A 137,500-nucleotide genomic window follows, 5' to 3' on the forward strand; every position below is an offset into this window, starting at 1 on the left:
CCAAGACAGGAGGAGGCGGAGGAGGAGGAGAGTGGGTGGATCGGGCGGGCAATGGGGCAGGGCAGAGAAGCCAGGGGCGCGTTTGGCCAGAGGCACCATGGGGAGGCAGGGGCGGCCGCGGATCCCTTTACTCCTACTGCCGGACCTCCCCGCCCCTACCTCCTTTTTCCCGCCTTCCTTCTTTGGGGCCCAGCAGGAGAGCGCCGGAAACAGCTGCATCGGGCAATAGCCGGGGGACAGCTGCGAGTGGGAGCTCCAGGTCGGAGGCACTGGCGGTCCGGCACTAGCAGTGCCCCGCCCACCTGGAGCTTCCTGCGGCACACCTGACCGTGTCTCACGGCACACTAGTGTGCCACGGCACACCGGTTGGGAAACGCTGCACTACAGTATGACTGTAACTTGTTGCTTGTATGCTTAAGATTTTCATTAATATGGATTGTATCCTCATTGTGTATTTGACCCCTATGTCGTTTGGTGGGGCCCAGGGGAAGAGCCTTCTCTGTGGTGGCCCCGACCCTCTGGAACCAATTCCCCCCGGAGATTAGAATTGCCCCCACCCTCCTCACCTTTCGCAAGCTCCTAAAAACCCACCTCTGCCGTCAGGCATGGGGGAACTGAGATATTCTTTCCGCCTAAGCCTTTACAATTTATGCATGGTATGTTTGTTTGTTTGTATGTATGTTTGGTTTTAGAATTAGGTTTTTTTTAGCTGTTTTGTATTGGATTTACATGCTGTTTTTATTCTGCTGATAGCCGCCCGGAGTCTGCGGAGAGGGGCGGCATACAAATAATAATAATAATAATAATAATAATAATAATAATAATAATAATAATGCAGGACAGGGTGGAACGCAGTTCCACTGGCGGAAATGAAGCTGTGTGCCCAGCTCCAGCTGACAATCCCTCCCTACCATCCTTCTCCTCTTCCTCGGAAAGTGGCAGGGAGACCAGCACCAGCAGGAGTTGCGGGGGGGGGGTGTCCTTTTCTTCCCCCCTCTTTTCTCAACAGCTGATCAGCACCCATTCCCCTAGCTACCCAGCCTGGGGACAAGCCAGGTAGGAGAGTGCGGGAAATGCGAAGCAAATTGTCACCCCAGAGAGCAACACTGGTGATGTAAGTCGAGGACTTAACAGTTCACTTAAACGATGATGATCGTTCAAGCCACTCCAAACCTTGTTACCTGGCTGGCTAGCCACTCCTATCCAGTTACATGACCATCAAGCCACACCCACAAATATAAGCCACACCCACAGTGACGCAGTCAAAATTTTGGCTGCCCGTTACTACCTATGACCATCATTAAGTGTTGTACCACAAAGCTATGTTTTCCTTTATGTCCACTGAGAGCATCTGCACCAAAGACAAATTCCTTGTGTGTCCAATCACTCTTGGCCAATAAAGAATAATATTCTATTCTTGGGAGAGTAAAGGAACCATCCTTTGGTCTACTCACCGAAGGATCCTCAATTTCCAAGAGAAAAACGGTCTCTCACAAGTAGTCCACCATCAACAGCAGCTGAGTCCGAGCCCAACTGTCATCAACGACCTTACTGCTGATGTCACAATTCACAGAGTCTCAAGCCAATCAGGGCCTTTTACGGGCGTCATCTTCCTGGAGGCAAGTCATTGGTTCTCCCATGACTTGTGGACTTCAACTGCCAGAATTCCTCAGCCAATCAGGCTAGCTCAGGAATTCTGGCAGTTATTATTATTATTATTATTATTATTATTATTATTATTATTATTATTTATTGGATTTGTATGCCGCCCCTCTCCGCAGACTCGGGGTGGCTAACAACAATGATAAAAAACAACATGTAACAATCCAATTTAATAAAACAACTAAAAACCCTTATTATTAAAAAAAAAAGGAATTCTGGGAGTTGAAGTCCACATGTCATAGAAGAGCCAATTTTTCCTACCCCTGATCTAGGACAAGGGTAGGGAATATGGCCCCTTCGTGATTTGTGGACTTCAACTCCCAGAATTCCTCAGCCAATAATGTTAGCTCAGGAATTCTGGGAGTTGAAGACCACATGTCATCGAAGAGCCAACTTTGCCTACCCCTGGGACTAAGGACATGTCACACCAACATTCTACAGTCTGCATTGGTTGCCGATCAATTTCCGGGCACAATTCAAAGTGTTGATTATGACCTATAAAGCCCTTCATGGCATCGGACCAGAATATCTCCGAGACCGCCTTCTGCTGCATGAATCCCAGTGACCGATTAGGTCCCACAGAGTCGGCCTTCTCCGGGTCCCGTCCACTAAACAATGTCGTCTGGCGGGACCCAGGGGAAGAGCCTTCTCTGTGGTGGCCCCGACTCTCTGGAACCAGCTCCCCCCAGAGATTAGAACTGCCCCTACCCTCCTTGCCTTTCGTAAACTTCTCAAAACCCACCTTTGCTGTCAAGCATGGGGGAATTGAAACATCTCCCCCGGGCCTATATAATTTATGTATGGTATGTTTGTAGGTATGTCTGCTTAAAAATGGGGTTTTTTAACTATTTTAAATTTTAAATTGTATATTATTAGATTTGTTATGAATTGTTTTATTGTGTTGTGAGCCGCCCCGAGTCCACGGAAAGGGGCGGCATACAAATCTAATAAATAAATAAATAAATAAATAAAATAAATAAATATCGTTGGAACTCTTGCTCAAAACAATTGACTGTTGATGCTCCGATTATGAATGTTTATGGCCCCGATTTGCTGTAAAATTCATATACAGTGTTCCCTCACTTTTTGCGGGGGATGCGTTCCGAGACCGCCCGTGAAAGTCGAATTTCCGCGAAGTAGAGATGCGGAAGTAAATACACTATTTTTGGCTATGAACAATATCACAAACCTTCCCTTAACACTTTAAACCCCTAAATTGCATTTTTCCATTCCCTTAGCAACCATTTAGATTATTACTCACCATGTTTATTTATTAAAGTTTATTAAAAAAAATATTTATTAAAAGCAGACGAAAGTTTGGCGATGACATATGATGTCATCGGGTGGGAAAAACTGTGGTATAGGGGGGAAAAACCACGAAGTATTTTGTAATTAATATTTTTGAAAAACCGTGGTATAGACTTTTCGCAAAGTTTGAACCCGTGAAAATCGAGGGGACACTGTATAACTCCTTGTGCAGTGATTGTGAGGCTGCAACTAAACAAATTTTTAAGGGTCAGAAAGATTACGGGCAATGGTTGACAGGACAGTTCCGTTAGGAAACAATTGAGACTCATTTCATCCCTGTGTATCCTACAAATTTATTACCAGAGCCTTGTGATTTCATGACAAGCTTGCTACTCCAAACATTTATTGTCCTGAAGCAATTCCCTTCCTGATGAAACTATATCTCTTTCATACTGTCTCCTCTGGAGGTTTACTTTGAGCTTATCTCTCAGACGATTTTACGCAGGCAGGAAGACCTTCCACATGGACATTGTTCCGAGGTCACAGGTCCAGAAGCTCTGTGGATCAACGATTATCTTATCTGGATGGCTCAGTTCAAGCAAGTCCCTCCAAGCAGCAAAGAGAGAGGCAGAAAACTCTTAAGATTCTGGGATTTTTATGATCACATGCATGGAATGTTCACAGCCCAACCCAGCATATGATACGTTCAGTAATTCAAGAATTTATTGGAGATAAATCACAGCAATAATGCTCTCATCCAGCAGGTGCCACCAACTCCTGAGAGGGAGAATCAATTATAAGTTTTTTCAGATGTTATAGAACTGCAGAAAAAACAGCAGCCCTGAATATTATTATTATTTATTAGATTTGTATGCCGCCCCTCTCCGTAGACCACCATTAATTTCTATAAGGTTCATTTTCTCACAGAGATGCAAGGCCTCATCTTTGCAACCCTGTCTCATTTTCCTTCTTGAATCTCACTTTATAATAATAATAATAATAATAATAATAATAATAATAATAATAATAATAATGTGGGTTTGGCCTTTGTGGAAGAATATCTGATCGGAGTTCGTCAGGAATCTTGTGTTGCTGGACTTTGTTGCTTTTTTATTTATTTATTTATTTATTATTTATTTATTAGATTTGTATGCCGCCCCTCTCCGCAGACTCGGGGCGGCTCACAACAAAACAAAACAATTCATGACAAATCTAATAAGTATAATTTAAAATATTTAAAAACCCCCATTTACTAAGCAAACATACATACAAACATACCACGCATAAATTGTATATGCCCGGGGGAGATGTCTCAGTTCCCCCATGCCTGAGGACAAAGGTGGGTTTTAAGGAGCTTACGAAAGGCAAGGAGAGTAGGGGCAGTTCTAATCTCTGGGGGGAGCTGGTTCCAGAGAGTCGGGGCCGCCACAGAGAAGGTTCTTCCCCTGGGTCCCGCCAACCGACATTGCTTAGTTGATGGGACCTGGAGAAGGCCAACTCTGTGGGACCTAATCAGTCGCTGGGATTTGTGCGGCAGAAGGCGGTCTCGGAGATATTTTGGTCCGATGCCATGAAGGGCTTTAAAGGTCATAACCAACACTTTGAATTGTGACCGGAAACTGATCGGCAACCAATGCAGACTGCGGAGTGATGGCGAAACATGGGCATACCTAGGGAAGCCCATGACTGCTCTCGCAGCTGCATTCTGCACAATCTGACGTTTCCGAACACTTTTCAAAGGTAGCCCCATGTAGAGAGGGTTACAGTAGTCAAACCTCGAGGTGATGAGGGCATGAGTGACTGTGAGCAGTGAGTCCCGGTCCAGATATGGCCGCAACTGGTGCACCAGGCGAACCTGGGCAAATGCCCCCCTCGCCACAGCTGAAAGATGTTTCTCTAATGTGAGCTATGGATCGAGGAGGACGCCCAAGTTGCGAACCCTCTCCGAGGGGGTCAATAATTTTTCACGCCTTTGAAACCAAAGCAGAGCAACGTGTGTGTGTGTGTGTTTGTGTGTGTGTGTTTGTGTGTCTCACTTCGTTGGAAGAAGAAGGGGTATGAAGTTTCTCCACAGCTGCAGGCTGAGTACTTAATGACTGCTTAAGGGACATTGTACAGACTACCCGGTTGTTTTGGGAAGAGTGCTCTTTGCAATACAAAAAGAGTACTTAGTTTATTTTGACTTTTGTGATAAAAAACATTGTTTTGAATTTTCAAACGTGTGTTTGTGTCTGAAATTTGTATCCTTGAATTTTCGGGAGGCTCCTACCAGAGAGCCCGGCAGAACACATTATATGCATATATTCTATGTCTGTTGTAAATACATTATGTATCTATTGTCATGAAATGTAACTCTTCTCCCAAGGGAAAAAATAAAAAATAAAAAATGGCTAGGAGCAGGATTTTTGCAAGTGGTTTTTCTCTGCAGACTGGTCAAATTGTGTTTCCTCTCGAAGTTACTGGACATCATTTCTGAGTCTGCCTTTACAGGATCCTGCGGTGGATGAGCAGAGGAACCTAAAGACAATGTAATGCAATCTTATACCTTCCTATTCAGGAGTCGTGCCTATTGAGTTCAAAGGAGCTTTGTGTCCGGCTGGGCAAGGAGACTGCGGTCTAATTGCTTTAAAATTTGGGGCAGGGAATTAAATATTGATAAGCACACTGAAAGAAGCAACAGTGCAAGTAAATGGATAATGGAAAAAAAGTGAATTGCATTAGAGACCGTTCTTCCTAGGTTAAATTGCAGGTAAACATTTACAGAAAATTCTCTTGGGTGCCATATTGGGTGAGTTTATAAGCTCAATGTTGGATCCTAAGAATATTTGTTTCAAAGGTTTTCAAGGGGAAAAAAAGCATTGCTCTGTTGTAAAGATATAGCATTGTAGAAGAATATCAAACGTAGATCAAATCACCAACACAGTATATATAACTGATAGACATAAAAAATTGTGCCTATTATATGTTCTGTCAAGCTCTCTGGTAGAATCCTCCCGAAAATGCACAGATACAATTTCAAACACACACACGTTTGACAATTCAAAACAATGTTCTTTATACCGAAAATGCAAATGAACGGAGCACTCTTTTTGTATAGCAAAGAGCACTCGTCTCCAAACAAACTGGTAATTTGTACAAGTCCCTTATCAGTTCTGTGATACTTAGGTTGCAGCTGTGAGGCAATTCACAGTCCTTCTTCTTTCACAAAGTGAAACACACTTTGCTCTGGTTTAGTTTCAAAGTGGGGAAAAATCAGCACACAAAGGTCAAAGTCAGCAAAGCAGACACGAAACACAACAATCAGATAATCCTCCACAATGGCCAAACCCACACGCTGCTCTTTATAGCAGCCTCACTAATTCCCACAGCCCCACCCAACCACAGGTGGCCTCATTTTCTTTGATAATAATCTCTCAGTTGTTGCTGCCTATGCATCACTCTCCGCATGCGTGGCTGTATCATTAACTCTTGTTCTGAATCCAAAGAGGAGCTAGATAATTGATCTCCTTCTGAGCTGTCTGCCCCACTCTCCTCCTCCCTGTCACTCATGTCTTCTTGGTCAGAGGAGCCTTCATCAGCAGATTCCACCGGGAGCAAAACAGGCCTGCAGCATGTGGATGTCTCCCCCACATCCACAGTCCTTGGGGCAGGAGCTGGGCCAGACTAGATGGACCATGAGGTCTTTTTCTGCCGTCAGTCTTCTATGTTTCTATGTAAGTTTCATTGTGTTCAATAAATAATTGTTGAAGAAAAAATGTTTTGTATTACTTTCTGGGCAACTCTCGTACAAGGCCCTGGAAACAAGGAAAGGGCTGTTGCTCAGAGGGAACAGAAACTAAAAGCCTTAATGAGAAGCTAATGGGGGAACTTGGATATTAGTCATTGCCATTTGATGTTGTCCCTTTTATTAGTCAGGCTGGGACTTTCCACCTCAAGCGGCCTTCCTGCTTTTTCTTGAGGGCAATATAGTAATATTTAACATTATAGTCTATTCTAGATCTAATTTTAACCTTGTTTAGAAATTCTAAAATCTAACACCATAGTATATATTATTTACAGCTATTCTTTCTCCTATTATCAACCCATACGTAAAATTCCTCCCAAGTATCGTAGTAACATGATTGGCCATTGTTTTTAAGTTCTTGTGTTAATTGGTCCAACTCTGCGCAATCAAGTATTTTTCTAATCCTGTCTCTCTCCTATGCCTTTCTGTTTCTTCTTCCCTTTTTGCCTTTTCCTGAGTGCTTCTTATCCTAGCTCAACTCATGCTTAACAGAGTGATCATATATTCCAGATTCTTAGACTAGTGGGTGCTTTTTTCTAAGAAGGTTATGTTTATATCATTTCAATATAAATAACTCTTTAGTCTAGGTATGTGTTACCAATCTAATGCTGCCTCTAAACCTAGCTTTGTCTCCTGGGTCTACCACCAATTAATTTCAATTTTTTTTTGGTTCCAAATTAACTACTATGTTGGATGAGGCATCTGAATAACCAGAGGGGCTCTAAATGAAGGCAGGAGACCAAATCATTTAGTTAATGACTGACAGCTGGAAAGAACCAGCCAAGCAGGATCTGGGATCAGGCTGGGCTTTTACTTCCCGCAAACTATGCTGTTTTCAAGCATGTGACCTCCATCCCTGGGAGACAAACAGAAAGCGGCTGACAGGGTGACCACTTCATGTTGGATTACAATAATGGACAGGTAGAGTTTAGGGGGCACGTCCATCCACTCTGTAGGTGGCTTATCTGAATAAATCCCCTTGAACTGAACGTGCATGTACACAAAAATACATGTGACAGGGCCATCTGTGAAAACCTTTGAACTTTTGGAAAAATAAAAGAAGATAAGGCTTTTCTTTTCCCAGAGCAGATGGCTTGTAGACTGAGATTCCCATATGGAGTCCATATGGATCTCATCTCTGAGGAGAAAATGCTGGGTGTCTGTCTTGAAAGAACCACGTCTGCTGGAAGTTTGTTCCAAGGATCTACTACTCTTTCAGTAAAATAATATTTTCTCATGTTGCTTTTGATCTTACCCCCAACTAACTTCAGATTGTGTCCCCTTGTTCTTGTGTTCACTTTCCTATTAAAAACACTTCCCTCCTGAACCCTATTTAATCCTTTAACATATTTAAATGTTTCGATCATGTCCCCTCTTTTCCTTCTGTCCTCCAGACTATACAGATGGAGTTCATTAAGTCTTTCCTGATAAGTTTTATGCTTAAGACCTTCCACCATTCTTGTAGCCCGTCTTTGGACCCGTTCAATCTTGTCAATATCTTTTTGTAGGTGAGGTCTCCAGAAATGAACACAGTATTCCAAATGTGGTCTCACCAGCACTCTATATAAGGGGATCACAATCTCCCTCTTCCTGCTTGTTATACCTCTAGCTTCCCCACCTAACTGAGGAAAGGGAAGTAAAATTATCTGCCTCTTCCTTGGCCTTCAGGAGGTTGAATGGCCTTCTTCAGGGAGCCACAAGAGCAAAACAAATATCCGGAGAGATAACGCCAGGGCATCAGGGCAACATGTCACACATGGGCGTTTTTTCCCTTAAGTTCAAGAAAGTATAGGGGAAAAACTCCAATTCTTCAGAATGTTTCAAAGGTCAGTTGACTGAAAACATGTTTCATGTTGATATATATATTTTTGGAAGCCAAAATGCACTTACGAACCCTGCAAAACTATGTGAAGTCTACTGCAATTCGCACAATCCTGTTTTTAATGTATATATCCAATAAACATACTTTTTTTAAAAAAGAAAATGCACCAAAGACAAATTCCTTGTATGTCCAATCACACTTGGCCAATAAATAATTATCTTCTATTCTATTGTATTCTATCCACACAAAAAAAGGAGCCAGGGTGGCGCAGCAGGTAGAGTGCTGTACTGCAGGCCACTGAAGCTGTCTGTAGATCTGAAGGTCAGTGGTTCAAATCTCATCACCGGCTCAAGGTTGACTCAGCCTTCCATCCTTCCGAGGTGGGTAAAATGAGGACATGGATTGTGGGGGCAATAGGCTGGCTCTGTTAAAAAGTGCTATTGCTAACATGTTGTAAGCCGCCCTGAGTCTAAGGAGAAGGGCGGCATAAAAATTGAATGAATGAATGAATGAATGAATGAATGAATGAATGAATCAATCAATCAATCAATCAATCAATCAATCAATCAATCAATCAATTAATTAAATAATCAATCAATCAATCAATTAATTAATTAATTAATTAATTATATTACCGTAGTACCGTGATGGTGAACCTATGGCATGCATGTAGCAGTGGGATATGAGCCAGAACACTAAATTGCACTCACCGCCGTGGCTCGTATGCTCTTGCGGGACCAGCGCGATTTTGCTGATGTGCCTGTGGAGGAAGTAAAATCATGCACGGAACTGCAGGGGCACCTGTGTTTCTGCGAGGTTTTAGTTCTTCCGCACAGGCTGAAACATGGGCGCACCTGTGGCTCCGTGCGTGATTTGGCTTCCTCCACAGCTGCAGCAGCAAAATCGCGTTGTCCCCACAAGAACCTACGAGCTGCAGGGGCGAGCGCAATTTAGCGTTCTGGCTCTTAGCCCACCGCTGCACACATGTCACAGGTGGCATGTGCAGCCATGTTGGAGGGCACGTGAGACTCTGCCCTGTGTCAGCTCTAGCGCATAGCTGATTTAACTCTTTGGAGGCTTCAGGGAAGCTGTAGCCCTGGAGGCAAAGAAAGTCATTTCATTTTATTGGATGTGTGTGCCGCCCCTCTCCGTAGACTCGGGGCGGCTAACAACAATAATAAAAACAACGTGCGACAATCCAATACTAAAGAAGCTAAAAACCCTTATTTTAAAACCAATCATACATACAAACGTACCATACATAAATTGTGGAAGCCTAGGGGGAAAGAATCTTAATTCCCCCATGCCTGACGACAAAGGTGGGTTTTAAGAAGCTTGCGAAAGGCAAGAAGGGTGGGGGCTATTCTAATCTCTGGGGGGAGTTGGTTCCAGAGGGCTGGGGCCGCCACAGAGAAGGCTCTTCCCCTGGGTCCCGCCAAATGACATTGTTTAGTTGACAGGACCTGGAGAAGGCCAACTCTGTGGGACCTAATTGGTCGCTGGGATTCGTGCGGCAGAAGGCAGTCCTGGAGATAACCTGGCCCGGTGCCATGAAGGGCTTTATAGGTCATGACCAACACTTTGAATTGTGACCGGAAACACTTTTCAAAGGTAGCCCCATGTAGAGAGCGTTACAGTAGTCGAGCCTCGAGGTGATGAGGGCATGAGTGACTGTGAGCAGTGACTCCCGATCCAAATAGGGCCGCAACTGGTGCACCAGGTGAACCTGGGCAAACGACCCCCTTGCCACAGCTGAAAGATGTTTCTCTAATGTGAGCTGTGGATCGAGGAGGACGCCCAAGTTGCGTACCCTCTCTGAGGGGGTTAATAATTCCCCCCAGGGTAATGGATGGACAGATGGAATTGTCCTTGGGAGGCAAAACCCACAGCCACTCCGTCTTATCCGGGTTGAGTTTGAGTCTGTTGACACCCATCCAGGCCCCAACAGCCTCCAGGCACCGGCACATCACTTCCACTGCTTCACTGACTGGACAAGGGGTGGAGATGTAAAGCTGGGTATCATCTGCATATTGATGATACCTCACCCCATGTCCTTCGATGATCTCACCCAGCGGTTTCATGTAGATATTAAATAGCAGGTGGGAGAGGACCGACCAACCTAGAGGACGACCTCTGACCCCCCACTAACACCGACTGCGACTGACCAGAGAGGTAGGAGGAGAACCACTGAAGAACAGTGCCTCCCACCCCCAACCCCTCCAGCCAGCGCAGAAAGATACCATGGTCGATGGTATCGAAAGCCGCTGAGAGGTCAAGGAGCACTAGGACAGAGGATAAACCCCTGTCCCGGGCCCGCCAGAGATCAACTGCGACCAAAGCAGCTTCCGTGCTGTAGCCAGGCCTGAATCCTGACTGCTGAGGACCTAGATAATCGGCTTCTTCCAAGGACCGTTGGAGTTGGAGCGCCACCACCTTCTCAACAACCTTCCCCATAAATCACCCAACAGACAAATCGGAAGCTTGGAAAAACGCACCTCCGGTTTGCTGTTGTGCTAGTCTTCGCACTCTAGAGCAGAGGTCCCCAACCTTTTTAGCACCAGGGACCGGCTTTAAGTTAGACGAGTTTTCCACGGCCCGGTGGGGGGGGGGGGCTTTGGTCATATGGGGGTGGGGTTATGGAGGGGTGGAGCTTAGTGACGCAGCCCTCCACACTTCTCCACAGGGCGGGGAGAATCAGGAGGCTCCTTTGGCGGCTGGGGGCTGCCTGGCTTTGTGATTTTGGCTGGGGGGGGGGAGTTAGGAAGGTCCTACTTCTCCCCCCCAGCCAAAAATTCAAAGCCTATCTGTTGGATACGGGCGATGAGCGGGACGAGCGGTGCCGAAGCCTCTTGCAGCAGCTGCCACAGCCACCGGCTTCGGCGCCGTTCGTCCCGCCCATCGCCCGTATCCAGCAGAAGCTGCTGCCCGAGTGCTCTTGGCCGGCGGGATTTAAAGTGCTGGGGTGGGGGGTGTCCCAGCGGGAGGCGAAGCACTGGGGTGGGGGGGCTGTCAGGACACCCCCACCCCAGCACTTTGAATCCCGCCGGCCAAGAGCACTCGGGCAGCAGCTTCTGCTGGATACGGGCGATGGGCGGGACGAACGGCGCCGAAGCCGGTGGCTGTGTCAGCTGCTGCAAGAGGCTTCGGCACCGCTCTGTCCCACTCATCGCCCGTATCCAACAGATAGGCTTTGAATTTTTGGCTGGGGGGAGAAGTAGGACCTTCCTAACTCCCCCCCCCCAGCCAAAATCACAAAGCCAGGCAGCCCCCAGCCGCCAAAGGAGCCTCCTGATTCTCCCCGCCCTGTGGAGAAGTGTGGAGGGCTGCGTCACCGCCCGACGCCCCACCCCGTCCTGCATAATGTTCTCTGCCGGGAGGGCAGCGCCGCCGCGGACCGGCTGAAAACCCCCAACGGCCCGGTCCCGGTCCGCGGACCGGCGGTTGGGGACCTCTGCTCTAGAGGGTTCAGGGAAGCTTCCTGAAGCCCTGGAGTGCAAAAAAACAGCACAATGGCAAAAGGGAAGTGCGTTTTTCTGAACCTCCGGTTTGTTTGGACACATTTTTGTTTTCTTTTAAAAAAAATATTTTTATTAATATTTGAAATAAAGACATAACAAGACATACAACATTTAACATAGAAAGGAGCTACAATTGCTCCACTCAGCATAGATGTCTTCTTAATACAGAAAAAAACCCTAATTATTGTATAGATCAATACAAAAAAGTAAACATGTCAATGATATATCTCTATGTATAATATATTATCATAAAAATATCAAACTTCAATATTTTCCATCAATTATATAATTATAATTTATGCTAATTCAAAGAAAAAGAGAGAGAAGAATAAACTTATCTATCAGATATCGCTATGTGGTATATTTCATCTAGTAAATTTAACTATTTATCTCTTTAATATCTTTAAAAGAAAAGAAAAAAACCCTTAAAAATCCTTTTTCATATTCCACCAGTTGTAAACCTTCTTCCAAGTCTTATAATATTCTGTTTCAACTTGGTTATTCAACCTGGACACTTTTTTCACATACGAGTAGTGTTGGGCGAACTGAACCTGCAAAGTTTGGGCTCTTGGTGTTCGGCTGAGAGGAGAGTGGGGAATCTCATTGTGGGATTTCCCACTTCCTTTTGCTTGCGGTACTGCAAGCAAAAGGAGGTGGGAAATCCTACGAAGGGATTCCGGGGGCGGGGCTTTGACATCACTTCCTGGCCGGCCGAAATGGGGAGGGAGGAGTCTCCGTGAATCCCTTGCAGCACCACTGCGGCATCCTTTTCTGTAAAAATAAAAGGAAGCAAAAGGAGGTGGGGAATTCCCCACGCCCTTGTTTATTTTTACAGAAAAGGACGCCGCAGCGGCTTGCTGCATGCAAAAGTTTGGGCTAGGGTTCGGGTTCAGGTTCGACGAACTCACCCGAACTTCACGGCAAAGTTTGGGTGAGTTCGTCGAACCTGAACTTCGTTGGGTTCGCCAAACACTACATACGAGGCTTCAGAAAGAGAAAAAATATTACTATTTTTTTTTAGTTGGGATTTTTGATACTTTTTTTGAAAAATAACACAATAATATGATATATAATGATTATGACTTGTTAACATAGAAACATAGAAGAAACATAGAAGATTGATGGCAGAAAAAGACCTCATGGTCCATCTAGTCTGCCCTTATACCATTTCCTGTATTTTATCTTAGTATGGATCTATGTTTATCCCAGGCATGTTTAAATTCAGTTACTGTGTATTTACCAACCACGTCTGCTGGAAGTTTGTTCCAAGGATCTACTACTCTTTCAGTAAAATAATATTTTCTCACGTTGCTTCTGATCTGTATCCAAAATTCTAGGAAATCTGCAAAGGGAAGGAACTGCATACAACTCAAAGGACCTTTGGGTGGGCCTCCAAAAGACCCAGATGACTGTCTTTTATTGCCACGTTATCTTTGTTACGTCTGTTTGCAGAGTAAACTGTTTTTGACAAGGCTGTCCCACAAAGGTTAACAGGGGTTAGATTAAGACGTCCTTGATTTTTCCATTTAATCCAGCCCATTTTAGCCCTTGGAAGATGACAACATAAAAGGCATCTCTTTTCCTCTTCTCTAGGCTACATTGGACCACATTAAGTTTCTCATACAAATATAATAATAATAATAATAATAATAATAATAATAATAATAATAGTTATAGTTATTGTTATAGTTATTGTTATTGTTGTTGTTGTTGTTGTTGTTGTTGTTGTTGTTGTGTCAATACAACACAGCAAACGAGATCACTATGCTGGATTTCGTATTTCATCACCAGTCGGGCGCTTCCCAAGCACCTAGGACTGCGTGATGTAGTGACGAATTATGTTTGCCGATCCCAGCAAAGCGGCCTTTTGCAATTGACAGATGGAGATTTTGTCAATTCCGATGGTTTTCAAATGTCCGCTGAGATCCTTTGGCACTGCGCCCAGCGTGCCAAGTACCACTGGGACCACTTTCACTGTCTTATGCCAGGGTCGTTGCAGCTCGATTTTTAGATCTTTGTATTTCACTAATTTCTCTAGCTGCTTCTCCTCAATTCTGCTGTCTCCTGGGATTCTGATGTCGATGATCCATACTTCCTTTTTCTCCACAATCAGGATGTCTGGTGCGTTATGCTTCAGAATTCAGTCAGTCTGAAGTCGGAAGTCCCACAGTAGTTTTGCTTGCTCGTTTTCGACCACTTTTTTGGGCTTATGACCCCACCAGTTCTTTGCCACTGGTAGATGGTAGTTGTGGCACAAGTTCCAGTGGATCCAATGGATGATGATGATGATGATGATGATGATGATGGTAATGATGATGATGATGATGATGATGATGATGATTATTATTATTATTATTATTATTATTATTATTGTCAATTGGGATCTTAGCCCAATCTTTGGGGGCTTGGAAGCCAATGCCTAAAGTCATTGAATAATTTTAGATGCTGTCTGACTCCATAAGGAGATCAGCCCAATCTCCAAATATTCTGTGTCAGAGAAAGCTTCATTCAATAATGTACATTGTAAATTGTGGAATGCATGGCTGCTATTAGACATTATTTTTTAAAAAAGTTTTTTATTTATAGTACAATTAAAAAGAAACAGAAAACACAAAAAGACATGGACGTGACGTGATATTCCAGTCTATATCTTTTCATAGAGTTATTTATCTTCCTAACTACAGTTCTATATCTCTATATAGATATCTCTCTCCATTATATGGACAGTACTAAATCCATTTTCCTTATTTGCTAATACAGTGATACCTCATCTTACAAATGCCTCGTCATACAAACTTTTCGAGATACAAACCCGGGGTTTAAGATTTTTTTGCCTCTTCTTACAAACTATTTTCACCTTACAAACCCACCGCCGCCGCTGGGATGCCCCACCTCCGGACTTCCGTTGCCAACGAAGCACCCATTTTTGTGCTGCTGTGATTCCCCTGAGGCTCCCCTCCGTAGGAAACCCCACCTCTGGACTTCCGTGTTTTTGTGATGCTGCAAGGGAATCCCAGCAGTCCAAAAACAGGCACTTCGCTGGCAACGGAAGTCCAGAGGTGGGGTTTCCCAGCGAGGGGAGCCTCAGTGAAATCGCAGCATTGCAAAAACACAGAGGTCCGGAGGTGGGGTTTCCCATGGAGGGGAGCCTCAGGGGAATCACAACAGTGCAAAAACGGGCGCTTCGGCTGGCAAAAGGGGTGAATTTTGGGCTTGCACGCATTAATCGCTTTTCCATTGATTCCTATGGGAAACATTGTTTTGTCTTACAAACTTTTCACCTTAAGAACCTCGTCCCGGAACCAATTAAGTTTGTAAGACAAGGTATCACTGTATTAAAAAATATATACCTCTTCAACTTATCACTAAATCATAATCCCAATATCCCTCTTGGATTCCCACCAATAATATAACTTATCCCAGATTTCAAAAGACTCGGATTCATTTTTATCTTTTAGTTCCATTTCCGCACAAGACACTATTTTATATTAGGGATTTCTTTGTTTTTCCATTTTTGTGCGAAAGCCAGTCTAGCAGATTGCTTATCAGACTTACAGAGACCTTCAATTGTTACAGTTTCCGTAATCTAGCAAAGTGTACTTTTTGTTTTTAATCATCTACCAAAAAGTGCAGATCCAGGAAGAGCCTCCCACCAAACACACAAACTCTTATTGGCTGCTGCTCGGATTTATACAGTCTCTTGCTTTCATAACATCCGTGGTTCACTTAAACCAACAAAAACTGGCACTTTCATATAGGAACCATGAAATTATCCTTCTTAGAGACCCACCGAGTCTTCTGCAGTAAAACACTTGAGGCTGCTTCCCATTAAAACTTAGTCTGCATTATAGATTCAATTCAATTCAATTGAATTTATTAGATTTGTATGCCGCCCCTCTCCAAAGACTCGGGGTGGCTCACAACAATAATAAAAACAATATTCCAGCGAAAACAAATCTAATATTAAAAAGCACATAAAACCCTATCATATTTAAAAAAGCAAACAACATATACATACCCAAACATAAATATAAAAAAGCCTGGGGGAAAGGTGTCTCAACTCCCCCATGCCTGGCGGTATAGATGGGTCTTGAGTAATTTACGAAAGACAAGGAGTGTGGGGGCAGTTCTAATCTCCAGGGGGAGTTGATTCCAGAGGGCCGGGGCTGCCACAGAGAAGGCTTTTCCCCTGGGGCAACATTGTTTGGTCGACGGGACCCGGAGAAGGCCAACTCTGTGGGACCTTATCGGTCGCTGGGATTCGTGCGGTAGCAGATGGTTCCGGAGGTACTCTGGTCCAATGCCATGCAGGGCTTTAAAGGTCATAACCAACACTTCGAATTGTGACCGGAAACTGATCGGCAGCCAATGCAGGCCACGGAGTGTTGCAGAAACGTGGGCGAATCTAGGAAGCCCCACGATGGCTCTCGCGGCCGCGTTCTGCACAATCTGAAGTTTCCAAACACTTTTCAGAGGTAGCCCCATGTAGAGAGTCCCATGTTTAAGATTTTAAGTATTTTTTTTTGGTTGACCCAATCGTACCATCTATTCCAGGTTTGGTAAAATTCTGTGTTGTCTTTTTGTTGAATTTCCATTTTATTCATCTCCGCAATTTCATAAATTTTATTTATTAAATTTAATGTTGATGGGACATTGTTTGGTTTCCATGTTTGCGCAAAGGCAATTCTGGCCGCTATCTACCTATAACATAGTCAAATTTATTATCGTCAGCAATCTTGTTACTCCCTGTTATTCTTTATATATATATATATTAGATATAAGTGTGAAATTAACACTGTCAAGATTTTTGTAAATAATATAGAAAACAGCGTTTAGAAAGCTGTAGCAGAAATGCCAACAAGTATATTGGCAAACTTATAAATTGTTGAGTGTTTAGGTTAGTTATATCTTGTATAGGTTATGTTTTGTTTTTATTCTAGTTTCTGTCTATGTCCTTATTGTGAATTTTTTCGTTGTTTTGTACTTGTTTTTTTAATATTTATTATTTATTTATTTATTTATTTATTTATTTATTTATTTATTTATTTATTTATTTATTTATTTATTTATTTATTTATTCGATTTTTATGCCGCCCTTCTCCTTAGACTCAGGGCGGCTTACAACATGTTAGCAATAGCACTTTTTTTAATAGAGCCAGGCTATTGCCCCCACAATCCGGGTCCTCATTTTACCCACCTCGGAAGGCTGGAAGGCTGAGTCAACCTTGAGCCGGTGATGAGATTTGAACCGCTGACCTTCAGATCTACAAGTCAGCTTCAGTGGCCTGCAGTACAGCACTCTACCTGCTGCGCCACCCTGGCTCTATATATGTTAATATATAATGTTAATAATTAATAAAGATATCTTTTTTTAAAAAGAAAACAACCCCCCCCCCTTAGTTGTTACTTAAGCTGAGCATTGAATAAAGGAGACGCCAGAAATCTCCAACATGGTGTTGGTGGTACTTCTTCTTCCTAATCGAATACCACCGCACATGCCCAGGCTTCTCTTTGAAATATTTTGACCCCCTACTTCCCCCCCCCCACCTGCCCACATACATCCCTAGCAGTGATGGGCTCCTACGGGTACGATCAGGTACGCAGTACTGGTGGATATTTTTAAAATGTTTTTCCCTTCTGGGTTCTGGTATGTTTTTCCTATTGCAGTAAATGAGGTTGGATGTGTATAATTTTAGAAGAGCTGTGTGCGTGTGTGTCTCTGTGTGTGTACACATAAACATACAGTTTATATAATAATGTATATTTTTATGTGCCTGTGTGTAATATGTATGTACACATATGGCATGTATACATAGAATTAATTAGTATATTTTGGATGTTCAGTAATAGTAAATAGATAGGGAAATTGTATCTCTTTGAGGCGAGGAGAAGCAAGGCACCCTAAACCTAATCCAAACCCTTGACGTCAGTGACATCAAGTTGGCCACCTTTAAGCCAGTCACATGACCTTTAAGCTGCCCCCCAGTCACATGACCATCAAGCCACTCCTACTTGGTCACATGGCTGGCAAATGACTCCCACAAAATAAGCCACGCCCACAGTGTGGTAGTAAACATTTTTGCAGTCCTTCACTGATCCCTAGCCATAATAATGGAAGGGGTTGTCAAATTATCTGGAGAAAACCAGCTTAGTGTGCTACAATTATCACATCCTGAGTTTCATGGCAGGCTTCTTTCGGTGGGACAACTGTGGAACAGATACTATTTTCCAACACACACACACACACACAAATACTCCATTCCAAATAATTTCCCAAAAGATGAAAGTTGTTGCCCGCATTTGGAAAGATCCTAGCTCAGTGATTTATTTTATTCATTCATTCATTCATTCGATTTTTATCTCGCCCTTCTCCTTAGACTCAGGGTGGCTTACAACATGTTAGCAATAGCACTTTTTAACAGAGCTGGCCTATTGCCCCCACAATCTGGGTCCTCATTTTACCCACCTCGGAAGGATGGAAGGCGGAGTCAACCTTGAGTCGGTGATGAGATTTGGACCGCTGGCCTACAGATCTACAGTCAGTTCCAGTGGCCTGCAGTACTGAACTCTACCTTACTGAAGCCAGGTACATGAAAAAAAATCCCCAAATGGGCAAACAGGAAGTTCGGGAAAACACACTTCCGGTTTGTCGTTGTGCTGTTTTTTTGCACTCTGGAGGGTTCGGGGAAGCTTCCTGAAGCTCTGGAGTGCAAAAAAACAGCACAATGGGCAAACCGGAAGTTTACAAAATACACTCCCGGTTTGTCTGTTGTGCTGTTTTTTTTGCACTCTGGGGCTTCAGGAAGCTTTCCTGATCCCTCATTAGTGCAAAACACAATACAAGGGCAAACCGGAAGTGCATTTTCCTGACCTTCCTGTTTGCCCATTTGGGCATTTTTTTCACATTCCAGGCTTCAGTAAGGCCAGTGGTGTGGCGGGGGTGAGGGAAGGGATGTGGACACACGTACACATGGTAGCATACTCATACATCCTCTTTTGGCATGCAAAGCAAAAAAGGTTCACCATCATGGTCCTAGGAGTACTGTATAGGTTTTCAGCATCCATTTTGAATATCCCTCTGTGAGGAAGAAGGGCAAGCTCTGGTAAAACAAAACCAGAGCTAGGTAGTTATCAGAACATAAAATATGCCTTATTTTCTGTTGTGGTTAGCTCTGGCCCAGCTCCTGCACCAAGGACTGCGGATGTGGGGGAGACATCCACATGCTGCAGGCCTGTTTTGCCCCCGGTGGAATCTGCTGATGAAGGCTCCTCTGACCAAGAAGACATGAGTGACAGGGAGGAGGAGAGTGGGGCAGACAGCTCAGAAGGAGATCTATTATCTAGCTCCTCCTAGGATTCAGAACAAGAGTTAATGATACAGCCACGCATGCGGAGAGCGATGCATAGGCAACAACAACTGAGAGATTATTATCAAAGAAAATGAGGCCACCTGTGGTTGGGTGGGGCTGTGGTAATTAGTGAGGCAGCCATAAATAGCAGCCTGTGGGTTTGGCCATTGTGGAGGATTATCTGATCGTTGTGTTTCGTGACTGCTTTACTGACTTTGACCTTTTGTGTGCTCATTTTTCCCCGTTCTGAAACTAAACCAGAGCAAAGTGTGTTTCACTTTGTGAAAGAAGGAGGACTGTGAATTGCCTCACAGTTGCAAGCTAAGTATCACAGAACTGACAAGGGACTTGTACAAATTACCAGTTTGTTTGGAGACGAGTGCTCTTGGCTATACCAAAAGAGGGCTTGGTTTAAGTGAATTTTCATTATAAAGAACATTGTTTTGAATTTTCAAACGTGTGTGTCTGTCTGAAATTGGTACCTGTGGATTTTTGGGAGGAGTCTACCAGAGAGCCCGACAGAACATTTTCAAGATTTTATTTATTTTTATTTATTATATTTTGTCCAATACACAATACATATGGAAGAGAATAGACATGAAGTATTATATATAAAGAAAAGATATAAAAGTAGAGGGGAAGATATATCAAAGGAAGAAAATATATATGATATATATGAGATAAGGAGAGACAATTGGACAGGGGACGAAAGGCACACTAGTGCACTTATGTACGCCCCTTACTGACCTCTAAGGAACCTGGAGAGGTCAATCGTGGATAGTCTAAGGGAGAAATGTTGGGGGTTAGGGGTTGACACTACTGAGTCAGGTAATGAGTTCCACGCTTCGACAACTCGATTGCTAAAGTCATATTTTTTACAGTCGAGCTCAAGCCAAAGATGATAAGTAACTCCATGTAAATTGCATGTTGTAGAATGCTTATCTTTTGAGAGGCATCTGTGATTATGGGAAAATAATAGGATTGAAGAGTGAAACCAGCCATTGTCTAGACCAGGGGTCTGCAATTCCTAGCTCTGGAGCTACATGTGGCTCTTTCATCTCTCTGCTGTGGCTACTTGTGGTCGCTTAAAATATGTGTCACAACTGCTAATGTGTGACACTCGCTGGCACAGGGTTTATTGAGCTTTTCGACCCATCTTTTTTTTTTTTTTTTGGAGTTCAAAATGTAAAACCCTGGAGGGGTTCATTGATTTTGTAAATGCAACACACTGTAGATTAGATTTAGATTAGATTTATTGGATTTCTATGCCGCCCCTCTCTGCAGACTCGGGGCGGCTCACAACAATGGCAAAAACAGTACATAGTGACAAATCTAATATTTACCAATCTAATTACAGTTTTAGGTTAAAAAATTCATAAAAGCAACCCCAATATATATAAAAAACAAGCACACAATCCATCAAACACCAAAACAACATGGGCAGGGGGAGATGTTTCAAGGGTTTTAAGGAGTTTACGAAAGGCAAGGAGGGTGGGGGCAATCCTAATCTCAGGGGGCAGCTGGTTCCAGAGGGTTGGAGCCACCACAGAGAAGGCTCTTCCCCTGGGTCTCGCCAGATGACATTGTTTAGTCGACGGGACCCGGAGAAGGCCAACTCTGTGGGACCTAACCGGTCGCTGGGATTCATGCGGCAGAAGGCGGTCCCGAAGATATTCTGGTCCGGTGCCATGAAGGGCTTTATAGTTATTTTATACATAGCATAAAAGTAAAAAACAATATTTATTTATTTATTTATTTATTTTGTCAATACATAATGTAGGTTTCAGAGGATATAATCATAGTAAAATACATCAATAAAAGAAGATAAGGCATTCGGAATAATATGGAAGAAATACTCATTGGGAATAATAGATTTCATATACATGGAGCTAGTAGAGACATGAGAGAGACATTAGGACAGGGGACGGAAGGCACGCTGGTGCACTTATGCACACCCCTTACTGACCTCTTAGGAATCTGGAGAGGTCAACCGTGGATAGTCTAAGGCAGTGATTTTCAACCTTTTTTGAGCCGTGGCACATTTTTTACATTTACACTCTCCTCTCTTTTTCCATCCCTGTCTCCTCCCCACCCTTGTGTGTGTGTGTGTATACACACTCTTGAACCATTTCCAAAAATAGGTGAGGGCTGGGTTTTTTCTCTCTTATTCTTTGGGTGCTTTTTATCATATGCTTTAAATCAAGAGTCACTTCTCTCTCTCTTTTGTTTCTCTTTCCTCTCATTCTCTGTCTCAATCATTTTCTCATTTCTCTTTTTTCCTCCCTTTTGCTCATTTCTCTCTATCTCCCTTCCCCTCCTTTTCTCTCTCTCTCTTGCTTTCTTTCTCTCTCTTTCTCTCTCTTGCTTTCTTTCTCTCTCACTCTTGCTTTCTCTCTTTCTCTTTTCTTTCTCTCTCTTACTTTCTCTCTCACACACACTCTTTCTCTCTCTCTCTTTCTCTCTCTTGCTTTCTCTCTCTCTCTCACTCTCTCTCTCAGCAAAAAGTTGCGAGACCAGAACCTGAGTTTCCTTCTTTGCGGCACACCTGACCAGGTCTCGCGGCACACTAGTGTGCCACGGCACACTGGTTGAAAAACACTGGTCTAAGGGTAAAATTTTGGGGGTTAAATATATCTTCATTTTAGCTCTCAAAAGGGTTTTGTGGCTCCTGGTATTTTATTTTCCATAGGAAAGAGGTCCAAATGGTCCTTTGAGTGTTTAAGATTTCTGACCCCTGGTCTAGACAGACATTGTTTTACTTTTTAAGTTTTTTAAAAAGATTTTGCTGCACGAATCCCAGCAACCAGTTAGGTCCCACAGAGTGGGTCTTCTCCGGGTCCCGTCAACTAAACAATGTCGCTTGGCGGGACCGAGGGGAAGAGCCTTCTCTGTGGCGGCCCCGGCCCTCTCCCCCCAGAGATTAGAATTGCCCCCACCCTCCTTGCCTTTCGTAAGCTTCTTAAAACCCACCTCTGCCACCAGGCATGGGGGAACTGAGATTCTCTTTCCCCCCTAGGCCTTTACAATTTTATGCATGGTATGTCTGTATGTATGTTTGGGTTTTTAACTGTTTTAGTATTGGATTGTTATATGCTGTTTTTGTTATTGTTGTTAGCCGCCCCGAGTCTGCGGAGAGGGGCGGCATACAAATCCAATCAATAAATAAATTTGATTGAAATATTTAACACACATATACAAACTTCACAGATACATAATCATAATGTAAAAATAATAGAAGGAAAGTCAACAACAAAAACATAGAGAGAAAAAACCCACCCCAAATTAAAAAACAAACAAGAAATCATTTAAAAAAGGGGGGGGAAGATTTGGTTAAAAAGATTTGAAAGTTTAGAAAGAAACAGATTGTTTCTCTTGTTTTTAACTAGACAGACATTGTTTTAAATGTGGCACCAAGACTTTTTTTTAAAAAAAATTATTTTTATTGTTTTCATAAGTACATCTATCACATTTTGTTTATTCAGTTTACAGATCTTGTCCAACTTTTTTACCTGTTGCAATCGTTCTTAATTATGTTAGGTCTTGTTCTGGGTCCTATTCTTTTTAATATGTTTGTGAGTGACATAGGGGAAGGTCTGGTAGGGAAGGTTTGCCTATTTGCCGATGACTCTAAAGTGTGCAATAGGGTTGATATTCCTGGAGGCGTCTGTAATATGGCAAATGATTTAGCTTTACTAGATAAATGGTCAAAGCAATGGAAACTGCAGTTTAATGTTTCCAAATGTAAAATAATGCACTTGGAGAAAAGGAATCCTCAATCTGAGTATTGTATTGGCAGTTCAGTGTTGGCAAATACAGGTACTTCAAAAGAAAAGGATTTAGGGGTAATGATTTCTGACAGTCTCAAAATGGGTGAACAGTGCAGTCAGGCGGTAGGGAAAGCAAGTAGGATGCTTGGCTGCATAGCTAGAGGTATAACAAGCAGGAAGAGGGAGATTATGATCCCACTATATAGAATGCTGGTGAGACCACATTTGGAGTACTGTGTTCAGTTCTGGAGACCTCACCTACAAAAAGATATTGACAAAATTGAAGGGGTCCAAAGACGGGCTACAAGAATGGTGGAAGGTCTTAAGCATAAAACGTATCAGGAAAGACTTAATGAACTCAATCTGTATAGTCTGGAGGACAGAAGGAAAAGGGGGGACATGATCGAAACATTTAAATATATTAAAGGGTTAAATAAGGTCCAGGAGGGAAGTGTTTTTAATAGGAAAGTGAACACAAGAACAAGGGGACACAATCTGAAGTTAGTTGGGGGAAAGATCAAAAGCAACATGAGAAAATATTATTTTACTGAAAGAGTAGTAGATCCTTGGAACAAACTTCCAGCAGACGTGGTAGTTAAATCCACAGTAACTGAATTTAAACATGCCTGGGATAAACATATATCCATCCTAAGATAAAATACAGAAAATAGTATAAGGGCAGACTAGATGGACCATGAGGTCTTTTTCTGCCGTCAGACTTCTATGTTTCTATGTTTCTAATAGTATGCAATAAAGTACAGAATAAAACCATACAAAAGGCATTTGTTATTTACAGTTTGTACTGCAATTTTGTATCATATTATACAAGAAATTTCTTCTGAATCCATTCGTGCCAATTACACCACATATTTTTAACTTCATTAATTCTATTTCCCTTAAGTAAGTTTGTCATCTCGTCCATTTCTGCACATGAGTATATCTTGTCTATTATTAAGTTTGTATTAGGAGTCTGTTCATTTCTCCATGTTTGCGCTATCGCAATTCTAGTAGCTGTGTTTATATGTGTCAATAAGAAAAGTGTTTGCTTAGAATATGTTATTTTCCAAATTCCAAGAAGCATGCCTTTGGGTGAATATTCTATTTCTTCCTTTGTAATTTCCTTGAGCCAATTGTGAATGGTTTCCCAGATTTTTTGAATTTTAGAACAGGACCACCACATATGGAAAAAAGTGCCTTTTTCTTTTTTTACATTTCCAGCATATGTTTTGTAATGCTGGGTAAATCTTGGCTAATCTTGCCGGCGGTAAATACCTTCTGTATAGCAGCTTATAATAATTTTCTTCATATGCTGAGGATAAAGTAATTTTAGTTATTACATTCCATGTTTTTTCCCATTCTGCTATATGAATTTCTCTTTGTATATTTTTCTCCCAGGCTACCATAGTGTTTTTAATCACCTCTTTTTCTTTGTCTTGTTCTAATAGAATCTGATATAATTTGGTTATCTGTTTATCCTCACATCCTGTTAAAATATTATCCAGGGTTTGAGTAGAAATTGCTATGCCTGGTGTTTGTTTGTCCTTATTATATCTAGATTTTATTTGTGTGTATGTCCACCAGTCAATTTTATAGACTTTTGTACGTACTAATATTCTATGTGAATCTGCAACAACTGTTATGTTCTCCCTTAAATACGAACACCTGTGCAAAAGAAACACACCTCTAGGATAAATATAGCTGCATGTAAAAATGGAAATCATTTTGGAAAACTATGGTTCATCTCAGATGAGGGAGAAATCTGACATAGTTTAAGAAATATACCTCTGTTAAGCTACAAGGGCATCAAAATTAATAAGGAAGGCACCAAAGTTATTTTTTTAGTGTTTCTTGCCAGGTTGACCCTTGAAACTTTAAAAGTTGTGATCCCCCAACCTGGAAGGTCCTTTCCTGGTGTTTTGATTTTGAAGTCACTTCTTGAGAAACATTCTACTTCTTCAGGCAGTGTTAAGGACAACTGTCCAGAAGGGGTAGAAGAGAAAAGGAGGCACTTCTAGCCACCCAATGTTTGGTCTATAGTATGATAATTTATAGACATAAGATATTTTTGCTTCTTCAAATATTTGCACTAGCTGCTTTGAGAGGCACATTAGCAGAAAAATGCAAAAATATTCTAGGAAAAACCTCTCGTGCTAATTGCCTTTGGAGAAAATATTAGTAATACTATTAGTATATTTGCAGATGACGCAACAAATAAGACCAGGGTGCTCAAACAACTATCCCATGAACCCATAAAATAACATTACGAATCACTGATAAGAAGGATGAACAAATTCAAAACGACAAAAATTTAAACTCTAACTCAAGTTCAGAAACTCAAAATTTTCATTTGTACTGATAGTAAAGATCTTAAAAGCTGTAGAGTAATCGGGTCAACAGATACGTTGACACTATCTATGACATCTGATAAATGTACAGATACGAATTTACCTCTTCTTTTCTTTCTTCTTTCTTTTCTTTTTTATTTCTTCCCTTCTTTTACCCTCTTTTTCTTTTCTCTTCCTTTTTCTTTCCTTCTCCCTCTTTTTCTTTTTCTATCTGTCTGTCTGTCTGTCTGTCTGTCTGTCTGTCTGTCTGTCTGTCTGTCTGTCTGTCTGTCTATCTATCTATCTATCTATCTATCTATCTATCTATCTATCTATGATGATCTTGGCATATTCGGGTTTCTTCCCATGTGGGATTTGGAAATTTCTGGCGACGTTTCGACGAGGTCCCACTCGTCATCTTCAGGCTGGTGCTCCTGTCCTTGTTCTAAGGCGAACACTGCGAGACCTGAGCTGCCTTCCCTCTACAAATACTGGTGGCTGGGTGTGGTTTGATGGCTCAGCAATTGCCTGCTGTGTAGAAACTTCCTGGTGAGTCAGTGGGGTAACACCTGGGGTCGTTGATGTAACTGAGGTATGCTGATTAGTTAATGGTTGTGGATTAGATGTCTGGTAGGTGGGAGGTATCATCTGGAAACCAGCCCTCAAACGTATCCCAGCCATAGAAACTGAAACCAGACTCAGAACACACATTGCAAAACAATCAAGTAGCCTGCAAGCTCCAACTACTCAGGATATCACGCCTAATCTACAACCATTAACTAATCAGCATACCTCAGCTACATCAACGACCCCAGGTGTTACTCCACTGACTCACCAGGAAGTTTCTACACAGCAGGCAATTGCTGAGCCATCAAACCACACCCAGCCACCAATATTTATAGAAGGAAAGCAGCTCAGGTCTCGCTGTGTTCGCCCTAGAACAAGGACAGAAGCACCAGCCTGAAGATGACGAGTGGGACCTCGTCGAAACGTCACCAGAAATTTCCAAATCTTACATGGGAAGAAACTCGAATATACCAAGACCATCATACCTGTACCCGTGAAAATCTACGAAAACAACTCTCTATCTATCTATCTATCTATCTATCTATCCATCCATCCATCCATCCATCCATCCATCCATCCACCTACCTACCTACCTACCTATCATCTATCTATCTATCATCTATCTATCTATCTATCTATCTATCTATCTATCTATCTATCTACCTATTAATCTATCTATCTATCTATCTATCTATCTATCTATCTATCTATCTATCTATCTATCTATCTATCTACCTATCTATCTATCTACATATATAAGTGTGTATTTTGACTTATAACTGTATACTCAAAACTCATATGCATCCCCTCCCCTATTTATCTTCAACAAAGATTCTTGCTTATCAATAGAGACCAAGTGGAGAAAGAAGCCAGTTTAAAGTTTCTTGGTGTTATCATAAAAGAGGACCTGACCTGGGGCACTCATATTGCAGCACAATGGTCAAAAGAGCCCAGCAGAGATTATACTGCCTGAGACTTCTCAGGAAACAACAACTTAATTGAAAAACTTCCGGATGAAAACTACGGCTGCACCATAGAGAGTATTTGGACTTACATGGCATCTGTGTATCGTTTGCCAATTGCAAAGTGACAGATAGGACAGTGCTCCAGAGGGTCAATGACATTGACCAGAGGACAATTGATTGCCTCAAAATTCCTCTTTTTAAAAAAGCCTTAATGTTTTGGATTTTTTTGGGATTCCCCTCACCTCACCTTCTTCCTTCGTCAGCAACTGTCCTCCTCCTCTTCCTCCTCCTCCTCCCACCCAAATTTCGGGCTTTTATTTCTTTCCTAATGGGTTTGCACGCATTATTTGCTTTTACATTGATTCCTATGGGGGAAAAAATTGCTTCAACTTACAAACTTTTCTACTTAAGAACCTGGTCACGGAAGGAATTAAGTTCCTAAGTAGAGGTACCACTGTGTTTTAATATTAATATGTTGTTCTTTTTGGGTGTGAGCCGCCCAGAGTCCTTGGGGAGTTGTGCGGCATATAAATGGAACCAAGAAATAAATAATAAATAAATTCATTCATTCATACATTCATGGGGGGGAGGGGGGCTCCCCGAGAATTTCGCTTAATCAGTGATGATGTCACATGGGGGGAGGGAGGTCAACCAGGAGCTGGGAGACCTCCCTCCTACCTTGGTGTGGCCCAACCTGGTACCCAGATGTGCGGCCCGGCCCTTCAGCCAGAGCCTGGCGGGAGGGGCGCCTTCCAGGCCGCCGAAGCTTTTCAAGAACCAGCGCCACGCCCGGGCCTGCCGTCCGGCTGTCCGGCCTCTTTCGCCTCTATGAACCGCCAAGGCCGGGGTATAAATAGCGGCAGGAGGAGGAGGAGGAGGCGGAGGCGACGTCACCTCCAGAGTGAGCTGCTGCTCCGGAGAGTTGAGGCTGCCTGCGGGAAGGAGGGAGGAGGAGGAGAAGCTGGCCGCTGCGAGCGCTCGGGCTGCCGTTGCAGCTGCGGAAGAGAGTGGCTGGAAGGAGCGGCCGGGGCTCCTCGCCATGCAGCCTGACCGGCGGCAGAGCTGATCGGCTGCCTCCTCCTCCTCCTCGGCGCCCTGCGAGACCAGCGCGGCTTGACTGTGCTGCTTGGCCAGGATCGCTCGCTTGCCGGTAAGCGCCCACCGCGTGCTGCGCTCCCCCCTCCGATTCGTGGGGCTAGAAAGTTGGGGCGCTCGTCCCCGGTACCTTGGGCCAAGTGCGCCCTAGCTCTGCTCGTCCCTGGCCCTTTGGGCTCACTTGCAAAAGCACGGCGGGGATGGGAGAGAAGAGCTTGCGCAAGGGGTTGGACTAGATGACCTACCAGGTCCCAACTGAAAGGAAGGAAGGAAAGAGAGGAGGGAGGGGAGAGAGAGACGGATGGAGGAAGGAGGGAGGGAGGGAGGGAAGGAAGGAAGGAAAAGGGAGGGAGGGAGGGACGAAGAAAGAAAGAGGGAAAGAGAGAGGAACGGAAGGAAGGAAGGAAGAAAGAGAGAGAGGGGGAGCTCGGGAAAAAAGAAAGAGGGAGGGAAGAAAGAAAGAAAGACGGAGGGAAGGAGGGAAGGGAGGAAGGAAGAAAGAAAGAGAGGGAAGGAGAGAGGGAGGGAAGGAAGGAAGAGAGGGGGGAAAGAAAGAAAGAAAGAAAGAAAGAAAGAAAGAAAGAAAGAAAGACTCGGCGGGACCGGCGCGGGTGCTGAAAAGCCTCCTTTGCTTGCCGGCCCATCCAAACAGCAGCCAAATCCGGAGCTTTGGCGCTTCTGGGCGCTGCTTGGCTAAGGGACGGGACGCTCCGGCTGCGCCGTGGATGCTCCGCTCTCTTTTACGCAGGATGCTCCGAGCTGCGCGCTTTGCCCCGCCGCCGTACTTTCCCTGGAGCCAGAAAAAAAAACCTTTCGGGGGTCTCTCCGCGCGGGACTGGTCCGACAAGGCGGGCAGAAGCTTTTGCAGCGGGGGAGTTGGGGGCGCATCTGGTGCCGGTTACGCTGCGCCCTGCCCGGCGGCGGTGCCAGGACGGGCGTCCGTGACCGACAGGCGCTCCCGCGCTCTGTTTTCTGTTCCTGGATGTTCTGTTTGAACGGCAGCCAGACATGTACTGCTTGGAGGCTGGGGGCCTCTTGGGACGCTCGGAAAAAGCCGGAAGCCGCGGCTCTGGGTCGTTTGCTCGCTCGGGGGAAGGTTTGGATCCCAGCCAGCGAAGCCTTGGCGTAATTGCTCTGCCCATGGTTTGCAGGGCAGGGCATATCTGGCTTGGCTCCTTTGAATCCCAAAGAAGGATGGTTTGCTTTGCTTAGCCTGGCTTTCCTTTCTTTAAAACTTTCCTGTCTTTGTTGGTCCAAGGAGCAAAACTCTTCTACATGTGTGTCCTTTGGGTGAACTCCAAAAAGGAACTTATTTTAAACCTTATTTAGAATGGGATGGAATAGCACAGCACAGCACAGAATAGAATAGAATAAAAAGAAAATATGGAATGGAATAGAATGGAATAGAAAATATGGAATGGAATAAATAGAATAGAATAGAACAGAATAGAATAGGAAAGAATAGAAAAGAAAAGAAAATATGGAATGGAATGGAATGGAATGAAATAGAATAGAATATATGGGATGGAACAGAACAGAATAGGAAATAAAATAAAATAAAATAATAAAATAAAATAAAATAAAATAAAATAATAAAATAAAATAAAATAAAATAAAATATGGAATGGAATGGAATAGAATTTTATTGGCCAAGTGTGATTGGATGCTCAACGAATTTGTCTTTGGTGCACGTGCTCTCAGTGTACATTTCCTCTCCTATGCCGTTTAATCTGCAACAGCAGAATCAGTTAACAGTTTTACAACTACTAGTAGCTACGGGGAGCCTCCCCCCCTTGGAAAACTCTGATGTCTTACCAGTTATTGGGGGTTCTTGAATTAGAAGACCCTGTTCCTTGCACAGCCCTTAACCCTGCCAGGTCCCTTTACCAGGAGGCTGTGAGCAGCAAACAGCCACCTTAACTGGGTCAAAAGCATCGATTGTGGACCTCTGGGCTTTAGGAAATGCCAACTCTGTCATGATGCCCAGGAAAGACTTCAAGGCATTACTAGCCTTTTCCCATTGGCAGCGAGAATGGACAAGCCCCACCTACTTCTGCCTCGCTGGCCAATCAGTATCTGGAACATGTTCCAATCAATAACGGAGAGGGTTTTTTTCCCCAGTCATGGGTACTTATATATCGAAGGGGTCAGGCGGCTGATTGTAAGTCTTCCTAATGTCTTTTGTGAAGAAATCTGTTTATTGCACCTTTCCCCCCTGATTATTAGAGGAAAGTTAAAACTAAACAGACAGGAGATTAATTTAGCCAGAACCAGGGCGATGCCTGGATGATCAGCTTGTGTCTGGCCCTTTGCCAACTTTGGCTGATCTTGGACAACTAAGCAGAGCTTGACCTGGTGAATTCTTGGCTCAGGGTCTCGGGGAATAGCTGAGGGCAGGAAGACAGACAAGGCACACCTCTTACAATTTGTTGCCAAGAGAATCACGCACAGTCGTACACACTCAGCAAATCTGGGTCAGAGGAATTCTGGGAGTTGAAGCCCACAAGTCTTAGAGTTGCCAAGGTTGGAGACTCTTGCTCTAAGGAAGAAGAGTTGTGTGTGCTTTCTATTTAAAATATTTTTTATTAATTTTCCACTTTTAAAAAAGAAAACGCAATAGTAAGTATAGAAGAAAATCAAAGAACATCAAATTAATAGTTGCATATACAGATATTAGCATTCTATTAGCATTCTCACCCTGGGGGGAGAATCATTGACCTCCTCAGAGAGGGTTCGCAACTTGGGCGTCCTCCTCGATCCACAGCTCACATTAGAGAAACATCTTTCACCTCTGGCGAGGGGGGCGTTTGCCCAGGTTCACCTGATGTACCAGTTGCGGCCCTACTTGGACCGGGAGTCACTGCTCACAGTCACTCATGCCCTCATCACCTCGAGGCTCAACTACTGTAATGCTCTCTACATGGGGCTACCTTTGAAAAGTGTTCGGAAACTCCAGATCGTGCAGAATGCAGCTGCGAGAGTTATCATGGGCTTTCCTAAATACGCCCATGTCACACCAACACTCCGCAGTCTGCATTGGTTGCCGATCAGTTTCCGGTCACAATTCAAAGTGTTGGTTATGACCTATAAAGCCCTCCAAGGCACCGGACCAGAATACCTCCGGGACCGCCTTCTGCCACACGAATCCCAGCGACCAGTTAGGTCCCACAGAGTGGGCCTTCTCCAGGTCCCGTCAACTAAACAATGTCATTTGGCGGGACCCAGGGGAAGAGCCTTCTCTGTGGCGGCCCCAACCCTTTGGAACCAACTCCCCCCAGATATCAGAGTTGCCCCCACCCTCCTAGCCTTCCGTAAGCTCCTTAAAACCCACCTCTGCCGCCAGGCATGGGGGAACTGAGATACTCTTTCCCCCTAGGCTTATAAAATTTATGCATGGTATGCTAGTATGTATGATTGGTTTCTAATTTGGGGTTTTAAATTAACTTAAATATTAGATTTGTTTACATTGTATTATTATTGCTGTGAGCCGCCCTGAGTCTGCGGAGAGGGGCGGCATACAAATCTGATAAATAAATAAATAAATAAATAAATAAATAAATAAATAAATAAAATATTTTTATTAATTTTCCACTTTTAAAAAAGAAAAATGCAATACTAAGTACAGAAGAAAACCAAAGAACATCAAATTAATAGTTGTATATACAGATATTAGCATTATATTAGCATTAAAGTAACTATATTTATATTATATTAATTATACACCAGAATAATTTGTCTCAAGTACTGTATATAAATTAGTACATGCTTTTTCCATTAACAAATTAATTTCATATATACAGTAATTCAATGATTTATCATGCAGGCTATATTAACTCCCCCCCCCCCAAATAAAATTGTAAAGTCTAGATTTTATTTTATATTATTTATTTTATTGATTACAGTATTTAAAAAAGTAAAAATAATAAAATTAACATTATTAAAACAACTATAAAGTTGTGTGGGCTTTCATATCTGTAGCATATCCCTGGACGCTAGAGTATTTGTCTAAGCCTGTGGCCATTGACCCCCATGGAAGAATGAGCTGTTTTAAGAATGTTTACGTTGGATGGTGGAGCCCGTTCATATGGGAGAGGAACTATTTACAACAGGGATCAAATACACACTCAGACCAATGAGGAAGAGAGGATGTTGGTGGGGCTGATAAAGAAATCCTAAAACACAGTTTTGTAGGACATTTCCTTCTTCAATGGCAACTTTGGGGCCATTTTTTTTCAAACTTTTTTTTCAAAGTCTACACATTGGTAAAAAGAATCCAAATGCTAAATACATACTTGGTAAAACTGAACTAACAGCAGACCCTCACTCAGTCAAAGACCTTGGAGTTCCAATGACCTAGGTGTTAGAGTCCACTGTAACAGCATTGCCAAAAAGGCTTTAAGAATTGTAAACCTAATCTTATTTGTAGTTTCTTCTCTAGAAACACTGATTTATTAACCAGAGCATACAAAACATTTGTCAGACCTATTCTAGAATATAGTTCACCTGTGTGGAATCCACACTGCATATCAGATATTAATACAATCGAAGGAGTCCAGAAATACTTCAAAAGAAGAGTCCTTCACTCCTCCTCACGTAACAAATTACCCTACTCCTCTAGACTTCAAATACTAAATCTAGAAAATTTACAACTACCTTGTCTCCGAACTGATTTAACTGTTGTTCATAAAATCATACATCATAATGTACTCCCTGTCAGTGATTACTTCACCTTTAACAACAACAACACAAGAGCACGTAATAGATACAAACTGAATGTAAATCGCTCCAAACTAGACTGCAGAAAATACGATTTCAGCAATAGAGTGGTCACCCCCTGGAACTCATTACCTGACTCTGTTGTTGCTTCCCCCAACCCCAAAATCTTCAACCTTACATTATCTACAATTGACCTCTCCCCTTTTCTAAGAGGTCTGTAAGGGGTGTGCATAAGTCCACTTATGTGCCTAATGTCCCTGTCCTACTGTCTTATTATCCTTTCTATTACTACGTTCTACTTATGTTATGTTGTGTTATGTTCATATGTACTATAATACTATACTTGTTTGACAAATAAATAAATAAGTAAATAAGTAAATAAGTAAGTAAGTAAGTAAGTAAGTAAGTAAGTAAGTAAGTAAGTAAGTAAGTAAGTAAGTAAGTAAATAAGTAAATAAGTAAATAAGTAAATAAGTAAATAAGTAAATAAGTAAATAAGTAAATAAGTAAATAAGTAAATAAGTAAATAAGTAAATAAGTAAATAAGTAAATAAGTAAATAAGTAAATAAGTAAATAAGATAAGTAAACACATAAGTATCCATGGGTAGGGTGGAAGGTTGCAGGAGGGGCCATTAAACAGAACTTACTTTGAGGGGGTAAATTCACCCCCCCTTCTCACTAGCCATAAACATTGCATTCTCTGCATCTATGTCCTGTGGCCACCCCAAATATCCCAAAGGGGACAAAGCCAACAATTTTTCTTCTGCTTTCTGATTTGGGGTTTGGAGTTTTTGATCATTTAGCCTTTCAGAATTGAGCCAGGTTTTTTTTCCAAAATAAGCAAAACACACTTTAAAAAGCTATGTGCTGTTAACGTAACCCATAAAGCAGAGGTCCCCAACCGCCGGTCCGCGGACCGGGACCGGGCCGTTGGGGGTTTTCAGCCGGTCCGCGGCGGCGCTGCCCTCCCGGCAGAGAACATTATGCAGGACGGGGTGGGGCGTCGGGCGGTGACGCAGCCCTCCACACTTCTCCACAGGGCAGGAAGAATCAGGAGGCTCCTTTGGCGGCTGGGGGCTGCCTGGCTTTGTGATTTTGGCTGGGGGGGGAGTTAGGAAGGTCCTAATTCTCTCCCCAGCCAAAAATTCAAAGCCTATCTGTTGGATACGGGCGATGAGTGGGACAGAGCGGCGCGGAAGCCTCTTGCAGCAGCTGCCACAGCCACCGGCTTCGGCGCCGTTCGTCCCGCCCATCGCCCGTATCCAGCAGAAGCTGCTGCCCGAGTGCTCTTGGCCGGCGGGATTCAAAGTGCTGGGGTGGGGGTGTCCTGACAGCCCCCCCACCCCAGTGCTTCGCCTCCCGCTGGGACACCCCCCACCCCAGCACTTTAAATCCCGCCGGCCAAGAGCACTCGGGCAGCAGCTTCTGCTGGATACGGGCGATGGGCGGGACGAACGGCGCCGAAGCCGGTGGCTGTGGCAGCTGCTGCAAGAGGCTTCGGCACCGCTCGTCCCGCTCATCGCCCGTATCCAACAGATAGGCTTTGAATTTTTGGCTGGGGGGGAGAAGTAGGACCTTCCTAATTCCCACCCCCAGCCAAAATCACAAAGCCAGGCAGCCCCCAGCCGCCAAAGGAGCCTCCTGATTCTCCCCGCCCTGTGGAGAAGTGTGGAGGGCTGCGTCACTAAGCTCCACCCCTCCATAACCCCACCCCCATATGACCAAAGCCCCCCCCCCCACCGGGCCGTGGAAAACTCGTCTAACTTAAAGCCGGTCCCTGGTGCTAAAAAGGTTGGGGACCTCTGCCATAAAGGGTTCAAATATTTTTGCCCTACAGTGATCCCTCGAGTTTCGCGATCTCGATGTTCGCTAAACGCTATATCGCGAGTTTTCAACCCGGAAGTAAACTCCACCATCTGCGCATGCGTGCCCTTCCACGCATGCGTGGATGGTGGAGTTTCCCCGCCGGGCAGAGGCTTCCCTGGGTCTTCCCCCACTTGCCCCGGTAAGACAGCGGCGGTGCGAGCAACGGGGCGGGCGGGCGGCACGCGCGCGGGAAACCCCTGCTCCGCTTCCCAGCTGAGAAGCGGAGCTAGGGTGTCCCCAAGCGCGCGCGCTTCGGGATACCCCCGGCTCCGCTTCTCAGCTGGGAAGCGGAGCTGGCAATGGCGGGCGAAGGGCGGGCGGCGGTGGAAGTAAAAACACCATCTGCGCATGCGCAGATGGTGTTTTTACTTCCGCACCGCTACTTCGCGAAAAATCGATCATCGCGAGGGGTCCTGGAACGGAACCCTCGCGATGATCGAGGGATCACTGTACACAATATGGTGACCTCATCAGATGCCAAGCCATGGGATTTGGATGGGAGCATGTTTCTAACCTAGATTTAGGTCACACGAAGGAAATATGGGTCACCCTAATATTGGAATGGGGGGGGCAGCATTTATTTATTTATACGTTCTTTTGGCTGCTTTTCATCAGATGATCTCAAAATAGAGATTAAAATTCCAGCTGATTGAAATTGAGGAAAAAGAATGAAAGCGCAGTGACAATAGTTACTAGTTTCACAATTTCAGATATTCAATCAGAGAACTGAACAAAACATCCTATCTTTGACTATCCCACTAGATCGGGGGTAGGCAAAGTTGGCTCTTCTATGACATGTGGACTTCAACTCCCAGAATTCCTGAACCAGCATGATTGGCTCAGAAATTTTAGGAGTTGAAGTCCACAAGTCATAGAAGAGCCAACTTTGCCCACCCCTGCACTAGATAATCTGGTAATTTGGTAATCTTGCAAGTTTTGACCCTTAAAAAAAACCTGTTTAATGCAATTGTGCTGGGTCTGTGGGTGTTGCTTAGGGTTTTAAGAGGTATTAGTTTTTCCACTAGTGTTGTGTTACCTTTCATGTACCTTTGAGCATTTTAAGTATTTCATGCGCTTTTAAGTATTGGTAACTGTTCTGTCTAAGTGAGAAAACCCCAGGAAATAAGTTCACACACACAAACAGCCGGAAAGGTATAAGACAGCAATATATTGGTAAAAAAATGTTCAAAGCATAAAAATGGTTAAAAGTAAAAGGCACATTATCAAAAAAAAAAACCCAACAACAGTCCATAGCTAATGACGTTTTCAAGCCGGGGTCCAGAGCTCATTAAATGTGTCTCTTTGAAAGATCTATTAATCACTCAAAACTCACAGCATTTTAACAGAAGTCCTGGATGAGCTGATTGTGGAGATTTAAAGCCGCCTTGAAGCAAACATGATCTTTGAAGCTAGAGTCCACACCTTGTCATTTATTTATTTATTTATTTATTTATTCAATTTTTATGCCGCCCCTCTCCTTAGACTCAGGGCGGCTTACAAGATGTTAGCAATAGCACTTTTTAACAGAGCCAGCCTATTGCCCCCACAATCCGGGTCCTCATTTTACCCACCTCGGAAAGATGGAAGGCTGAGTTAACCTTGAGCCAGTGATGAGATTTGAACCGCTGACCTTCAGATCTATAGTCAGCTTCAGTGGCCTGCAGTACAGCACTCTACCTGCTGCACCACCCCAGCTCTGTCATTGCTGGAACATTGTCGTTCGCACTACCTCCTCACAAGATCTCCCTTTATATAGCCACAAGGCGTGGCCAAGTATTCCATAGAGCTACTCACACCCAAATATCTTTCTTCTCAGATAATCCTGCCTGGCCATAAACCTGCACACCCTAGCATCTATAAGTGACTCTTCAACATCTCCTGAGTCACTCAATACCACCTCTGGAGGTGCCACAGTTTCTGGTTGGCTTTCAGACTCTAAATCCACATCCTCTTCACTCTCAGACTTGGGTGCCAAGTACACTGGCCTAGGGTCCCGTCAACTAAACAATGTCGCTTGGCAGGACCCAGGAGAAGAGCCTTCTCTGTGGCGGCCCTGGCCCTCTGGAACCAACTCCCCCCAGAGATTCGAATTGCCCCCACCCTCCTTGCCTTTCGTAAGCTTCTTAAAACCCAGGCATGGGGGAACTGAGATACTCTTTCTCCCTAGGCCTTTACAATTTTATGCATGGTATGTCTTTCTGTATGTATGTTTGGTTTTTATATTAATGGGTTTTTAACTGTTTTAATATTGGATTGTTATATGCTGTTTTTATTACTGTTGTTAGCCGCCCCGAGTCTACGGAGAGGGGCGGCATACAAATCCAATTAAATAAATAAATAAATAAATAAATAAATAAATAAATCCATCCATCCATCCATCCATCCATCCATCCATCTATATCTATCTATTATCTGTTCTGTCTGGGTCCCCCCAGAAGCCAACACCAACCAAAAAGAGTAGCCAGACACACTGGTAAAAAGCAAAGGCAGTTTATATAATTCAAAGCAAACACAGGTAACAAAAACTGTTCTTACAGACAGTAACACTCTGAAGCTTCACAGAGGTTTCACGAAGGCCAGGCAATAAAACAGGATTCTTGCTGGCAATAACAACACTGGAGATAATAAAACCCACGCCTCCCCCAAGTCTTCCAGACTTCTAGGCCACAAGCCAAGATCAGAGACGCCGAGAATCGAAGCAAGGTCACAGGACTCCCAGTTGATAACGCTCCACAAGACTGTAAGGGTGGGCCTGCCTTTTCAACCCTGCTGAGGAGAACCACACCCAAACCCAGCTGTTGCCAATTCAGGGATGTAAATACCTTCCTAATTGGTGCCGTCTTTGAGCTGCACGTCGCTGCCTCATGTCTATTATAGCCTGTGCGTCTTCATCCAATGAGTCCAGGCTACTCGCTGGGGAGAGTCCCCCCCGGGGGTCTCAGGCTGCTCCCCCTCCTCCTCTTCCTGACATTCCTCTCCCCCATCTGCCTGGTCCTCCCCCTCCTGTTCACTGTCCTCCTCCTCTGGGCATGGATCCGGCAGAGATCCAGCCGGTCCCTGAGGAGCCTCAGGCTGAATCACAACATTATCTATGCCAGTGATGGTGAACCTTTTTTCCCTCGGGTGCCAAAAGAGCATCCGTGTGGGCTATCATGCATGCGCAAGTGCCCACTCCCATAATTCAATGCCTTGGAGGGCAAAACAGTTTTTCCCGCCCTCAAGAGGCTCTCTGAAGGCTGGAAATGGCCTGTTTCCCAACTTCTGGTGGGCCCAGTAGGGTCGTGTTTTGCCCTCCCCAGACTCCAAAGGCTTCCCTGGAGCTGGGGGATGGTAAAAATGCCCTCCTCCATCCCCCCAGAAGCTCTCTGGAAGCCAGAAATGCACTTCCAGAGCCTCTGCAAGCCAAAAATCAGGTGGCCAGCACATACATGCACATTGGAGCTGAGCTAGGGCAATGGCTCTTGTGCCAGCAGATATAGCTCCGCGTGTTGCCTGTGGCATCCGTGCCATAGGTTCTCCATCACTGATCTATGCATTGCTTGTTCAGAAATGCAAAGATGCATCTGAAAAGGATCCAAAGAGGCATCCATATGATTTCCCATCGTTCTCCTTCAATCTGCTTATTCTGCCATCCAAACTGCTACTTTTCTGAAGTTTTTTTTTTATTGCTTGAAGCGAGTAACCTTATCCTTTCTGGCAAAGATACACAATCTTTTGGCCTGGTGAATTTTTTTTTTTTAAAGGCTCTGCCTTTGAATGTAGTTATTCTTCCCAATGTCATTTATTTATTTACTTCCCGGAATGCTTTCTGCAGGAGGGGAATCCTGAAATATTTTATGCATTTGGGCTGCATCCAGGCTGCCTGTTTTCACAACCGATGCTGCGATTGCACAGCACAAATGCATAATGATTAACCCCATTTTGCCGCCTTTTGCCAGTTGTCGTTCTGCACAGCAAGACTTGACTTACGACCAGTTTCTATTGCTAAGTAAGGTGAGTTATTAAATGAATCACACCCAAATTTTTTTTGGGGGGGGCGGTCACATTGTTAAGGGTCACACTGCAATTTTTATTTTTATTTTTTAAATATTATTTATTTGGTTTTTTTCCAAATACAGTGGTACCTCAAGATACGAACCCCTCGTCTTACGAACAACTCGTGATACGAACCCGGGGTTCAGAAAAAAATTGCCTCTTCTTACGAACGTTTTTCGAGTTACGAACGCCAAACCCGAACTTCCGGGTTCGGCGTTCGGAGGCTCCTGGGAAGCCGCCCAGCTGTTTTAAAAGGTGACCGCCGGGCTGGGAAGCTTCCCAGGATCCCCTGGAACCCCGAACCCGGAAGTTTGGCAAAGGTTCGGGGTTCAGGGGGGTGCTGGGAAGCCCCCCAGCCCAGCGATCACCTTTTAAAATAGCCGCACGGCTTTCTAGGAGCCTCCCGAAGCCGAACGCGGAAGTTCGGGTTTGGCGTTCAGCTGCGGGAGGCTCCTGGAAAGCCGCCCGGCTGTTTTAAAAAGTGACAGCCGGGCTGGGGGGCTTCCCAGCACCCCCCCGAACCCCGAACTTTTGCCGAACTTCCGGGTTCGGGGTTCGGGGGGTGCTGGGAAGCCCCCCAGCCCGGCGGTCACCTTTTAAAATAGCCGCGCGGCTTTCTAGGACAGTGATTTTCAACCTTTTTTGAGCCGCGGCACACTTTTTACATTTACAAAATCCTGCGGCACACCACCAACCAAAATGACACAAATCTAATAAATAAATAAATAAATAAATAAATAAATAAATACATACATATATACATACATACATACATACATACATAACCCCCTCATATATATAATCCCATGTAACATCCCCTTATAAATACAGTCAATCATCAATCATCCCTCCTGAAATTTATACCACTGTCTCATTTATGGGTACTTCTCCTGTCTTTCCCCCTTTTCTCTCTCATGTTTCTCATTTCTCTCTCTTCCTCCCTTTTTCCCTCATTCCTTCTCCCTTTCACTTCTCCTCTTTTTCCATCCCTGTCTCTCTCCCCCCCTTATGTGTGTGTATGTATACACACTCCAACCATTTCCAAAACCAGGTGAGGGCTGGGGTTTAATTCTCTTTTATTCTTTTCAAAAACAGGTGAGGGTTGGGGTTTTTTTCTTATTATTTGGGTGCTTTTTACCATATGCTTCAAGAATCACCTCTCTCTCTCTCTTGTTTCTCTCTCCTCTCATTCTCTGCCTCAATCATTTTCTCATTTCTCCTCCCCTTTTTGTTCTCATTTCTCTCTCTCTTTCCTTTCCTCTTCCTGTCTCTCTTGCTTTCTTTTTTTCTCTCTCTCTCTCTCTTGCTTTCTTTCAGTATCTCTTGCTATCTCTCTTTTTCTCTCTTGCTTTTCTTCTCTCGTGCTTTTTCTTGTTCTTTCTCTCTCTCTGTTGCTCTCTCTCATTCTCTTATTTTCTCTCTCTCTTTTCTTTCTCTCTCTCTTAGTCTCTCTCTCTCTTGTTCTCTCTTATTTTCTTTCTCTCTCTTTCATGCTTTCTCTCTCTTGTTCTTTCTCACACTCTCTCTCTCTGTTGCTCTCTCTCGTTCTCTGTCTTCCTTTCTTCTCTGTGGAGGCCAGTGAAGGTTTCCCTTAGCTTGAATGTTCCGAGCAAGCAGCCCCTTTACTGACAGCCCGGGACGGGACTGTGAAAGGGGTGGGCGTTCCCACAGCGCTTGGAGCGGCTAGCGGCCGGATCGCCAGTGCCGCTGCAGCCACCGCTGTGGAAGAAGCCGCACCCCAAAAAATCCGGAGAGAAGGAAGGATCGGGCGGGCGGGGACAGCCACAAGTGGAAGCCTCAGCCCTGGAGCCCCCTTGCGCCCATGGCTTCTCGTCGATGTCTCTGCCTGCCCGATCCGCTGGAGTGCTAATAGCAGCGGCGGGCAGGAGCCCCCCCCCGCTATTCCCGCCGCCGCCACCGCTATTAGCACTCCTGCGGATCGGGCAGGCAGAGGCATCGACGAGAAGCCATGGGCGCGAGGGGGCTCCAGGGCTGAGGCTTCCACTTGCAGGAGCCCCCCCCCCCGCCGTTTTCTCTTCATGGCGCAAAGCCACACAGTCCCGGACTCCCAGATTGCTCGCCCCAAGGCAGGAGGCGAGTGGGCGGGCAATGGGGCAGGGCGGAGAAGCCAGGGGCGCGTTTGGCCGGAGGCACCGTGGGGAGGCAGGGGCAGGGAGGTGCGGCAGTAGGAGTAAAGGGAGCCGCGGCTGCCCCTGCCTCCCCACGGTGCCTCCGGCCAAACGCGCCCCTGGCTTCTCCCCCCTGCCCCATTGCCCGCCTGATCCGCCCACTCTCCTCCGCCGCCTCTCGCCGCGGCACACCTGATGGTGTGTCGCGGCACACCAGTGTGCCACGGCACACCGGTTGGGAAACGCTGTTCTAGGAGCCTCCCGAAGCCGAACACGGAAGTTCGGGTTTGGCGTTCGGCTGCGGGAGGCTCCTGGAAAGACGCCCGGCTGTTTTAAAAGGTGACAGCCAGGCTGGGGGGCTTCCCAGCACCCCCCCGAACACCGAAATTTTGCTGAACTTCCGGGTTCGGGGTTCGGGGGGTGCTGGGAAGCCCCCCAGCCCGGCGGTCACCTTTTAAAATAGCCGCACGGCTTTCTAGGAGCCTCCCGAAGCCGAACGTGGAAGTTCGAGATTGGCGTTCAGCTGCGGGAGGCTCCTGGAAAGCCGCCCGGCTGTTTTAAAAGGTGACAGCCGGGCTGGGGGGCTTCCCAGCACCCCCCCGAACACCGAAATTTTGCTGAACTTCCGGGTTCGGGGTTCGGGGGGGTGCTGGGAAGCCCCCCAGCCCGGCGGTCACCTTTTAAAATAGCTGCACGGCTTTCTAGGAGCCTCCCGAAGCCGAACGCGGAAGTTCGGGTTTGGCGTTCGGCTGCGGGAGGCTCCTGGAAAGACGCCCGGCTGTTTTAAAAGGTGACAGCCAGGCTGGGGGCTTCCCAGCACCCCCCCGAACCCCGAACCCGGAAGTTTGGCAAAAGTTCAGGGTTCGGGGGGGTGCTGGGAAGCCCCCCAGCCTGGCAGTCACCTTTTAAAATAGCCGCGCGGCTTTCTAGGAGCCTCCCGAAGCCGAACGCGGAAGTTCGGGTTTGGCATTCGGATGCGGGAGGCTCCTGGAAAGCCACCCGGCTGTTTTAAAAGGTGACAGCCGGGCTGGGGGGCTTCCCAGCACCTCCCAACCCCGAACCTGGAAGTTCGGGGTTCGGGAGGTTGCTGGGAATCCCCCCAGCCCGGGTGTGAAATGCCTCTCGTAGCAGCTGCTACGAGCGGCATTTCACCTTCCCTCCCAGGCAAAAAGATGCCGGGGAGAGGGGCATGCCTTCTGCCTGGGAAGTCCGGCCCCATCATCCCAGAATGCTGGCCTTTTTGCAAGGGAGGGAAAGTGAAATGCCGCTCGTAGCAGCTGCTAGAGCCGTCGGCATTTCACCTTCCCTCCCAGGCAAAAAGAAGCCGCGCTGCTGCTCCAGTCGCCCGGTCCTCTCCTGCCTCCCGCGCCGATGTTCCCCACTGCGTCAGGGGCCGTCAGCCACGAATCGGATGCACCCTCACCGCTACCGCTGCCGCCGCACCCACTGCCCGCCCCATCCTCACTGGAGGTCTAGCCGGAGCCGGAGCCAGATCCACTCGGCCGCGCCTCCTTGCCCGCCGCCCAGCCGCCCAGGATGCTGACCTGCTACCTCACGGCGCGCCCGCCGACAGCCCGATCCTGCGCCTTCTGCTTCCCCCCCCAGCCAAAAATACAAAGGCGGTCTGCCGCTCCCGCGGAGCAATGGGAAGCTGAAGCCGCCGGCGGTTTCAGCCTCCCTTTGCTCCACGCTGCTCCGCCCTGCCTGTCTTTGTGTTTTTGGCTGGGGAGGGGAGCAGGAGGACCTTCCTGACTCCCTCCCCCCAGCACTTCACCCAGGACAACAGGCAGGATGAAGCAGCGTGGGGCAAAGGGAGGCTCAAGCCTCCTTTGGTGGTGGCGGCCGGCTTCCCGGTTTCTGAGTTTTGGGCTTGCACGCATTAATTGCTTTTCCATTGATTCCTATGGGAAACAATGTTTCATCTTACGAGCTTTTCACCTTACGAACCTCCTCCCGGCACCAATTAAGTTCGTATCTTGAGGTACCACTGTATAACATACAAAAAAGAAAAAACCTACATAAAAACATACACATACAACATTTGGGAAATGAAAGTTTCCCCAGTTTTTAGGTGTTTGGTCAGAGAATTTTGCTTCTTTCACATAGTATTAATTTTTCAATTCTTTTATTCGACGAGTTGCTTTGCGTAGATTTTTATTTATTTTTTGATGCTCTTTTCTTTAGCCAATCGTAAAATTTTGCCCATGTTTTTTCACACTGCAATTTTTAAAGTGAATCACATGGTCATTAAGACTGAACTTTAAAAAAAAATCCACCAGGCCAAAAGATTGTGTGCCTTTGCAAGAACTGAAAAAATTACTCCTTTCAAGTTATGAAAAAGTCGACTTTGATTGTCACAAGCTGAATGGGATGGGAATGTACCCAAATGGTGATCATGGGACCCCCAGGATGTGACAGCCATTGTGAATACAGGTTGTTTGCCATGCTCCCAAGTTTTGATTATTTGACCGTAGGATATTGCGGCCATCATAAGTGCAACAACTAGTTGTTAATCACATTTTGAATGACGTTGTCATTTCAGTGATTAAACCAGAGGTCTTCAAACTTGGCAACTTTAAGACTTGTGGACAGGGATGGGCCACGCCTCGGAACACCGGAACTGCCATTCTGGCAGCAGAAATGGAGTGTGTAGCCTCGCTCCATTGTCGTTGGGCATGCACGCGCCATGCACACACAAAAAGTGCAATTCTGGCGATTCTGGTGGGGCTTTTTGCATGTGGCCTGCTTTCAGCTTTCCCGCGCCGCAGCGGTGTGGGAGAGAATAAAACAGGCCATGCAGCTGGAGCTCAGGCCGTGCACAATGGCCCATCTTCTTGGCAGGAGAGCAGTGCACTCAAGGTAAGGCCGGTGGCCAGACGGCAGCAGGGTGGAACAGGCGAGCGGACGGGAGCAAAGCGGGCGAGCGGACGGGATGAGAGGTGAGGTAAAGCGGGCAAGCAAACGGGAGCAAAGCAGGCGAGCAGACAGGATGAGCGGAGCAGGCGGGTTGCTCGTGGCAGAGCTGCCATGAGCGGTGCAGCGTGGCGAGCAGCAGCTGTGTAGTTATTTGCCAATTTCCGGGGTTTTTTTGCTTCCATGCATGTGCGGAAGCAACCCCCCCCCCGGAAATCACTCTTATGCGCATCCTCGCACAAGATTCCATGTGCAGAAGCCAAATCCTGTGCCAGGCATGTGCACATGTCCTCGCACGTGATTCCATGCTCCCGGCGCATTCTGGTAGCACCAGGAATGGTGGCCCGCCATTACTTGCAGACTACAACTCCCAGAATTCTGCAGCCAGCATAGCTGGAGCATAGAATTCTGGGAGTTGAAGTCCATAAGTCTTAAAGTTGCCATGCTTGGGGACTCCTGCATTAAACAAATGATAGTAAGTCAATGACTATATGTTGTTGTTGTTGTTGTTGTTGTTATTGTTATCATCATTATTAATAATAATAATATTATTATTATTAATATTAATTAGATTTGTATGCCGCCTTTCTCCGAAAACTCAGGGCAGCTCTAAATGCTGGTTTCTAAATGCTGTCTCTAAATGCTGTCTCATAAAGATAGGAGTTATAGTCTTACGGGAAGAAGACCCTCGCCTGAAATATTCCCTCCCTGCTCCTCCTGGGTGGGCTTGCTCTCCATTCTCTGGTGAGATTATGTGGCTTTGTGACAAAGAAGGCTGTTGATTGAATTAACCCATCCATTGGTTCAGCCTTATTTCTCCTCTTTGTTGTTCTGTCGGGCTCTCAGGTACAAATTTCAGACACACACACGTTTGAAAATTCAAAACAATGTTCTTTGTAATGAAAATTCACTTAAACCAAGCCCTCTTTTGGTATAGCAAAGAGCACTCATCTCCAAACAAACTGGTAATTTGTACAAGACCCTTATCAGTTCTGCGATACTTAGCTTGCAGCTGTGAGGCAATTCACAGTCCTTCTTCTTTCACAAAGTGAAACACACTTTGCTCTGGTTTAGTTTCAAAGCGGGGGAAAATCAGCACACAAAAAGTCAAAGTCAGTAAAGCAGTCACGAAACACAACCATCAGATAATCCTCCACAATGGCCAAACCCACAGGCTGCTCTTTATAGCAGCCTTACTAATGACCACAGCCCCACCCAACCACAGGTGGCCTCATTTTCTTTGATAACAATCTCTCAGTTGTTGTTGCCTATGCATCGCTCTCCGCATGTGTGGCTGTATCATTAACTCTTGTTCTGAATCCAAGGAGGAGCTAGATAATTGATCTCCTTCTGAGCTGTCTGCCACACTCTCCTCCTCCCTGTCACTCATGTCTTCTTGGTCAGAGGAGCCTTCATCAGCAGATTCCACCGGGGGCAAAACAGGCCTGCAGCATGTGGATGTCTCCCCCACATCCACAGTCCTTGGGGCAGGAGCAGGGCCAGAGCTAACCACAACATTTGTGGTGACTTACTTATCATTGCCTTTTCTCTCTCCGGTGAAACCCTGCATGAACTGTACAGGCATAAAGAATGCAATAAAAAGATGTAAGCCTAATCATTGAAAAAAATCTATAGATGCACAGAAATGAACGAAATGACAAACGCAATCAAAGGCACAAGGAATAAAGAAACCAAAGAGACCTGGCATAAATGGCACGAATAAATCCGCAATTAAAAACAAAACGTATCATTACAGAGTATCGGTGTACATAGAAATAAAACTAAATATCTGGCAATAGTAATAGGAATAAACGAAATAATTATTTAAGACTAAAAACTATTCTCTATCGAATCAAATTATTCATGCTCATTATTATATTATGTTTTACTCTTTATTAATGCATTAGAATGTATATAGTCTAACTCAGGGGTCTCCAACCTTGGCCATTTTAAGATTTGTGGACTTCAACTCCCAGAATTCTTCGGCCAGCTTGCTGGCTGAGGGACTCTGGGAGTTGAAGTCCACAAGTCTTAAAGTGGCCAAGGTTGGAGACCCCTGGTCTAACTGAATACATAGTGCGATGAATTGTAATTTCAAAATGTAGTAGATACAGGTTATGATCTGTTTAAGAACATATATGAAAACCTTTTCTTTTTTAAAACCAATAAATAAATCGAAGGGGAAAAAAGATGTACAGTGTTCCCTCGATTTTCCCGGGTTCGAACTTTGCGGAACGTCTATACCACGGTTTTTCAAAAATATTAATTAAAAAATACTTCGTGGTTTTTTCCCCTATACTACGGTTTTCCCCGCCCGATGACGTCATATGTCTTTGTCAAACTTTCGTCCGCCTTTAAAAAACATTTTTTTAAAAATAAACTTTAATAAATAAACATGGTGAGTAATGATCTAAATGGTTGCTAAGGGAATGGGAAATGGTAATTTAGGGGTTTAAAGTGTTAAGGGAAGGATTGGGATACTGTTCATAGCCAAAAATAGTGTATTTACTTCCACATCTCTACTTCGTGGAAATTCGACTTTTGCGGGCAGTCTCGGAACGCATCCCCCGCAAAAATCGAGGGAACACTGTATTGTCCAGAAAAAGAGAAACAGGGAGGGAGAGAGGGAGATGGTATTAACCAGGCACACCAGAGAATGTGTTGCCTGGTTCTGCATTGGATGTCTGGCTCCTTGTTAGACTTTTAATCAGAAAGTCAGCTCCTTTGAGAATTAAAAATAGAAAACCCGGAGATAAATATACATTCTGCTGGTGTGAATGCAGATTCTGCTTGGGCATATGGCTATTAATCATGAGCTTTTTTCCTATACATCACTGAATGCTATATCAGTTTTCTAGGGAAACGTGAGGAGCTAAATGCATTATACTTTCATAATATGTTCCAAAATAAATTCAAGTTAAGGACAAAAACAAAAAAAGAGCCATCCAAGCAAAAGAGATTTTTGGGGTTGGGAGTAAGTTAAAGCCTTCGTTGAATTATTGCATTTGACTGTGGTTGCACCCCTCTTACTTTCAAATCATAGTTTGCATGTTCCATTGGCTGACATCAGCCAAAAAGTTTATGTAATTTTAAAGGCCAATTTACTGTGCCTTTGAAATTAAGGTGACCGAATATTGCATGAGAAAGAAACATAACTGTAAAAGGCTGATGAGCCAGGGTGGCGCAGCAGGTAGAGTGCAGTACTGCAGGCCACTGAAGCTGACTTGTAGATCTGAAGGTCAGCGGTTCAAATCTCATCACCGGCTCAAGGTTGACTCAGCCTTCCATCCTTCCGAGGTGGGTAAAATGAGGACCCGGATTGTGGGGGCAATAGCCTAGCTCTGTTAAAAAAGTGCTATTGCCAACATGTTATAAGCCACCCTGAGTCTAAGGAGAAGGGCGGCATAAAAACCAACCAACCAACCAATCAGCAAGCAAGCAAGCAAGCAAGCAAGCAAGCAAGCAAGCAAGCAAGCAAGCAAGCAAGCAAGCAAGCAAGCAAGCAAGCAAGCAAGCAAGCAAGCAAACAAACAAACAAACAAACAAAAAACAAACAACTGGGAGCTCAAAGGATAACTACTCTCTGTCAAAAGGGATGAATTATTTTTTATTTTCTTTGTGAGGATCTCTAGGGTTCACATTTTGGGGCAGGATAGCCCCAAATACCCCATCCTGGTTTCTCTGTCTCACATTAGTGTGCAAGTTTCACTCGCTTGAAAACAACAACAACAGGTGTGCAAAATATGATTTGAAAATAAGCGGTGTGCAACCACAGTCAAATGCAATAATTCAACGAAGGCTTTAACTTACCCCACCACCCCGAGAGAAAATGAAAGCCAAGAAGGTGCGAAAATACCAGTGCCCTTCAACGATCGGTGTATAATATAAAACAAGCTTAGTTTTGTGGTGTTGCCATTGTGACATGTATAGTCCCTCGTTTATGAGAGTTGATAACCGTGTCTGGATCATGCAATCATTCTTATGGCCAGTTTCTAAAGTCTAAACCATCAAATATTAATGCCACCCAACTACGCCCTGGTCAGACCACATCTGGAGTACTGCATCCAGTTCTGGTCACCACACTTCAAAAGAGACATTGAAACTCTGGAGAAGGTGCAGAAAAGAGCAACCAAAACAATTAGGGGACTTGAAACCAAGACTTACGAAGAGAGATTGCGGGAACTGGGCATGGATAGCCTAGAGAAAAGGAGGGCCAGAGCAGACATGATAGCTGTATATAGGTATATGAGGGGTTGCCACAGAGAGGAGGGGGCCACTCTATTCTCCAGGGCACCAGAGGGCTGGATGAGGAACAACGGCTGGAAGCTGACCAAGGAGAGATTCAACCTAGAAGTAAGGAAGAACTTCCTGACGGTCAGAGCGATCAACCAGTGGAACAACCTGCCTGCGGAGGTTGTGAACTCCCCAACTCTGGACACTGTCAAGAGAAGATTGGACTGCCATTTGGCTGGGGTGCTTTAGGATTCTGCAGAGAGGGGTGGCATACAAATCTAAATAATAAATAAATGAATGAATGAATGAATGAATGAATGAATAAATAAATAAATTCCTGCTCAGGCAGGGGGTTGGACTTGATGATCTGCATGGTCCCTTTCAACTCCAACAATAAATAAATAGATAGATAGATAGATAGATAGATAGATAGATAGATAGATAGATAGATAGATAGATAAATGAATGGACAGAGATTTCAGGGGGTCATAAGGCCCAGTTGCATCAGCCTCTTAGCTCCCCGAGGAAACGATGCCTACCGTTTCTGTCCTAATGTCTTCTTTTGTTTATTTTTTATCATTACTTATCTAATGTTTTATTTGTACAAATTACCACCCTGTAATTGTTTGACTAACTAAACAAACAAACAAACAAGCAAGCAAGCAAACAAATAAGAAAGGTGCAATTGTGTACAGATCTCTGGATCCCTAGTCAGACACATCGCTGGGTAGGGAGTTCCCCCTTTTAAGAGCTCCAGCCAGAAGCTCTGTGGGTTAAACCTTCCGAAGCTGTTGGGGCAAAGTCCTCCAAAGTGGGTGTTTCCCACTGCGATGTGTGGGGCAGAGCTTGCCAGAAGCTTTTCAAAGTCAACTCCCCGCAAAATACGTGCAGAATACCCATGCACGCCTTTAAACTGAAGACCAAGCTAAGGCTAAGTCGGAGAATTTCAGAACATTTCCTCCAGGTTGTGTTCTCATGCAGGTAAGATTGTGGATCTATTAGCATGGAGCTAGACTGAAACCTAAGGCTCAGAAGTGCTGTGGGATTACTCTTCTACTGAAGCTAGTAGAAAGCTAACTTCGTCAGCTTTTAATATGAAGTCGAGCTTTTAATATGAATATGGTCTTAATTTCAATATGGTCGAGCTCTTCATATGAAGTAATTGTCTGCTAGGAAAATTGTCGAGGAGCCTCAGACATCTCCTATATCTCCTATACCTTTCTTCTATTTATTTTTATATATTTATTTATTGGATTTGTATGCCGCCCCTCTCCGCAGACTCCTATACCTCTTCTTCTATTCTTTCATTGATATTACTATACCTTCTTTTCTATTATTTCTTAGATATATTTTACTATGAGTATCTCCTCTATAACCTTCATCATGTATTTTACTATGTGTATATAGATATATACCGACTAAAACCCTCATTGTGTATTGGACAAAATAAATAAATAAATGAATGAATGAATGAATAAATAAATACATAAATACATAAATAACTAATAAACCCAAATGGTAACTGAGGGATGATCAATTGTTAGATATTTAACCTGTCAGAGAAAGGAAATATTTATTGTTAAGATATTTAATTGAATAGCTGGAATAGTGAAGTGTGTAAACAGTCAAAACATACAGTTATAACTGATTGGTTGTTGAGAGCTAACTCCTGCATGAGGCAATCTAAGCTGTGATTGGTTGCTCTGGGTATGCAGGGGCGGTTCCCATGTTTCCCGCCTTTGTACCTCTGTCTGCTCTGTGATTTACCTCATGATGTTCCTGCAGTGTTGATTTACCTGACGAGGCTCCTGTTTGTGATACTCTTATTCACTCTAAATATATTTATTTACATAAAACAACAAGCGCGTGTCAGCGTTTCTGACTTCTTTTGGTCACACCGGCTGCACAACCCCCTGACATTTATCCCGTGTTGTTTAGCCACAACATGGGCTTGAATAATGGTTTGTGCTTTCTTAAAACTTTTTTATTTCATTTATTTATTTTTGTCAAGCATATATAAGATTACAGTAAAAGTATAAACATGTAAACATGAGATGGTTTTGACTACATGGGAACATTAGGACAGAGGTGGTAGGCACACTGGTGCACTTATGCACGCCCCTTACTGACCTCTTAGGAATGGGGTGAGGTCAACAGTATATAGTCTAAAGTTAAAGTTTTGTGAGTTTAGGGAAGAAAACAGAGATGGAATCCTCCTGGTTTTGACTAGATCACCTGAACCCTTAGTGACCTGCCAGTGATGTTATTTTGGCATCACAGATCCAGTTCTATCGTGCCAGTCCGTGCACGCCACCATCTTTAAAAAAAAAAATTGGTGATTTTTTTTCATTGTTTGTATGGTTTCTCCTCGTCCTCTGATGTGAAAAAAACCCACGGGTTAATACCGACCTTTATTTCTTCATCCGAAGCACAGCTGAACTTCCTTCCACAGCTGTGTTTCAGCCTGAACCCCGCTTCTGAGCATGCATGGAAGTAGAATTGCAGGAAGGGATGTGTGAGCACGCGAATGGAACAAACGCATGTGTGCAAAACGTTGCGATGCTCACCGGTAGTGAAGGTAAGCGGAACCCACCCCTGGAAGCAGTGGAGGGCTACCAAAATGTTTACTACCACACTGTGGGCGTGGCTTATGCAGGACGTGCTGCATTTTCTTTCAACATCTTTCAGTGCTCTGGGGTGGAGCTCCCTTTTCGCTACCCCACTGCGTTCCCCCGCATCCGGGCAGCAGCCCACCCCTGCCTGGAAGAAACCACAGAGTCAGGTAGTGCATTCCAGGCATTGATTATACTCTGTTGCTGAAGTTGTATTTTCTGCAGTCGGGTTGGCAATGGTTTACCTTCTGCCTTCTGCCGCATGAATCCCAGCGACCGGTGAGGTCCCACAGAGTTGGTCTCCTTAGGGTCCCATCGACCATACAATGTCGGCTGGTGGGACCTAAGGGAAGAGCCTTCTCTGTGGGAGCCCCGGCCCTCTGGGATCAGCTCCCCCAAGAGATTCGTACTGCCCCCACCCTCCTCGTCTTCCGAAAAAGTTTAAAAACTCATCTTTGCCACCAGGCCTGGGGTTCCTTAGATCTTCCCCCCTGACCAATGAATGCTTTAGTTTGACTGTTGAATGAATGATATTGATAGCTTTTTTAATTAGAATTTTAAGATTGTTTTTTAAGGTATAAACTGGATTGTTATTATTGTTTCCTGTTTTTCTGTACATGCTGTGAGCCGCCCCGAGTCCTCGGAGAGGGGTGGCATACAAATCCAATTAAATCCAATTAAATCAAATCAAATGTCTCTATTGCGTGCTCATGTATTGTTGCGGTTAAGTCACTGACGGGTAGGATATTGTAGCAGATAATTTTATTTACTAAGGTCAGACTGAAGGTGGTGTAGTTCTAAATTGTCTAAGCCCCACATTTCAAGTCTGGTGGCATAGAAACATAGAAACATAGAAGACTGACGGCAGAAAAAGACCTCATGGTCCATCTAGTCTGCCCTTATAATATTTCCTGTATTTTATCTTAGGATGGATATATGTTTATCCCAGGCATGTTTAAATTCAGTTACTGTGGATTTACCACATCTGCTGGAAGTTTGTTCCAAGCATCTACTACTCTTTCAGTAAAATAATATTTTCTCATGTTGCCTTTGATCTTTCCCCCAACTAACTTCAGATTGTGTCCCCTTGTTCTTGTGTTCACTTTCCTATTAAAAACACTTCCCTCCTGAACCTTATTTAACCCTTTGACATATTTAAATCTTTCGATCATGTCCCCCCTTTTCCTTCTGTCCTCCAGACTATACAGATTGAGTTCATGAAGTCTTTCCTGATACGTTTTATGCTTAAGACCTTCCACCATTCTTGTAGCCCGTCTTTGGACCCGTTCAATTTTGTCAAGATCTTTTTGTAGGTGAGGTCTCCAGAACTGAACACAGTATTCCAAATGTGGTCTCACCAGCACTCTATATAAGGTATAGGTATATATATCTTGGTGACAAATCAGGTGATATCATTAATTTTCTCCAGCTGTGTCCTACGTTGTTGCTTTCCTATATAGTTGCACAATGTGATTATGCCTGGATCTTAAAAATAAACAACCCTATCACATGACAAGGTGTTTAAGCTTTATGTAAACGCCAACAGTTGTGTCAATAAAATCACCATACTGCTGTTGAAACGTCTCTTGAAAACATTTCTCCTTGGCAGCTGCCAGCTAGTCTGTTTGCATTCTCAAGGAAAGAGAGATACAAGGTGCTGTATCTTTTTCTGACATGTTTGACCTTGGATCTTGTCCAGGTTTCCTTGGCAGACGGTCAACTCACTCAACAGCTGTTCTCATGCTCTGCCTAGGCTGTGTTATCTTGCATTTGGTGTGGTTGAATCACCACTCCCATCTGGTTGTCATTATTCTCTATTGTGAATTTGTTTTGCAACTGCCTTGTTCAAACTCCTTCTTCGCTGATAACAACATTGTCATGTGAAGAATCATAAGCCACTCTTTCACCTGCCTTAATTATTTGTCAAGTGTGTTGGAGTGCAGTCTATCTGCAGACTGAAATAGCACACCCCAAATATAAGCTTAGTAGATAACGTTAGTCCCAGTCCTGTGCGTGTGACTTGTTGGGTTATTTTCTTCTACCGATGAGTGTACAGTGATACCTTGTTTTACAAACTTAATTGGTTCCAGGATGAGGTTCTTAAGTTGAAAAGTTTGTAAGACAAAACAGTGTTTCCCATAGGAATTAATGGAAAAGCGATTAATGTGTGCAAGCCCAAAATTCACCCCTTTTGTCAGCCGAAGTGCCCATTTTTCCACTGCTGGGATTCCCCTGAGGCTCCCCTCCATGGGAAACCCCACCTCTGGACTTCTGTGTTTTTGCGATGCTGCAGGGGAATCCCAGCAGGGGAATCCCAGCATCGCAAAAATGAACGCTTCACTGGCAACGGAAGTCCGGAGGTGGGGTTTCCCAACGAAGGGAGCATCAGTGAAATCGCAGCATCGCAAAAACACCGAAGTCCTCGAAACCCCACCTCTGGATCTCTGTGTTTTTGCAATAATGCGATTTCACTGAGGCTCCCCTCACTGGGAAACCCCACCTCCGGACTTCCATTGCCAGCTAAGCGTCCGTTTTTGCACTGCTGGGATTCCCCTGCTGCATCACAAAAACATGGAAGTCTGGAGATGGGGTTCCCCATGGAGGGGAGCCTCAGGGGAATCCCAGCAGCACAAGAACAGGTGCTTCGCTGGCAATGGAAGTCCGGAGGTGGGCCATCCCAGTGGCGGCAGTGGGTTTGTAAGGTGAAAATAGTTTGTAAGAATAGGCAAAAAAAATCTTAAACCCCGGGTTTGTATCTCAAAAAGTTTGTATGATGAGGTATCACTATATTTTGGCTCTTAAACATTCCCTGATATTCGTGTGAGCTCTGTAATAAATTAGCCTTCCATAATTTGATGTTTCCCAAATGTTTGGGATACTACTTTCAGAAGCAGGAATTTTAGACCTGTAAAGTTTCCCATGTGACTGGGAATCATGTTCAGCAACCTTTCCCCATTGAGTTTTCTGTGGAGTCAGGCAAAAATATTGCTCCAACAAAGACTAAAATTAATTATAGATCAAAACTCTTAATTTCACTTCATTCTTCTTGACCAGTTCAGTAATGTTTAACCGTTCAGTATCTCAAAAGTCATGGCAAATAAAGGTAAGACGTAATTAGAATTACAGCCCATTGATTTTTAGAACATTCATATGTACCTTAGAAAATATACTGCTCAAAAAAAATAAAGGGAACACTCAAATAACACATGCTAGATCTGAATGAATGAAATACTTTGTTGAATACTTTGTTCTGTGCAAAGTTGAATGTGCACAACAGCATGTGAAATTGTTTGTCAATCAGTGTTGCTTCCTAAGTGGACAGTTTGATTTCACAGACTTTTGATTTACTTGGAGTTATATTGTGTTGTTTAAGTGTTCCCTTTATTTTTTTGAGCAGTGTATATTTGATGAGACACAGCAAATACTAAGAGCACAATAACACTAAAAGCTACTTAAGAAATACTTTTTCCATATCTGATGATTATATACCACCAGTAAAACAGAAATTTCTCAACTCTGCAATTATACCTTTTGAAATTAGTTTGTCTGTGTAGGAAGATAAATTGTAACAGTAAAAAGTTCAGTAGACCCATCGAATATTTCCAAAAGTATTTCTCTTTAAGAAAATGTTAACATTAGCATATTGCACAGTTCAGTAGATTGGATTTTCCCCTGATCTTAAATGGAGGTGAACTTTCAAAAGAGTAGAGGTGAGCTCTTCCGAGTTTATATTTGCGTATTAATTTTCATTGACTCAAGGCAACGAAGCATTGCAGCCTTGTAGCCAAAATGCTTGACTGGTTGAGGAATGCTGGGAGTTAAAGTCCACAAGCCTTAAAGTTGCTAATGTTGGAGACTCAGAGGCAAGTTAGATTATTTTTTTGAATCACCAGTTTGGGGCTTGCTCAGAATCTTGTGTTAAAGAAGACTCTTGATTTGTTTTCTCTGGTAATATGCAGCTGTTTTGTTTTGTAACTTTCTAACTTTGCCTTTTGAGTTTGCCTCGGAGGCATATTCCTGAGGACTGGTATAAACATGATTGAAACTTCCAGCGTGGAGCAGCTTGCAGGCTGAGACTTCTGCTGTCCAGCCAGTAACCTGTACTCGGTCCTGTTTTCTCTCCTCTAAGCAAGCTTGTGTTTATAGGAAACTGAATGAAGGGATGGGCCTGCTTTCTTTACAAACTGGGTGAGGTTTATAAGTCAGCCTCGAGAAGAGGCAGCTCCCATCCCTGGTCTTCAAAAAGTCAAAAGAGGCAGCTAGCCAAGAGAGAAGCTTGCTAACCAGAGTTCTGGTCTTCTTGCAGCCCCCAGTAGATGGATATTGACATGGACTACGAAAGACCAAATGTTGAAACCATCAAATGCGTGGTTGTCGGGGATAACGCGGTAGGGAAAACTCGCCTGATCTGTGCAAGAGCCTGCAACACCACCCTGAACCAGTACCAGCTGCTGTCAACTCACGTCCCGACAGTCTGGGCCATTGATCAGTATCGAGTCTGCCAAGAGGTAGGTATGGAGTGATGGGCTTATACGGGTGCGGTCAGGTGCGCAGAACAGGTAGAAAAAAAATTGATCAGGTATGCAGAACCGGTAGAAAATTTTGCATTTTTTTTCTTTTTCCTTCTGGGCTCTGGATATGTTTTTCCTATCGCAGTAAATGAGGTTGAATAATGTGTATAATTTTAGAAGAGCTCTCTCTCCCTCTCTGTGTACATACACATTCAGTTTATAGAGTAGATAATGTATATTTTTGTGTGCCTGTGTGTAATATGTATGTACACACGTGGCATATATACAGTACGTAGAATTAAATAGTATATTTTGGATGTTCAGTAATAGTAAATAGATAGGGAAATCATATCTCTCTGAGGCGAGGACCCTAACCCTAACCCAAACCCTTGACGTAAATGACATCATGTTGGCCACCTTTATGTCAGTACAACACAGCAAACGAGATCACTATGCTGGATTTCGTATTTCATCACCAGTCGGGCGCTTCCCAAGCACCTAGGACTGCATGATGTAGCGGCGAATTATGTTTGCCGATCCCAGTAAAGCGGATTCAATTGTCTAGCCCAGGGGTGGGCAAAGTTGGCTCTTCTATGAATTGTGGACTTCAATTCCCAGAATTCCTGAGCCAATCATTTATTTATTTATTTATTACTTAGATTTGTATGCCGCCCCTCTCCGAAGAGAGAATTCTGGGAGAATTCAAGAATTCTGGGAGTTGAAGTCCACATGCCATAGACGAGCCAACTTTGCCTACCCCTGGTCTAGACTTAGATCTTTTGTTAAGAAATTGTGTTATGTACAAATACATAAAATCTGTCAGCGTATCCCCAGATTAATTAAACCATGGCTGCTGCTGACCACAGTTCATATTGCATCCGAAAGCCAAGGTTTAATTCTGCATGTCTGCTTGCTCTAAGCTTTATACATTCTTCTGCATAGCACAGTAACCTCTAGAGCAGGTTACTCATGTCTAGTGATGGGCGAACCGAACCCGCACAATTCGGGTCCGTACCAAATTTTGCAGTGTTCAGTATGCCGAACACAAACCCGATTTTTTTACAAACTTTGGGCAAAGTTCGGGGTTGTGTTCGGCGTTCGGAGCTTTGACGTCACCGGCAGGTTGCTAAGGATGCCAAGGTGATCACTTCCTGGATTCCATGGAATCCAAGAAGTGATCACCTTGGCGTCCTTAGCAACCTGCCGGTGACGTCAAAGCTCTGCCCCGGAATCTCTTCATGGGAGGGATTCCCCGTTCGAGTTTGGGTTCGGTTTGGGTTCGGCTGAATTTTGCGTAAAGTTCGTCCGAACCTACTGAACCTGAACACCGTTGGGTTCGCCCATCACTACTCATGTCTCAAACTCATGGCTGCATCCTATAACGTATCAGAACTTTTTCCCCCTTCGCTAAACTGGACATCAGCATGGGCAACGCATGACGTATCTGTCCCGTGTGCTGGGAGTTTGACAGCTCTGCTCTAGAGCAGGGGTCTTCAGCCTTGGCACCTTTAAGACTTGTGGACCTCAACTCCCAGCTTTGCTGGCTGAGGAACTCTGGGAATTGAAATCCACAAATCTTAAAGTTGCCAAGGTTGGAAACTCCTGCTCTAAAGGAAGACTGATTGCCAATTCAGATATCATACCAGACTATAATTAGCACAATGTTTACTTCAAATCATACTTGCTGGGTTTTGGAAGTTGATCACAAATAATCATAATCATAATCATAATCATAATCATAATCATAATCATAATCATAATCATAATCATAATCATAATCATAATCATAATCATAATCATAATCATAATCATAATCATAATCATAATCATAATCATAATCATAATCATAATCATAATCATAATCATAATCATAATCATAATCATAATTTATTAGATTTGTATGCCGCCCCTCTCTGAAGACTCAGGGCGGCTCACAACAATAATAAAAACAATATTATAGTAGAACAAATCTAATATTAAAAAACATATAAAACCCTATCATTATTTAAAAAACCAAACAACACATTCATATCAAACATAAAACAAAGTATAAAATAGCCTGGGGGAAAGGTGTCTCAACTCCCCCATGCCTGGCGGTATAAATGAGTCTTGAGTAGTTTACGAAAGACAGGGAGGGTGGGGGCAATTCTAATCTCTGGGGGGAGTTGATTCCAGAGGGCCAGGGCCACCACAGAGAAGGCTCTTCCCCTGGGGCCTGCCAAATGACATTGTTTAGTCGACAGGACCTGGAGAAGGCCAACTCTGTGGGACCTTATTGGTCGCTGGTATTCGTGCGGTAGCAGGCAGTTCCGGAGGTACTCTGGTCCAATGCCATGATTTCTTGCTTTGGGCTCCTGTCCACACACAATTTGGTGGGTTATCTGAATTGAACACACGATGGCCTCTCACCAGAAATTGGCATCTTCCACCATCCCTGACTATAACTTTGCCGACTTCAATTTTTGGGGAATTTGGTCCCTGTTATCAGCTCAGACGCATCACCTCTCATTCTCCCCCCCAGGGCTCTGTCTGCTTTCACTGCAAACCTTTATCTTATGGACATCTCTCTCTCTCTCTCTCTCTGTTCCAGGTTCTTGAACGGTCCCGTGATGTAGTTGATGAAGTGAGTGTTTCCCTCAGGCTCTGGGATACGTTTGGAGACCACCACAAAGACCGGCGTTTTGCTTATGGAAGGTCAGTCTAAGTTAGACGTCCCTTTTGTGGCAAGCAAGCTAACAGCAGAATAATTTCCATATTTTTCAGAGTATAAGATGCACCTTCCCCGAACCCCAAAGAGGGTGAAAATTGGGGTGTGTCTTAAACACCAATTGTAGCCTTTGAAGTGGAAGTTTTCAGGGCAGTGATGGGCTTCTACAGTACAGTCAGGTACACAGAACCGGTAGGGAAATTTTGTTTATTTATTTGTTTATTCGATTTTATGCCGCCCTTCTCCTTAGACTCAGGGTGGCTTACAACATGTTAGCAACAGCACTTTTTAACAGAGCCGGCATATTGCCCCCACCTCCTTTTGCTTGCAGCGCCGCTGTGGCATCCTTTTACCTAAAAATAAAAGGAAGCAAAAGGAGGTAGAGAATTACCCACCTACTTGTTTATTTTTACAGAAAAGGACAACTAGAAACTAGGATCACACGTTTCCTGAATAGTTTTTATCCCAGAGCTATACTCGCACTTAACAATGAACTAAAGGGTCACCAACAGTGAACTGTTGGACAATATTACTCCATTTGTCATGTAGATGGTTTCAGTGGTTCAGGGTGGGGAATTTGTAGGACATTTTATTTTATTTTTTATTTTATTTTTATTCTATTTTTAAATTTAGCATTCTGATTTTATGTATGGTGGGACTGGTCTCTGGGTGTCACACGACTTTCGTTGCCAATGACAATTAGTTGTTTTGACAATGACAATAAATTTATTATTATTATTATTATTATTATTATTATTATTATTATTATTATTATTATTATAGAGGTGTTTGTAGGTAGAGGTACCACTATACAGTGAAATATTTAGACAACATTTAAATGCTTTTTCTAAATGCTGCAAAATAAATTGGCAGGGGCATTGCCCCTTTGCCAAATATCTGCTTGCTTAAAATTCAGCCCTTATTGATTTGGGAATCCTTGCTTTTCCTCCTGGAGGCGCCTTCTAATACACAACAAAACACGTTGTCACTAAGCAGTTGGGCTGAAGATGAGGATAAAGCCAGGAGCATCTGAGCATTTGCTGAAACAAAGCAATTGGCTTATTTCCTTCTGCCTGTGATGCCCCTGCACGAGATCTTTGGGGATAATTATTTGAGTAGAACTGCTGAACTCTTCAACTCTCAGCTTATTGAAATCTGGATTATTTTAGTGTCAGAAGTGTTGAATCCTGACTTAACTGGCTGCTGCCTGATTGGTTGAACTTAAACAGCCAGCAATGCGGGAGACTTGGATAGTTTTCATTGGTCTCTCCCCTGCAGCTTCCCAATAAATAAGGAAGCTTGTCAGCCTTAGTTCCCTTGTTAACTGTTTTAGCCGAGTCCTTGAATAAACGGCTATTTTTATGCAAAGCTGCCTCCTGCCTTTTTTCCCCTTGAGTTAGCTGACAGCCGGCTTTAACAATTGGCGACGAAGGTGGGATCGTCTTCTCCAGTCAGTCTTCCGATTGTGCCCTCGTTCATTGCTCATCATGATTTCCACCAGCTAGGATGGTTTCGCCAGCACTGATCTCACCTCTGAGGATGGCAGCTCCCATCGATCCAGTGGAGGGCAGGAGCAGCACCCTTCTATCTTTTCCTCCATCAACTCTGGGACCAGTTCTGAGAAGGTCTGGGCGGAGCTGGAGGAGACCCGCCTATTTGAAGGACTATGTCTGTGCGTCCTCCAGAAATTATCTAGAATCATTATTCACAGATTCCCCTTGGCTTATCTCAAAACTGTTGTACATATTCCTGATCAGTTGGAGGAGGATGAAGATATTGAGGACTCGGATTCAGATAGTGTTTATGAATTAGTGGGGGCCCTGGGGTTACAGGTAGTAGAACAGGTGGGAGGCCAGCCACAGGATAGGGCTATGGGTTTAGGATCTAGTGAGGGAGAATCAGACGCTCGCTGGGTTAACCCTAAATTTAGAAGGGCCCAAAAACGTAGAGAGCAGAGGTATGGAAGAAGATATTAAGGAGAGGAATGGGTTAAATATTGTAGTGATGTATTTGGCACGTCAGTGGTCAGTGGAGAAGAAGGGTGGAGTTTCAACGTTGCCGAAAGGAAAAATGGATGTGTTTTTACCATGCTAAAGTAAGCCAAAGTATTTTGTATTGTTATCAGTCAGTGCTACTGTTTTTCAAAGTTATGCTGTTAGGAAAATAAATCTTGTTTAAGTGAAGCAGAAGGAGGAATGTGAGAAATGCAGCTAAGAGAGAGATAACGGACCGATTGCTGTATGGAATGTGTTTGAATTACAGGAGAGCAGAGAAATAAATGGAGTTTCTTTATTCATGAAATGATACATTTAATAAGAGTTATTTGTAATTGCTAAATTTCTACCAGAAACTAGAATAAGAACTTGTTTGATGCTTGAAGGTATTAACTGGTTGGCCCAACTTCCCCTTGCAAATTCATCTTTGACCCACGATCAGGTGAAGTTGAGCCCCACTTTACACCAATATGCCACTTGGGAGTTGGATAAGAGAGGTATTTGATTGTTCTGGAGGAACATAGAAATATGACAATATTTATGCACTGTAGCATCACAATCCTGGTAGTACTTCTAAACAAACCAAGCCTTGATTATTCCTTCCTTCCACACATATTTGAACAAAGTGATTGAGATATAAAGTTTTGTCTTGCAGGTCTGACGTTGTGGTGTTGTGCTTCTCCATTGCTAACCCTAACTCCCTGAATCATGTGAAGACAATGTGGTGTCAAGAGATCAAGCACTTTTGTCCTCGCACTCCTGTGATTCTTGTGGGCTGCCAACTGGATCTTCGCTATGCTGATCTGGAGGCTGTCAATCGAGCCAGGAGGCCGTTGGCAAGGTAGAGAGTTTATTTTTTTTAAAATATATTTTATTGATTTTTCAAAGTAACAAACACAACAAACAAAACATATAACATTTAATGGAGCTACAGTCGCTCCATTCAAAATAGAAGTCTTCATATGAAAGTAAAAAGTTTATCTATAAAATACATATTGTTATATAGAATAAAAATATCAATCTTAATATAAATCTAAGTCTGTATCAAAATTTATAAAGATATATATGAGAAAGAAAAAGTTTTTATGAAAAAACAAAGAGAAAAAAAAGAAAAAAAGAGATGAAAGGGATTTATATATATATATATATATATATATATATATATATATATATATATATATATATACACTACTAATTACCATTTATATGTTTTCCCTATCAATTTTCTTTGATCTGTGGTTAATAATTTGCCTAATATATTATTATCCTTCCTAAGTATATATGTTGTTTTGTCTTTATGAAATCTCGACTTAATCTGTATATATTGCCACCAGTCTATTGCCAGGGCGATTCCAACAGTTCCTGCAAGATAGAGAGTTTAATGCAGATAAAACTTTGCTCCCCCGTGGCAAAGCAACGCTGGGCTTTTGCAGAAAGGGCAAAATCTTGGCTCCCAAGGAAGCATTTGATCATTTGATTGTGTCCAATTTCTGTGTAATCTTTTTAAAAAGTTTCTCCACTTTTAAACAGTGCAAAATCATATACAGTGGTAGCTCATCATACGAACTTAATTGGTTCCAGGAGGAGGTTCGTAAGGTGAAAAGTTTGTAAGATGAAACAATGTTTCCCATAGGAATCAATGTAAAAGCAAATAATGCATGCAAATCCTTCAGGAAAATCCCAAACTTTAGAAGGGAGGCGAACAGAGGGCAGGGAGGAGCAGCTAAAGGGGGCGGGTGGAAGAAGCAAGGCTATGCTAAAGGGTGAGTGGGAAAGAACAAAGGCAAGGGGGGCGCCCCTCCCTTTTCTTTCTTCAAAAGACACCGTTTCAGTTCCTTTGCAAGCACGTTGTTCTCTGCAAAAAATTTCCTCCCCCAAGCTGCCCCTCCCTCCTCCCTTTTCTTTCTTCAAAAGACACCGTTTCAGTTCCTTTGCAAGCACGTTGTTCTCTGCAAATTTTTTCCTCCCCCAAGCTGCCCCTCCCTTTTCTTTCTTCAAAAAAAGGGGAAAAAAAGAAACCCCTTCATCCCAGCAGCAGCTGCTTGGGTTTGTAAGGTGAAAATAGTTCGGAAGAAGAGGCAAAAAAATCTTAAACACCGGGTTCGTATCTTGAAAAGTTTGTTAGAAGAGGCGTTCGTAAGATGAGGTACCACTGTACCTTCAATCTTCAATACAATACAATGAATTTACATTTATATTCGGTACTTACCATCCAACAATAGGCTGCTTCCTTTACTTTTATCATGGAAAACTTCCATATAAACTTTTTCAATATTATTATACAAACTTACAATACTATTTGCTATTACATCTCATCTATTTGCTTTCACTTATCTATTAAATTTTATTACATTTAGGACAAAGTGGTTGTTCTTTGTCATATATCCTTATTTACCTCTTTAAAAGTTATTTACCCTTATCATATACTAATTGCCGTTCAAATAGAAAAGTTATTTAATCCTAAATATTAATTATCCATACTTTATCATCCAAATCTTACAAGATATTATCATAACCATGTCATTCCCAAGAAAAGAAAGGAAACCAAATTATATCAATGAAATCTACTTATTTTCTATCATTACATATCAACACCATAAATTTAATAAACCCTTATTCAGTTCTTAATGGAAATATAGTATTCAGTTATCAATCCACCTAATCAGTATAAATTTCTTTTATCCAAAAACCTTTAATAAAATAATCCCACCTCATCTATCATTTTATCTGTTTCTCACAATGTTTCATTATATTAGCCTATTCTAATTGTACTTTCACTGCCAGCCCAATATCATCTTCCCTGTCCCTCAAATAGAAACATAGAAGATTGACGGCAGAAAAAGACCTCATGGTCCATCTAGTCTGCCTTTATACTATTTCCTGTATTTTATCTTAGGATGGATATATGCTTAGGATGGATATAATTTAAACAGGCATGTTTAAATTCAGTTACTGTGGATTTACCAACCATGTCTGCTGGAAGTTCATTCCAAGCATCTACTACTTTTTCAGTAAAATAATATTTTCTCACGTTGCTTTTGATCTTTCCCCCAACTAGCCCCAGATTGTGCCCCCTTGTTCTGGTGTTCACTTTCCTATTAAAAACAACTTCCCTCCTGAACCTTATTTAACCCTTCAACATATTTAAATTTATTTATTTTATTTATTTATTTATTTATTTTGTCCAATACACGATGAGGGTTTTAGTGGGTATATATCAATATACACATAGTAAAATGCATGATGAAGGTTATAGAGGAGATACTCATAGTAAAATATATCTAAGAAATAATAGAAAAGAAGATATAGGAATAGAATATATCAATGAAAGAATAGAAAAAGAGATATAGGAATGGAGGAAAGGTATAGGAGATATAGGAGAGCAATAGGACAGGGGACGGAAGGCACTCTAGTGCACTTGTACTCGCCCCTTACTGACCTCTTAGGAATCTGGAGAGGTCAACCGTAGATAATCTAAGGGTAAAGTGTTGGGGGTTTGGGGATGACACTATGGAGTCCGGTAATGAGTTCCACGCTTTGACAACTCGGTTACTGAAGTCATATTTTTTACAGTCAAGTTTGGAGCGGTGAATATTAAGTTTAAATCTGTTGTGTGCTCTTGTGTTGTTGTGGTGAAAGCTGAAGTAGTCGCCGACAGGCAGGACGTTGCAGCATATGATCTTTCTAGGCCCAGGATTGAAAGTCTATTTTCGTAGGATATTCTGTTTCGAGTGGAGGAGTGAAGGGCTCTTCTGGTGAAACATCTTTGGACATTTTCAAGGGTGTTAATGTCTGAGATGCGATATGGGTTCCAAACAGATGAGCTGTATTCGAGGATGGGTCTGTATTCGAGGATGGGTCGATTGTGTCCCCCCTTTCCCTTCTGTCCTCAAGACTATACAGATTGAGTTCATTGTTTCCTGATAGGTTTTATGCTTAAGACCTTCCATCATTTAAGACCTTCCACCAGATAAGCCTAAAGTCTTCTCAGATGTTTGAAGACTTTAGGCATCAACGCCTGTGGTCTTCATGATGCATCCAGAAAGGGAAAGCATGAAGGCCAAAGGATCCCTCTGCGACAATGTCACTTGGTGGGACCTAGGGGAAGAGCCTTCTCTGTGGGGGCCCCAGCCCTCTGGAATCAACTCCCCACGGAGATTCGCACTGCCACCACCCTCTGCCTTCCGCAAGAATCTGAAAACCTATTATATCACCAGGCTTGGGTCACTAGATCCTAGCCTCTGGCCAACGAATGTGTGGTATGTTTGTGGTTTGAACTTGAATGAATGATTTTTAATGTTTTAGTCTTTTTAGAATGGATTTTAATTAGAATATAGAACATTTGGTGAAGGAGTATGAATGTTGTTTGGTGGTGGGCCCTTTGAGCACTGAGCATAGTGTTATGTGAATGTTTTATTGTTATTATAAAAATCAATAACAATTTAAAAAATTAAAAAATAATGTTTTTTAATTAGTTCTTTATATTAATTGGATTTAGATGTGTTATTCCATCTGTCCGTCCATAACCCTGGGGGGGGGGGAATTATTGACCCTCTAAGAGAGGGTCCACAGCTTGGGCGTCCTGCTCGATCCACAGCTCACATTAGAGAAACACCTTTCAGCTGTGGCGAGGGGGGCGTTTGCCCAGGTTCGCCTGGTGCACCAGTTGCGGCCCTATCTGGACCGGGACTCACTGCTCACAGTCACTCATGCCCTCATCACCTCGAGATTCGACTACTGTAATGCTCTCTACATGGGGCTACCTTTGAAAAGTGTTCGGAAACTTCAGATCGTGCAGAATGCAGCTACGAGAGCAATCATGGGGTTTCCTAAATACACCCATGTTACACCAACACTCCACAGTCTGCATTGGTTGCCGATCAATTTCCGGTCACAATTCAAAGTGTTGGTTATGACCTATAAAGCCCTTCAAGGCATCGGGACCGCCTTCTGCCGCACGAATCCCAGCGATTGGTTAAGTCCCACAGAGTTGGCCTTCTCTGGGTCCTGTCGACTAAACAATGTCATTTGGCGGGACCCAGGAGAAGAGCCTTCTCTGTGGCGGGACCCAGGAGAAGAGCCTTCTCTGTGGCGGCCCCGACCCTCTGGAACCAGCTCCCCCCAGATATCAGAGTTGCTCCCACCCTCCTTGCCTTTCGCAAGCTCCTTAAAACCCACCTCTGTCATCAGGCAAGGGGGAATTGAAATTTTCCCTTCCCCCTAGGCTTATAGAATTTATACATGGTATGCTTGTATGTATGATTGGTTTTTTAAAAAATTGGGGTTTTTTAGATGGATTTTAATATTAGATTTGTTTACATTGTCTTTTTTATTGTTGTTAGCCGCCCTGAGTCTTCGGAGAGGGGCGGCATACAAATCTAATAAATACAAATACAGTGTTCCCTCGATTTCCACGGGGGATGTGTTCCGAGACCGCCCGCGAAAGTCGAATTTCCGCGAAGTAGAGATGCAGAAGTCAATACACCATTTTGGGCTATGGACAGTATCATAAGCCTTCCCTTAACACTTTAAACCCCTAAATTATCATTTTCCATTCCCTTAACAACCATTTACTCAACATTATTACTGGTACTCACCATTGAATAAGACACTTAGTGATCCTGATATTTATAAACATAATTATTTATTAACAATAATTTTTTTTTTGGTTATTTATTTGCAAAAATTATTAGTTTGGTGATGACATATGACGTCATCGGGTGGGAAAAACCGTGGTATAGGAAAAAAACCGCGAGGCATTTTTTAATTAATATTTTTTGAAAAACCGTGATATAGGCTATTCGCGAAGTTTGAACCCACGAAAATCGAGGGAACACTGTACAAATATTGTTTTTACTGATGTGTTGTGAGCCGTCCCGAGGGGCGTCATGCAAGTCCAATTAATAAATAAATTAAGAAATCCCAAGAACGTATCCCTTGATAAGTGGGGGTCCACTAGTGCTTTTCAGTGAGTCTGACTTCTTTTTTTCCCCCATTTTGTTTGCAGGCCTATCAAGCGGGGGGACATCCTGCCCCCAGAAAGAGGCAGGGAGGTGGCTAAAGAGCTGGGAATACCCTATTACGAAACCAGCGTCTTTGACCAGTTTGGCGTCAAGGATGTGTTTGACAATGCAATCCGAGCCGCCCTAATTTCCAGGCGGCATTTACAGTTCTGGAAGTCCCATTTGAAGAAAGTCCAGAAGCCTTTGCTACAAGCTCCGTTTCTACCTCCAAAGGCTCCTCCTCCTGTTATAAAGATCCCAGAGTGTCCCACCCTCAAGATTAACGATGTGGGATACTTACTGGACAACCCCTTGTGCGCGGACACGCTCTTTCTTCTTCAGGAACAGAATCAGATTTTCGCTCACAAGATCTACTTAGCTACCTCTTCGTCCAAGTTTTATGACCTTTTCTCAATGGAATGTGAAGACACGCCAGATGTGACGGAAAGCTTTTGTAGTGAAGGTAGTAGTCTCCCCAACAGAACCTCTAGCCTTGAAGCAGTTGACCAGGGAGCAACTTCAACTTCAACATCATCTTCTGCTTCAACTGAGGGCCTCCAGGTAGAGCCTGATGCAGGAGAAGCCACTTGCCCAAAACCAGGTCCAACCCTCTGGGGCAAAGGTTTCATTAGCCTTCATCAAGAGACGCAGATTAACCCTGTTTCACAGAGGACCTGTGCAGTGACGGTCGTCAAGATGGAAGCCTCGATCCAACCGGGGCCTTTTAAAACCGTCCTGCAGTTTTTATACACGGGGCAGCTGGATGAAAACGAAAGGGACCTCGCCCAGGTAGCTCAGATTGCTGAGATCCTGGAAGTGTTTGACTTGCGGATGATGGTGGAGAACATTACCAACAAGGAAGCCTTCATGAACCAGGAAATTACAAAGGCTTTCCACGTCCGGAAGGCTAACAGAATAAAAGAATGCCTCTGTAAGGAGACGTTTTCTGGTGAGTCACCATACGGAAATATCCCTCTGCCTTGCATTGCTTCCAATGCTAATAAGGACACCTGGTTGGGACATTGTGAAGGGTCCAGGAAGGGAAGCTTTAGGCCCATGGCCAAAAATTGTGCACTACGACAGGTAATTCTGTATTCCTAACAAAACCTGCCCAATCATTTTTGAAGCCTGGAGGGGGTTGTCCTCTAGTTGTAGAATGGACGGGGGAGATACAGTCAGGGATGGGCAGCAGGCAGGACGGAGTGGAATGCAGTTCCACCGGTGCGTACGTAGCTCCAGCTGATCGGCGGCTGTCACTTCCTGGATTACTGGTCTCGGCCAATCTCCCCTTGAAGGTCGCAAGTTGGAACTCCCACAACTTCCGCAGGCAAGCTGTTCCACTGGTTGATGCTCTCACTGTCAGAAAGTTCCAACTTATTTCCATGGTCATCCATCCATTGTTCCTTGTCTGGCCTTCTGGTGCCTTGGAAAACAGCCTGATCCCCTCCTCTCTGTGGCAGCCAAGGGTGGGCAGCAGGCAGGACGGGGTGGAAGGCAGTTCCACCGGCAGAAATTAAGATGTGCATGCAGCTCCAGCTGATTGGCAGCTGTCACTTCCTGGATTACTGGTCTCGGCTCAGCTCTCCTTGTTTTCCCTGCTGCTGTTGCATCTGCGCTCCTTGCTTTTTTCCTCTTTCCTTCTTCCTGGCCTCGGATGAGCTTTCCTCTCTCCTGTCCGGCTCCCCTCTAGCCCTCCAGCCTCTGTTGCAAGAGGATGCATGTACGCATGAGATTTCAACATTTTTTTTGCTTCTGCGTATACACAAGTGGGCCCTTAGCAGTGATGGGCTCCTACCGGAACGGTCAGGAATGCACTTCCGGTAGCAAAATTTGGAGCACCCAATTTGCACTGGAAGATGTTGAAACAAAATGCATAACCATGCCCACAGTGTGGTAGTAAAAATTTTGGTAGCCCATCACTGGCCCTTAACCACTGGGAGCTATGCGGCAGAAGGAGGCCTGAAGACAGTCTGGCCCTATGCCATGTAGGCAGTAATGGGCAGCCAAAATTTTTACTACCACACTGTGGGTGTGGCTTATTTTATGGGTGTGGCTTAAAGGTCATGTGACCAGGTGACTTGCATGATTATCATTGTTCAAGTGAACTGTTAAGTCTTCAACTTACAACGTTACCAGTGTTGCTCGCTGGGGTGACAATTTGCTTCACGTTTCCCACAATCTCCTTCCTGGGTCACCCCCCGCCAGCGCCACTTCCACCCAGGCCTTCTGCTTGCACCTCAGGTTGGAGGTGGCCGTGTGAGGCTGGAGGGGAGCCGGACAGGAGAGAGGGAAGATCGTCCGAAGCCAGGACGGAGAAAAGAGGAAAAAAGCAAGGAGCGCAGACGCAGCAGCAGCAGGGGGGAAAAAGGAGAGCCGAGCTGAGACCAGTAATCCAGGAAGTGACAGCCACTGATCAGCTGGAGCTGTGCATGCATCTTCATTTCCGCATTCCACCCCGTCCTGCCTGCTGCCCACCCCTGCATGTAGGGCATTATAGGTGATAATTAGTGTTGGGCGAACCTAACAAAGTTCAGATTCGGTGAGTTCGGCCGAACTTTGCCGTGAAGTTCGGGTGATTTCACCAAACCCGAACCCGAACAGCAGCAGCGCCGCTGCAGTGTCCTTTTCTGTAAAAATAAACAAGGAGGTGGGGAATTCACCACCTCCTTTTGCTTCCTTTTATTTTTATGGAAAAGGATGCCACAGCGGCGCTGCAAGCAAAAGAAGGTGGGGAATCCCACGTTGGGATTCCGGGGGCGGGGCTTTGACATCATGGAGACTCCTTCTTCTCCGTTTCGGCTGGGCAGGAAGGAGTCTCCGTGACATCAAAGCCCCGCCTCTGGAATCCCATCGTGGGATTCCCCACCTCCTTTAGCTTCCACTCTCCCCACTCTCCTCCAGGGCGGCGGTGCTTCACAGTGTTCAAGTGAACGTTCGGGTTCGGGTTCGGCATGCCGAACATTGCAAAGTTTGGCACGAACCAGAACTTTGCAAGTTCGGTTCGCCCAACACTAGTGATAACCAGCGCTTTGAATTATATTTGGAGACTGATTGGAAGCCAGTGCAGCTTGTGGAGAGTTGGTGTGGTGTGGGTTTGCCTAGGTGCACCCACAACAGCTCACATGGCTGCATTCTGCACTAGTTGTAGTCTCTGAACACTTTTCAAGGGTAGCCCCACGTATGAGTGTAGATTGGAAGATAATTAAATGGCAGGTATTTGGGGCTACAGAAAAGCTGGGTTATTAAACTTCCATTAGGTGGCAGCCAAAGAATATGGAAAATACAAGCTTGCCTTCCATCTAGTGGCCATATGGAGGTTTGCAACTAAAAAGCTGTAATGTTAAAACCTGCAGTTGAGGGAATGTGTGACTGGAGAGACCAGGATCAAATCCAATGAAGGACCTTCTTTGCAGAAATTATATGAAATAGCAGTTCATGTCTGCTGTCTTCTATGTTCTTTCAGATTCTCACATTGAGCTGCAAGCACCAGCAGTCACAGGTTGTTATTGTGTGTCTTTGATTCCTTAACAGATGTGACCTTTGTGTTGGAAGACGGAAAGATAAATGCTCATAAACCACTTCTAATCTGTAGCTGTGAATGGATGTCTGCCATGTTTGGAGGATCCTTTGTGGAAAGCTCAAACAGCGAGGTATTTGTCCTCTTTGGCCCGTACGCTCAACGCTTTGCTCTGGAGAAGGAAGTGGGTTGCAATTGGGTTGCAAGGACTCAAAGGGCGGGGGAATCCCTTGGCGATGTCTCTTTCGGGACTCCTCCAGTCTATCTTCTGCCTTAGTTCTCAGAAGGAACCTGACTCCTGATTGTGGGAAGTTGGTGGGATGGGGAGAAGGGGGTGGAAAAAGCTGGTCACCAACCCCCATCAGATCTCAGTCCCATGAATGAAAAAGCCAAATACCATGTAGAGCCTCATTTTCATTCAATTCTGCCTAATTCCTAGGGCAGTGATGGAGAATCTTTCTTTCCTCGGGTGCCAAAGGAGCATGCTTTCGCGCTATTGCGCATGTGCAAGTGCCCACACCCATAATTCAATGCCTGGGGAGGGCAAAAACAGCTTCTCCCGTCCCTTGGAGGCCCTCTGGAGGCTGGAAATATATTAAGGGGTTTTAATTTGCTTTTAGTATTGGATTTTATTGTATATTTTCATGATTGTTGTTAGCTGCCCCGAGTTTTCGGAGAGGGGCGGCATATAAATCCAATAAAACTTGAAACTTGAAACTTGAAACTTTCCAAACTTCTGGTGGGCCCAGTAGGGTCGTGTTTTGACCTCCCCAGGCTCCAAAGGCTTCCCTGTAATAATAATAATAATAATAATAATAATAATAATAATAATAATAATAATAATAATAATTTATTAGATTTGTATGCCGCCCCTCTCTGGAGTTGGGGTAGGGTAAAAACCCCTTGCCCCATCCCCAAGGAGGCTCTCTGGAAGCCAGAAACACCCTCCCAGGGCAACTGTGCTAGCCAAAAATCAGCTGGCCGGCACACAAATGCACTTTGGAGCTGAGCCAGGGCAACGGCTCGTGTGCCAGCAGATAAGGCTCCATGTGCCACCTGTTGCACCTGTGCCATAGGTTCACCATCACTGTTCTAGGGCTTCAAAATGCCCTGTAAAATTGTCACAGCCACTCCCCACCGGAAATTAGGACTGCCCCCACCCTCCTTGCCTTTCGCAAACTCCTTAAAACCCACCTCTGCCATCAGGCATGGGAAAATTGATTCCCCTGGGCCGTTTCCGCTTTATGTATGGTCTGTATGAAATATATTATTGTTTTTTATATTAAGGGTTTTAAATTGTTTTAATGTATTGGATTTGTATTGTTTCTTTTTGTGAGCTGCTCCGAGTCTTTGGAGAGGGGCGGCATACAAATCTAATTAATAATAATAATAATAATAATAATAATAATAATAATAATAATAATGCAGAATTGAGGAGAAGCAGCTAGAGAAATTAGTGAAATCCAAAGATCTAAAAATCGAGCTGCAACGACTCTGGCATAAACCAGTGAAAGTGGTCCCAGTGGTACTTGGCACGCTGGGCTCAGTGCCACAGGATCTCAGCGGACATTTGAAAACCATTGGAATTGACAAAATCTCCATCTGTCAATTGCAAAAGGCCGCTTTACTGGGATCGGCAAACATAATTCGCCGCTACATCACGCAGTCCTAGGTGCTTGGGAAGCGCCCGACTGGTGATGAAATACGAAATCCAGCATAGTGATCTCGTTTGCTGTGTTGTACTGACATAATAATAATAATAATAATAATAATAATAATAATAATAATAATAATAATAATCACGCAGTCCTAGGTGCTTGGAAAGCGCCCGACTGGTGATGAAATATGAAATCCAGCATAGTGATCTCGTTTGTTGTGTTGTACTGACATAATGATAATAATAATAATAATAATAATAATAATAATAATAATAATAATAATAATAACAGCAATAATAACAACAACAACAACAACAACAACAACAATAATATAATAATAATGATAATAATAATAATAATAATAATAATAATAATAATAATAATAATAACAGCAATAATAACAACAACAACAACAACAACAACAACAATAATATAATAATAATAATAATAATAATAATAATAATAATAATAATAATAATAATAATCACGCAGTCCTAGGTGCTTGGAAAGCGCCTGACTGGTGATGAAATATGAAATCCAGCATAGTGATCTCGTTTGTTGTGTTGTACTGACATAATGATAATAATAATAATAATAATAATAACAACAATAATAACAACAACAACAACAACAACAATAATATAATAATAGTAATAATAATAATAATAATAATAATAATAATAATAATAATAATCACGCAGTCCTAGGTGCTTGGAAAGTGCCTGACTGGTGATGAAATATGAAATCCAGCATAGTGATCTCGTTTGTGGTGTTGTACTGACATAATGATAATAATAATAATAATAATAATAATAATAATAATAATAATAACAACAACAACAACAATAATAACAATAACAACAACAACAACAACAATAATAATAATAATATAATAATAATAATAATAATAATAATAATAATAATAATAATAATAATCACGCAGTCCTAGGTGCTTGGAAAGTGCCTGACTGGTGATGAAATATGAAATCCAGCATAGTGATCTCGTTTGTTGTGTTGTACTGACATAATGATAATAATAATAACAACAACAACAACAACAACAACAACAACAACAATAACAATAACAATAAAATATAATAATAATAATAATAATAATAATAATAATAATAATAATAATAATATAAAAAAAGCTGGCGATTTTCACTGGGAATCTGTCCATCATGCCATTCCTGCACCGAAATCTATCAGTTGTGCCATTCCCGGGCCATTTCCACTGGGGGCGGGGGGCGGGAGGAGCCCATGACTGAGTATTGATGACCTCAAAGAGCAGCAAATAGCAGCTTTGATGATTTTTCAGCACCGTCTCAAAAGATCTTCTCATTATTCCTCATATTTCAAATGCTTTCTTTGCTTTCCACTTGATTGACAAGGGGGCTCTTCTGCCCATCAAGGGAAAATAATGTCGATCAGCAATGCTAGCTTTCAAATACAGAGGGGGGAGGGGGGGTAGTGGAGAGGGAGGGAGAGAGACCCCCATTATACACTTAATATTCTGAAAGCTGTGTTCTACTAAAAAAAAAAAAATTCTCATTACATTTGAAACAGCAGTAAACATAATTCCTTCCCTGGAGGCACCCCCAGCAGGTGGTTCATTAAAAATACATACCTTGATTCAGTAAGCTGTGCTCTACAACAAGAAATTATATATAGAGATAGATATATTTATATATACATGCACACAATCTGGTTCCTAATTATAACCCCTCATAACATGCATTTTTCTCGGTAATCTTAAATATTAATTGCAAAGCCTTATTTTTTTTTTTCATAGCACATCATCTTCCACTTCCTTGTTGGGGGAGAATTATGGGAATGGAAAGAACAGAGTGTGGTTGAAGATGTGGTTAGCATGTAAAGACGGAGGCTTTCCCACCTAAATATAATGAGCCCCTCCTAATTTATTTATTGTTCTAAAATTCTGCACGAGGAACAGGTTATTTGCAGCAGTAAGTCAGGCATTTGTGCTCAGTCTCTGTAACAGCAACAAAAAAGGAGGGGTGGGCAAATCTTCTACCCTGAATCATTGCTCTAGTGGCAACTTTACATGTTTCTCCCTGGCTTTGTGTGTTTTATAAAGCGGTTGTCATGGATACGTGCGCCTAGTACAATGTTCTTTGAGAAGTGCATGGGTAATGCAAGAACTTTGTGAGGATGGGTCATCCCAACTCCCCCTGGAGATTAGAACTGCCCCCCCTCCCTGTCTTTCATAAACTGCTCAAGACTCACTTATACTGCCAGGCATGGGGGAGTTAGATATTCCTTCCCCCCAGGCCATTACAAGTTATGCATGGCATGTTTGTGTGTATGTTTGGTTTTAGAATAAGGGTTTTTAGTTGTTTTATTAATTGGATTGTTACATGCTGTTTTTATCATTGTTGTTAACCGCCCCGAGTCTATGGAGAGGGGCGGCATACAAATCCAATAAATATTAATATTAATATATCTGTAACCAAATTAGTGGGCCAGCGAAATGCTGTGGATATAATATACTTGGATTTCAGCAAAGCATTTGACAATTTTTTTTATTTTTATTTGTTTATTTTGTCCAATACACAATGAGGGTTTTAGTGGGTGTGTATATATATGTATGTATGTATGTATGTATGTATGTATGTATGTATGTATGTATGTATATATATATATACATCACATGTTTTTTTGCTGAATTTGAAAATTAAGGGAGACTAGGATAGATCTATTTCGGCCTTATTTTGGCCTCATCAGCTAGCCGTACCCACTGGGACTTGAACCTGCAACCTTTGCCTTGTAAGGCAGAGAATTATCCTCTAGGCTACAGTATCCAATCCCTTCAGCTCTGCACCAGGGAAGGGTTACATATTTTTGTGTTGAATCATCCAGGTGTATTGAAGGAACATCACAGCTCCTTATTTGCCTCTCGGCCCAACCAAGGGCCATTTCCAAGGCAGTTAATTTTATTGAAAGGCCAACAATTCTATCTGTATGTGTCACATGTTTTTTTGCTGAATTTGAAAATTAAGGGAGACTAGGATAGATCTATTTCGGCCTTATTTTGGCCTCATCAGCTAGCCATACCCACTGGGACTTGAACCTGCAACCTTTGCCTTGTATATATATAATCGATTAATAATCGATGATATACAGTGTTCCCTCGATTTCCGCGGGGGATGCATTCCGAGACCGCCCGCGAAAGTCGAATTTCCGCGAAGTAGAGATGCGGAAGTAAATACACTATTTTTGGCTATGAACAGTATCACAAGCCTTCCCTTAACACTTTAAACCCCTAAATTGCAATTTCCCATTCCCTTAGCAACCATTTAGATTGTTACTCACCATGTTTATTTATTAAAGTTTATTTAAAAAAATATTTATTAAAGGCGGACGAAAGTTTGGCAATGACATATGACGTCATCGGACGTGAAAAACCGTGGTATAGGGGGGGAAACCCGCAAAGTATTTTTTAAATTAATATTCTTGAAAAACCGTGGTATAGACTTTTCGCGAAGTTTGAACCCGCGAAAATCGAGGGAACACTGTATACATATCCAAATAATAATAATAATTATTATTATTATTAAATTATTATAAACTGGGTGAAACCACCTCAATAGCAGTGACTGCGAGAGGGATCTTGGAGTCCTAGTAGACAATCTCCACCAGAAGAGAAACCTTGGAGAACAAGAGTTTGATCTCGAAGCACACATATCTCAGGGACTTTCTGATTGCCTCTCATCCAAGATCTGAGCCTGCTCTCTTTTTCCACAATCAGCCATGGAACATGTGTTACAATGAAGACATGTGGTTCTTCTGAAGGCGAATATCTATTTGTCTCAACAGAACAGAAGCAATGAGCTATGGGACATTGAAGCATAAGTCCACTCTTGATGATCTGAATTGACCTTTGTCAATACTTCCCCCTCGTTGGACTTTAACCTGTCTTTCTGGGTTTAATTTAGGAGGGAAGATGGGCAGTTAAGCAAGGGAAATCTTGAAAACACTGATACACTGATGTACTTTGAGAGAGCTTCACTCTTATCTCCTCTATTCCCCAGCCATAAGCACCGATTCTCGGGAGCACATGACTTTGAAAGTGAAAAGAACATTGCAGAATTATTGGAAGCAGTTGTCCTAGGAAAGGTAATACCGAGAAGGGCTGAAAAATAATCAGCATCCCAGAAAGCATCTCTGAATTATTTTTAGCTCCGTGGTGTTTATATTAAGGGCAGGAAATTGCTAACGCAGAGCCCCAAAATTAAGAGTCCTTGACTTTGCATGTACACTGTTCCTATGTGCCCTTCATCCCCTTTCTTTCAGGGACATTTGGCACAGATCCCTAATGTGTAAATATGTGGTATGCGTACCTGTGCACAAGGGTGCTAGGGATATTCAGGGAGGGGGTAGCACGCACAGCTCTTCTAAAATTATACACATTCAAACTCGTTTACTGTGAAATGAAAAACATACCCAGAGCCCAGAACGGGAAAAAACAAACAAAAAAAAAACCAACAAAATTTTGCTACCGATACTGCGTACCCGACCGTACCCGTAGGAGCCCATCACTGCCTCTAGTCCCTTTTTTTCATTAGACTAGACCAGTGTTTCCCAACATTGGCAACTTGAAGATATTTGGACTTCAACTCCCAGAATTCCCCAGCCAGAAAATGCTGGCTGGGGACTTCTGGGAGTTGAAGTCCAAATATTTTCAAGTTGCCAAGGTTGGGAAACACTAGACTAAACATACCCAATTCCTGCAACTGTTTTTTTCATATGTTTTATCCTCTGTTGTGGTTAGCTCTGGCCCAGCTCCTGCCCCAAGGACTGTGGGTGTGGGGGAGACATCCACATGCTGCAGGCCTGTTTTGCCCCCAGTGGAATCTGCTGATAAAGGCTCCTCTGACCAAGAAGACATGAGTGATAGGGAGGAGGAGAGTGGGGCAGACAGCTCAGAAGGAGATCAATTATCTAGCTCCTCCTTGGATTCAGAACAAGAGTTAATGATACAGCCACGCATGCGGAGAGCGATGCATAGGCAGCAACAACTGAGAGATTATTATCAAAGAAAATGGGACCACCTGTGGTTGGGTGGGGCTGTGGTAATTAGTGAGGCTGCTATAAATAGCAGCCTGTGGATTTGGCCATTGTGGAGGATTATCTGATCGTTGTGTTTCATGACTGCTTTGCTGACTTTGATCTTTGTGTGCTGATTTTTCCCCGCTTTGAAACTAAACCAGAGCAAAGTGTGTTTCAGTTTGTGAAAGAAAAAGGACTGTGAATTGCCTCACAGCTGCAAGCTAAGTATCACAGAACTGATAAGGGACTTGTACAAATTACCAATTTGTTTGGAGACAAGTGCTCTTTGCTATACAAAAAGAGTGCTCTGTTTATTTGCATTTTCGGTATAAAGAACATTGTTTTGAATTTTCAAACGTATGTGTGTCTAAAATTGTATCTGTGCGTTTTTGGGAGGATTCTACCAGAGAGCTTGACAGAACAGCCACCAACCCCAAATCATCTTTGTTGCTCTTCTCTCTATTCTTATCAGAGTCTTTCAACATCTTTTTAATATTGTGATGACGAGAACTGGATGCAGTATTCCAAGTGTAGTCTTACAAAGGCTTTGTAAAGTAGAAGTAGAACTTCATGTGATCCTGATTCTATCCTTCTGTTAATGTAGCCTAGGATTATTTGTGGTGGGGTGGCACAGTGGGTAGAGTGCAGCACTGCAGGTTACTTCAGCTATCTGCTGGTTGTAGTTCAGCAGTTCAAATTTTACCACCAGCTCAAGCTTGACTCAGCCTTCCATCCTTCCAAGGTGGGTAAAATGAGGACCTGGATTGTTGGGGGCAATGTGCTGATTTGCTTACAGAGGGCTGTAAAAACACTATGAAGCAGTATTTAAGTCTAAAAGCTCGGCTAATCTAGCGGTGGGAGAAAAAAACTATTGTCAGTGGCTAGCAGGCTTCAGGGAAGCCCTTAAAAGCGGCTTCCCTGCAGCCTGCCAGCAGTCCGTATTAGTTCTAACTAATAGACAATAATAGTCCTGAACTGTTCCTGTGGCTCCTCCCTTCTTTTATGCACGAATCTAACAATAAGGCTCCTCCAGGTGGGATGGTAGATTTTTCATTCTAATGATTGTAGATTTGGTAGCAGAACAAGCTGCCCTGGTGATGATTACTGCAACGCTCTCTACATGGGGCTACCTTTGAAAAGTATTCGGAAACTTCAGATCGTGCAGAACGCAGCCGAGAGAGCCATCGTGGGGCTTCCAAGATTCACCCATGTTTCTTCAACACTCCGTGGCTTGCATTGGCTGCCGATCACTTTCCGGTCACAATTCAAAGTGTTGGTCATGACCTTTAAAGCCCTACATGGCATTGGACCAGATTACCTCCGGAACCGCCTGCTACCGCACGAATCCCAGCGACCGATAAGGTCCCACAGAGTTGGCCTTCTCCGGGTCCCATCAAATAAACAATGTTGTTTGGCGGGCCCCAGGGGAAGAGCCTTCTCTGTGGTGGCCTCGGCCCTCTGGAACCAACTCCAACCAGAGATTAGAATTGCCCCCACCCTCCCTGTCTTTCGTAAACTACTCAAAACTCATTTATACCGCCAGGCATAGGGGAGTTGAGATATTCCTTCCCCCTAGGCCATTATAAGTTATGCATGGTATGTTTGTGTGTATGTTTAGTTTTTATAAATCAGGGTTTTTAGCTGTTTTATTATTGGATTGTCACATGCTGTTTTTATCATTGTTGTTAGTCACCCCGAGTCTACGGAGAGGGGCGGCATACAAATCCAATAAATTAATTATTATTATTATGATACTTTCCACTGAAAGTGATATTCATTCACAGAGAATCAGGACTTAGAGGTATGGCTTAGTAAATCAACTTAAGCAGCAAGTGTGCTGTGGCACCAATTTACAGTGGGAACTGTTTCTACAGCTCCAGGTTCTACAGTGGGAACTGTTTTTACAAATGTTTCAGCCTTAAACTGAAAAACATGTTTGGATGTGTGAATGGGTATATGGACAAATTCCACAAGAAAAGCTTTGACTCCCGAGGGAGCATTATAGCATTGGGTCAGGCAGAGGTGCTTGTATTTTATCTCTGGGACTGCCTTCTGCCGCATGAATCTGAGCAACCGGTTAGGTCCCACAGAGTTGGCCTTCTCCGGGTCCCATCAACTAAGCAATGTCGTTTGGCGGGACCCAGGAGAAGACCCTCTGGAACCAGCTCCCCCCAGATATCAGAGTTGCCCCCCCCCTCCTCGCCTTTCGCAAGCTCCTTAAAACCCACCTCTGTCGTCAGGCATGGGGGAATTGAAATTTCCCTTCCCCCTAGGGTATGTTTGTATGTATGAGTGGTTCTTTAAATTGGGGTTTTTTAGATTGTTTTTAATATTAGATTTGTTTACAGTGTCTTTTTATATTGTTGTTAGCCGCCCCGAGTTTTCGGAGAGGGGCGGCATACAAATCTAATAAATAAAATAAATAAATAAATAAATTTTGGTGGTCTCCAATCTTAATGTAGATTTTAATTCTTTGTAGCTTCCTATAGACCTAAGTATGTCTGAGTTGAGATCTTTTTAATAATAATGATTTAATTAGCTCTGAAGGTGGATACAATATACAATGCTGCCTCTACTTACTGATGTGGTTGGCTCTGGCCCAGGTCCTACCCCAAGGAATGCCGCCCCGAGTCTACGGAGAGGGGCGGCATACAAATCTAATAAATAAATAAAATGTGGAGGTGGAGGTGGGGGAAACATCCACATGCCACAGGTCTGTTTTGCTCCCGATAGAATCTCCCGACGAAGTCTCCTCTGACGAAGGAAGCGTGAGTGGCAGGGAATAGGGGAGTTTGGCAGAGAGCCCAGGAGGAGATCAATCATCCTTATCATCCCTGGATTCTGAACAAGAACTTATGACGAACCCACGCATGCGTAGAGTAATGCATAGGAGAGAGCAACTGAAGGATTATTACAGGAGATAAGTGAGGCCACCTGTGGTTGGGTGGGGCTGCTGTAATTAGTGCTACAGATAAAAAGAGCAAAGTGCTGGTTTAGCCTCGTGGAAGTTTATCTGATTCATAGTTCGTCAAGATCGTGGTATTTGTTTCCCTGTTCAAGGCTGTGTGCGGAATTTCTGGACTTTTGGAATTGGATTCAATTTTCCAGTTACTGGGTGAGAAATTGGATTGCATTTAACCTGTGCCTTGTGTGTACCAGAAAATCCCTTTGACATTTAAAAAGGGAGTTTTTTCTGGTTTTCTGTTGATAAAGACTTTTGGTTTTCCTTCTATTGTGTGGTGTGTGTCTTTTGGGACTAATTACCCTGTAATTACGGGCGGTTGGGACCCGCCGGCAGAACACTTATGAACTTAATTCGTTCCATGACTAGGTTCTCAAGTAGAAAGCTTTGCAAGAAGAAGCAATGTGAGCTGAAAATCAACTGACCAGCAGGCACATGCATGTTGGGGCTGGGCTAGGGCAATTTCATAAAGCTTTAAAAACCTACCTTTGCCATCGGGCATGACTGATGAGACTGTCTCCAGCCGATACGAGATATGATTGGATTGGATGAATGTATGTGAGTGTACATGGATTCTTTTAAAATGTTTTAGTCAATTTCTCATATTTTATAATTAGATTTCTTATAAAGTAGTACCTCTAGATACGAGCTGCTCCACATGCGAGTATTCCAAGTTACGAGCCACGACGCGAGCGAAATTTCTGTTTGACACCTGAGCTCAAATTCGGGATACGAGCCGAGCTTCCACTAGGTGGTGCAAGAATCCTTGCTTCTGGTTATCTCGGCACAAAAAACAAAGTCTAAAGGCATTCGTTCGAGATGCAATTGATCGACTTACGAGCTCGGGTCTGGAACGAATTAAACTCGTATCTAGAGGTACTACTGTATATGGTTATATTTAATGTTTTACACCGCCCTGAGTCGCCTTGAGAAGGGCTGCATAGAAATCTAATAAATAAATAAATGGATTGTGTGCCAGCAGATATGGCTCCACGTGCCACCTGTAGCACCCGTGCCATAGGTTCGCCATCATTGCCATAGGTTCACCGTCAAAGGCCTAGGTGAAAAATAGCACCAACTTCTTTTTTTAAAAAATAAGTTTTTATTCACAAATAGAAAAAAAATACAATCCAAAAAGAATAGTAAACGACTATTACAAACATGTAATTAAGAGAAAGAAAAGAAAGGGTAGGGAGAAGAGAGAAAAAAAGGAAAAAACCTAGCAAAAGAAAAGAAAGAGAAACAAGAAAGATGGAGAGAGAGAGAAAAAGAGAGAAAAGAAAATAGAAGAAAAAGAAAATAGAAAAAGAAAGGAAAATGGTTACATAGTATGTCATTTCCATTTTGTTTGCATTCCTGGTGAATCCAAAAGCAAACTCTATATTTATTTGTTTGTTTGTTTGTTTGTTTATTGGATTTGTATGCCGCCCCTCTCCAAAGACTCGGGGCGGTTAACAACAATGATAAAAACAGCATGTAACAATCCAATTAATAAAACAACTAAAAACCCTTATTATAAAACCAAACATACACACAAACATACCATGCATAACTTGTAATGGCCTAGGGGGAAGGAATATCTTAACTCCCCCATGGCCTGGCGGTATAAATGAGTCTTGAGTAGTTTACGAAAGACAGGAAGGGTGGGGGCAGTTCTAATCTCTGGGGGGAGTTGGTTCCAAAGGGTCAGGGCTGCCACAGAGAAGGCTTTTCCCCTGGGGTGACATTGTTTGGTCGACGGGACCCGGAGAAGGCCAACTCTGTGGGACCTTATCGGTCGCTGGGATTCGTGTGTTAGCAGGCGGCTCCTTATTGCTTTATCTAATCCATATATCATTTTTCTTTTACATTTTTATTGTGATATTTATAGTTATCAATTATATCCATATGTCATTTACTTGTTTATTAGTTATTTCTCCTGGTTTCAAGCCATCCATAGCACCAACTTCTTTCTCCTGGACTAGATTATTTCTCGTTCTGAACATGTTAAAAAAAATGCCTTCCCTAACGTTTCAGGTTGTTCTCCCCAACATCACCAAGACCTCCATGCAAGCTGTTCTGGATTACCTGTACACCAAGCAACTGTCCTGCAGCCAAGATTTGGAACCCCTTGAATTAATTGCCCTGGCCAACCGATTCTGCCTGCCCCACTTGGCCGCACTGGCAGGTGAGCCTACCTCCCCCCATTCTCTGCCAGACATCCAGGAAGGATCAGTACTTGGCGGCTTTTGTTTTCTGAAATGCAATCTACACTTCCAACAAGGGAAACCAGGTCGTATTCCCTCCATCTGATCCCTCACTGCTGAAGTAATTGAGGCCCCCGTCCTCCCTCCTCCCTCCCCCCATCCTGGAAACGAGCTTGCCTGCTTAAGAGACCAAATGCAAATAACAGGCTGCAGTTCATAAATGCCCTTTAGGCAGCCTGATTATTCTTAATTGAAAGAGTGTGAATGTGAACACTTCCATTTGTAAGTCTCTACTTCGAGAGCCTAATAACATCAGAAGCAATTGAATTTAAGCAAATCTTGTAGGAAGAAGGAGCCCAAGACCCATTTTATATTACTCCAGCCTGACTTTTGTTAGTTATTGTGTTAGGGTTCTTGGAATTAACTATCCTAATACAGTGGTACCTCTACTTAACGAACTTAATTTGTTCCATGACCAGGTTCTTAAGTAGAAAAGTTTGTAAGAAGAAGCAATTTTTCCCATAGGAATCAATGTAAAAGCAAATAATGCGTGTGATTGGGGAAACCACAGGGAGGGTGGAAGATCTCCCAGGAGATTTCTAAAGTGGCCCCATGGAGGCTTCTCCCTGCCTTTTCTGGCCCTGTTTCCTCCCAGGAGATTCCTAGAGAGGTCCCACAGAGGCTTCTCCCCACCTTTTCTGGCTCTGTTTCCTCCCAGGAGATTCCTAGAGAGGCCCCACGGAGGCTTCTCCCTGCCTTTTCCAGTCCTATTTCCTCCCAGGAGATTCCTAGAGAGGCCCCACAGAGGCTTTTCTACACCTTTTCCGGCCCTGTTTCCTCCCAGGAGATTCCTAGAAAGGCCCCACAGAGGCTTCTCCCCACTTTTTCCCACCCTATTTCCTCCCAGGAGATTCCTAGAGAGGCCCCACGGAGGCTTCTCTTTGCCTTTTCCGGTTACAGTTTCAGAGGCTCGGGTTTGTAAGTGGAAAATAGTTCTTAAGAAGAGGCAAACAAATCTTGAACACCCGGTTCTTATCTAGAAAAGTTCATAAGTAGAGGCATTCTTAGGTAGAGGCACCACTGTAGTTATCCCTCCGCTCTCCTAGCCTCAAAGGGCTGGATGAGAAAGAGTGGCTCAGCAGCAGCAGCAGCAGCAGCAGCAGACACGGCAAAGGCTGGCTTGGGAAGGGAAAGGCAGGGGAAGGACATATATGGGCGTGATTTCACAAGTGCAGCTCATCTCTGCTTTTGTCCCTCAACAGAGCATCATACGGTCCAGGCACTCACCAGGACAGCCAACAGCGGCGTATGCATAGATGGAGAAGTGTTGTGTGTTTTGGAAATAGCCCAGGTTGGTGTCACTCTATTGACAATCCTTTCAACATTGTAAAAAAACAATTGCCTTTAACTTAAAATCATTCGCTTATAACAGGACTAAAAAAAAAAAAAGATTTATGAGTGGTCAATCGAGGGCTATTTGGTGAAGAATTGTGTGGATGGAGAATCACTATATTTTCCCCCATGGATGAAAAGGAGATTCCTTTTTCTTCTACATTACATTTGGGATAGCAATGGCAAATGGGCCACTTCCATGTTTTTGCGATACTGCGATTTCACTGAGGCTCCCCTTGCTGGGAAACCCCACCTCCAGACTTCCATTGCCAGTGAAGCACCTGTTTTTGTGCTGCTGGGATTTCCCTGCTGGGATTCCCCTGCAGCGTCGCAAAAGCACGGAAGTCCGGAGGTGGGGTTTCCCATGGAGGGGAGCCTCAGGGGAATCCCAGCAGCGCAAGAATGGGCACTTCGCTGGCAGCGGAAGTCCGGAGGTGGGGTTTCCCAGTGAGGGGAGCCTCAGGGGAATCCTAGCAGCAAAAATGGGCACTTTGTTGGCAATGGAAGTCCAGAGGTAGGGTTTCCCAGCAAGGGAAGCCTTTGGCTGGCAATGGAAGTCCGGAGGTGGGGCATCCTAGCGGCGGTGGCTTGGGTTCGTAAGGTGAAAATAGTTTGGAAAAAGAGGCAAAAAAAAAATCTTAAACCCCGGGTTCGTATCTCGAAAAGTTCGTATGACGAGGGGTTCGTAAGAAGAAGTATCACTGTAGTTTATATAGGATTTGTATTTTATTGTATTTATTGTTGTGAGCCGCTCCGAGTTCTCAGAGAGGGACGGCATACAAATCTAATAAATTATTATTAATTATTATTAGTTGAAGTCCACAAGTCTTAAAGTTGCCATGGTTGGAGACCTCTGCCTTAGAACCACCTAATGGGCTTTCCGAATGGCTTGAGAACCAGTCCCTGCTCCAGTGAAATGTCCAGCCTGAATGCCTGCTTCCCAAGAGATGGTTCTAACCCTCGGGATGTTTTCTTGCCTTAACTCCCCTGTATGCTTCTTTTCCAGTTCCACAATGCTAAGCAGCTGGCAGCTTGGTGCTTGCATTACATCTGCACTAACTATAACAGCGTTTGTTCGAAGTTCCGAAAGGAAATTAAAACGAAATCTCCTGGTAAGTGTTTCTGCCAAGCTTTCTTTCATTGCCTTTTCATAGTATTTGTTAGTACAGTAGTACCTCTAGATACGAGTTTAATTCGTTCCAGAAGGGAGCTTGTATGTCGAACAACTCATATCTGGAACAAATGGCTTTAGACTTTGTTTTTCCCCTCTGAGATAACTAGAAGCAAGGATTCTTGCGCCACCTAGTGGATGCTCGGCTCGTATCCCAAATTTGAGCTCGGGTCTGGAACAGAAATTTCTCTCCCCTTGTGGCTCGTAACTTGGAACACTCGCATGTGGAGCAGCTCGTATCTAGAGGTACTACTGTACAAGGTACATGGTTGTTAGGGTTTGCCATTGTAAACTACCTGTTATAGTCGCTTGTACTATCACTTTAAATAATTTGGGCTGGTTCGCCGTAAGAGAGCGCCAGTACGCCTTCCTTCAATGATGCTTTAACGCTCATTCGCTTTTGCTTTGCCTTGAGGGGGGAGTGTATTTGCTTAGTGCTTATTATATTGGATGGCTTAGTGCTTGTTATGGATTGTTTCTATTTTGTATATATGTAAATAGTACTTATTAAGCATAACTAAGTCTGTGTCTTTTTTTCCTCGGCTTTACCACACATTCACACTGTTAAAATTCTCTGCTCAGTGTATGTCAAAGGTCTCATAGCCTAGCTATACCGAGACATACCAAGAGTATTTATATCTGCATTTAAAGTCCACTGGTAGATATTTATATATGGCTTACTGCTTATTTTAACATAACTTTATAAGATCTTTTTTTTAGCTGCACAATCCTTGAAATTTAAGAGTGCATAATATTCAGCTATAGAAATGAGTCCTTCGGGAGTCTTTTGGGATTGGGCAGCATGGAAATCGAATTAAATAAATAAATAAATAAATAAATAATGGACAAACACACACACACCGCTCCCCGAAAGTAACCCTTCCTATTCTGCTTTTGGAATGCTTCAATATCAAACATTTTGATGACCTTTTCTGTATACTAAGCAGGTCCATTTTGAGTTATGGCAGTCTAGCATTTTGTGCCATTCATAAATAAATTTTACTCTGGGTTTTCTATTTGAAAATACAGTGGTACCTCTACCTACAAACAGCTCTACTTACGAACTTTTCTAAATAAGAACCGGGTGTTCAAGATTTTTTTGCCTCTTCTCAAGAACCATTTTCCACTTACAAACACAAGCCTCCAAAATTTTAACTGGAAAAGGCAGGGATAAGCCTCCGTGAGGCCTCTCTAGGAATCTCCTGGGAGGAAACAGGGCCGGAAAAGGTGGGGAGAAGCCTCTGTGGGGCCTCTCTAGGAATCTCCTGGGAGGAAACAGGGCCTCCACCCTCCCTGTGGTTTCCCCAATTGCATGCATTATTTGCTTTTACATTGATTCCTATGGGAAAAATTGCTTCTTCTTACAAACCTTTCCACTTAAGAACCTGGTCACGGAACAAATTAAGTTCGTAAGTAGAGGTACCACTGTTTCCTTAAAGTAGACTTGGAGAGCAATGTCCTCCACCACGAAATACCAGATGTTCTCCTCCCCACCCCATCCCATAACATCTTGAAACCTGGTCGAGTTTTGAAAAGAGACCCCAGAAATCAGCACAAGATTTCAGATTCTGCATCCCATGACTTTTGCCTGGTAGATAACACATTCCCTACCTTTTTGTCCTTCAAAGAAAATAGACAGGTTTCTAAGACATTGTTAATTAAAGCCCTTCATGGCACTGGACCAGAATATCTCCGGGACCGCCTTCTGCCGCACGAATCCCAGCGACCGATTAGGTCCCACAGAGTGGGCCTTCTCCGGGTCCCGTCAACTGGGCAATGTTGGTTGGCGGGCCCCAGGGGAAGAGCCTTCTCTGTGGCGGCCCCGACTCTCTGGAACCAACTCCCCCCAGAGATTAGAACTGCCCCTACTCTCCCCGCCTTCCGTAAACTCCTTAAAACCCACCTTTGTCGTCAGGCATGGGGGAACTGAAACACCTCCCCCGGGCATGTCTAATTTATGCATGGTATGTTTGTGTGTGTGTGTGTTAGTAAATGGGGTTCTTTTTAAATCTTTTTAAATCTTTTAAATTTATTTGGATTCGTCATGATTTGTTGTATTTTGCTGTGAGGCGCCCCGAGTCTGCGGAGAGGGGCGGCATACAAATCTAAATAATAATAATAATAATAATAATAATAATAATAATAATAATAATAATAAAGACATTGTTAAACTTACTGGGTGTCGTTTGTTCACCAGATAATCAGGAATATTTTGAAAAGCACCGTTGGCCTCCCATTTGGTACTTGAAGGAGGAAGACCATTTCCAGCGAGTTAAGAAGGAGCGAGAGAAGGAAGAACTGGCCCTCAATAAGCATCATTCGAAAAGGAAGTGGTGCTTCTGGAGTTCCTCAACTGTAGTTGCCTGAGCCGAGAGAAGGCCAAACCCATCTTGGCTCGGCTGGGGAAAAGTTAGTTTCTAGCATTGTTCCTGGACACAGCTGGACTCTGCGGGACCTGCAAAGACTTTTCTCCCTTTCATTTCAATGGGTCTCTCCCCAGACCAAGGGCTTAACACATGGGGTCCCCAAACTTGGCAACTTTAAGACTTGTGGACTTCTTCTGGGAGAATTCTTGGAGTTGAAGTCTGCAAGTCTTAAAGTTGCCACGTTTGAAGGTCTCTGGCTTAGCAAACTGGGCCAGAAAGACCCGAATGCAACCCCTTGTATCCCACCTGAATTCAGGGATCACCAAAGGTTTGGAAGCACAAGTCCCACCTCAGGAGTGTGTGAATGTCTTTCTTAGACCCTCACTCTGTCATTTTAATAAGCTAAAAACTGGCACATGCACCCTTTTATACTCAACGACAACAAAATTTAGCATCAGTGTTTTGATCTCTGAAGTGAGCCTATTTTTATACTTGTGAATGAGTGTTTCTGTGTGGGGTCCGTAAGGGAAGGTCTTTAAATAATATGTCTGTGACATTTCTCTCTCTCTCTCTCTGATATTGCAAAATTACCCAAGCCTTTAAATAATGTCTGTTGCTTTTCAACCACCCTTTGGTCACCATAGTGCTGAAAACAAAGCGATGGCTTTACAATCTCCCTGAAATTGCTAACCTAGCAACACGTCCAATTTTGCTAAGTGAATTATGTTTTTCCTTCCCACAAGGACTGCATTTGTAACAATTAAACCCTTGTTTTGTTTATCTGAAAAAAAACCCGAGATCCACTAACGACAGAAGTCATTAGGATTGTAATTGTCCATCAGCCAAAGAATACAAAAGTTATAATTTTTTTCAGCTACGTGATCAATATGTTTGTCGAATGTTTGGCAGGAGACAACTACAGTGTGTAATTCTCTCCTTTTTTATGTAGTTCGGGAGTGTAGTTAAAGGAAAATATCTTTTTCTCTTTCAAATCCAACTGCAGCAATATTTTTTGCTAATTTCGGGTGGTTTCTTCAGAACCATCTGGGTCTTTTCTTTGGAGAAATTTATGCATAATATTCTTTGGTTCGTTATACCTATTTCCATGTGAAGGGCTGCTTAAATGAAATGGCTTCTTCCATTTTTATTATTCTACGAATGAGCAACGACCATCCACCTGCTTTTCAATAGCGTCACCCTGGCCCGAAGAATCCCATTTGTGAAACGACAGCTTCTTTAACTGAGCTGTCTGAGTACCTTGTTTAGCTTCCAAAAATGCTGAGAAATCTTTCCCCTAAATCCTTGACATTCTGGTAAATATCTTTTGCTAAAGCCATATGGGTAGACATCAGATTCCCAGCATTTCGAGGCAAACTTATATCAGTACCGCTTTTAAAAATACCTTTAGGGACAAATGTGCTACCTCCTGGGACAGAATGGTGGGAGCTAGGTTGGAAGACGTGAAGTTGTTTTGGCTAGTCCTTGACTTACAACCAGTTGCTTATTGACAATTCAAAGTTACGATGGAGCCCCCCCCCCAAAAGGCACTTAGAGCAGTGCTCCCCAAACTTGGCAACATCAAGACGTGTGGATTTCAACTCCCAGAATTAGGATTGTAATTGTAAATGACCCAAAGAACACAAAGTGTGTAATTTTTTTCAGCTAGGCGATCAATATGTGTTCTGTTGGGCTCTCTGGTAGACTCCTCCCAAAAATTCACAGGTACAAATTTCAGACACACACACGTTTGAAAATTCAAAACAATGTTCTTTATAATGAAAATTCACTTAAACCAAGCCCTCTTTTGGTATAGCAAAGAGCACTGGTCTCCAAACAAACTGGTAATTTGTACAAGTCCCTTATCAGTTCTGTGATACTTAGCTTGCAACTGTGAGGCAATTCACAGTCCTTCTTCTTTCACAAAGTGAAACGCACTTTGCTCTGGTTTAGTTTCAAAGCGGGGAAAAATCAGCACACAAAAAGTCAAAGTCAGTAAAGCAGTCACGAAACACATTGATCAGATAATCCTCCACAATGGCCAAACCCACAAGCTGCTATTTATAGCAGCCTCACTAATTACCACAGCCCCACCCAACCACAGGTGGCCTCATTTTCTTTGATAATAATCTCTCAGTTGTTGCTGCCTATGCATCGCTCTCCGCATGCGTGGCTGTATCATTAACTCTTATTCTGAATCCATGGAGCAGCTAGATAATTGATCTCCTTCTGAGCTGTCTGCCACACTCTCCTCCTCCCTGTCACTCATGTCTTCTTGGTCAGAGGAGCCTTCATCAGCAGATTCCACCAGGAGCAAAACAGGCCTGCAGCACGTGGATGTCTCCCCCACATCCACAGTCCTTGGGGCAGGAGCTGGGCCAGAGCTCACCACAACAAATATGCCTATCGAACGTTTGGCCTGTTAGAGCAGGAGACAACTGCCATGTGTAATTCTCTCCTTTTTTATCTAGTTCAGGAGTGAAATTAAGGAAAATATCCTTTTTTTCTTTCAAATCCAGCTGCAGTAACACTCTTTGCTAATTTGGGTGGTTTCTTCAGAACTTTCTGGGTCTTTTTCTTTGGAGAAACTTCTGCATAATATTCTTTGGTCCATTATACATATTTCCATGTGAAGGGCTCCTTAAATGAAACTTTTTCCATTTTTATTATTCTACAAGTGCAATTGCCAGCCACCTGCATTTCAATAGCATAGCTGGCTGGATAATTCTAGGAGATGGAGTCCACAAGTCTTAAAGTTGCCAAATTTGAAGCCCTCTGACTTAGACCCTGTTCCAAAGTCCCAACAACCCCCCACCCCCCGCAACCAGGTGACTTTGGGGATGCTCAGCAAACAAGTCACATATACAACTGCTGCCACAATGGCCACAATTTACGATGTTTGCCAGAAGCCAAGGTTTGCTTCCAGTGAAATGAGATTGCTTAATGACCACAAGGCTGGCTTAGCAACTGCGGTGTTCACTTGAGGTTCAACTTTGCAACTGCGGCATTCACTTAACAATCACTGCAAAATGAAATGAAAAGAAAAGCTGGCCTAGTTACATGGCCATCCGCCTTACGACTGTCACAACTTAGGACTGTAATTGTCAGGCTCAATTATGGTTCATAAATCGAAGGCTACCTATCTCCCCTTCAGGAAGAGGTAAACCTGGGCTGCTCGCCTCCTAACCAGACCAGTAATGAGTTGCTACCAGAACGCTAAAGGTCACCGCATTGTTAGCCAAAGTTGAGCTACATGCGCAGCTTCGGGTGTCTTGCGGGCATGGGTGTGTCCCAGTGAGATTTTGCTTCTGCGCATGCTCAGGAAGCAAAATCTCATAAGGGGACACGCGCATGAGATTTCGGTCTGGTGTTTCATTTAATTGTTACGGGGCATTGCTTCTACAAACCCTTTGTCATACGAATCCCTTCATTGAAAATCTGTCCTGTGCACCAGGGGTAATTTTGTGGCCAAATGTGAGTGACACATTTCTCCTACTACAATTGCTCTATTTGACATTGTTTTTATTTTATCCGGGTTCTATATAGCAGTGTTCCCCAACCTTGGCAACTTGAAGATATTTGGACTTCAACTCCTGGCTGGGGAATTCTGGGAGTTGAAGTCCAGATATCTTCAAGTTGCCAAGGTGGGGAAACACTGCCTTAGAGCAGTGATTTTCAACCTTTTTTGAGCCGCGGCACATTGTTTACATTTCCGAAACCCTGGGGCACATGGAGCGGGGGGGGGTGGGGGTGGTAAAAAAAGTTTGGACAAAAAATTTCTCTCTCTCTCTGTTCCTCCCCTTCACTCTATTTCTTTCTCCCTCCCTCTTTCTCTCCCTTCCTCTTTCTTTCTCTCTCTCTCTATCCCTCTTTCTTTCTCTTCCTTCCTTCCCCTCTTTTTTGCCCTCTTTCTCTCTCCCTCCCTACCTCCATCTTTCTCTCTTGCTTTATTTCTCTCTCTCTCTCTTTCTTTCTCTTGTTCTATTTCTCTCTTGTTTTCTTTCTCTCTCTTGCTCTCTCTCTCTTTCTCTTGTTCTCTCTCTTGCTTTCTTTCTCTCTTGTTCTCTTTCTCTCTTGCTTTCTTTCTCTCTTGGTCTCTTTCTATCTCTCTCACTATTTCTCTCTCTTGCTTTCTTTCTCTCTCTCTCTTGCTTTCTTTCTCTCTTGCTTTCTCTTTCTCTTGCTTTCTTTCTCTCTGAGCTTCGTGGCACACCTGACCATGTCTCGCAGCACACTAGTGTGCCGCGGCACACTGGTTGAAAAACACTGCCTTAGAGGGATCTAAATAAAATCCTTGTTTCAAAGCCTGCTTCATTTACCTCCATAATATTTACTCGTAACGCAGGTAAATGCCTAGGCAATTCCCCATCAGGGGGGCAGACTTCTCAACTTGTGAGCCTACTTGGGAAGGAAACTTTGCTTCGCAGTTGCTGCTGAATCAGGAAACCTTCTTCTCCTCCCTCAGGGCCAGCAGTGGGTTACGAACCGGAACGCTAAATTGCGCTCGCTGTCACCATGGCTCGTAAGTTCTTGTGGGACCAGTGCGATTTTGCTGCTGCACCTCTGGAGGTAGCAAAATTGCGCCCGTGTTTCGGCGACATTTTACTTGCGATTTTGCTACCTCCGCATTGGTTGTCGATCAGTTTCCGGTCACAATTCAAAGTGTTGGTTATGACCTATAAAGCCCTTCATGGCACCGGGCCAGGTTATCTCCATCACCGCCTTCTGCCGCACGAATCCCAGCGACCAATTAGGTCCCACAGAGTGGGTCTTCTCCGGGTCCCGTCAACTAAACAATGTCATTTGGCGGGACCCAGGGGAAGAGCCTTCTCTGTGGCAACCCCGGCCCTCTGGAACCAACTCCCCCCAGAGATTAGAATAGCCCCCACCCTTCTTGCCTTTCGTAAACTTCTTAAGACCCACCTCTGTTGTCAGGCATGGGGGAATTAAGATATTCTTTCCCCCTAGGCTTCTACAATTTATGTATGGTACGTTTATATGTATGATTGGTTTTAAAATAAGGGTTTTTAGCTACTTTAGTATTGGATTGTTGCATGTTGTTTTTACCACTGTTGTTAGCCGCCCCGAGTCTACGGAGAGGGGCGGCATACACATCCAATAAAATGAAATGAAAATCACGCTGGTCCCGTGAGAACTTACGAGTGCAATTTAGTGTTCCGGCTCGTAGCCCACCACTGCTCAGGACCCAGAAGTGGAGACCCCCAACTCTACTTCAGGCACCAGGAGAGACTCAAGAAATATCTCCACTGTATACATTAAATAATCCATTTTTTTTTAAAAAAAAACCCTCATTGTACTGTTTGGTACAAAGGGCTGGGAAGGCAAAGCGTATTTGCATATACCTGTCATGTTTGGTCAAGGATCACAAGAGAAAAGGCGGAGCAAGCTGACCCTCGAAACAAGAGTGATGGGTGCAAAGGGAGATTTATTCATGTGTAGAGCCAAAGGCTGCTCATAGCACCCTTCTGGAGTCCAGTTTAGCAACCACCTCTAGACAAGGGGAGCTATGGGCTCAGCTCCTCACCTGTCCCAAATCGAGGCAGCTCATTGCAAAACGTGTGTGTTGTATAAACATCGCTGCCGTGCCTGGCACGATCAACGGTACTCTCGACACAGGGAAAGGAGTCGACGAACTAGGGGCTGTTTGCAATCACCAGGGTTGAACTACTTAAGAGCTCCTGGCACCAAGTGGCTGGTTCATTTGGTTTAATTCTGCCTGTGGCCTTTTAAGCTCGGTGGGAGACTTTCTTGTGTTTCTATTTTGGGGAATAAAGCATCTCAATAAAGTGGTTTAGCTATACAACCTTTTCCTAATCGTTGGCCTCTCCTCATTTGAAAGAATGTGTTCAAGTCAAATCCATGCTTCTTTTTCAGAGTATTTCTCGAACTGTTTTCCCAGGACATAGCTGGGTCACATGAAGCGATGGATTCCCATTACCACCGCTAATGGCGCGCTGCGCATACAGCTTATTTTCTGCTGTATGCGCGTAACAGCATGCAGTGCAACAGGCAAAACAGCACAACAGGCAATACGGAAGTCCATTTCTTCCGAACTTCCAGTTTACCCATTGAGCGATTTGCCCATTAGGTGGGCAAAACGATCTTCCCCAAGGCCGAAAATCAGCTGGCTAGCACATAAATGTGCACTGGAGCTGACATAGGGTGTTCTGTCGGGCTCTCTGGTAGATTCCTCCCAAAAATTCACAGGTACAAATTTCAGACACACACACATTTGAAAATTCAAAACAATGTTCTTTATAATGAAAATTCACTTAAACCAAGCCCTCTTTTGGTATAGCAAAGAGCACTGGTCTCCAAACAAACTGGTAATTGGTACAAGTCCCTTATCAGTTCCGTGATACTTAGCTTGCAGCTGTGAGGCAATTCACAGTCCTTCTTCTTTCACAAAGTGAAACACACTTTGCTCTGGTTTAGTTTCAAAGCGGGGGGAAATCAGCACACAAAAGGTCAAAGTCAGTAAAGCAGTCACGAAAGACAATGATCAGATAATCCTCCACAATGGCCAAACCCACAGGCTGCTATTTATAGCAGCCTCACTAATTACCACAGCCCCACCCAACCACAGGTGGCCTCATTTCCTTTGATAATAATCTCTCAGTTGTTGCTGCCTATGCATCGCTCTCCGCATGCGTGGCTGTATCATTAACTCTTGTTCTGAATCCAAGGAGGAGCTAGATAATTGATCTCCTTCTGAGCTGTCTGCCCCACTCTCCTCCTCCCTGTCACTCATGTCTTCTTGGTCAGAGGAGCCTTCATCAGCAGATTCCACCGGTGGCAAAACAGGCCTGCAGCATGTGGATGTCTCCCCCACATCCACAGTTCTTGGGGCAGGAGCTGGGCCAGAGCTAACCACAACATAGGGCAACGCGTTGTGTGCCATAGGTTCACCATCATGGCTATAGACCAGTAATGGCGAACCTATTTTTCCTCGGGTGCCGAAAGAGCATGGGTGCGTATTATCGTGCATGCGCGAGTGTCCACACCCATAATTCAATGCCTGGGGAGGGCAAAAACAGTTTCTCCCACCCCCTGGAGGCCCCCTGGAGGCCGGAAATGGTCTGTTTCTTAACTTCTGGTGGGCCCAATAGGCACATGTTTTGCCCTGCACCAGCTCCAAGGCTTCCCCCATCCCCCTGGAGGCAACTGGAAGCCAAAAACACCCTCCCAGAGCCTCTGTGCGAGCCAAAAATCAGCTGGCTGGCACACACATGCACGTTGGAGCTGAGCTAGGGCAATGGCTCGCGTGCCAGCAGATATGGGTGTCGACAGACTCAAACTCAACCCAGATAAGATGGAGTGGCTGTGGGTTCTGCCTCCCAAGGACAATTCCATCTGTCCATCCATCACCCGGGGGGGGAATTATTGACCCCCTCAGAGAGGTTGCGCAACTTGGGTGTCCTCCTCGATCCACAGCTCACATTAGAGAACCATCTTTCAGCTGTGGCGAGGGGGACGTTTGAGCAGGTTCACTTGGTGCACCAGTTGCGGCCCTATCTGGACCGGGAGTCACTGCTCACAGTCACTCATGCCCTCATCACCTCGAGATTCAACTACTGTAATGCTCTCTACATGGGGTTACCTTTAAAAAGTGTTCGGAAACTTCAGATCGTGCAGAATGCAGCTGCGAGAGCAATCATGGGCTTACCTAGGTATGCCCATGTTTCACCATCACTCCGCAGTGTGCATTGGTTGCCAATCAATTTCCAGTCACAATTCAAAGTGTTGGTTATGACCCATAAAGCCCTTCATGGCATCGGACCAGAATATCTCCGGGACCGCCTTCTGCCGCACAAATCCCAGTGACCGATTAGGTCCCACAGAGTTGGCCTTCTCCGGGTCCCGTCGACTAAACAATGTCGTTTGGTGGGTCCCAGGGGAAGAGCCTTCTCTGTGGTGGCCCCGACCCTTCCAAGCAAAAACAAAAAGCCTGAAATCAAGGCCTATCTTACCTCTACCAGGTTAAAATTCCCCCATTTAACTTTGTTCAGAAATTCTGAACATTTTGTGGCAATCGATGGCCAGCTGGAGGCCCAATATTTTCTGTATCACACTTCTAGTTGAAGGGAAGAGCAGAGACGCACCAGCAGAATTTTCCCACCTGCCTTAAGTGCAAATGAATAGTATCCACATATGTTGAAAAGTGTTTGGGTTTTGCACTGGGCCAAAGATGGGAAGCTGTGAGCAGGAATGGAAAACATACTTTTCGTATTTTAAGATGCTCTGCCGTTGGGAAAAAGGCTACAGCAGACGTCCCCAAACTTGGCAACTGTAAGACTTATGAAATTCAACTCCCAAAATTCTCCAGCCAGCTATGGGCTACTGGTTTCTTCGCAGGTCAAGGCAGAAATCTGCTTGTGTTGTTGAAGGACAAAGTAGATTATTATTATTATTATTTGGGACCGTCTTCTGTCGCACGAATCTCAGCGACCGGTTAGGTCCCACAGAATTGGCCTTGTCCGGGTCCCGTCGACTAAATAATGTCGTTTGGCGGGACCCAGAGGAAGAGCCTTCTCTGTGGCGGCCCCAACCCTCTGGAACCAACTCCCCCCAGATATCAGGGTTGCCCCCGCCCCCCTTGCCTTTCGTAAGCTACTTAAAACCCACCTCTGTCGTCAGGCATGAGGGAATTGAGATATTCCTTTCCCCCTAGGCTTATAAAATTTATACATGGTATGTCTGTTTGTATGATTGGTCTCTTAAATTGGGGGTTTTAAAATTACTTTTTATATTAGATTTGTTATATTTGTCTTTTTTACTGCTGTTAGCCGCCCCGAGTCTGCGGAGAGGGCCGGCATACAAATCTAATAAATAAATAAATAAATAATAACTAAATATTATTATTATTATTATTATTATTATTATTATTATTAATAATAATAATAATAACAATAATAATAAAATATTAGATTTGTATGCCTCCTCTCTCCGAGGACTCGGAGCGGCATGAAGATGCATGAAACATGAAGCCCTTTTCACTCTAACAGTGCAAAACTTTAAATATTAGATCAGTGATGGCGAACCTTTTTTTCCTTGTGTCCTGAAAGACCGTGTGTGCGCTATCGTGCATGCGCGAGTGCCCACTCCCATAATTCAATGCCTGGGGAGGGCAAAAACAGCTTTTCCTGTCCTCTGGAGGTCCTATGGAGGCCTGTTTCCCAACTTCTGGTGGGCCCAGTAGGCTTGTGTTTCACCTTCCCCAGGCTCCAAAGTCTTCCCTGGAGCAGGGTAGGGTAAAAAACTCCTTCCACCCCCGGAGGCTCTCTGGATGCCCAAGATGCCCTCTCAGAACCTCTTTGCAAGCAAAATCCAGCTGGCAGGCACACACATGCATGTTGGAGCTGAGCTAGGGCAACGGCTCACATGCCAGCAGATATGGCTCTGTGTGCCACATTTTTGCCATCACTGTACAGTGGTACCTCTACCTAAGAATGCCTCTACTTTTCTAGATAAGAACCAGGTGTTCAAGATTTTTTTTGCCTCTTCTCAAGAACCATTTTCAACTTACAAACCCGAGCCTCCGAAACTGTAACCGGAAAAGACTGGGAGAAGCCTCAGTGGGGCCTCTCTAGGAATCTCCTGGGGGGAAACAGGGCCGGAAAAGGCGGGGAGAAGCCTCCATGGGACCTCTCCAAGAATCTCCTGGGAGGAAACAGGGCTGGAAAAGGTGGGGAGAAGCCTCTGTGGGGCCTCTAGGAATCTCCTGGGAGGAAACAGGGCTGGAAATGGAGGGGGAAAGCCTCCGTGAGGGCTCTGTAGGAATCTCCTGAGAGGAAATAGGGCCGGAAAAGGCTGGGAGAAGCTTTCCGTGGGGCCTCTCTAGGAATCTCCTGGGAGGAAACAGGGCCGGAAAAGGCAGGGAGACGCCTCCGTGAAGCCTCTCTAGGAATCTCCTGGGAGGAAACAGGGACAGAAAAGACAGGGAGAAGCTTCCATGGGGCCTCTCTAGGAGTCTCCTGAGAGGAAACAGGGCCTTACCCTTCCCTGTGGTTTCCCCAATGGCGTACATTATTTGCTTTTACATTGATCCCTATGGGGAAAAACAGCTTTTACATTTCTACTTAAGAACCTGGTCACGGAACAAATTAAGTTTGTAAGTGGAGGTACCACTGCATTAGATTTAAATGAAAAAACTGGAAAAAAAATCAATAAATAAATATATATTTTTAAAAAGATTTATATGAAGTAAATGCGACATCGACAAACTTGGCAGGTTTGATGAACGCTCCTTTTTCCACAAAGGCAAGCTGATCTTCTAACCCAGTGTTTCCCAACCTTGGCAACAAAGATATTTGGACTTCAACTCCCAGAATTCCCCAGCCAGCGAATGCCCAGCGGATGCTGGCTGGGGACTTCTGGGAGTTGAAGTCCAAATATCTTCTAGTTGCCAAGGTTGGGAAACACTGTTCTAATCCACCAGCTACTCCCAGGAAGCAAACCCCAGCATGAATTAAGAGTTTTTAAAGTGTTTGCCGTCTTTTAAACAATCATTTTTAAGTGTAGTAATTCTGCCCCATAAACTCACATTAAACTGCACCCTCCCCTCTGTAATAATCCTGCAAACTATTCCAGAGTGATTCAGCGCCACCCTCCAGCAGATCTCCAACCACGCCTTGTTTAAGTAGACAATTACAGAGATTGTGCTGACATCTTGTGGTCTGTATGTCTTGTGGACCCATCCTCAAATACAGCTCATCTGTTTGGAACCCACATCGCATCTCAGACATTAACACCCTTGAAAATTATTATTATTATTTATTATTTATTGGATTTGTATGCCGTCCCTCTCCGCAGCCTCGGGGCGGCTAACAACAATGATAAAAAACAACATGTAACAATCCAATTTAATAAAACAACTAAAATCCCTTATAAAAACCAAACGTACACACAAACATACCATACATAATTTGTAATGGCCTAGGGGAAGGAATATCCTAACTCCCCCATGCCTGGCAACAAAGGTGGGTCTTGAGTTATTTGCGAAAGACAAGGAGGGTGGGGGCCGTTCTAATCTCTGGGGGGAGTTGATTCCAGAGGGCCGGGGCCGCCACAGAGAAGGCTCTTCCCCTGGGGCACGCCAAATGACATTGTTTGGTCGACGTGACCGGAGAAGGCCAACTCTGTGGGACCTTATTGGCCGCTGGGATTCGTGCGGTAGAAGGCGGTTCTGGCCCAATGCCATGTAGGGCTTTAAAGGTCATTACCAACACTTTGAATTGTGACGGGAAACCGATCGGCAGCCAGTGTCCAAAGATACTTCACCAGAAGAGCCCTTCATTCCTCCACTCAAAATAGAATACCCTACGAGACTAGACTTTCAATCCTGGGCCTAGAAAGTTTAGAACTAAGACGCCTTAAACAAGATCTAAGTATTGTCCACAAGATCATATGCTGCAACGTCCTGCCTGTTGGCGACTACTTCAGCTTCAACCACAACAACACAAGAGCACACAACAGATTTAAACTTAATATTAACCGCTCCAAACGTGACTGTAAAAAATATGACTTCAGTAACCGAATTGTCGAAGCGTGGAACTCATTATCAGACTCCATAGTGTCATCCCCAAACCCCCAACACTTTACCCTTAGATTATCTACGGTTGACCTCTCCAGATTCCTAAGAGGTCAGTAAGGGGCGAGCACAAGTGCACTAGAGTGCTTTCCGTCCCCTGTCCTATTGCTCTCCTATATCTTCTCTTCTATTCTTTCTTAGATATATTTTACTATGAGTATCTCCTCTATAACCTTCATCATGTATTTTACTGTGTGTATATCTGTCTGTCTGTCTGTCTGTCTGTCTGTCTGTCTGTCTGTCTGTCTGTCTGTCTGTCTGTCTGTCTGTCTGTCTGTCTGTCTGTCTGTCTATCTATCTATCTATCTATCTATCTATCTATCTATCTATCTATCTATCTATCTATCTATCTATATTGTTTTATGTCAGATCACCCTGGTATATTGAAGGAACGTCACAGCTCCTTTTTGCCTCTAGGCCCAACCTAGGACCATTTCAAGGCAGTTAATTTATTTATAGCCGACAACTATATTCTGTATGTGTCAAATGTTGGTTTTTTTTTTAAGCTGGATTTTTAAAATTAAGGGAGACTAGAACAAGGCCGAAATGGGACAATCCTAGTCTCCCTTAATTTTAAAATTCTAGCTAAAAAAACAAACAAAAACATTTGACATATATATATATATATATATATATATATATATATATATATATATATATACCCACATATATATATATATACCCACCAAATCCCTCATTGTGTATTGGAGAAAATAAATAAATAAACAATTACAGAGATTGTGCTGACATCTTGTGGTCTAAGAGGAAATGACCACATGGACAAATCAGTTTGTTGAGTCATGGATGCAACAACCACTGTTTCTCACTTACATTTACAATGACATCGTTTCCTCCCCTTCTGCAGAATATGGTACAGGGAGCTGGATAAACAAGAATGTCAATCCTTCAGTTGAATGGTTGTCTGTCAACAGTGATGCAATCTGAGTTTCCGTGGCTTGACAACCTTCGGGAAGCAGCCGCTAACCGAAATCTTGGGTTTCACAGGAGAAGCAAATGTTCAATAGGTTTAACAATGGTCTGCTGCAACTTGCCCACAAGATCATATGCTGCAACGTCCTACCGGTCAATGACTACTTCATCTTCAACCGCAACAACACAAGAGCACGCAACAGATTCAAACTTAATACGAACTGCTCCAAACTTGACTGTAAAAAATATGATTTCAACAATCGAGTTATCGAAGCGTGGAACTCATTACTGGACTCAATTGTGTCAACCCCTAACCCCCAACATTTCTCCCTTAGACTCTCCACGATTGACCTCTCCAGGTTCCTAAGAGGCCAGTAAGGGGCGTACATAAGTGCACTGGTGTGTCTTTCGTCCCCTGTCCAATTGTCTTTCCTTTCTCTCACTTATCATATATATTTTCTTTCTTTCATATATCCTCTCCTCTAAGTTCACTTTTACCCTTATATATATTACTACATGTCTATTTTGCTTCCTATGTATTTGTGTATTGGACAAATGAATAAATAAATAAATAAAAATAAAAATAAAATAAATAAACTTCTGTTGCTGCAAGAGGAGGTAGATGACCACTGCCCAGCCTGCTTGTGATCTGGAGCAGGTCTCCAAACTTGGCAACTTGGAATTCTGGGAGTTGAAGTCCATGAGTCTTAACTGTCTTGGTGGGGCTTCCAAGACACTGTCTTGCATTGGCAGTTCTGTGTTAGCAAAATCTTCAGAAGAGAAGGATTTAGGGGTAGTGATTTCTGACAGTCTCAAAATGGGTCAGCAGTGTGGTCGGGCAGTAGGAAAAGCAAGTAGGATGCTTGGCTGCATAGCTAGAGGTATAACAAGCAGGAAGAGGGAGATTGTGATCCTCTTATATAGAGCGCTGGTGAGACCACATTTGGAATACTGTGTTCAGTTCTGGAGACCTCACCTACAAAAAGATATTGACAAAATTGAACGGGTCCAAAGACGGGCTACAAGAATGGTGGAAGGTCTTAAGCATAAAACATATCAGGAAAGACTTCATGAACTCAATCTGTATAGTCTGGAGAACAGAAGGAAAAGGGGGGACATGATCGAAACATTTAAATATGTTAAAGGGTTAACTAAGGTTCAGGAAGGAAGTGTTTTTAATAGGAAAGTGAACACAAGAACAAGGGGACACAATCTGAAGTTAGGTGGGGAAAAGATCAAAAGCAACGTGAGAAAATATTATTTCACTGAAAGAGTAGTAGATCCTTGGAACAAACTTCCAGCAGACGTGGTTGGTAAATCCACAGTCACTGAATTTAAACATGCCTGGGATAAACATACATACATCCTAAAATAAAATACAGGAAATAGTATAAGGGCAGACTAGATGGACCATGAGGTCTTTTTCTGCTGTCAGTCTTCTATGTTTCTATGTTTCCAAGATTGGAGACCTCTGGTCTAGACCAGGGGTAGGCAAACACGGCTCTTCTATGGCTTGTGGACTTCAACTCCCAGAATTCCTGAGTCAATCGCCCTAGCTCAGGAATTTTGGGAGTTGAAGTTCACATGTCATAGAAGAGCCAACTTTGCCTACCCCTGGTCTAGAGGTTGATCCCCACTACTACGGAGGGAGTTGCAGGTCACAGCAGGGGCTGCCCACGTGTCCTCCAGGCAGGGAGGAGAGGAAGGGAAAGCAACCAGGATGAAGCATAAGGTGAACGGTTACAGGAACTGGGCATGGCTAGTCTAATGAAGAGAAGGACCAGGGGAGACATGATAGCATCTGCCAATATTTATGGTGCTGCCACAGGTGGGCTGTGGGTGAAGCTATTCTCCAAAGCACCCAAAGGCCAGACAAGGAACAATGGATGGAAACTGAACAAGGAGAGATTCACCCTGGAAAGTGTTGTGGTTAGCTCTGGCCCAGGTCCTGCCCCAAGGACTGTGGATGTGGGGGAGACATCCACATGCTGCAGGCCTGTTTTGCCCCCGGTGGAATCTGCTGATGAAGGCTCCTCTGACCAAGAAGACATGAGTGACAGGGAGGAGAGTGTGGCAGACAGCTCAGGAGATCAATTCTCTAGCTCCTCCTTGGATTCAGAACAAGAGTTAATGATACAGCCACGCATGCAGAGAGCGATGCATAGGCAACAACAACTGAGAGATTATTATCAAAGAAAATGAGGCCACCTGTGGTTGGGTGGGGCTGTGGTCATTAGTGAGGCTGCTATAAATAGCAGCCTGTGGGCTTGGCCATTGAGGATTATCTGATCTTTGTGTTTCGTGCCTGCTTTGCTGACTTCGACCTTTGTGTGCTGATTTTTCCCCGTTTTGAAACTAAACCAGAGCAAAGTGTGTTTCACTTTGTGAAAGAAGGACAGAAAGAAGGAGGAACTTTTTGAAAGTGAGAACAATCAACCAATGGAACAGTAGTTGTGGGAGCTTCATTATTGGAAGCTTTCAAGAGACTGGACTGTCAGAAATGGTGTAGGGTCTCCTTGCTTCGTCCAGGTTGGACTAGATGACCCTTCCAACTCTGTTCCCTAAAGCCACACAGAACGGATCGGTCTCAAGCTCGGTGTAGACTTCTCTGGGACACTTCCAGGAAGTGGAAGGTCCACAAAGGTGACCTGGACCAAGCCAGATTGCAGCTGTTGAAGGTTTCAGGTTGGTCCAGCCAACCGGTTTTCCTAAGAGAGAGAAAGGGAAGGGAGCATTTTCTACAAAGACCCTAAAGCAGTGATGGCGAACCTTTTTTCCCCCAGGTGCCAAAAGAGCATGGACCTATGCTATTGCACATGTGTGAGTGCCCACACCCATAATTCAATGCCTGGGGAGGGTGAAAACAGCTTCCCTCGCCCCCCGGAGGCTGGAAACGGCCTGTTTCCCAACTTCTGGTGGGCCCAATAGGCTCATGTTTCGCCCTCCCCAGGCTCCAAAGTCATCCTGGGAGCTAGCGGAGGGTAAAAATGACCTCCCCCATCCCTTCTACAGGCTTTCTGGAAGCCAAAAACGCCCTCCCAGAGCCTCTGTGTTGTTCTGTCGGGCTCTGTGGTAGAATCCTCCCAAAAATTCACAGGTACAAATTTCAGACAGTTTGAAAATTCAAAACAATGTTCTTTATAATGAAAATTCACTTAAACTAAGCCCTCTTTTGTTATAGCAAAGAGCACTCGTCTCCAAACAAACTGGTAATTTATACAAGTCCCTTATCAGTCCTGTGATACTTAGCTTGCAGCTGTGAAGCAATTCACAGTCCTTCTTTCACAAAGTGAAACACACTTTGCTCTGGTTTAGGTTCAAAGCGGGGAAAAATCAGCACACAAAAGGTCAAAGTCAGGATAAGCAGTCATGAAACATAACATGAAACTATTTATAGCAGCCTCACTAATTACCACAGCACCACCCAACCACAGGTGGCCTCATTTTCATTGATGATATTTCGTCGATAATAATCTCAGTTGTTGCTGCCTATGCATCGCTCTCCACATGCGTGGCTGTATCATTAACTCTTGTTCTGAATCCAAGGAGGAGCTAGATAATTGATCTCCTTCTGAGCTGTCTGCCACACTCTCCTCCTCCCTGTCACTCTTCTTGGTCAGAGGAGCCTTCATCATCAGATTCCACCGGGGGCAAAACAGGCCTGCAGCATGTGGATGTCTCCCCCACATCCACAGTCCTTGGGGCAGGAGCTGGGCCAGAGCTAACCACAACATGTGTAAGCGAAAAATCAGCTGGCTGGCACACACATGCATGTTGGAGCTGAGCTAGGGCAACGGCTCGCGTGCCAGCAGATATGGTTCCGCATGCCACCTGTGCCATAGAGGTTTGCCATCACTGCCCTAAAGGCCAAAAAGCCTTTAGCCCCTTTCTGGTAGTCAGGGCTAAGCATCTGCAAGCAATAAACATTCCAGGTTAATTTTACAGGATTTATTTATATAACGGTAGGAATAATTAACAGTGCACAACTTTATTGAGGATTGAATTGCTTAATATTTACATTTCAGGAGGATTTTACATCGGGGAGCCCTAAACAGGGCTTATATAATTATAGAACAGATCAAGACAGACATATATATAAAAAACCAAGAGGAACAATTTCTGCATACTCTTGCAACAAACATCCGTAGTAGCAGCAGCAGCTTCTCCACAAGCTAACAGTTAGCATTTCTTGAGCCGGTGGGTTGGGAGTTTCGATTTGTCCAGGTCATCAAAGTAGGGGTGATTTAGAGCCACACGTCCAGAAATCCTTTTTGCGGGATCGTAGATCAACATTTTCTGCAAGTCAGAACAAAGGGACACATCACTCACTGACCATCCACAGTGTTTTTGCCCGCCAGCAGCCTGTGAAGCTGATGATATTATTATTATTATTATTATTATTATTATTATTATTATTATTATTATTATTAATTAGATTTGTATGCTGCCTCTCTCCGAAGACTCGGGGCGGCTCACAACAGTAATAAAAACAATATAATAGTAGAACAAATCTTAATATTAAAAAACATATAAAACCCTATCATTATTTTAAAAACCAAACAGCACATTCATACCAAACATAAAACAAAGTATAAAAAAGGTGAACCCTCTCTGAGGGGGTCAGTAGTCCCCCCCCCTCAGGGTAATGGACGGACAGATGGAATTATCCTTGGGAGGCAAGATCCAGAGCCAATCCGTCTTGTCTGGGTTGAGTTTGAGTTTGTTGATAGCGGCTCCCACTCAAGGAGACCAACTTGCCTGTGCAGCTGGTGTTCTGGTTTCTGGTAGAACTTTATCTATTACAAATAACTCTTACTAAATGCAGTAATTCATAAACCAAAAAACTCCATTTTTATTTCTCTTCCCTTCCGTATTCAAAATACAGTTCATACTAACACATTCCTCTTCCTCCCCCTTATCTTTCTTAATTGCATTCCTCATACATTCCTCCCAGCCTTCTCTGTTTAACAAGATTTATTTACTCACAACATGATTCACGAACAGCAGAAATGACTGTAAAATAGCACAGAATGAATTTGCTTGCTTGGAAGCCGAATGGAAAAAAACTTTCATTTTAGCCCTACAACATTGAAACTCCACCCTTCTTCCCCACTGACAGTATTTAACCCATTCCTCCCCTTAATATCTTCTTCCAAACACTTGTTCTTTACATTTTTGGACCCTTCTGAATTTAGGATTGACCCAGCGAACGTCTGATTCTTCCTCGTTAGATTCTGGACTCATAGCCACCTCCTGTGGCTGGCCTCCCACCTGTTCTACTATCTGTAACCCCGGGCCCACCACTAATTCATAAACACTATCTGTATCAGAGTCCTCAATTTCTTCATCATCCTCCAACTGACCAGGAGTATGTACAACACCTGGCACCCGAGTTGGGGGTTTGCACGCTTTATTATTTGCTTTTACATTGATTCCTATGGGACAAATTGCTTCTACTTACAAACTTTTCTACTTAAGAACCTGGTCACGGAACGAATTAAGTTCGTAAGTAGAGGTACCACTGTACCCGGATAAGACGGAGTGGCTGTGGGTTTTGCCTCCCAAGGACAATCCCATCTGTCCATCCATTACCCTGGGGGGGGAATTATTGACCCCCTCAGAGAGGGTCCGCAACTTGGGCGTCCTCCTCGATCCACAGCTCACATTAGAACAACATCTCTCAGCTGTGGCGAGGGGGGCGTTTGCCCAGGTTCGCCTGGTGCACCAGTTGCGGCCCTATCTGGACCGGGACTCATTGCTCACAGTCACTCATGCCCTCATCACCTCGAGGTTCGACTACTGTAATGCTCTCTACATGGGGCTACCTTTGAAAAGTGTTCGGAAACTTCAGATCGTGCAAAATGCAGCTGCGAGAGCAGTCATGGGCTTACCTAGGTATGCCCATGTTTCATCATCACTCCGCAGTCTGCATTGGCTGCCGATCAGTTTCCGGTCACAATTCAAAGTGTTGGTTATGACCTTTAAAGCCCTTCATGGCATTGGACCAGAATATCTCCGAGACCGCCTCCTGCCGCACGAATCCCAGCGACCGATTAGGTCCCACAGAGTGGGCCTTCTCCGGGTCCCGTCAACTAAACAATGCCGGTTGGCGGGCTCCAGGGGAAGAGCCTTCTCTGTGGCGGCACCAGCCCTCTGGAACCAACTCCCCCCGGAGATTAGGACTGCCCCTACTCTTCCTGCCTTCCGTAAACTCCTTAAAACCCACCTTTGCCGTCAGGCATGGGGGAACTGAAACATCTCCCCCTGGGCATGTTTAATTTATGCATGGTATGTCTGTGTGTGCGTCTGTTAGCATATGGGGTTTTTAAAATATTTAAATATTTTTAAATTTGTCTGTTTACTTATGATTTGTTTCTACATGTTGTGAGCCGCCCCGAGTCTTCGGAGAGGGGCGGCATACAAATCTAAGTAATAAATAATAATAAATAAATAAATAAGCAGTGAAAGGTTTTGAACCCAAGCGAAAAAGAACTCCACTTTCAAATCCCGCGGAAGAAGAGTGATGCTGTCACTTACAGAGAGCAAATCGAGGCCTTCCTCATCCAAATTCTTCACGTGAGACGCCAGACTGCTCGGTTTCCATTTGGGGAAAGTGTTCTTGTAATCCTGCAGAGATTCTACTTCCGGCCAAACATCATTGTTGGGGGTCCCCAATGCTCTGCCAAGGAAGAGGAGAAAAAGGAGGGTTGAATGTGACTTCACAGAGGGAGGGAGGGACTGGAATATACATGTCAGAAATGGCATAGGCTCCCAGCCTCGGAGGATGTAGACCGCCTGGCTAAGGCTCCCCCTCCCGCTACCCGGTCACAAACTGAGATAAACGTTGTGGCCTTGGTAACATCAGAAAAAAGGAGAGAGAGAGAGGAAGAGAGAGAGAAAGAGAGAGGGTTGTTTGGCTGTGCAGGTCTGTCTTTCCATATCATCTTGGCCAGTGATTGCAAACCTTTCCTAGGGTGCCGAAAGTGCATGCATGGTAGATCACACTCATAATTCGCCTCCACATGTGCCTGCCCCCCCTCCCACACCCCTTGGCTAGTAAGATTTATGTATGTAGGGGGACATGATCGAAACATTTAAATATGTTAAAGGGTTAACTAAGGTCCAGGAGGGAAGTGTTTTTAATAGGAAAGTGAACACAAGAACAAGGGGACACAATCTGGTTAGTTGGGGGAAAGATCAAAAGCAACGTGAGAAAATATAATTTCACTGAAAGAGTAGTAGATCCTTGGAACAAACTTCCAGCAGACGTGGTTGGTAAATCCACAGTAACTGAATTTAAACATGCCTGGGATAAACATAGATCCATCCTAAGATACAATACAAGAAATAGTATAAGGGCAGACTAGATGGACCATGAGGTCTTTTTCTGCCGTCAATCTTCTATGTTTCTATGTATAGTTATGACTGAGCAGTACTGTTTGTTTTTTTAATGACAGGGGTTTTGTGGCCATAGTTTTAATTATTAGAATTGTTGTACATTGTTTATTGTTGCTGTGAGCCGCTCCGAGTCTTCGGAGAGGGGCGGCATACAAATCTAATAAATTATTATTATTATTATTATTATTATTATTATTATTATTATTATTATTATTTCTATTGATTGTACACCACCCAGAGTTCGAAAGGAGTTGGCCGGCTCACAAATCAGTTAAATTAAATTATTTCGGGCTGCGTGGGGAAACTCCTGGAAGGGGAGGTGTGGGCAGGGCAGTAAAAAGAAAATCAGCTGGCCGGCATACACATGCGCGCTGCAACTGAGCTACATCAATGTCTCGCGTGCCAGCAGATTTGGCTCCACGTGCCACCCGTGCCATAGGTTCGCCATCACGGATCTAGGCACCCCGGAACTGGGAAGAAACGAGCAATCATCTTCAGGCTGGAAAAATACGATTCTGCTTACATTGGTCCAGCAGGAGAGATGCAGTAACACAATAGGTGTTACAGGTAGTGTTTCCTGTAAGCTGCGCGCGTGCGCGCCCCAAAATACCCCCCCCGCGCACCCTTTTCCACGGGTGCGCGCTCCCCATCCCTCTGCCAGCCCGCCGGGGGGGGGGGGAGCGGGGAAGTGCCGGCAGTAGAAGGGAAGGGAGCCGCGGCCGCCCCTGCCTCCCCACGGTGCCTCCGGCCCCCTCGTGCCCCTGCCCCCTGCCCGATCTGCCCCCTCTCCTCCTCCGCCGCCTCCTGCCTTGGGGCGCGACTTCCCCCGCGGCGGTGGCGGCTTCTCGGGATGAAAGCGCTCCCAGCCAGGGGGCTGCGAGAGGGCTTTCTCCGTGCACTTCGGGAATGCCCACCCCGCCCCTCTTGCAGCCCCTTCGCTGGGAGCGCTTTCATCCCAGACTTCCAGCAAGGGGGCTGCAATAGAGGCAGGGCAGGCATTCCTGAAGTGCTCAGAGAAAGCGCTCTTCCACCCCCCTCGCCGTCGGTGCCTCCGTTCCGGAGCTCCGCCTCACAGCTGATCTCCCTGCCGCCGCCCCACGGCTACTGCCCAATGCCGCTGCTGAGAGAAAGGGGGTGGGGAGAGAGATAGCAAGAGAGAGAAGAGAAAAAAAGCAATAGAGAGAAAGAAAACAAGAGAGAAAGATGAAAGGGGGGAGAGAGAGATAGCAAGAGAGAGAAGAGAAAGAAAGCAAGAGAGATAGAAAGAAAGAGTGAGAGAAAGAAAATGAGACAGAAAAAGAGAGAGAGAGAGAGCAAGAGGGGGAGAGAGAAAGAGAGAGAAATGACTCTTGATTTAAAGCATATGGTAAAAACCACCCAAATAATAACAGAGGGGAAAAAAAAACCCAGCCATTTGTGTGTGTGTGTGTGAACTCTTGAACCATTTCCAATAGCTCACCTGTTATTGGAAATGGTTCAAGAGTTCACACACACACACACACACACACAAGGGGGAGAGGAGACAGGGATGGAAAAAGAGAAGATAGTAATAAAATAGTGTTTGGTTTTGTTTTATTATTAATTTCTTTTAATAAAAAAAGAAGGGAATTTTTTTCTTATTTATTTATTTGTTTATTTATTCTTCTATGCCGCCCAGTCCCAAATGGATTGTCGCTCAGACACTATACTTTTCTGCCGACACCGAAAAAAAATTAGAGGGAACATTGGTTACAGGTGGTCCAGGATACAACCACTTGCAGAGCTGTCATAAGCAGACCAACCCCAATTCATCAGGGAACTGCCACAGTTGTGTCTCTCAAATGAGAAGCATGCAAAAGGGACCACCACCACCCCATGCGAGCCAGCTGATTCTTCTTACTCCAGCTGATTCTCTGCTTTCAATACCTGAAGATCCGGAAGAGCTGGTCGATTTCCGAATCCCCGTGGAACAGCGGCTTCTTGTTGGCAATTTCTGCAAAGATGGTCCCGATGCTCCACATATCTACGGGGGTAGAGTAGCGGGCAGAGCCAAGCAAGACCTCTGGGGATCTGTACCACAAGGTTACAACCTAGAAAGGGAAATCAGCAACAAGTAGATTTTACCTGCTACAGGGCGTCCTGGAGGAAAGCATTTCGAAATTCCCTGACATTTCCCTGTAACTTGCAATCTAGTTAAGGCACGGTCGTAGATGACATCATACCAAACGGCCAAGCCATGGAGAAACATCAGTAGCTAGGGAAGCAAGTTTTTGCCGCAGTTATGCTCATTTTTGCTTCACTCTGCCAAGCAGCACGATTTTTCTACATTTTCCCGACTGTTAAACATTTTGCATTGGATGCCGATCAATTTCCGGTCACAATTCAAAGTGCTGGTTATGACCTATAAAGCCCTTCATGGCATCGGACCAGAATATCTCAGGGACTGCCTTCTGCTGCACGAATCCCAGCGACCGATTAGGTCCCACAGAGTGGGCCTTCTCCGGGTCCCGTCAACAAAACAATGTTGGTTGGCGGGCCCAGGGGAAGAGCCTTCTCTATGGCGGCCCCGACTCTCTGGAACCAGCTCCCCCTAGAGATTAGAACTGCCCCTACTCTCCTTGCCTTTCGCAAACTCCTTAAAACCCACCTTTGTCGTCAGGCATGGGGGAACTGAGATATCTCCCCCGGGCCTATATAATTTATGTATGGTATGTTTGTAGGTATGTCTGCTTAAAAATGGGTTTTTAAAAAAAACTATTTTAAATTTTAAATTGTAAATAATTAAATTTTTATTGTGTTGTGAGCCGCCCCGAGTCTACGGAGAGGGGCGGCATACAAATCTAATAAATAAATAAATTAAATAAATAAAATAAATTTTAATAGTTTGTTTCCCCCTGATTTATTCCATTTTTTCCCCCCACGAATTCCCTGATAATTCCTGAACTGCCGATTTCCTTGATAATTCCCTGATTTTCCGGGTTTGCTGGACACCCTGCTGCTATCTAAAACCCACCGATTGGAAGAGTTAGGTAGGATTATCATCCACCTCCCAAAAATATTACTGGTAGCACCTTTCTGCTGGAACCTCATAAATTTAATAGGCAGGTTTGGAGAGAAACTTTTCATGATGAATCATTAAGACCCATTTCCCCCCTTCAATGAGCTAATGTTAGCACCGTTATCTCCAAAATGAAAAAAAAAAAGGAAGCCGTTTCAAGATGAACGCAACTGAGATTAGCTGTTGCCAAACCTCTGTTCACATACAGTGGTACCTCATCATACGAACTTAATTGGTTCCAGGAGGAGGTTCGTAAGGTGAAAAGTTCGTAAGATGAAACAATGTTTCCCATAAGAATCAATGTAAAAGCAAATAATGCGTGCAAATCCTTCAGGAAAATCCCAAACTTTAGAAGGGAGGCGAACAGAGGGCAGGGAGGAGCAGCTAAAGGGGGCGGGTGGAAGAAGCAAGGCTAGGCTAAAGGGTGAGTGGGAAGGAAGAAAGGCAAGGGGGGCACCCCTCCCTTTTCTTTCTTCAAAATACACCCTTTCAGTGCCTCTGCAAGCACGCTGTTCTCTGCAAAGTCTTTCCTCCAAGCTGCCCCTCCCTTTTCTTTCTTAAAAAGACACCCTTTCAGTGCCTTTGCAAGCACATTGTTCTCTGCAAAATCTTTCCTCCAAGCTGCCCCTCCCTTTTCTTTCTTAAAAAGACACCCTTTCAGTGCCTTTGCAAGCACATTGTTCTCTGCAAAATCTTTCCTCCAAGCTGCCCCTCCCTTTTCTTTCTTAAAAAGACACCCTTTCAGTGCCTTTGCAAGCACATTGTTCTCTGCAAAATCTTTCCTCCAAGCTGCCCTCCCATTTCTTTCTTCAAAAACAGGGGAAAAAAAGAAACCCCTTCATCCCAGCAGCAGCTGCTTGGGTTCGTAAGGTGAAAATAGTTCGGAAGAAGAGGCAAAAAAATCTTAAACACCGGGTTCGCATCTTGAAAAGTTCGTTAGAAGAGGCGTTCGTAAGATGAGGTACCACTGTATTGGGAAGTGAGTTCTACTCCCAGCGGCCCCATCTGCAGGGCATCCCTATCTTCAACCTCTTCAGAGGTTTTTCTTTTGAAATAGTTTTATTTTTCTCCACATTGAAAAACATACATAACAACACATATACCTTCAATGCTGATCCATATGTTTATATTATCTCTTATACAGACTAATAAAATAACCTGAACTACATTTCAATTTCCCAATAATTCAGTCCGTCCAAGTATTTATTTCAGATGGCTAATTTTGATTACATTAAGTGACAGACTGGAAAAACTTCTCTCAATTTTTACTTCTTATAATCACAATCCTAAATCTAAATCTTTCTTTCTGTTTTCTTTCTATTATAATTTAACATTCTGTATATGTAATTTATTTATCTAATGCTGCCTCCTTCTCTATTTTTGTCATCTGGGTTAAACCAATCATATTTCTTATTCCCTTTTTATCCCATTTACATTAAGTTAATATTAAAAACTTTTATCTATACCTTTTCAAACCATTCAAATCATCTTGCCTTTGATATTCATTTTCAATCTATTCATTTCTGCACAGTCAATTATCTTCTTAAGTACAGTGGTACTTCTACCTAAGACCTCCTCTACTTACAAACTTTTCTAGATAAGAACCGGTGTTCAAGATTTTTTTGCCTCTTCTTAAGAACCATTTTCCACTTACAAACCCGAGCCTCCAAAACCAGAATAGGCAGGGAGCAGCCTCCATGGGGCCTCTCTAGGAATCTCCTGGGAGGAAACAGGGTCGGAAAAGGCAGGGAGAAGCCTCCATGGAGCCTCTCTAGGAATTTCCTGGGAGAAGACAGGGCCTCCACCCTCCCTGTGGTTTCCCCAATCGCACGCATTATTTGCTTTTACATTGATTCCTATGGGAAAAATTGCTTCTTCTTACAAACTTTGCTACTTAAGAACCTGGTCATGGAACAAATTAAGTTCGTAAGTAGAGGTACCACTGTACTTCTCTCTGTCGGTATTCTATTGAATTTCCAGTTTTGAGCATATGCTATTCTAGCGGCTGTTACTAAGTGTACAATTAAATATGTTTCTTCTTTGTTAAATGTCTCTGGCAATATGCCCAATAAAAACATCTTTGGTTTACATCTGATACTGAAGAGGAGATCTGATTCTGCCGGAAGGTGGAGCCACACACACACCCCTTACCTCGTGTGTATAGGCACGCACGGGGATGCCGAAAGCGCGTGCCAGGCCAAAGTCTGCTAGTTTAATCACACCATTGTCGTCGATTAACAAGTTCTGAGGTTTCAGGTCCCTGTGCAGAACCCTTCTTGAATGGCAGAAGACGATGCCTTGCAAGATTTGGTACAAGTAACTCTGAAAGAATCACAAGAGCAAAAAAAAAAAAAAGTGGGTACATCTTCCCCCCACAAGAGAACTGTCCATAGCACCCATAGCCAATCGGCATAATTAAATGATGCATGGTCATGCATCATGTTGCATACCTGCATTCCCAAAGCGAGTCTGGAAGTCCAAGAACAGTGATGGCGAACTTATGGTATAGGTGCCACAGGTGGCAAGCGGAGCCATATCGGCTGACACGCAAGCCATTGCCCTAGCTCAGCTCCAACAGGCATGTTTTTGCCGGCCAGCTGATTTTTGGCTCGCCGAGAGGCTCTGGAAGGGCGTTTTTAGCTTCCAGAGAGCCTCCGGGGGGATGGGCGTTTTGATCCTCTCTCGGCTCCAGGGAAGCCTTTGGAGCCTGGGGTGGGTGAAACACAAGCCTCCTGGGCCCACCAGAAGTTGGGAAACAAGCCATTTCTAGCCTTCAGAGGGCCTCTGGGAGGCAGGAGAAAGCTGTTCTCGCCCTCCCCAGGCATTGAATTATGGGTGTGGGCACTCGTGCATGCCTACGCTCTTTCAACACCCGAGGAAAAAAAAGGTTTACCATCACTGTCCTAGAATGGTGTGAGGACTTGGTCAGCAAGAAGTCACTATGGATGACAAGTATTTTGCAAAAGCAATAGGGAAATCTAAGCCAGGGGTCCTCAAACTTGCAATTTAAGACTTGTGGATTTCAACAGCTGAAGTTGCCAAGTTTGACGATGTTCTGTCCCCACCAAGCACGTAACACAACACCCAGTTTGTATGCACTTATGCACTTCAAGCAACACTAATAAAACGTCTTAGCAGTGAATATGCGCACGCCAATCTACAAGCAGTCTTTTTTTGGCAAGCAACCAGCCACTCATTAATTTTCATTAAAAGCTGGTATCAGTTCTTAAAGCCAAGAATAGCAAATAGATCTTAGTATCTTATGTAGCTTCAGAGTTGGCAAAACACCTAGAGGTAGTTCTTGATAACATAGAAACATAGAAGACTGACGGCAGAAAAAGACCTCATGGTCCATCTAGTCTGCCCTTATACTATTTCCTGTATTTTATCTTACAATGGATATATGTTTATCCCAGGCATGTTTAAATTCAGTGACTGTGGATTTACCAACCAAGTCTGCTGGAAGTTTGTTCCAAGGATCTACTACTCTTTCAGTAAAATAATATTTTCTCATGTTGCCTTTGATCTTTCCCCCAACTAACTTCAGATTGTGTCCCCTTGTTCTTGTGTTCACTTTCCTATTAAAAACACTTCCCTCCTGGACCTTATTTAACCCTTTGACACATTTAAATGTTCCGATCATGTCCCCCCTTTTCCTTCTGTCCTCCAGACTATACAGATTGAGTTCATTAAGTCTTTCCTGATACGTTTTATACTTAAGACCTTCCACCATTCTTGTAGCCCGTCTTTGGACTCGTTCAATTTTGTCAATATCTTTTTGTAGGTGAGGTCTCCAGAACTGAACACAGGACTCCAAATGTGGTCTCACCAGCACTCTATATAAGGGGATCACAATCTCCCTCTTCCTGCTTGTTATACCTCTAGCTATGCAGCCAAGCATCCTACTTGCTTTTCCTACCTCCCGACCACACTGCTCACCCATTTTGAGACTCAGAAATCACTACCCCTAAATCCTTCTCTTCTGAAGTTTTTGCTAACACAGAACTGCCAATTCAATACTCAGATTGAGGATTCCTTTTCCTCAAGTGCATTATTTTACATTTGGAAACATTAAACTGCAGTTTCCATTGCTTTGACAATTTATCTAGTAAAGCTAAATCATTTACCATATTACAGACCCCTCCAGGGATATCAACCCTATTGCACACTTAACCGAAACGGCAGCAGAGAAAACAACCCTGATTTTTTTTCAGACACTATGTTCAGACGGGTTTCTTAAACGTTCTGTCTGCAGCTTGTTAGCTGCCACTGATGTCCTTACGTAGACTAGGGGTGTGGCCAATTAGCCCCCTAGTCTTACTCCTGAGGAGACCTCCTCTGGAGTAACCACTCCTGTCTCTTGGCAGCTCTGCAGACTCGTGCATCAAGAAGAGAAGTCACTACTCCTTCATCGTTGCTATGTGGTGCTTCAGGTTCCAAAGGCCCTGGGTGAACCTCTGCCTCTGACAACGAGCCCTCGCCTTACTCCCCATTGTCTGACTCAGGGGCCAGCTGCACAGGCCACTGGAGTATCACCAAGTCAGTCTCCTCTTGAACGGGAGCCCGCTGTCAGCTGCACAGGCCATTACAGAAGACGTCTGATCCAAGCTTATTTGGCACATGTTGGATTTCGCAACAGCTGCCTTTAACCGATGGTGCGCTTTGCAGCTCACAAGCAGGGATTCCTTGGCCAAAACAGACAATGACTTTTCATAAGCACTCGTATGCTTTTTATTCCTTCCTTCCTTCATTCAATTTTTATGCCTCAAGTCAACCTTGAGCCGGTGATGAGATTTGAACTGCTGACCTTCAGACCTACAGTCAGCTTCAGTGGCCTGCAGCACAGCACTCTACCTGCTGCGCCACCCCGGCTCTTTTTATGCTGCTTCCACCAATCTCAACCTTTAAGAGACTCGGGGAAGAAACGAGAAAGAAAAGAACATTTTTTCCAAGCCCTCCTTTTTTGCTTCTTTTTCTTACCTTAACGAGCGAACGATCTAAATATTGTCCCGAAGGTATAGTATCCAAGTATTTCTTGAGATCCATGGAAAGAAATTCAAAGATAAGGTAAAGCCTCGAGTCTTGCATAAGAACATCCTGAAGACTATAAAGAGATGCATTTGAACAAACGAAGACAACTCCTTCCACTCCACAGTCAGCATAACAGTTCCCTCTTAAACTACCCGGTAAGCTCGAATTCCACACCAAGTGCCAAATTAACAATTCACAATTCAAAGTGCTGGTTATGACCTATAAAGCCCTTCATGGCATCGGGCCAGAATATCTCCGGGACCGCCTTCTGCCGCACAAATCCCAGCGACCAATTAGGTCCCACAGAGTTGGCCTTCTCCGGGTCCCGTTGACTAAACCATGTCGTCTGGCGGGACCCAGGAAAAGAGCCTTCTCTGTGGTGGCCCCGACCCTCTGGAAGCAGCTCCCCCCCCCCGAGATTAGGATTGCCCCCACCTTTCTTGCCTTTCGTAAACTCCTTAAAACCCTCCTTAAGGAATTGAGATATCTCCCCCTGGCCTTTATAATTTATGTATGGTATGTTTGTGTGTGTGTATGTCTTGCTTTTTAAATAAGGGGTTTTTAGATATTTTTTAAATATTAGATTTGTTGTACATTATTTTTATTATTGCTGTGAGCCTCCCCGAGTCTACGGAGAGGGGTGGCATACAAATATAAATAATAATAATAATATAATAATAATAATAATAATGGACATTCCTTAATACTAAGGCAAAATATGTTATGGGAGAGGTGTTGAAAGAGATGCTGAGGACGGGATAGATGTGATTGGTGTTAAGATTGGTGGTGGGGGCAGCGACGAGATATAAAATATAAAATATAATGTTTTTGAAATCTTAAGTGTGGCTTTTGGCTCCATCCTCTTTAAGGTCAGCCCGCACTTTGTAAACTGCTGTTATTGTTATTATTATTGTTATTATTATTTCTTTCTAACAAATACTTTTTTTAATCGACCCAAGTTTCTTTTGTTATTTCTAACAATAGTGACTCTGGAGGAGATTGAACACAAATCTGTCTTTAGCACAATGTCCAAACGCTGCTACAGCAATAGCGCAGACATTTTCCATTTATTTTTCATATCATGCAAACATTTTGTCCCACTTAACATTCTCTGCATTTTCCCTGGGAAAGCGAACACAAACATTCAAAAGCAAGAAATTTTACTAGTTCATGAAGACTGTATTCCCAGTTAATGTTTCCTCTGAACTAAACCAATGTTTTGAGACAATAAGGCAGAACCACCTGGTGCAAATAGATGCGGTGGGATCAATTAGCACACGTCCTGATCTATAAAACCAACCCCCTGCAGCATAAAGCCCCTCTCCTTGGATAGAAGCCTGGCTCAAGTGCACGGCGGTGAAGTTCCTAAGAAGCCATCTCACAGAAACTCAAGTCCTGAGTTAAACCACAGTTTCTGCATTTGGAGACCTGAAGGCTTTTCCATTTTATGTATGGTTTGTTTGAGATGTATGATTGTTTTTATATTAAGGTTTTAAATTGTTTTTAACTATTGGACTTGTGCTGTTTTGCTGTTGTGAGCCGCTCCGAGTCTCCGGAGAGGGGCGGCACACAAATATAATAATAATAATAATAATAATAATAATAATAATAATAATAATTGTTGTGGTTAGCTCTGGCTCAGCTCCTACCCCAAGGACTGTGGATGTGGGGGAGACATCCATATGCTGCAGGCCTGTTTTGCTCCCAGTGGAATCTGCTGATGAATGCTCCTCTGACCAAGAAGACATGAGTGACAGGGAGGAGGAGAGTGTGGCAGACAGCTCAGAAGGAGATCAATTATCTAGCTCCTCCTTGGATTCAGAACAAGAGTTAATGATACAGCCACGTATGCAGAGAGCGATGCATAGGCAACAACAACTGAGAGATTATTATCAAAGAAAATGAGGCCACTTGTGGTTGGGTGGGGCTGTGGTCATTAGTGAGGCTGCTATAAAGAGGAGCCTGTGGGTTTGGCCATTGTGGAGGATTATCTGATCGTTGTGTTTTGTGACTGCTTTACTGACTTTGACTTTTTGTGTGATTTTTCCCCGCTTTGAAACTAAACCAGAGCAAAGTGTGTTTCACTTTGTGAAAGAAGAAGGACTGTGAATTGCCTCACAGTTGCAAGCTAAGTATCACAGAACTGATAAGGGACTTGTATAAATTACCAGTTTGTTTGGAGACAAGTGCTCTTTGCTATACCAAAAGAGGGCTTGGTTTAAGTGAATTTTCAAACGTGTGTGTGTCTGAAATTGTATCTGTGCATTTTTGGGAGGATCCTATCAGAGAGCTCGACAGAACAAATAATAATAATAATTTCCTGAACCGCCGATTTCCCTGATTTCAGGTTTGCTGGACACCCTGGAAAATAAAAGAGTTGTGTCCCTTCCTTCCACATACACAAAGTGTCTTCTTTGCCCAAATGGAGCAAACTGGATTGCACTCACCGCACAATGTTGGGATGGTTTAACTCTTTCAGCAGGGAAACCTCCCTGATGGCTGTGCTGGGAACACCTTCTTCATCGTTTTCCAGGCGGATTTTTTTCATGGCCACCACTTGGCCGGTGGCCTTGTGCTTGCCTTTGTATACTACGCCATAGGTTCCTAGCACAAAGGGAAAAGGCGAAAGACATGTGTGAGTGTATGTGCCTGTGCTGGCTGACTTATTCTGGAATGAAGCGTCAGAAGGGGTTGCCAAGGCTTGGGAGAGGAAAGCCAAGAAAGAACACCAAAGAAAGCAACTTGGCGCAGGAGAGGAGCTTGGAAGCTGGGAGGACACACAAAGGCCACAAAGATCCCTTCCAGAAGCTCACAGGAAGAGAAAAGGCATCTTATTTATTATTATTATTATTTATTATTATTATTATTAATTATTATTATTAATAATAATAATTAGTATTATTATTAATTAGATTTGTATGCCGCCCCTCTCCATAGATTCGGGGCGGCTAACAACAATGATAAAAACAGCATGTAACAATCCAATACTAAAACAACTAAAAACCCTTATTATAAAACCAAACATACACACAAATATACCATGCATAAATTGTAATGGCCTAGGGGGAAGGAATATCTCAACTCCCCCATGCCTGGCGGTATTTACCAAATAAGGCGTCCTCCTCGATCCACAGCTCACATTAGAGAACCATCTTTCAGCTGTGGCGAGGGGGGGCGTTTGCCCAGGTTCGCCTGGTGCACCAGTTGCGGCCCTATCTGGACCGGGACTCACTGCTCAGTCACTCATGCCCTCATCACCTCGAGATTCGACTACTGTAATGTTCTCTACGTGGGGCTACCTTTGAAAAGTGTTCAGAAACTTCAGATCGTGCAGAATGCAGCTGTGAAAGCAATCATGGGCTTCCCTAGGTATGCCCATGTTACTCCAACACTCCGCAGTCTGCATTGGTTGCCGACCAGTTTCCGATCACAATTCAAAGTGTTGGTTATGACCTATAAAGCCCTTCATGGCACCGGACCAGGATATCTGCGAGACCGCCTTCTGCCGCACGAATCCCAGCGGCCGGTTAGGTCCCACAGAGCTGGTCTTCTCCGGGTCCTGTCGACTAAACAATGTCATCTGGCGGGACCCAGGGGAAGAGCCTTCTCTGTGGTGGCTCTGACCCTCTGGAATCAACTCCCCCCCGGAGATTAGGACTTCCCCCACCCACCTTGCCTTTCGTAAACTCCTTAAAAACCACCTCTATCGTCAGGCTTGGGGGAACTGAGACATCCGCTCCTTGCCAATGTAGTTTTAGTGCATGATATGACTGTGTGTATGTATTTTATATATTGGGGTTTTTTTTCCTTTTAGACTTTTTAATGTAAAACTGTTATTTTAGATTTTAATTATTAGATTTGTTACCATGTATTGTTTTTATCACTGTTGTGAGCCGCCCCGAGTCTACAGAGAGGGGCGGCGTACAAATCTAACAAATAATAATTTAAAAAAAATGAAAAGGGACAGTTTGCAGCAAAAGTCCAAGACAAATTGACCAAGGCCAAAATATAATATAGTCTTCAAGGAACTAAAGGTGTCAATCCCAAAGACGAGCGTTCTGTTCCCCAAAGCGACTACTCTCCCCCTGGAGATCAACTCCCCCCCCCCCCCGGAGATCAGGACTGCCCCCACCCTCCTTGCCTTCTGCAAATTACTGAAAACCCACCTATGCTGCCAGGCTTGGGGGACGTAACTGACCCTCAGCTGTTTCATTTATTTACAGTGATACCTCGTCTTACAAACTTAATTGGTTCCGGGACGAGGTTCTTAAGGTGAAAAGTTTGTAAGACGAAACAATGTTTCCCATAGGAATCAATGGAAAAGCGATTGATGCGTGCAAGCCCAAAATTCACCCCTTTTGCCAGCCGAAGCGCCCGTTTTTGCGCTGCTGGGAATTCCCCTGAGGCTCCCCTCCATGGGAAATCCCACCTCCGGATTTCTGTGTTTTTGCGATGCTGCAGGGGAATCCCAGCATCGCAAAAATGCGCTTCGCTGGCAACGGAAGTCCAGAGGTGGGGGTTTTCAGCGAAGGGAGCATCAGTGAAATCGCAGCATAGCAAAAACACCGAAGTCCTCGAAACTCCACCTACGGACCTCTGTATTTTTGCAATGTTGCAATTTCACTGAGGCTCCCCTCACTGCGAAACCCCACCTCCGGACTTCCATTGCCACCGAAGCACCCGTTTTTGCGCTTCTGGGATTCCCATGCTGGGATTCCCCTGCAGCATCACAAAAACACGGAAGTCCGGAGGTGGGGTTTCCCATGGAGGGGAGCCTCAGGGGAATCCCAGCACAATTCAAAGTGTTGGCGATGACCCATAAAGCCCAACATGGCATCGGACTAGAATACCTACAAGACTGCCTTCTGCTGCACGAATCCCAGCGGCCGGTTAGGTCCCAAAGAGTTGGCCTTCTCCAGGTCACGTCAACTAAACAATGTCGTCTGGCGGGGCCTAGCGGAAGAGCCTTCTCTGTGGCGGCCCCGGCCCTCTGGAATTAACTCCCCGCTGGATATTCGAACTGCCCCCACCCTCCTTGCCCTCCGCAAGACCCTGAAGGCCTATCTATGTCGCCAGGCATGGGGCAACTAATGTATCCCCTTCTCTGACCATTAAGAGTTACGTGTATGACAGTACAATATTGACTGTTTTTTAAGATAGCAGGTTTTTAGTTATAGTTTTAACCATTAGATTTGTATTGCACTATTTTATTGCGGTTGTGAGCCACCCCAAGTCTTCCGAGAGGAGTGGCATACAAGTCTAAGAAATAATAATAATTATTATTATAATTAATTATTATTATTATTATGGAAGCTTCCTTGAACCCTCCAGAGCACAGAAAAACAGCAAAATGGGCAAACCAACAGTCCATTTTTCCAAACTTCTGATTTGCTCAATCGCCGGTTTATTTCGCCGTCCCAGACTTCAGCGAGGCCTGTGAGCATGCGTGGGAATTCTGCACATGCGCAGCCCAGGGTGTTTGCGTGCATGCCTGGAGGGAGGGAAGGGGCGTGGGCACATGCACATATGCTAGCACACCAACTTTTGGCGCATGAACCAAAACAGGTTTGCTTTCACTGTCCGATTTTTGTCCCATTTATTTATATCGTCCCACGTAGCATAATTCCAGGAGAGGCAAGTAGGAAGCCCCTCAGGGGTGGGGTGGGGTGCAGATCAGGAGGTACCTACCTTCACCAATCTTTTCTATCTTGGTGTAGTCGTCCATCACTCCAAAGGATTTGAGCTGAAAGAACCAAGGAGGGTAACATTTGTAGCAGTTTTTCCCCCTTTGGATACTTTTTCTCTCCCCCCCCCCTCCTGCTCCTCCTCCACTAGCGGGAATTCAACTCAGCCCGTTCTTCTTCAGCTGATTTTCTGCAAGAGCTGCCTAGCAAAGCCCCCCACCCTTTTTTTCCCCACCTCAAATTTGGCATCCTCCATTAAACGCAGCTCTGCAGGGCCTGGGAAAGGCCTACCGGGTCCCGAGTCCCTTCCAATCGGGACGCATCAACGAATCTAGGAGGGGGAGGGGGCGGCTTTCTCGCAGCTGCATCCCGGCCACACAAACTGGCCAGGCACGTGGAGAGGGGACCACCGGGAAAGCCCGGAGCTTGGTTTGATGGACCTGGATATGGGGCAGGGGGTGGCTGGACATCCCTGGGCTTTGCAGCAGGGCGCCCGCAGGGGTCTTGCCCTTACCGCTCCTCCGCCGGTGCCTCCGCGGCGCAAGAGCCTCCCTGGACCGAAAGCGCCGCTGCCGCCGCCGCTGGTGTGCGAGGAACGCCGGCAGATTCAAATTAACCGCGACGCTCCGCCCGCCAATGACGGCGCGCTGCTGCTTTCAAACGGGCCAATGGGCGCGCGGCGCTAAAGCGGGGGCCTGGAGCGGGCCAGTGGGCGCTGGGCCTGGTTTCCGTGCGTCGCCCAGAGAGGTCCGGCCCGGGTGGGCAGGTGGGCGCAGGAGTCCAGGCAGCTTCTCGTCCGTGGGAAAGTGCGCCCGGGACGCCATTGTCCTCCCCTCCCGAGAGTCTCCAAACTCGCCCCCTTTTAAGACTTGTAGACTTCAACTCCCAGAATTCCTCAGCGAGCAAAGCTGTTGCAAAGCTGGCTGAGGAGTTCTGGGAGTTGAAGTCCACAAGTCTTAAAGGCGCCGAGCATGGAGACCCTCGCTCCCCTCAGAGGCCGCCTTGAAAGGAGAGTCCGCGGGGCTTAGGCTCAAGGTGCCCCGTTGCCTCCTCGCGCGCCCTGGCTCCAGCCTCACCACCATCACCTGGGTCCCCCGGACCTTTCTCGCCAGGCGGGGTGAGGAGACGAACTCACCTGCGCGCTTTCTCTGAAAGGTCCGCGAGAGAGGAAGCCGCGCAGACGCTGATCCTAAGGCGGCTCTTCGGCTTGGTGCGCTCCTTCCCGCCTCTCCCGGCGGTCGCTTTTCACTCCCGCCCAACTCCTCCTCCTCCCCCCATTCCAGGCCAGCCGGGCTGCGGATGATGGACGCTTGGAAGCAAAACCTCCTCACGAGCAGCCCAGGCTTTGCAAAGGCTCGGCCTTGCAAAACAGAAGTTTTGCGAAAGTTGGAAAACTTTTGCAAGGAAGTTGTGAGGTGGGGAAAAGGGCCTAGTTGTTGTTGTGGTTGCCAGGCGTTTCGGTATAGGCAGAGCAGAGGTCTTCAAACTTGGCCACTTTTAAGACTTGTGGACTTCAACTCCCAGAATTCTGTGCTATGCTATGTTATGCTATGGTGACTGGAGAATTCTGGGAATTAAAGTCCACAAGTCTTAAAAGTGGCCAGGTTTGGGGAGCTCGATCCAGTGGCTTGGAATAAATAGCTGAAAATTGGCCCTTTCTCTAATGCGCACCCCCTCACACCCAAGAAGTAAACATTTCACACCCTCCCCCCAACTCTTCGATCTGGACCCCAATGGAATTTTAATGTTTGTTTGTGTGTGTATAAGTAGGTGTATGTATGTACTGGATGGATGGATGGATGGATGGATGGATGGAGTGATGGGCTCCTACGGGAACGGTCAGGAACGCAGTTCTGGTAGTAAAATTTGGAGCTCCACCCCAAAGGACCCAATTTGCACTGAAAGATGTTGAAACAAAATGCATAAACAATGCCCACAGTGTGGTAGTAAAAATTTTGGTAGCCCATCACTATATGTAGGTATCTCTGTCTGTCTGTCTGTCTGCCTGTATGTATGTATGTATGTATGTATGTATGTATGTATGTATATGGTACATACAGTATATATATATATGAAAGTCTTGGCATACTCGTGTTTCTTTCTACGTAAGTTTCAGAGATTCCTGGCGATGTCCTCCAGGAATCTCTGAAACCTTTAGATATATATAAGGCAGAAGCCCCAGGATCAAATCCCAGTAAGGGTATGGCTAGCTGATGAGGCCAGAACAAGGCCGAAATAGCACTATCCTAGTCTCCCTTAATATTAAAAATTCAGCAAAAACATGTGATACATACATACATACATACATACATACATATATACACACATATTTGGTATGACAGATGCAGGAGGCAATTGGAAGCAATTGTCAATTGTTTCTAAGATCTGATTTCACAAATGCATAGGCTGCCATTTCAGCAAACTGACAGTGATGGTGAACCTGTAGCATGTGGTGTGTGTGTGTGTGTGTGTGTGTGTGTGTGTGTATGTATATAGTATATATATATATATGGCTAGCTGATGAGGCCAAAATAAGGCCGAAATAGATCTATCCTAGTCTCCCTTAATTTTCAAATTCAGCTTAAACATGTGACACATATAGATAGAATTGTCGGCTATCAATAAAATTAACTGCCTTGGAAATAGCCCTGGGTTGGGCCAAGAGGCAAAAAAGGAGCTGTGATGTTCCTTCAATATACCAGGGTGATTCGACACAAAAATGTAACCCTTCCCTGGTACAGAGCTGAAGGGATTGGATACTGTAGCCTAGAGGATAATTCTCTGCCTTACAAGGCAAAGGTTGCAGGTTCAAGTCCCAGTGGGTATGGCTAGCTGATGAGGCCAAAATAAGGCCGAAATAGATCTATCCTAGTCTCCCTTAATTTTCAAATTCAGCTTAAACATGTGACATATATATATATATATATATATATATATATATATATACACACACACACACACACACACACACACACACACACATATATAAGGAGCTATGATGTTCCTTCAATACACCAGGGTGATTCGACACAAAAATATGTAACCCTTCCCTGGTGCAGAGCTGGAGAGATTGGATACTGTAGCCTAGAGGGTAATTCTCTGCCTTACAAGGCAAAGGTTGCAGGTTCAGGTCCCAGTGGGTATGGCTAGCTGATGAGGCCAAAATAAGGCCGAAATAGATCTATCCTAGTCTCCCTTAATTTTCAAATTCAGCAAAAAAACATATATATATAATTTCAAACCCCAATATTAGAAACATTCATCCATGTGTCATTCATTGTTACTGGTCAGAACAGAGTATTGTCACTCAATGGTCCCAGGGGGTGCAACTCTCTGGGGGGGGGAGTTGTGTTAACATTTATTATTTTACTTATTATCAGCTGCAAGCAAACTATTGACTGGGGAAGGTTGCTCTACCCACTTACCTGGGAGTAAGTCACACTCAACTCAGGAGCCTGTTTCTGGTTAGGCAGGCACAGGCTGCTGTGGTTAGGGTCTGGCTGGGGAATTCTGGGAGTTGAAGTCCAAATATCTTCAAGTTGCCAAGGTTGGGAAACACTGCTCTAGGATAGGCCTCACAAGAGACTTTTGTGCTGACTAGCAGCAGCTGCAGGATTCAATGTAGATTTGTCTCCAACATACATATTTGTACATTCCTTTCCAGTAATGATGCCTCTGTAAAGGAAACAGAAAGTATATTTTGTGGGGCTTTTTTTACACAACCTCAATGCCTAAGCAAAGCTGGCCTGTTAAAGAGTCTGAATCAGGTTGTTTTTTGTTTTTTTAAAGGAGAGATTATGGACTAATTGCACTTGCTGTGGCAGAAGACACAGAGGCAATTTATGGGAGAGATGTTCGGCTGAGGGAGAATTATTGGTTTTGTTTTCAAGGCCCTCGTCAGAAAAATGGGTGAGAGGCAGGGAAGTCTCTTCACCAGAAAGACAGTAGTGAGGACTTTTGTTTTTTAAAAACAAAATCCTAAACGGGATGATTTTTTGTCTCTCTCCAAAAACACCATTCTTGTTTGACTGTCTAGAGCAGGCCGTGATACAGTATCTCGGCTCCAGGCTTCTGTTAGGCCGAAGCCATTACTAGATTTGGAGACTTGCTACATATCACTAGATTTGGAGACTTGCTACATATTATAATGTAGAATACAGTGTTCCCTCGATTTTCGCTGGGGATGCGTTCCGAGACCGCCCGCGAAAGTCGAATTTCCGTGAAGTAGAGATGCGGAAGTAAATACACTATTTTTGGCTATGAACAGTATCACAAGCCTTCCCTTAACACTTTAAACCCCTAAACCGCAATTTCTCATTCCCTTAGCAACCATTTAGATTATTACTCACCATGTTTATTTATTAAAATTTATTTAAAAAAATATTTATTAAAGGCGGATGAAAGTTTGGCGATGACATATGATGTCATCGGGCGAGAAAAAACCGTGGTATAGGGGAAAAAAACAGCAAAGTATTTTTTAATTAATATTTTGGAAAAACCGTGGTATAGCCGTTTCGCGAAGTTCGAACCCGCGAAAATCGAGGGACCACTGTATACTAGTGCTGTGGGGATTTGGGAAGGGCTGCTGCATGAGGGAAGTAGAAACATAGAAGTCTGATGGCAGAAAAAGACCTCATGGTCCATCTAGTCTGCCCTTATACTATTTTCTTTATTTTATCTTAGGATGGATATATGTTTATCCCAGGCATGTTTAAATTCAGTTACTGTGGATTTATCTACCAAGTCTAAATCCACAGTAACTGAATTTAGAGATGTAGCCATAACAAATTCCTTCTACATTCTCAAGGTCATCCTTTGTTCGACACCTGCCCGGAAGCCGATGGGAGTAATGTGGCAGGAGGAGTGCTGGACCATGTGGTGAACTTGTGGGTGGGTGAACAAGGAATTGAACTCTCAACTAGGTGGAGAAACCCTCGGGACTTCAGCTTCGGGTTTCTCATAGATGTGCCAACATGGCTCTGCTAAGAAATTGGAATCTTGTGGACTTCTATGCCTCGGATTTCGGATTTAATTTCGGATGCTATTTGGAACCCTGACACATGATATGGACCTCCTCTTTAGTCCCATCTGTCTTCACCTTGGTGGACAATATGGGATGGAAAGTGGAAGAGGCTTCTTTGAAAGCCAAATTCTGGGATGTTGCCACTTACTGCCCCTCCCCTTGTTATTTCTTTTTTTAAAATTCTTTTATTTATTTTTTATTTGGGAATTTCAAAAGTTTTACATACATAAAAACAAAAAAACAATAAGATAAATACATGCAACAAAAGGGAAAAAGAAAATAATAGATAAAGAAAAAAAAGAACCAAAACAACAACAATACAATACAACACAAATATATCCAAGAGCAGACCTGGGCAAGATGCGGCCTGGTGGCCGGATGCGGCCCACCCGCTGTCTGTGACCGGCTCGCGGAGGTCAGTCCAACCTGTGTGCGCGCACATGCATGCGCAGGCAAAAACCAAAAGCCATGTGGCGTTTCCAAAAGCTGTGCGGTGGAGTCAGACGGCCTCGCCACCTGCCCGCAGAAGCAAAAAGCGAAAAAGCGGCAGTCACGTCGTACCTGTTGCTTGGCTGACGGTGCTGCCTATACCGGAGCTCTCGCCTCGCCGTCTCCACCGTTCGCGTAAGTTGACTTAACCTTCTTTGGGAATTTGTGGCGGAGCCTCTGCCACCCCCAGTGTGGGGAAATCAGGTTGGGGAGCAGGGAGAGAATTGGAAGACTGAGAATGGAGGGAAGGAAGGAGGGAGGGAAGGAAGGAGGGAGGGAGGGAAGGAAGGAAGGAGAAATGGAGGGAGGGGGGGGGGAAGGGAAGGAGGGAGGGAGGGAAGGAAGGAAGGAGAAATGGAGGGAGGGAGGAAGGAAGGAAGGGAGGAGGGAAGGAGAAATGGAGGGAGGAAGGAAGGAAGGAAGGAAGGAAGGAAGGAAGGAAGGAAGGAAGGAAGGAAGGAAGGAAGGAGAAATGGTATTACTCTGGAAATATAAAACTATTAAATATGAATCTCTCCCCTTTTATGGTAAGCAAACAAGTTCCTTGAGAGATAAAAATAGAAGTAGAAATAAACTAGAAAACTTTAGGATTTTTTTTTTAAAAAATGAAATAATCAGGTAGCATTATATGGATTGAATGAATTATTAACTTAAAATTGGATAAAGAAACTTTCCAGGATCATAATGTTTCATAATTTGGAATTACAGTATAGGGAAGTGATAATGATCGAGTGATTTCAGCTTTTTTCATTTAGCATATGTTACCAGCATATGTATACTATATAGCAGGGGTGGGCAATTAATTTATAATTATAATATAATTATAATATATAAATTTTCTAGATAAGGTAATATTATTGGGTAGAACTGAGTTAATTATATTATAATTTTAAATTATAATTATATATTATATTATATGTTACAAATATTACATATATATATATGTATATATATAATATTTATAATACCGGTATATAATATTTATAATACATAATATAATATATAATTATAATTTATAATTATAATATAATTAACTCGGTTCTACCCAATAATATACAGTATTGGGTAGAACTGAGTTAATTATATTAGTCCGGCCCTCTAAAACCATCCCAATTTCTCATGCGGCCCTATGGCAAAATTAATTGCCCACCCCTGTCCAAGAGTATTAATTACTTATCACTAATAATTGTTTCTTTGATATCAATATATAATTTTAATTGTTTATATCAATATACACTTTGCGTATATATAAATATGTTTTCTTTTCTCTTAGTATCGCAATTATACATTCTCCGTTGCAATCATTTTATGAAATATGTCATCACAATTTTATTTTTTAAGTTTATAATTTTTTTCTCTTTTTGAGCCATGTGTACAGTTTCTCCCATATAATATATATTTCTTTCCTTTGCTCGTTTCGTAATTCTAAGGTGAGTTTGCTCATCTCTGCGCATTCCAGTACCATTCCTTGTTATTTCACTGGCGTGGAACGCTGATTTTCAGCCTAGTTTCTAGAAAGGTCCCCACCTCATGCACAGATCTACACCAGAGTCTGGTGCTTCTTGGGATCCTGCCATATTGGAGAGAAAGCAGGAGAGCCCAGGGATTCCCCCTCCCTGGGAAACACAGCCCCTCCCTGCCTCTGTCAACGCAGGCTCTACCCACCCCAAAGGAAATTCTGTGGTTGAGTTAATTGACTGGATGAGCTACATACTGTACAAACAAAAAAGGTGTGTTATATATTCCTTTTTCTACTTATGTGTTCTCATTTTTATTACCGTACTTCTGTGCGATCTCTACTTGATATTTATTTATTCATTCATTCATTCATTCATTCATTCATTCATTCATTCATTTATTGGATTTTTATGCCGCCCCTCTCCGGAGACTCGGAGCGGCTAACAGCAACAATAAAACAGTGTACAATAGTAATCTAATACTAAAAACGATTAAAAACCCATTAATATAAAAACTAGACATACATACATACAGAATTGTAAAGGCCTAGGGGGGAAAAGGATCTCAATTCCCCCGTGCCTGACGACATAGGTGGGTTTTAAGGAGCTTACGAAAGGCAAGGAGGATGGGGACAATTCTAATCTCTGGGGGGAGTTGGTTCCAGAGGGCTGGGGCCACCACAGAGAAGGCTCTTCCCCTGGGTCCCGGCAAATGACATTACTTAGTTGACAGGACCCACAGAAGATCCACTCTGTGGGACCTAACTGGTTGCTGGGATTCGTGCAGCAGAAGGCGGTCCCTGAGATAATCTGGTCCGGTGCCATGAAGGACTTTATAGGTCATAACTAACACTTTGAATTGTGATCGGAAACTGATCGGCAACCAATGCAGACTGCGGAGTGTTGGTGTAACATGGGCATATTTAGGGAAGCCCATGAATGCTCTTGCAGCTGCATTCTGCATGATCTGAAGTTTCCGAACATTAGCTGGCTCTTTACCACACAGCTGAGATTGTTTCCGCACCACGCACCACAATTATCACAGAAATATACCATATTTTTCAGACAATAAGATGCACCTAGATTTAGAGGAGGAAAAAATTTGGTTATAACCTTCTAGAAATGGCAGACCTCTCAGACTTTCAAAGAGGCCAAATTGTTGGTGCTCAAACGGCAGGCGCTAGTGTAACAGAAAGTGCCTGAATGTTTGGCTTTTCAAGAGGTAATGTCTCAAAAGTAATGACGGTCTGGTCGAAAGTCGAAGTTGTCTGAGAGAGACCGTCGGACTCTAAAGTGAATTGTTAGAGCGGATCGCAAGACCACAGCTCCTAAAATCACTGCAGAGCTCAATAGACACGTACAGTACCCAGTTTCCACAAAAACTGTTCGAAGGGAGCTTCACAAATCTGGATTCCATGGAAGAGCTGCAAGGTGTTTCCATTTTTGTGTCCACCCCCTGTATATAAATATTATATCTTTGTATACCACCAATACATACTTGTATAAAACAAATAAATAAAATAAATAAATAAAATATTGTTGTCTTAGCAGAAGACAGAGGCTCACAGGAGCTCTCAGACGTTTGAGGGCAATGAGAAACGAAGTTATTGACTCAGCGGATGTCTTTTCTCCCACCCACATAGTGAAAGAACCTGCTTTTTTCTTTAAAAAGTCCTTCGGGTGGGTGGTGAAACTGGAAAGGCTGTGAAATCCAGCGTGTTCAGTTGACGAGGGTGTGGGCTGCCACCTGGATATGGACAAACATCTGTTTTGGGAGAGCATAACCCCCAACGAAGGAGGGGGTTATACCAGCTTACATTAGAGAACCATCTTTCAGCTGTGGCAAGGGGGGCATTTGCCCAGGTTCGCCTGTTGCACCAGTTGCGGCCATACGTGGACCGGGAGTCACTGCTCACAGTCAGTCATGCCCTCATCACCTCGAGGTTCGACTACTGTAATGCTCTCTACATGGGGCTACCTTTGAAAAGTGTTCGGAAACTTCAGGTCATGTAGAATGCAGCTGCGAGAGCAGTCATGGGCTTCCCCAGGTATGCCCATGTTACACCAACACTCCGCAGTCTGCATTGGTTGCTGATCAGTTTCCGGTCACAATTCAAAGTGTTGGTTATGACCTTTAAAGTCCTTCATGGCATCAGACCAGAATATCTCCGGGACTGTCTTCTGCCGCACGAATCCCAGCGACCAGTTGGGTCCCACAGAGTTGGCCTTCTCTGGGTCCCGTCGACTAAACAATGTCATCTGGTGGGACCCAGAGGAAGACCCTTCTCTGTGGCGGCCCCGACCCTCTGGAATCAACTCCCCCCCGGAGATTAGGATTGCCCCCACCCTCCTTGCCTTTCGCAAACTCCTTAAAACCCACCTCTGTCGCCAGGCATGGGGGAATTGATTCCCCCGGGCCGTTTCCGCTTTACGTATGGTTTGTATGAGATGTATGATTGTTTGTTATATTAAGGGTTTTAAAATTGTTTTAACCATTGGATTTGTACTGTTTTGTTGTTGTGAGCCGCTCCGAGTCTCCAAAGAGGGGCGGCTTACAAATGTAAGTAAGCAAGCAAGCAAGCAAGCAAGCAAGCAAGCAAGCAAGCAAGCAAGCAAGCAAGCAAGCAAGCAAGCAAGCAAGCAAGCAAGCAAGCAAGCAAGCAAGCAAGCAAGCAAGCAAGTAAATAAACAAATAATCAATCAATCAATCAATCAATCAATCAGATTCCCTCATCCTGGATTCCCGATTCCCCTTGGGGTGCTGATGTCTTGAGAGACTTCACTTATAACATATTAGCTGAATATCCATGCTCCACTACAAAACTATGTGATCACGCTTCATAAATCGGCACTTAACGGCTTGAAAATTAATGAGTAGTTACGATCAGCCTCTCCTCTCCCCCTCTCTCCCTCAACTGTTCTGTAGCTGTAAAAGTAAAACTGAAACTCCTCTACTTTTTATTTTATTTATTTAGTTAAACAATTATAGGGTGGTAATAAAACATTAGATAAGTAATGATAAAAAATAACAAAAGAAGACAATAGGACAGGGACGGTAGGCACAGTGGTGCGCTTATGCACGCCCCTTACAGACCTCTTAGAAAGGAGGGGAAGTCAATTGTAGATAGTCTAAGGTTAAAGGTTTTGGGGTTAGGAGTAGAAACCACAGAATCAGGTAGTGTATTCCAGACGTTGATTACTCTGTTGCTGAAGTCATATTTTTTGCAGTCAAGTTTGGCGCGGTTGACATTTAGTTTAAATAGATTTCGTGCTCGTGTGTTGTTGCGGTTGAAGGTGAAGTAGTCGTTAACAGGTAGGACATTTTGGTATATGATTTTATGAACTATAATTAAGTCGGAACGGAGACGACGGAGTTGTAAGTTGTCTAAACCAAGAATTTCAAGTCTGACGGAGTAAGGTATTTTGTTGTGAGAAGAGGAGTGGAGGACACTTCTTGTGAAATATTTCTGGACTCTCTCAATTGTGTTGATGTCAGATATGCAATGTGGGTTCCATACAGGTGAGCTGTATTCTAGGATCGGTCTGACAAATGTTTTTGTAAGCTTGTGTTTTTGCATAGTTGGAACAGATTTATTTCCAGGTGGGGAGTAGAACTCCTTAGCATCGGAGCTACTGCTCTGATTATCATTTTGAAAAATCCTTTCTTAGTGAGCACCTAGGAGCCAAGACAACATATGTAGCAAATTTCCACATTTGAGTGCCTCAACCATGGGTGTCAAACCCAAGACCCAGGGACAAGGGGAGATTGAAAGGGAAACAAAAAAATAAAAGAACAGGGGATTGATTTAGATTGGTATACTCTTATGCAAATAGAAACATAGAAACATAGAAGACTGACGGCAGAAAAAGACCTCATGGTCCATCTAGTCTGCCCTTATACTATTTCCTGTATTTCATCTTACAATGGATATATGTTTATCCCAGGCATGTTTAAATTCAGTTACTGTGGATTTAACAACCACGTCTGCTGGAAGTTTGTTCCAAGGATCTACTACTCTTTCAGTGAAATTACATTTTCTCACGTTGCTTTTGATCTTTCCCCCAACTAACTTCAGATTGTGTCCCCTTGTTCTTGTGTTCACTTTCCTATTAAAAACACTTCCCTCCTGGACCTTATTTAACCCTTTGACATATTTAAATGTTTCGATCATGTCCCCCCTTTTCCTTCTGTCCTCCAGACTATACAAATTGAGTTCATTAAGTCATTCCTGATACGTTTTATGCTTAAGACCTTGCACCATTCTTGTAGCCCGTCTTTGGACCCGTTCAATTTTGTCAATATCTTTTTGTAGGTGAGGTCTCCAGAACTGAACACAGTATTCCAAATTTGGTCTCACCAGCGCTCTATATAAGGGGATCACAATCTCCCTTTTCCTGCTTGTTATGCCTCTAGCTATGCAGCCAAGCATCCTACTTGCTTTTCCTACTGCCCGACCACACTGCTCACCCATTTTGAGACTGTCAGAAATCACTACCCCTAAATCCTTCTCTTCTGAAGTTTTTGCTAACACAGAACTGCCAATGCAATACTCAGATTGAGGATTCCTTTTCCCCAAATACCAAGAAGATATGAAAAAAATGTTAAAACTATATTTTTTTTAATTTAGAAATGACATAACTGGATGAGATACTCCCAGGAACAGACAAACACATAATTAAGAAAACATATAATTATCTACTCAGTTTTGAACTCACAGAAGAACGGGTAAAAGAAACAATGATAGCTAGGGCAAAACATTTTGGTCATTCAATTGAGTTAGATAAACGGCAGCAGTTTATTTTATTTTATTTATTTATTTAATGGATTTGTATGCCACCCCTCTCCATAGACTCGGGGCGGCTAACAACAGTAATAAAAAAAACAGCATGTAAATCCAATACTAAAACAACTAAAAAACCCTTATTGTAAAACCAAACATCCATCCATACAAACATACCATGCATGAATTGTAAAGGCCTAGGGGGGAAATAATATCTCAGTTCCCCCATGCATGATGGCAGAGGTGGGTTTTAAGGAGCTTACGAAAGGCGAGGAGGGTGGGGGCAATTCTAATCTCTGGGGTGAGTTGGTTCTAGAGGGCCGGGGCCGCCACAGAGAAGGCTTTTCCCCTGGGCAACGCCAAACAACATTGTTTTGTTGATGGGACCCGGAGAAGGCCCACTCTGTGGGACCTAACCGGTCGCTGGGATTCGTGCGGCAGAAGGCGGTCTCGTAGATACCCTGGTCCGGTGCCATGAAGGGCTTTATAGGTGATGACCAACACTTTGAATTGTGACCGGAAACTGATCAGCAACCAATGCAGACTGCAGAGTGTTGGAGTAACATGGGCATATTTGGGAAAGCCCATGATTGCTCTCGCAATTGCCTTCTCCCCCTCTCCTTTCTATAACCCCTTTCTTTCTTTCTTTCTTTCTTTCCTTCCTTCCTTCCTTCCTTCCTTCCTTCTTTCTTTCTTTCTTTCTTTCTTGCGACTTTCACTATATCTTCTCTCTTTTCTTCTCTCTCTGTTTTAATATGATACATATGAGTGTGGTATCATGCATTATATGTACCTTTGTTATGTCTTGTTTTTGTTTTGTTTTTTAAAGTGTATATTTAATTAAAAAAAATTTATAATAAGAGATTTTGGCATAGCCGATTAGTTAGCAAGAACAGAAATATGTGCGCAACTGTGGGCCCCAAACACCCCCCCATAAGATTTGACTGCTGCTGCTTACAAAAATCTCACGCGCACCAGTATCCTTGCATGGTATTTCATTTGCTGTACATGCGCAGCAGCCAAATCTTGTGCGCGGGCACATCAGGGGGGTGCAGCTGAGCCACGCATCGCCATTTTTATTAACTAATTGGCGATCCCAGTTGTACCGGCTATGGCCCATTACTGCTCCGTGTTCAGGTGCCACGGCCTCCCTGCAACCCTCTGAGAGTGAAAATGGAGCTCGGGAGGGCTGCGTGCAGAGCTTAATTTTCTTTCTCTTTTTTTCATTTTTTAAATTTTTATTTGGAGTTTTGAAACCATAAACAATTAGATAAATACATATAACAAAAGAGGGAAAAAAGAAATAATAAAGAGAAAGGAAAACAAACAAACAAACAAACAAACAGTACAATATCCAGCATTGTTAATTTCTTATCACTAGTATTTGCTTCTTTGACATCAGTATATGGTAGGAAAAGCAAGTAGGATGCTTGGCTGCATAGCTAGAGGTATAACAAGCAGGAAGAGGGAGATTGTGATCCCCTTATATAGAGTGCTGGTGAGACCACATTTGAAGTACTGTGTTCAGTTCCGGAGACCTCACCTACAAAAAGATATTGACAAAATTGAACGGGTCCCAAAGACGGGCTACAAGAATGGTGGAAGGTCTTAAGCATAAAACATATCAGAAAAGACTTCATGGACTCAATCTGTATAGTCTAGAGGACAGAAGGAAAAGGGGGGGACATGATCGGAACATTAAATGTGTCAAAGGGTTTAAATAAGGTCCAGGAGGGAAGTGTTTTTAATAGGAAAGTGAACACAAGAACAAGGGGACACAATCTGAAGTTAGTTGGGGAAAGATCAAAGGCAACATGAGAAAATATTATTTTACTGAAAGAGTAGTAGATCCTTGGAACAAACTTCCAGCAGACGTGGTTGGTAAATCCACAGTCACTGAATTTAAACATGCCTGGGATAAACATATATCCATTGTAAGATAAAATACAGGAAATAGTATAAGGGCAGACTAGATGGACCATGAGGCCTTTTTCTGCCGTCAGTCTTCTATGTTTCTATGTAACAATACAATATCCAGCATTGTTAATTTCTTATCACTAATATTTGCTTCTTTGACATCAGTATATAATTGTAGTTATTTATATCCATATACACTTTGCTTGTATCTAAATAAATATATTTCCTTTTCTCTTAATATCGTAATTATACAATGTGCATTACAACCTTTTTAGGAGATCTCTCATTACTGTTTTGTAGTTTTTTAGCTTATAATTTTTTCCCTTCTTTTCAAGCCATACGTGCAGTTTCTCCCATATAATATAATATATAATATAATATAATATCTTCTCTGTGGCGGCCCCGACTCTCTGGAACCAGCTCCCCCCAGAGATTAGAACTGCCTCCTACCCTCCTTGCCTTTCGCAAACTCCTTAAAACCCACCTTTGTCGTCAGGCATGGGGGAACTGAGATATCTCCCCCGGGCCTATACAATTTATGTACGGTATGCTTGTGTGTATGTCTGTTTAATAATGGGTTTTTAAAAATATTTTATATTGTAAATTATTAGATTTGTTATAAACTGTTTTTATTGTGTTGTGAGCCGCCCCGAGTCTACGGAAAGGGGCGGCATACAAATCTAATAAATGAATGAATGAATTAATGAATGAATTAATGAATAAATAAATAAATAAATTTCTTTCCTTTGCTCATTTCGGAATTCTAAGGTGAGTTTGCTCATTTCATTTTCACCTTGAATGGGGTTGCAGGAGGCCATCGCAGCCGAAAAAGGAACTCGGGAACCCGTTTTCACTGGCCGAGCGCTCAGGCCTCCGCAGGCACCCCGATGCAAAATAACATTGAGTAGGCCACACCTGCCCTGGCTACGTTCAACCACAGGCCCCACGAGGTCAACCACAACTTTGACGCGTCCCTCAATGAAATCAAGTTTGACACCCCTGCCTGAGAGATACAAGACAGAAGGGGGAAAAAAAAACGTGTCTTCCATCCGCTCCTTTTATCCACCTCTCTGAAGAGGGAAGCCCTTCCACCTCCACCTGTTCCTGTGTTTTTGCATGCCCAGGACAGGGAGAGGCACCTACAAAGGCGACGCAGCAGATAGGCTTGGAAGGGAGAGCCCAATGGGTGGTTTCTCCCTTGCGCAAACCGAGAACAGTTGGGAAAGAGCTGCCTCTGTGGCTGGAGTTGCTTTCCAGCAGGTTTAGATTCAGCTGCCGTTGGAATAAACTTAGGTTCTGTAAAGCTCATCTGTCAAACACATAACAGATCAAGATTAGAAGTACTTATTTATTTATTTATTTTGTCCAATACAGTGGTCCCTCGATTTTCGCAGGTTTGAACTTCGCGAATAGCCTATACCACGGTTTTTCAAAAAATATTAATTAAAAAATACTTTGCGGTGTTTTTTTCCCTACACCACGGTTTTTCCCACCCGATGACGTCATTCGTCATCGCCAAACTAATAATTTTTGCAAATCAATAACAAAAAAATAATTATTGTTAATAAATAATTATGTTTATAAATATCAGGATGACTAAGTGTCTTATTCAATGGTGAGTACCAGTAATAATGGTGAGTAAATGGTTGTTAAGGGAATGGGAAATGGTAATTTAGGGGTTTAAAGTGTTAAGGGATGGCTTGTGATACTGTCCAGAGCCAAAAATGGTGTATTTACTTCCGCATCTCTACTTTGCGGAAATTCGACTTTCGGGGCAGTCTCGGAACGCATCCCCCGCGAAAAGGGAGGGAACACTGTACACAATAATACACAATGAAGGTTCTAGAGGATATAGCAGAGAAGAAATGCAAGATATAGGAGAGACTATAGGACAGGGGACGGAAGGCACTCTAGCGCGCTTATTTATGTACGCCCCTTACTCACCTCTTAGGAATCTGGAGAGGTCAACCATGGATAGTCTAAGGGTAAAATGTTGGGGGTTAGGGGATGATACTACGGAGTCCGGTAATGAAGAGACCACGACCCTGGGATTCGTGGCCAGGCAGTGTGTTTGTGTGTGTGTTTCTGTGTGTGAGGACGTCACCTCTACAATCTGTAGTAAAGCAAATTTATTTATTTATTAGATTTGTATGCCGCCCCTCTCCATAGACTCGGGGCGGCTAACAACAGTAATAGACAGCATGTAACAAATCTAATTTATTTATTTATTTATTTATTTATTTATTTATTGGATTTGTATGCCGCCCCTCTCTGCAGACTCGGGGCGGCTAACAACAGTGATAAAGAACAACATGTAACAATCCAATTTAATAAAACAACTAAAAACCCATATTATATTAAAAAAATGTTTAAAATAATTAATAAACCTTTATTAAAACCAAACATACACACAAACATACCATGCATAAATTGTATAGGCCTAGGGGGGAAAAGGGTAGTTGAGTTCCCCCAAGCCTGACGACAGAGGTGGGTTTTAAGGAGCTTACGAAATTGCAGGTTAGCCTAATATTAGAAATGCTGGTGCCATCGCTGGGCCTTGAACTGGGCCTTGTACCTGGCCTGGGGGACCATTGGCTTTACCCAGCAGCATCTCTCCTTGGGGACGTGGGACAGCTGCTGACCACAGCACTCTGCCCCAGGTGAGTGGGAGGGACATTTAGCAAGCGAAGCCCTGGTGAGGCTGTGGGAATTCCCCTGGGTCACTTTCAAAGTCAAATATCTGTCCTTCCGGGCTGCCAATTACAGGCTGGGCCGAAGCCTTTCATCAGCCTTTTCCCCTCAGGCCCGCATTTCCATTCTGCCTCACTCTGAGGAAGTCGTACGTGCCTGGTTCAGCCGGCAGCGTCCTGCTCCAAGGAGTCTCCAAGTCGTTTGTCAGAATCCTCAGTTCTTGGCATAGTGTTTATTTATTTATTTATTTTATTTATTTATTTTGTCCAATACACAATGAGAGTTTTAGTGGGTATATATCTATATATATATATGACGGTCTTGGTATATTCGGGTTTCTTCCCATGTAGGATTTAGAAATTTCTGGTGACGTTTTGACGAGGTCTCACTCGTCATCTTCAGGCTGGTGCTTCTGTCCTTGTTCTAGGGCGAACACAGCGAGACCTGAGCTGCCTTCCTTCTATAAATACTAGTGACATATATATGACGGTCTTGGTATATTCAGGTTTCTTCCCATGTAGGATTTAGAAATTTCTGGCGACGTTTTGACGAGGTCCCACTCGTCATCTTCAGACTGGTGCTTCTGTCCTTGTTCTAGGGCGAACACAGCGAGACCTGAGCTGCCTTCCTTCTATAAATACTAGTGACAGAAGCACCAGCCTGAAGATGACGAGTGGGACCTCGTCGAAACGTCACCAGAAATTTCTAAATCCTACACGGGAAGAAACCCGAATATACCAAGACCGTCATACCTGTACCCGTGAAAATCTACGAAAATATATATATATATATGTATGTATATGTATCAAATGTTTTTAGCTGGTTGTCGGCTATGAATAAATTAACTGCCTTGAAATGGTCCTGGGTCGGGCCTAGAGGAAAAAAGGAGCTGTGACGTTCCTTCAATATACCATGGTGATCCGACTTTATACATATATATATATAAACAAAACACTTCATAAAATCTCCATGTCATTCCTTCTAATAACTATGATTACACCAACCAATCAGATCACTGAAGCATAGTCACCCAATCTATTTGCTACATTCAAAGCAAATCTCCACCCCCACACTACATACTAGGAAGAAATGTCAGTTGCTAATATTTCATTTACAACAAAGCAAAGATTGGAACTCCAGCCTGAAGATGGTGAATGTGATTTCACCGAAACGTCGCATAGACATGCAAAACATTACACAGGGCAAAACCCGAACTCAGAACAATCTACATATATATATATATATATATATATATATATATATATATATATATATATATATATATATATATATGTACACATATATATACACA

At 43.9% G+C, this 137,500-nt stretch overlaps 2 protein-coding genes across 5 annotated transcripts; one reads left to right on the plus strand and one right to left on the minus strand.

Moving 5' to 3' along the window:
* Positions 1-27,942: 27,942 nt before the first annotated feature.
* On the plus strand, positions 27,943-87,010 carry LOC139155632 (rho-related BTB domain-containing protein 1-like). Of its 3 annotated transcripts, none has more exons than XM_070730844.1 (10): positions 27,943-28,156; positions 54,913-55,114; positions 57,708-57,811; positions 60,474-60,659; positions 65,826-66,769; positions 69,352-69,470; positions 81,044-81,194; positions 82,476-82,564; positions 83,612-83,717; positions 85,974-87,010. In XM_070730844.1, the coding sequence occupies exons 2-10, from the start codon at positions 54,923-54,925 to the stop codon at positions 86,141-86,143; spliced, it is 2,061 nt and encodes a 686-aa protein (XP_070586945.1). In that variant the 5' UTR covers positions 27,943-28,156; positions 54,913-54,922; the 3' UTR covers positions 86,144-87,010. The 3 variants fall into 3 exon arrangements, with proteins under 3 accessions (XP_070586945.1, XP_070586943.1, XP_070586944.1); XM_070730842.1 differs by lacking the exon at positions 27,943-28,156 and adding an exon at positions 48,889-48,975; XM_070730843.1 differs by lacking the exon at positions 27,943-28,156 and adding an exon at positions 54,479-54,554.
* A 15,603-nt stretch (positions 87,011-102,613) lies between these two features.
* Positions 102,614-121,294, minus strand: LOC139155635 (cyclin-dependent kinase 1). Of its 2 annotated transcripts, none has more exons than XM_070730849.1 (8): positions 120,966-121,294; positions 119,835-119,889; positions 116,594-116,750; positions 114,096-114,219; positions 111,267-111,437; positions 107,984-108,147; positions 105,218-105,359; positions 102,614-102,976 (listed from the first exon to the last, which is right to left on the minus strand). In XM_070730849.1, the coding sequence occupies exons 2-8, from the start codon at positions 119,869-119,871 to the stop codon at positions 102,860-102,862; spliced, it is 912 nt and encodes a 303-aa protein (XP_070586950.1). In that variant the 5' UTR covers positions 119,872-119,889; positions 120,966-121,294; the 3' UTR covers positions 102,614-102,859. The 2 variants fall into 2 exon arrangements, with proteins under 2 accessions (XP_070586950.1, XP_070586951.1); XM_070730850.1 differs by lacking the exon at positions 120,966-121,294 and adding an exon at positions 120,345-120,690.
* Positions 121,295-137,500: the final 16,206 nt, after the last annotated feature.

Source organism: Erythrolamprus reginae, unplaced genomic scaffold, assembly GCF_031021105.1.
Source record: "Erythrolamprus reginae isolate rEryReg1 unplaced genomic scaffold, rEryReg1.hap1 H_36, whole genome shotgun sequence".
NCBI lineage: Eukaryota > Metazoa > Chordata > Lepidosauria > Squamata > Dipsadidae > Erythrolamprus > Erythrolamprus reginae.

Excerpts from the sequence above, each read along its gene's own strand:
- LOC139155632 (XM_070730844.1), top strand. The coding sequence starts at position 54,923 with ATGGATATTGACATGGACTACGAAAGACCAAATGTTGAAACCATCAAA. Across the intron at positions 69,471-81,043 it reads TGGAAAGCTCAAACAGCGAG|GTTGTTCTCCCCAACATCAC; the intron begins GTATTTGTCCTC and ends CTAACGTTTCAG. Across the intron at positions 82,565-83,611 it reads GTGTTTTGGAAATAGCCCAG|TTCCACAATGCTAAGCAGCT; the intron begins GTTGGTGTCACT and ends CTTCTTTTCCAG.
- LOC139155635 (XM_070730849.1), bottom strand. The coding sequence starts at position 119,871 with ATGGACGACTACACCAAGATAGAAAAGATTGGTGAAG. Across the intron at positions 105,360-107,983 it reads CAGCTCTTCCGGATCTTCAG|AGCATTGGGGACCCCCAACA; the intron begins GTATTGAAAGCA and ends CTTCCTTGGCAG. Across the intron at positions 102,977-105,217 it reads AAGGCCTCGATTTGCTCTCT|AAAATGTTGATCTACGATCC; the intron begins GTAAGTGACAGC and ends TCTGACTTGCAG.